General features: G+C 41.3%; 1 protein-coding gene across 1 annotated transcript; it reads right to left on the bottom strand.

Annotated features, from left to right (window-relative positions):
- Positions 1–4,066: 4,066 nt before the first annotated feature.
- On the bottom strand, positions 4,067–80,973 carry LOC144381744 (transmembrane protein 135-like). Its single transcript, XM_078071686.1, has 4 exons — positions 80,579–80,973; positions 18,971–19,012; positions 7,350–7,496; positions 4,067–4,209 (listed from the first exon to the last, which is right to left on the bottom strand). Exons 1-4 carry the CDS (start codon positions 80,596–80,598, stop codon positions 4,128–4,130), a joined length of 291 nt encoding a protein of 96 aa, XP_077927812.1. The 5' UTR covers positions 80,599–80,973; the 3' UTR covers positions 4,067–4,127.
- Between the last annotated feature and the right edge of the window lie 63,206 nt (positions 80,974–144,179).

Below are 144,179 nucleotides of genomic sequence, written 5' to 3' on the forward strand. Positions count from 1 at the left end.
CCTTTGAGTTAGGTGGTTGGCTTTAGGCCTGCAGGCACACCCGGGGCAAGGGTACCAGCCTCATAAACAAGAGGTGAGTTGAGAGCTGCCTTCCGCTCCGGCCTGTTTCTCACTCCATTTCACCTATGGGACCCTTTCCCCGGGCTCTCATACACGAGCACTGTCAAATTCCCCTGGCTTCAGGAACGGCAATGTTAACTCAAGCGCAGTAACTCTATAGCATTGATTCTTGGTGTTAGTAGCCTGGTAACTAGGCATCCAGGCACACAGGGTACAGCAGTGCTAATCTCCTCAAACAAGAGCTGAGTCCACAGTAGCCTTCCTGACAGGCCTGCTTCTCACTCCGAGTTACGTTTAGGTTCCATTTCTCATGCTTTCACAAAAACACACAATAGATGAAGTGCACGCTCAGGAAGGGCGATCTTTGCTGAGGCACGGGTCCTCTGCACTTTTGTTCCTTTGCGTTGGGTGGATGGCACTTAGGACTACACGCACACACGGGAGAGCCGATCTAGTTTCCCGAAACAAGAGTTGAGTCGATAGCTGCCTCCTGCCCATGCTTATTTCTCCCTCAGAATTCTCCTGGGACTCATTCCCGAGGTTTGCACTCAAGCAGAGTTGAAAATGCTGCCACCCTGTGGAGAGGTCCGTCAGATATAAATTTTACTGTCGCAGAATCAAAACATAATTTCAAATAAATAAATAACCCCAGTTTATATCAAAGTATTTTCAAAATTAAGCCTTGAAGACCTCAATTTTAAAACAATTACCTTAAAATAAGAGTAAAATTTTTCAGTGACTATACTTCATCTTTGATTTTCAAAAACTTGAAAGGCTCACAAGCACTGGCCAAGCTTGTCTATGCACCAAACTTCCATTTCTTGACATTTTGTTAACATTGTTAACATAGGATTTAAAATTCCTAAACCATAACTGAATTTTAGGAACAAAAGCACTGAAATTCCAAAAAAAAAAAAAATGCTTTTCAGAAATTTTAACAGAGAACTCTTCTTAATCATTACTATAAATAAGAATTCTTTTGACAGAAAAATAATTTTATTTTTAGACCTTTAATATCAATTTTTTAAATGATCAGTTTAAAAGAATTCTCCAGGAAAAAAATATAATTATACCTAGGTTTTTATTTCTATGCTCAACAGTGTCAGGCTAAAACATCTCTAAGAAATGGTAGCTTTAAAGTATACTAAACAAAACTCGAAAAAGCAAATCCACTACAAAGGCATACTTGCTGCCAACATTTTTCCATATTACCTGCAACTATCTATAGGGCAAAAGGGAACAGAGAGGATGACTACTGTTGGTCAATTTCATTTCAGTATTTAGGGTAATGAAGTTTAAATGTCACTTCATACTGAGAGGCTGAAAAATTCCAATTAGCACAAAAGCTAATGTTATATAAAAGAACAGTAGTTCACATGATTCAACCAATACATTGTAATACCAGTCTCCCATCCTCCTCCTCTCTCACCACCAGTGGGATGGAAAAATGTCTACATTCCTGCTAAGTTCCAAAGGTCAGGTTTGTATCTTCCAGAGAGCAACCTTCTTTTTTAGAAAAAAACTGAATTACTATGAAGAAACATTCATTAATTTACCTGAAACTATTTAACACCTGGTTAAAACATGAAAATTAAATTGTCTGACCAATCAGCATAAATTACCATGCATTTGCTTAACTGAAACTGCCCAGTATATGTTTAATGCATGAAGTGTTCACACTTTATCTTGCCATTAATAATCTTAACAATATTAATCTAAAGATTCAAGGATCACACTCCTGTTCAATCTTTCCATGCTATTTTCAAGAGATCCATTCATCCTTCCATCCATTCACCCTTTCACGTATTCAGAAAACATTCACTGAAGGCCTCTCATGTGCCAACCACTACACTAGATGCTGGGGACAGAGTGGTGAAGAGGACACAAAGTTTTTGCCTTCATGGAGCTTCACGCTCATTAGAGAAAGAGCAAATAAGTAAGTACATAAAATAATTACAGATTACAGTTAAGTGTTGTGCAGGAAATAAGACTCTAGGAGGCAAATAAGAGGCAGCCGATATTAAATTAGGTGGTAAGGGAAAGTGAAAGAGGATGTGACATTTAAACAGAAAAGAGAAGGAGCTAGCATGAGAAAAACATTTCAGATAGCTTGGGCAGAAAGCACAAAGACAAAACAGAGATTGGCACTTACGAGGAACCAACAAAAAGTATGAATGGAGCATAGTGAGCTGCAGGGAAGGCTAATTCATACGAATATTTACTCAGGGATGTGATTTAACATGTGGTATAACTGAGCTGTTAGGATAATGAGGTGCACTGTCAAAGTATTTTACTATATTTGTAGCGTAAATTCCTCACCTACAGGTCTCCAAATAATTTTACATTCATGGACAATATTCCAATTTATACATAAATTGCCAAGTTTATAGGACTGGTACACATTTTGATACAATGACTAGATGTTTTCCTTCCTCAGTAATTCTCCTTTTCTCATATAATTTTTTAAAAAATATCACTTGCCCTCTTTCCAAACTTTCTCAAATACCTCCGATTTAATCAGAATAGTTCTCTTAGTTCCCCTCCTGAAGTCTCCCCTTAAATCAGAATTACGTCCATTTGGAGGGTGTAACTCCTGCCTGGGAGCTGGCAGATCTTGAGGGCTGCCAGCAACATTGCTGCCCGCCCCCCCGCCATTGTACAAGTGGGGCAGGAAATCAGATTTGGAAGGAGTGTTTCAGAAACCACTGCACAAATGAAAAAATACTGCTTTAACCTCTGCTCATATCTTCAGGGACTCTAAGGTAAGTGTTAGCTTGGGTATATGCCACCATCAATATTAGACCACAGGCATTCACATTCAGAAGCAAAATGTGATACAGTCCCTCTTCCTCAGAGTGACTGCTGGGAGGCTGTCTTTTGGGGGGTGCTGTACAACTTCCCATCACCAACTGAGTGGGGATCAGATATTATAAAGGAAGAACATAAACTTTTTAAAGCATCAGGATTGTGAGAGACAAAACTAGAGAATTTGTGGCAGGTGGTGCCACCTGCACCAGACTAACTGCAATGAAAATGACTTCCTCCCCAGAGGTGGTGGTGATGGAGGATGGAAGGACGGCAGGCACAGAACGGGGGACGGGTGTGAGCAGAAACATTCTAGTACACAAATATACTAGGGAGGGAGGAATTTCTGCCAGTGGGCACAGCTAACTTCCTTCATGTAGAGTAACTGTTGAACATGCTCCAGTAACCTCCATGCCTTCAAAAATGTAACAGCTTTACAAGTCCAACACCAAATGCCACTGTATCAGATTGCGCACAGGGTATGTGTATGACTGCTGATCCACTAGTAGACAGCTTACCCCAGGGACCTTGTTCTAGCACGCATTCTAATGAGAACACATTACAACATATAAATTTTAATAACTTTATTTTTCTGTCTTTTTTGCTGTTGTTGCTTCACCTTCTCTTCTACTTTAAAAGTTTTACACTGATTTTTTTATACAATTTTATTTATTTGAGACAGAAAGAGAGAACATGAGCAGGGGAGGGGGCAGAGGGAGAGGAAGGGCAAGAAGCAGACTCCCCCTGAGCAGGGAGCCCGAAACGGGGCTTGATCCCAGGACCCTGGGATCATGACCTGAGCTGAAGGCAGACACTTAACCGACTGAGTCACACAGGCACCCCTTCACTAACTTTTAAATAAGCGAATTTTAAAATTAATTAACCAAGGATCTGGTAAATGAATACTAAAAGCTAAATTGTTATCTATTTTTCACAAATTTCTCATTCTTCAAGTCAAATGCAAAGAATGATAGCAATTACTGTCTATTTTTCCATTTACTTTGAAATCATGCTTTAATTCAAAAGTTATTTCTATATGGGGCACGCCTGGGTGGCTCAGCCAGTTGAGTGTCTGACTTTGGCTCAGATCATGATCTCAGGTCCTGGATTAAGCCCAGCATCTGGCTCTGTGCTCAGTGGGGAGTCTACTTGTCCCTCTCCCTCTGCCCCTCCCCCCACTCATGTTTTTTCTCTCTCTCAAATAAATACAATCTTTAAAAAGTTATTTCTATATATATTCCCCATGGCTAACAGTGATACTTTTATATACTTACTTTAATGCAATAAGAGATGCAATTATCTTCATAGTGTTTGCAACACCTATGCCTTGGTCCATGCTTACATCTGAAATAAGACAAAAATAATAAATGATGTGTATGTGTGTAGATGTGCTTAACACTCTCTAACCAAAAAAGCAGAAAACATTACCTACTTGTTTCTAAATGCATGCATCTTTTGGTTTCTTAGGACATAAAAAAGCAAAGATAACAGATTTTTTTTTCTTTTCAGTTCACCATTTGACACAGTGCATAAAATATGTGACTGCAGTCAAAATACTTAAATGCAGAACAGAAAAAACATTGGTAAATATTTGTGACTAAATATGAAAAATATGTAATATATTATCTCTATACTCTGCCAAATCTTTTGGAAGCTTTAAGTTGCTTACTGTAGAGTATAGCGGTCATAAGTCACCCATGAAGTCAGTACTTGAGCAACAATCATAATGAGAAAGTGCTCAGGTTACAGGAATTTATACTTAATTATATTTGAGAGAAAACATCTGGAAAAGAAACATGATACGGTATTAGAATTCAAAATTCAGTTTTTAAAATAAATAGAGTAATAGATCATGTGGGAATTCAAAAGTAGGTTATTTGTGATTTAAATGCAAACCACTTGGTCCTCTGGTGTTTAGTAAATGTTTCTGTTGGGGGGGGCTACTGTTCAAGACACATAGATTTTTAATTATTTGGTATGCTGACTCCAGGACTATATTGAGGCGTAAAAAAGTAAGTAAAATATCTAACAGGGGTCTGGCTCTCCCCCTTTCTCTATGAAGTGTTCATGTTCCAAAATGAGTAGTCTTTGTAATTCTTGAAGACTGCAGTTAATTAATTATCTCATGGTTGGAACACATTAAGTTTCTTGTTTGTAACAATAATGTGTAGAGTGATATTCTGGCTCCACACCTCTTTAATTCCATTTGCAAACTGATTAGCAAAACCCTTTCGGAAATCCAATTCTGCACCACAGCTGGCATATACGTGTAGCCCTTCACAGACAAGGGGGACGGCAGGGATTCCTGCTGCCCGTAGCCCTTATGTCATCAGGATGATGGGACATATCTGGCCATGTGAAGTTGAGGGATTAAAGCTGGGACCTAAAAGAGGTAAATCAGAGAGGGGTGGCCATGTGTAAACCATCACTCTTCATACTTCTAAGTGTCCTCTTCAAAGGCATTCCTCAGCCAGTGCTACTGGAACTACACAGAAATCGTTAAACTCTCTTTGCTAGTGAAGTTCAATTCTGGTATCAGCTATACTGTCATTTAATCTTCCCTCAGTCTGTTATTAAAACTTCTCAAAACCTGGACTCCCCATCTCCTGTCTTATCTGCTCTGCTTATGTATTACCCTGCATCTGCTTCCACAGCAGTGGACTCACGGAGGCAAGTCTGACAAGTTCTGCCATGACCTGATTAGTTCTGATACCCAAGGCATCATTCACCCACATAATACATTCTCTGCATTCCCATCTCCGCATTCCCCTCTGATTCATGGTGACATGATTTCCATGAATAGGGATTCCTTGTCTCTTTTCTTCACTCAGGTGATCAGTAACTATTTTGAACTTGCTTAAGAATTAAGAAGTTCATTACCAATCTCACTAGTGGCTATTTACCCAAAAATTACAAAACACTAATTCAAACGGACATATGCATCTCTATGATAAACATAGAGCAACATTATTTACAATAGCCAAATTATGGAAGCAGCCCATTTCAATGAATGAATGGATAAAGAAGAGGTGGTATACACACACACACACACACACACACACACACACACACACACAGTAATATTCAACCGTATTACTCATATGTGGAATTTAGGAAACAAATGAGCAAAGGGAAAAAAAAGAGAGAAACTAATCAAGAAACAGACTCTTAACTACAGAGAACAAACTGCTGATTATCAGAGGGGAGGTAGTTAGGGATATGGGTGAAACAGGTGATGGGGATTAAGGAGTGCACTTATCATGATAAAAAAAAGGATATACATAAATTTTTTAAAAAAGTTTACTACCACAATTATTCCTGCCATCTGTTATTCCTTCCCTCCCTCTTACCTTCTGTATGTGCTGTATACTAAAATGAAGACAAAGTCTTTAAATACAGTAAAAATTTTGAGCACCTACTCTGTGCTCATGTACGTGAGGCAACTCACATGTTATTTCATTTAATGGACACAACACTCCATAACAGAGATCATTAACCCAAGTTAACAGATGAGGACTTTAGGGTCCAGAGTGGTTAAATCACTTGCCCAAAGTCACAAAGCCAGCGGGGGGGGGGGGTGAAATGAGAGTCTAAGGTCTGATTTATTGGCTTCAGCTTCCCATAACTGATCCCTAACTTTCTATATTGGCTATTCATTCAACACTCTCTAAAATATCACTACAAAGATTATTTTTATTAACTGATGTTCTAATTTTAAATCACTAAATTTTCTATTAATCATAGATGTATTTTAATATTATATAGAAGTATAATTCCTATACTTGAAATAGCCCAGTGATGGGTATTAAGGAGGGCACATATTGCGTGGAGCTCTGGATGTTATACGAAAACAATGGATCGTGGATCACTACATCAAAAACTAATGATGTATTGTATGGTGACTAACATAACAACAACAAAAAAAGGACAAAGTTAAAAAAAAAACCAAAAAAACAAATACTATTTGTATGAAATTCAGACTTCTTTGTATAATATACAAATAAAGATGTTTTATTCCATTTCCAAAGCCCTGAAAATTTCTACTCTTACAAAAAACATTTATGTAAGGTTTGCTCCTTATTATTCCTCTATCTTCTTGAATGTGCCCCAGAACTTTTCTTTCTCCTTTCCACATTTGGAATATTTGATTAGCACATATTAACCTGTTTCCTAAAGTTCCCCATTCTAGCCTCCTACAACTGTGTCTAGTTTGACATAGAAAACTATTACAAGTTCATATAAATCTATTCTAAAGGCATATGTTGGTCTATAGTCCAGACAAAAATAATAAATAACACTGACTTGCCATTATGTGCCTTTTATAAAACTCTATGCACTGTTTCTGGTAAAAAAAAAAAAAAAAAAAAGATAGATATGATATATATGTATATCATTACTGAAAAGAAAATAAAACACCTTGGCAAAGTACAAATATCATATAAAACAGTAACACAGTGTGCTAAATATCAAGATAAAAAACTTACACTGAATCCACAAGTTTCCTGATTAGAGCAATTATATTCAATCTTCTTGGCTTTTCTTCATGTTTCTCTGTCTTTTGTTCCACTTTTGCATATGCTGCTTCTGGTGAATAAGAATGTGTGGGAATTTCTTCCTTCCCTACAATAAACCTAAAGAAAAGAGCACAATGTGAGGCATTTTCACCTTTAAAAAATAAAAGGAAAAAGACAATAAGGAAAAAAACCCAACCTGATTCTGTTAATATACAAATACATTTTGGAGAGTACCTTATCATTTGAAATAATGTTTTTCAAAATTTAAATAAAATCTTATCCTTTATAAGAAAATGCTGACAGCCATTTCTTTAATAATGCAATAAATTCTTCTATTAAGTTTTCTATTTTAGTTCCAGTATAGTTAACATACAGTGTTATATTAGTTTCAGGTGCATAATACACTGACTCAACATTATTCAGTGTTTATCAAGATAAGTGTACTATTAATCTCCTTCACCTATTTCACCCATCCCCCACCCACCTACCCTCTGGTAACCATCAGTGTGTTCTCTGTAGTTAAGAGTCTATTTCTTCGTTTGTCTCTCTCTCATTTTTTTTCCTTTGCTCATTTGTTTTGTTTCCTAAATTCCACATATGAGTAAAATAATACGGTATTTGTCCTTCTCTAACTGGCTTATTTTGCTTAGCATTATACTCTTTAGCTCATCCATGTTGTTGCAAATGGCAAGATTTTATTCTTTTTTGTGGCTCAATATTCCATTGTGTGTATATGTGTATGTGTGTGTGTGTATAAAACCTCTTCTTTATCCTATTGATGGACACTTGGGCTGCTTCCATAATTTAGCTATTGTAAATAATGCTGCAATAAACAGAGGGTACACGTAGTGTCTCTGTGAATAGTGTTTCTGTATTTTTTGGGTAAATACCCAGTACTGTGAGTACTAGGTTGTAGGGTAGTTCCATTTTCAACTTTCTGGGGAATCCCCATACTGTTTTCCAGCATGGCTGCATCAGTTTGCATTCCCACAAATAGTGCAAGAGGGTTCCTATTTCTCCACATCCTTGCCAACACCTGTTGTTTCCTGTGTTGTTGATTTTAGCCATTCTGCCAGGTGTGAGGTGATAGCTCATTGCAGTTTTGCTTTGCAGTTCCCTGATGATCACTGATGGTGAGTATCTTTTCATGTGTCCATTGGACATCTGGATGTCTTCTTTGGAGAAATGTTCGTTCATCTTGTCTGCTCATTTTTAAATTGAATTAGTTGTTTTTCAGGCATCGAGTTATAGAAGTTCTTTATAATTCTGGATACTAACCCTTTATCAGATATGTCATTTGCAAATATCTTTTCCCATCCCATAGGCCGTCTTTTAGTTTTGTTGATTATTACCTTTGCTGTGCAGAAGCTTTTTATTTGATGTAGTCCCAATAGTTTTATTTTTGCTTTTGCTTCCCTTGCCTCAGGAGACATATCTAGAAAAAAGTTGCTATGTCCGATATCAGAGAAGTTACTGCCTGTGCTCTCTTCTAGGATTTTTACGGTTTTATGTCTCACATTTAGGTCCTTAATCCATTTGGAATTTAGCTTTGTGTATGGTGTAAGCCAGTGGGCCAGTTTCATTCTTTTGCATGTTGCTGTCCACTTTTCTCAACACCATTTGTTGAAGAGGCTGTCTTTTTCCCACTGGATATTCTTTCCTGCTTTGTCGAAGATTAACTGACCATATAATTGTGAGTTTACCTCTGGTTTTCTATTCTGTTCCATTGATCTATGTGCCTATTTTTGTGCTAGTACCATGCTTGTTTTGATTACTAAAGCTTTGTAGTATAAGTTGAAGTCTGGAATTGTGACATCTCCAACTTTGCTTTTCTTTTTCAAAATTGCTCTGGCTATTTGGGGTCTTTGTGGTTCCATACAAATTTTAGGATTCTTTGTTCCAGTTCTGTGAAAAATGTTGTTGGTATTTTGATAGGGATAACATTAAATCTGTAGATTGTATACATTTGTGTAGTATGGACACTTTTACAATATTTGTTCTTCCAATCCATGAGCACAGATTATCTTTCCACTTGTTTGTGTAGAAACAGCAACATCTTTTATCAATGTTTATAAATATTGTTTATAAATATATAAACTATATATAATATATATATATAAAATATAAACTATAAAACATTGATAAAAGATAATTTATATATTTTTACACAAGTCTTTCACCTCCTTGGTTAAGTTTATTCCTAGATATTTTATTACCTTTGGTGCAATTGTAAATGGAATTGCTTTCTTAATTTCTCTTTCTGTTGCTTATTAGTATATAAAAATACCATGAATTTCTATATGTTGATTTGGTATCATGCAATCTTACTGAATTCATTTATCAGTTCTAATAGCTTTTTGGTGGAGTCTTTAAGGTTTTCCATATATAGTATCATGTCATCTGCACATAGAAAACGTTTTACTTCTTCCTTCCTCTTTTCTGATCACTGTGGCTAGGACTTCCAGTACTACGTTAAATATGAGTGGTGAGAGTGGACATCCTTGTCTTGTTCCTGACCTTAGGGGAAATGCTCTCGGTTTTTCACCATTGAATATTATGTTAGCTGTGGGTTTTTCATTTATCTAATCCCACTTTGCTGAGGGTTTTTATCACGAATGGATGTTTTATATTCTAAAATGCTTTTTCTGCATCCATTAAAATGATCATTTGGTTTTTATTCCTTCTTTTATTGATGTGATGAATCACATTGATTGACTTGTGAATACTGAACCACCCTTGCACCCCAGGAATAAATTCCACTTGATTCTGGTGAATGAATTTTTAATGTATTGTTGGGTTCAGTTTGCTAGTATTTTGTTGAAAATTTTTGCATCTATGTTCAGAAAGAGATATTGGCCTGTATTTCTCTTTTTTTGTAGTGTCTTTGTCTAGCTTTGGTATCAGGGTAATGTTGGCTTCATAGAATAAATTAAGAAGTTTTCCTTTTCTATTTTTTGGAATAGTTTGAGAACAGGTGTTAACTCTTCTTTAAATGTTTGGTAGAATCCCCTTGTGAAACCATCTGGTCCTGGACTTTTGTTTGCTGGGACATAGGTTAACATTCTCCTACAATCTTTTTGATCTCTGTGCTTCGGTTGTTACTTCTCCCCTTTCATTTCTAATTTTATTTACTTGAGTCCTCTCTCTCTTTTTATGAATCTGGCTAAAGGCTTATGATTTTGTTGATTTTTCAAAGAACTGGCTCCTGGTTTCACTGATTTGTTCTATTGTTTTTTTAGTTTCTACTTTATTTCTGCTCTAATCTTTATTATTTCCTACCTTCTACTGGCTTGTGGCTTTGTTTGTTGTTCTTTCTCTAGTTCCTTTAGATGTAAGGTTAGATTGGTTGTTTATTTAGGATTTTTCTTGCTTCTTGAGGTAGGCCTATATTGCTATAAACTTCCCTCTTAGAACAGCTTTTGCTATATCCCAGATTTTGGACTATTGTGTTTGCATTTTCATTTCTCTCCATGTATTTTTTATTTCCTCTTTGATTTCTTGATTTACTCATTCATTGTTTAGTAGTATGTTATTTAACCTCCATGTATTTATGTGCTTTTCATGTTTTTTCTTGTGCTTGATTTCTAGTTTCATACCATTGTGGTCAGAAAAGATGTATTTTTATAACTTCAATTTTTCTGAATTTGTTGAGACTTGTTTTGTGGCCTAATATGTGATCTATTCTGGAGAATGCTCCATGTACATTTGAAAAGAATGTGTATTCTGCTGTCTTAGGATGGAATGTTCTGACTATATCTGTTAGATCCATCTGGGCCAATATGTCATTCAAAACCACTGTTTCTTTGTTGATTTTGTTTGAATGATCTGTCTATTGATGTAAGTGAAGTGTTGAAGTACCCTACTATTATTGTATTACTATTGATCATTTTCTTTATGTTTGTTATTAACTGCTTTATGTATTTATTTGGGTGCTCCCAAGTTGGATTCATAAATATTTACAATTTTTATATCTTCTTGTTGGATTGTATTGTTTATGATCATACAGTGTCCTTTGTCCCTTTTTACAGTCCTTGTATGAAAGTCTATTTTGTCGATATAACTTGCTACTCAGGCTACCTTTTCACTTCCATTTGCATGATAGATGTTTCTCTATCCCTTCACTTTCAGTCTGCATATGTCCTTAGGTCTGAAATGAGTCTCTGGCAGGCAGCATGTAGATGGGTCTTGCTTTTTTATCCATTCTGTCATCATGTGCCATGATTGGAGCATTTAGTCCATGTACATTCAAAGTAATTATTGATATGTATGTATTTATTGCCATTTTGTTACTTGACTTATGGTTATTTTGATAGTTCCTCTCTGTTCCTTTCTTCTCTTGCTCTCTTCTTTCATGATTTGTTGGCTTTCTTTAGCAAAATATTTGGATTCCTTATTGTTTTTTTTAAATTTATTACTGTTTTTTTTTAATTTTTTTTATTCTTATGTTAATCCCCATACATTACATCATTAGTTTTAGATATAGTGTTCCATGATTCATTGTTTGTGCATAACACCCAGTGCTCCATGCAGAACGTGCCCTGCTCAATACCCATCACCAGGCTAAGCCATCCTCCCACCCCCCTCCCCTCTAGAACCCTCAGTTTGTTTTTCAGAGTCCATCGTCTCTCATGGTTCTTCTCCCCCTCCGATTTCTCCCCCTTCATTCCTCCCCTCCTGCTACATTTTTCTTCTTTTTTTCTTTCTTAACATATATTGCATTATTTGTTTCAGAGGTACAGATCTGAGATTCAACAGTCTTGCACAATTCACAGCGCTTACCAGAGCACATACCCTCCCCAGTGTCCATCACCCAGTCACCCCATCCCTCCCACCCCACCCCTCACTCCAGCAACCCTCAGTTTGTTTCCTGAGATTAAGAATTCCTCATATCAGTGAGGTCATATGATACATGTCTTTCTCTGTTTGACTTATTTTGCTCAGCATAATACCCTCCAGTTCCATCCACGTCGTTGCAAATGGCAAGATCTCATTCAATTTATTACTGTTTTTGACTTGTAGTTACCGTTAGGTTTATATATAACATCTTCTGCATATAGCAGTCTATGTTCAGCTAATGGTTGCTTAATTTTACTCCTCTCCTCTCCACATTTCAGATATTTGGTATCATATTTTACATCCTTTTATTTTGTGCTTCTCTTGACTGATTTTTATAGATATACTTATTTTTTTGTTGTTTTTGTACTTCCTGTTTTTTCTTACTCTTACTTATGATTTTTGTTTTCCTCTTACAAAGCCCCCCTTAGCATTTCTTGTAGGGCTGGTTTAGTGGTCATGAATTCTTTTAATTTTTGTTTGTCTGGGAAATTCCTTCTAATCTGAATGACAGCCTTGCTGGATAGAATATTCTTGGCTTCCAATTTTTCCCTTTGAGCACTTTCAATATAGCATACCAGTCCCTTCTGGTCTGCAACGTTTCTGCTGAAAAATCAGCTGATAGCCTTATGGGGTTTCCTGTATATGTAACCATCTTTTTTTTTTTTTACAATCTTTAAAATTCTTTCCTGGCGCACCTGGGTGGCTCGGTCGTTAAGTGTCAGCCTTTGGCTCAGGTCATGATCCCAGGATCCTGGGATTGAGCCCTGCATCGGGCTCCCTGCCTGGCGGGAAGCCTGCTTCTCCCTCTCCTACTCCCCCTGCTTGTGTTCCTGCTCTCGCTATCTCTCTCTCTGTGTCAAATAAATAAAATCTTTAAATAAAATAAAATAAAATTCTTCGTTTGTCACTATTTTTTACCATTTTAATTACTATGTGTCTTGGTGTGTACCTCCTTAGGTTGAATCCTAACGGGGATTTCTGTGCCCCTGAATCAGGATCTCTGTTTCCCTCCCATGATGTGGGAAGTTTTCAGCTATTACTTCTTCAAATACATTTTCTGTCCCCCTTTCTCTCTTATGCTTGATGGAGTCACTGAATTTTCTAAGTCTATTCTCATTATGTAGTATTTATTTGTCTCTCACCTGTTCAGCTTGATTGCTTTCCATTACTCTATCCTCCAGGTCACTTACAGGCTCCTCTGCTTCCTGTAGCCTACTGTTTATTTATTCCATCTATTGTATTTTTAATTTCATTTATCGAGTTCTTCACCTCTGATACGTTATTTTTTATCTCTCTCTTTTTTTTAAAGAGTTTATTTATTTATTTGTTTGACAGAGAGAGACACAGCAAGAGAGGGAACACAAGCAGGGGGAGTGGGAGAGGGAGAAGCAGGCTTCCTGCCAAGCAGGGAGCCCGATGCAGGGCTCGATCCCAGGACCCTGGGATCATGACCTGAGCTGAAGGCAGGCACTTAATGACTGAGCCATCCAGGCACCCATTTTTTATCTCTTTGTCAAGAGTTTCACTGATGTCCTCCACCCTTTTCTGAAGTCCACTATCTTTATGAGCATTATTTTAAATTCTTTATCAAACATCTTACTTTTTTTTGTTTCACTTAATCTCCTGCTGTGATTTTGTCCTGTTTTTTCATTTGGGACATATTCCTCTGTTTCCTCATTTTGTCTATCTGTGTCAGTTTCTCTTTGTTAGGAAAGTCAGCTACACCTTCTGCTCTTGAAAGTAATGGCTTCATGAAGAAGAGGTCCTGTACTGCTCTGCAGTATAGTGTCCCCTGTTCACCAGAACCTGGCACTTCAGGGGAATCTCCTGTTTGTGTTGCTTGTGTTGTGTCTGAGTCGCTTTTTCTTTCAGTCCAGACATCTTCATTGACTCTGTATCTGTTGTGGGCTTTGCTTGCTTTCTGTGGTGTTAGTGAGACACAGGCTGCGAGCTCTGAGAAGACATCAGGTGAGCTAAGGGCTGAGGTCAGCATGCTTGGAGTGTGCCAGTCCTCAGGAGAACACATGGGCAAGGCACACTGCTAGCAGGTTAGGTAGCAAGTGTCTGCGCAGTGCTGCCCACAGGTGGCCCTGTGTTTATGCTGGGCAGCAGGGGAGGAAAATGGTGCCTGCCACCTCCTTTGTTCCCAGAGAAGTCCCCTAACACACTCAAAATCAGTATAAACATATCTTCCTCTTGTTTGTCCCAGGCACTATGCAAACTGTCATTTCTATGTTGCCTCTCTATGGGCTGCTGTATCTTTAAAGGCAGGATCCAGCTATCACTCACTCTCCCATCTTGCCCGGTGCTGAGTCAGCTAACTTTTTAAGCTCCAGACTCCAAATCCTGTGATTTATACAAACTCATGGAATTCAGCCCCTCTGGTTTTCAAAGCCAGATGTTATGGTTTGGGATCCCTAGTGTGAGAGACTGTTTTCTTTCCCCTCTCTACACCCGTAGCTCCCTCCCTCCTGTGGGCAGCTCCCAACCACTGTTTCTACCCTTGGTAACCTCTCAGATGCAGCTTTTTTTTTCTTTAAAGAGTTCATTTATTTATTTGAGAGAGAAAAAGAGAGAGGGAAAGCACAGAGGGAGAATGAGAGGGAGAAGCAAACTCCCCACTGAGCAGAGAGCCCGACATGGCACTTGATCCCAGGAGCCTGAGATCATGACCTGAGCTGAAGGCAGACACTTAACTGACTGAGCCACCCAGGCACCCCCTCAGATGCAGCTTCTTTACATTTAGTTGTGGAGTTTGTTCTGCCCATCTTTGGATTGCCCTCTAGTGTATTTACATCGATGTGAGTGATATCTAGTTGTCAACATGGGATGGGGTGAACTTAGGGTTCTGCTACTACACCATCTTCCCAAGCTTCCCAACAATGCACGTATTTTAAAATCAAATTAACCAAGTAAAATACAGCATAACACTTTTATGATGCACCCTTTTAACTTAAGTTACCACTTTTTAAAGATATTACCCACCTTGAAGTTTTTTCAAACAAAAAAGCAGGTGAAATATTTACTTGGGTCTACTAGTTGATCAAAAAATTCTATTTTTTTGTCTAAATTCTACTAATAGTTACAATTGAATGAGGTTCTCATTTTTCAGTATAAAGTTATATCTCATGTCACTTTGAGTCATAAAATAGCTGCAATGCAATATTAGGTCATATAAAGATATTCAGGGAAATGGAGGAAACTAAAGACTGAGAATCATAAAATGGTCAAGATTCCATGCATTCTCACATAATTTCATTAGAAAACCTTAAACTCAATATTATTCTAATCTAGTTATTTCTCTTCTGAAAAACCTAATATCTGGGAGAAGACACTATTCTTATCTCATCAAAACTGGAGTATTTTTTTCCCAGACAATGCGAAAGAAAAGAAAGAAAAGAAAAGAAAAGAAAAGAAAAAAAGAGTTGCTACCATTAGATATCATTCAATCAGTATCCTTTACTAGTTTTCCATTTTTGCTGTTTGTACCTTCACTATGAGTCATTGCTCTTATAAAGAATAACTAAGCTTTCTTAAGAGAACTCTACCTGCTGAACTTTCAGAAAATACCATAAAATGCAGACAAAAACAAGGGATCAGTAATACTACACTAAGGTTCTGGAACATGGGACCTATGACAAATAGAATAAGAAAATGTAAACACTCAGAAAAGAGAGGTGAAACAAGCTATTACTATCAACAACTGTATCCCATCTCATTCGGACAAACTTGGTAAAATATCTAGCTTATTAAATCATAAAGGGCATGTAATGAGATCGTCACAAGGTGGCAGCTGTGCAGTCTCAGTAGCTGTTATTCCAAAAGAATTTGGTTCTTAATCATGGGTGTGCATGGAGAGTTCAAGGTCTGTACTACTGTTCTTTATAAACAAGACAAAAACTATGTTAGAACAGATAAAATCATCTCTCTCACACTGTTCATAACACTGTTTCTCTTTTGGCCAGGACTGACCATCTCAGATTAGAGGTCACTTCCTTGGAGAAACTGTCCCCGCCCAAGCTGCAGTGAGTTAGCAATCCTTCCCTTGTGCTATCAAAGCCCAATGAGTCCCCAATAGCAGAAGCACCTTATTAGTAGTTTGCATCCCCCATTAAACTGTGGGTCTGTGAGACTCTATACATCTTTTGCTATTACACCCCAGGGACTGGCACATAGTAAAAATTTAATTAATACATACTGAATGATCAAATATAGTAATAATGAGCATTTTCTGAACATTTACTATATGACAGGACAGTACAGAGGATTAAATCATTTAATCCTCATAGCAACACTACGAAGTAAGTAGGTGCCATCATTTCCGTGAGAGTTAGCATGAAAAAGCATTTGACCACATCCAAAAACAATTACTTGGACCCAAAAAACTGTCTGACTCTAAAGCCTGGGCTCTTAATCACTAAGCTGCCTATACACTTCTAAGTATTAAACTATGTTGATGCAGGTTTGGTATACCATAAGGCTCCTGAATTGGTTCCCAGCCTTTGACTCTATCCTTGACTCTATCTGTTCTCATAACTTCTACTAACTTAGCAAGAATTAATAACCATTTTTTTCCAGAATATTTTCCTATAATACAGAGTAAATTCTAAGTGCAAATAGTTATCCAGCCCCTTATTTTGAGTGGATTTGACGAAGAGACACAAAAATATCGGATACATTTTGAGTTTCTGTAAGGATTCCGGGAGCCTATGGAGAGACACGGGAAAAGGCAAAGTTTTCTCTTTAGGAAAACCAACTTTTGGTTTTGTTATAAACTTTTGACATAACATAGAATCTTCACATTCAATGCAACAACAACAAAAAGTTATTTTCTGAAATGTTTCATGATCTTTCAATGAAAAATATAATATGAAAAAATTACCGCTGTGTATTATGACTTAGTTACTGTTACCACAGAGTTTCCACAACCAAAGATACTCTTATTCACACAGGGGACTCAATTTGTCCCCTCCCAAACTAGCTTCCTTGCACACCATCTGATTTTCTGTTAATAGCACCTTTTTTCATGTACTTAGGTTTTCAAAACTTGGCTCGTAGCAAGGATTGGAGGGAAAGAGGAAGAAGGAAAATATCAATCAGTAGGTCTTCATTTCCTTCGACACCAGTCTCAACTTTGCCTCTTTCTCTTTAATCCTCCACTGTCGCCAAATCCCAGTCCTTATCACTTCATCTTTCTTCCTTCTGATTCTCTCTTTCACAATGTCTGTCCCAAATACTGTGGCCAGACTAATCTTTCTGAAACAATGTCAACTACCCTGCTCAAAACCCTTTAGTGGCTCTCTACTGCCCATCTTATCAAATTCAAATTTGTCTTCTTTTTTTTCTGTTTAGGTCTTCCAAAATCTGGCCCTGCTCTGACCATCATTTAAAAAATCAAAAAACCCCACAAAACCTTATGATCCCTAAAATAAGCTTTTCATACCAATTAAGTTGATTTTCCCACTCTTACCTCATATTTCATGTTTATAATTTTCATACTTTTGCTAACATTATTCACTTCTACCCAGAAGGTTCCTCCTCTTCCCTTCTAGTTCTCTAAAGCTATCCTTCAAGTGCAGTTTAAGGCTTATCCCCATAAGAATAATAATAACAGTAATAGCCAACATTTCTTGAGCACTATGTGCCATGCACAGTTCTAAACACTTTTCATGCATTAACTCATTTGATCCTCAAAATAACCTAAAAAAGACAGTCATATGAAATCTTCTAGCATACCGAAGGCTACCCTAATTTTTCCCTCCTATATTTATAATAAATACTCCACACCTAATCTTCACTAAGCATCTACTATATGTACTTAGGAGAATAAAAGAGGCAACATTTATAATACAAACTGGAAGAGCATTAGGTTTCAAGTAAGTATATGCAGTCACTGTGTGACATTAAATTAGTTAAGTATTCTAAGCCTCACGTCACATGGGCATAAAAATACCCATCTCACAGAACTGCTGTGAAAATTTTCTAATCTATGTGAAAATGCTTGGTGAACTGTAAAATACAATGGAAGTGCTGCCAACCAACTTTTCTACACTATCTACTACTATCGGCCAATAACTATGGCAAGAGATGGCATACAGGGTGAAAAGCAGATTCTAGTGACTCTAGTGAAGCTTATGATTCAAAATGTGTCTGACATGAGCCCTGTCCTAATGAAGCCCATAATGTGGTACCACACAATTCAGTATTTAATTTTGCAGTAATTATTCACATGTAGCTTTGTTTTTCCAATGCTCCTTGAAGAGAGAGTTCTTCTAATTCTTTCCTAACACCCAGTGATATGAGGCACACAATAGGTCCCAAAAGCAGTTGTTGATTTTTTTTTTTTCAAAGATTTCACTTATTCATTTGACAGAGAGAGACACAGTGAGAGAGGGAACACAAGCAGGGGGAGTGGGAGAGGGAGAAGCAGGCTTCCCGCTGAGCAGGGAGCCCGATGTGGGGCTTGATCCCAGAACCCTGGGATCACGACCTGAGCCGAAGGCAGACGCTTAACGACTGAGCCACCCAGGCACCTCCAAAAACAGTTGTTGATTGACTGATTTTTAGGGGGAAAGAAATCCAATAAATTAGACTCTTTTAATAAAATATCGTAAAAGTGACTGTGACTCCTGCAATTATTTTGGGCTAGAAAACTGAGTCGATAAACATCTATTGTAATTATGCGCAATAATATTACTTTTTGAAAAAGTTAACTTGCAAATTCTCTCTTAGCATAAGGTAAATAAACTACTTACCTAAGAGCAGAGAATGTAAATCCTTTCAAACCATCTTTGCACCTAAAACAATAAAAATTATGATAAAGTAACAATTTTTGAGATATAAAGTAGTATATTAAGTAGCTATTAAAATTTATTCTGAAACAGATGACTTTTATTTTTAAAATTTTTTTATTTTTTTAAAGATTTTATTTATTTATTTGACAGAGAGAGAGAGACAGCGAGAGAGGGAACACAAGCAGGGGGAGAGGGAGAGGGAGAAGCAGGCTTCCCGCCGAGCAGGGAGCCCGATGTGGGGCTCAATCCCAGGACCCTGGGATCGACCTGAGCCGAAGGCAGATGCTTAACGACTGAGCCACCCAGGCGCCCCTGAAACAGATTACTTTTAAAAGGTGAAACTTTTAGGACAGTGATCTGAGCAGTACAAATGCAACAAACAAGCAAGCCATCTTACACAGGATGATTAAAATTTCCTACGTCAAATTAACATAATTTAAGGCTCAACTCTCCTATTTGCAGGTGGAAGAGAGATTTAAGTATATCTTCTAAGGGCTCCATGTGGACTTAAAATGAAGGCTCAGAGTGGAATATTCATTTTACCCAATCCCTGGGGGAGCAAATTGTTGAGAAGAAAAGGCCACATACACCTGCTGGGTATTATGAATAGATCAATTCAAGGTCCTGACTTCTCCCTACTTATTAATTCAGTGAATGCAAGAGCAATGTAGAGCTGGCAGGCACAAAAAGGCTTCAAGTTTAGTTCAACAGTTTTAACTTTTGAGTAAGCCCAACCAGAATGGATAACATAGCAACGGGAACAGAGTGGGGGTAAGGGGAGGGCACAGAGGCAGGAGTTCGAATAATATTTATTGAGTATTTACTATTGCTGGGCATTGTTTTGGGCACTTTATATGTGTTGTCTCATTTAATTATATCACACCTCTATGAATAAGTATTTCTCTATTCTATAGCTGGGCAGAGGCCCCCTCCCCCAAAACGGGCAACTTCCAAGAGGTCACAAAATAAATAATAGTCGGAATTCAGGAAAAAAAAGTTCCTCTGACTTAAAAACTGTGGTTTTCTCTTATACCTCCTTCTGAAATAGTGTATTCCTTTTAACTGGGGGAAGGTTCAAACTGCATGACAATTAAAAAAAGATTCTCAGATCTGCAAAAAATATTTAAACAAGATTTTAAAATGGGGACATTACTATACTAGTCTTAATGGCCTGCTTTATAAGTATGATCAAGTTACTAAAGAATTGTTGTATATCTAGTATCAGAATACTTTGGAGAAACTATAGAGATTGGTGATACAATGATGCTCAAATGTATGTTAATTTTAGACACTGGATATTCTTGGATAAAAAGTACAGCCTCAAATCTAATTGGGCAACTCTCTCAGTATACCTTTTATATGAAAGGTCACAAAGGAAATGCATAAAAATATAAGAAGTCCTTCTGAACAAGTCTAAATGTAGATATTTTTACTGGGGGACACACAGAATCTCAGAAAAGAATTTAATTCGTGTGCATAGATCTTTTAAAACACTTAAGAATTCATTTTAATTAAGAAACATGATCTACTTTGAGATCATGTTAACAGTGAGAAATGTAATCACAGAATTTAGCTAACATACTACATAATTACTCACCCCACACAGAATGAGGGTAAAGGCAAAAGAATTCATATGTTAAGCTAAAAATATGCATGAGAAAATTATAGCATTAACATTCTTAAACTTATCTTTTTTCCATCTGAAGTGTTTCTCAGTAATTTAAAACCCATAATTGGGCAATTTCTAGATAGGTGGGGTGGTGAGCGGGTTAGGCTAGGCGTCTACTGACTGGAAAACAGAAAGCAGCAGATTGATTAAGATTATATACAAGCGGGAACAAATTTTGGCTTTGGTATGCTATTGTTAAGAGATAGCCATTTATCTTTGTGCAATGCTGAATAGATAAAGGATTCTGACAACTTGGTCTAGTCAGGATTGCATATTTGTGACCTTAAACAATAAATCTAATTGCAGACCAAACATCAAAAAGTAGCTTTCAAATAAAAAAGGGCATGTACAAATGAATTTGCAATTTCATTATGATGGAAGTTTGGTTCTTTCAGCAGAACCCTGTGGGAAGCACTTCATATTGATAAAGTCTTAGCCTGAATTCAAAAGGGGCTATTCTTCTTTCCATTCATGTGTATAAGGTCTGTTAATGTAATTGAGGGTCAGATGTCTATGTCAAAAGAACAAAAAAGTAATTATTCCCCTAAAAAGAATCTTTAAAATAATAATATCGCCCTGCATTTTGATACCAAGAGTATTGTCTGAGCCTTAGCCTAACTATGAAACACTATCGTAATCTGAGTTAAATGTAAAAAGTATGGTATGCACAGAAAGATTTATACAGAACAGACCCCATTAGAAGGGGCCTCACTATTTAACAGATCCAGTTATTATAATGCAAATCAAATTACTTTCTACATTCACGTCTTAAGGCTCACTGATTTCCTCAACAAATACTGACTGAATGCCTACTATGTGTAAGCACTAGTTTCAGATCTAAGGAGGTAACAGCGGACAATACAGAATCTCTGTTTCCATACAGGTGACATTCTGGGCCAGGGAAAGGTACGAGGAAAACAAGTAAATATATCTGGTGGTGATAAGTGCTATGGCAAAACACGACGCAGGGGAAGAGGAGAAACAGATGTGGTCGGGCCTTCTTATCTTAGGTAGTGTAATCCAGAAGGGCCTCTCCAAGAAGGTGAAATTTGATGATGTGATCAGAAGCCTTACAGGATGGAGGGAAGAGTATCTGATTGAAGGAAGAGCAAGCACAAAGCTCCTGACTAGGAGTTTTCGTGGCACTGAAGGAGAACAGCAAAGTAGATTACTGTAGCTGGAACAAAAGAGGGGAGGGAAGCCGTGGTAGGAAAGGAGGTCACAGTCACAGTGGAGGAGGGAAGGAGTGGTCCAAAGTTCTTGGTAGGGCCCTTTAGGCATGGTAAAAAAAAAACCAAAACAAAACCTCAGCAGAAGAGTGACAAAGACCTGTCTTAAATTTTAAGATAATCTTTGGTTGCTCATTGGAAAACAAACTACAGGAAGGCAAGGTTAACAGCAAAGAGGCGAGGGGTGCCTGGGTGGCTCAGGCGGTTAAGCGTCTGCCTTCAGCTCAGGTCATGATCTCAGGTCCTGGGATGGAGCCCCAGCTCCCAGCTCAGCGGGGAGTCTGCTTCTCCCTCTCCCTCTGCCTCTCCCTCTGTTTGTGCTCTGTCTCTCTCTGTCTCTCAAATGAATAAAATCTTTAAAAAAAAAAAAAACCAGCAAAGAGGTGAATTAGGAGGGGAAAGACGATTGTGGCTTGACTAGGTCATTAAGTGGTAGAGGTAGAGAAAAGTGGTAAGACTCCAAAGGTATTTCAAAAATAGAGTTGGTGGAATTCCTTGATGGTACAAGAGAAAGAGAAAATTTACAAATTATTAAAATATTTTTGATTTGAGCAAGCAAAAGGATAAAATGTCCGTTTACTGAAGTGAGGAAGACTACGGGAAGAACAGGTTTGAGGAGAAAATCAGTTTTATTTCGGACATGGTAAGTTTGAGATGACTGTTACCTACAAATGGAAATGTTAATGAAACAAGTGGCTGCTGTACAGGTTTGGGGGTCCAGGAAGAGGGGTGATTCATCTATAAGTAGAACTTAAATCCACAGTACAATCATCTAGGAAATAAGTGCCAATAGAGAAAATACCCAGGGACTGAGTGTATTTTATTTCTCTATTATTTTATAGTGCAGAAAATCTGTTCCATAGGAAAAAAACAAAAAACAAAGTCATTTCTCTTCCTAAAGAAATTGTTCTCTAATACAAAGTCTCATTTTTATTTTTGAGCGTGCATAAATATAATGCCTATAACTCATGTACACACAGACTTTTCTATTAGTTAGCCTATAAATGGCATAAATATCTAGTAAGAGTCAATCGTAGTTACTGAATCTCTACATTTGCAAGGTTATGTGCAAGGTTCAGGAAAGAGGAGGAGGAAAAAGTGCAGCACCATATCAAACAACTTAGGTGATACACAACTTATTAGAGAGGTTCAGGCTGGAATTATACACTGTGGAGAAGAAAGTATAAAGTTTAATACTGTTATTAGAATAATATACTTGGTCAAATGCCAATGAGAGGGGGAACCCACAAACACAATTTTTTTTTAAAATTGTAAGTGTAAATGATAGTTAAAAAAAAACAAAACAATTTGCCCACAAAGATTCTTTGTCTCACGCTTAATTTCCATGAAATTATTTCCAGGAGATACTTTTATTTTTATTACCAAATTACACCAGCAGATGTCACTAGTAAACCATTTTTTGAAGAGTTTGTAGCTCTGTGAGGTGATTTATCATTTTTTGCATGTTTTCCCTTAAAAACACATTTACTGACATTTGAAATGTTGTTAATCTTAGCTACATTGCATTAAATTCCCACAAGTAAATATCATCATATTAGACTTTTAATTACAGCTGATGTTCATTCCTATCATTCTATACAGTTATGAAATCTTTAAGAACACCCCACCATTTGACACCAACATAAAATCTGATATGTACATGTGCTATATCATTATGGTCTCTATTAAGCTGAAAACAATGAAAACTATTTTGTTTCCCACTTTTTTTATTTGGTAAACATAATGGAATATAAAAGATGTAGTACTCAATAAATCTTTAAAATATTTCTTGAAGGCAGTGCATGCTACAGTGGAAAAGACTCTTGATTTGAATGATTCACAGTCATAACTTCACTACCAACCTGGAGTAAATCATTTAACTTTAGGGTTCAATTTTGTTGTCTGTTAAACAAGAGCCTGGAAGTAAATTACCTTCATAATTGACTGACTGAATGTCTTCTAATTCTGAAATTCTACCAATTATTTTATCATTTTATTTACTGCTAGTGTTATTAGAAATCACAATAGAAAAATAGAATGAATTATTCTGTCACTAGTAACATAAACAAAAAATTGATCTCACCATCGAGAATAAAAAAATTTTTTAAAAACCATACAAAAAACCCCCCTGAATTTGCCTTGAGATTACTGGCCTGCTACTAATATTATTACATTTGCTTATTGTTTTGTAATACTTACTGATGTGGAACTTATTCCTGCAAAGGTTCAAAGGGAACCTTTTCTTTTTTAACTTTAAGATTACAAGACCAACTATTGGATTAGTCTGCTATAGAAAGACCTGATAAGAAACACCATCAAATAAAAGAAGGAATTCTATAGATATAATCTCAATAATGATTAAATGTTACATTATTATCTATATTAAATATCAATGCTGAAATATAATTAATGAGAAAACGTAAAAATGTTGTTTATATACATATGAAAAAGTGGTCAAAAAGAAATATCTGAAACCCTTGATAGTAGGCTACCTAATGAAGTCGAATGGGTTAAGATGCATGAAAAGAACATAACCTTTTACTCTCTATTTATATATTACTAAAAAAAATTTTTACAAGTATATATTTATATATTGTGTAGTTTCATTTAAAACATCAATACTTGAGTACTTAGGAACAGATTAAACAGTGCAAATTATTCATCTCTATTTCACCCCCACAATGGCAGAGAATGTAAACTCAAAGTAGTCAACTTCACTGTTGTAAAAGTTTTGTAAAATTACTAACTAAAGTAGATAGTTTAGATTAAAATTTTCAGAAACTATATCCCCAATCAACATGGATAATTAGGTGACTACAAGGATTAAAAAAAGAAAGAAAGAAAGAAACATGCATTAAGTATCAATTTCAGAGTTCTGTCCATTTTTAATCACTGAATTGATTAAAAGGAAACTCAAATATTGATTAAATATTACATCATCTATCTTTATTCGCTCAACAGTCATTTCTTTATTGGGCAGCTAATACACAGAAAACACTGTATTGCTTATTTCTTGAGGAAGGGAAAGATAAATTATATGCCATCTCTGACCATTAAAAAAAAGGTATATGCAAAGCTCTGTGTTTGTTTCTCATAAGAATAAAAATAACCTTGACTAAAAGTTATAACCTTGACTACAAGTTATGACACAAAATTTCTTGTATCAGTAGTGCTTCTCAAGAGTTTAATTACTCTACCGTGCTTTATATTTATAATTCAGCTTCAAATTTCTTTGTCCAGTCTTTTTCTTCATTTATCTTCTTAAATTATTTGATTTGAGAAAAGCAGTACATGCAAAACCATAATTAACGATGCTAAAAGACTGGCAATAAATAGAGATGAATTAGATTTAAAATAGTTGAGTACATTGATAAGCCTTAAAATATTCTATTCTGTTGATTATATTGTAATCACCTAAGTCACTCAGTATCAAAAACAAGTTACATTATTATATGTGAACAAAATTATTTAAAACAGAAAATGCTTAAAGTTCAGGCATATAGAAGGTATAAAAAGAATGACATATAAAGTTAATTATAAATAATAGTTACAGATAATAGCTGAATCAAAATCAAAGTTTTGATTTGTCTAATTATTACTGGTATTAAAAACATAAATATATTTGGAGTGAATATGACTGAAAAGTTTAATGTGAAAGTTAAAAAAGGAACCAGAATGCCTATTTAAATGCTTCAAATTTGTGACTCATTGTTGTATTTATTATAAAGAAAACTCATGCAATTTTATATAGTTTTTTTTTTTAAATGAAAGAAAAAGTCCATGATTTTACTGAAATGTTTTAATACACTTGGGCACCCTGGGTGGCTCAGTGGGTTAAGCATCCAACTCTTGATTTCAGCTTGGGTCATCAGGGTTGTGAGATCGAGGCCTGCGGGCAGGCTCCTCGCTGGGCATGGAGCCTGCTTAAAATTCTCTCTGGCCCTCTGCCCCTCCCAGCCACCCCACCCCCGCCCCCGCTCATGCACACTCGCATGCGTTCTCTCTCTCTCTCTCAAAAAAAAAAAAAAAAGTTTTAGTACAGCATTGGAAGATCTTAAAATCATATATCCTAAACCAATACAGCGTTGAAAATGACATATTCCTGAATCTAGTTGACTTCTAAAAAAGGAAGGTTATAGTATATCCATAAGTTGATTAATATATTTATGTTAGAGACTGAGCAGCCCTGGTATATTCTTATTTCTCTGGCTCCCTTTTCTGGCTAGATATATGCCAAGTCTAGCCCATTCAGCAGAGTTGGACAGGATTAATGTATTTGGTGGTTTCCTAATGTTAATGAAAATGTCAATGTTTCCACAAGGGATGTGCAAGTTCTGGGATTAGGCTGCTCTTGAGGCCATCTGCATCATCTTTGTTGAACTCAACTTAAAGTTAAATTTTTCTTATTTTGTTTTGAAAACTCACATAAAAGAATAAACCACTTTTTCTAATTAATTTTCCTAATCCATTTTCAAGTGTAGAAACTCATCTTAAGTACTCAGTTATAAATTAGTAACTGAAACTTGATCAACAACTATAGAATTTTGGTTGACACCTGTTTATCATAAGAATAACAAAAAAAGATTGACATGGAATTAATTCCAGCCTTTTGTTTTCATTTTGTTTAAAAAAACAAACAAACAAACAAACAAAAAACACTTCACTGTCTTAATCACATAGCATGCTCCAATAGCTTAAATCAACAATTTCAATTTACTACTCAGAACTTGGGGTGCTCAATTAAAATACATTCATTGCTTACATACACACAAGAGACTTTTTCTCTTAGATCTAATATTATTTGACTAATAGACTGAGAGAGCTCAGTTTCAGTCTGCATATGGCACTGTATATGAGAAAGCAAAATAACTAATGTTATGTTCCTATCTTAAGAACCTCATACAAAAATCTGAAGTCGGAATAGCAACAAATCAAGAAATTTGAGGACGATTATTGTCTTTGCTTCATGAACACATTATATATCTTCAAACTAATTTTCAATTGGATTTCTTTAAATATAAGTGAATTCTCCAAGAGCATCAAAAATGTTATTTTTGATTCTGGCAAATATTTTACAGTACTTTATTTCATATGGAATGGAACATTGGTGTTTAGCTTTGTTCTCAAGAACCTAAGGGACGTTACTGAAGCAGGCAGCAGTTACGGGTAATCAAGTGTGTTTGTAAGTCCCCAGATGATTATTGTGCACTTTTTCTGGTGTGTCCTAAATATGAACCAAGAATCACCTACAGAATGTTTCTAAAAGAAATGCTAATTAGGATGAATTTCCCTCCCAAAATGAAACAGTAATAGCAATACTAGTCAAGCTTTAAAATACTTGTAAAAGGAGTAGATTTGAGTTGTATTGGACCTAACATGAAAGGCCTGTTTGCAGTTGCTGAGGAAATGGCATGTGTTTAGACCTGACAAATTAACTAGAGGCAAAAGCCAAATTTAAGATCAAAATGGTGTTTTATGTAAATCCAAGGAAAAACTTTGCAAGTTCCTTAAGATCATGGCATTGCAATAGCCACAAATTATTTACATTAAACAGAATTATAACCACAATTCTGAACCAATCCATTTTTTAAAGACTTCAAGACTGGCAAGTATTTTCATTTTTTCTCCCTCCCATAATGGTTGTAAAAGATTAAAACAAATGTTTTCAATTATACAGAATCTTTGAATCAACATTAATTTGTTTTCAAATGCATGTTGGTATCTATGTCATTAAAATAATAATGGCAATTGGTTTTCATACTGAACAAAATAAGCAGCTATTTGAAACTATAACATTAGGCCATGCTTTTTCATAAGTTTATGCTTATTCAGTATCAAAGTTCAAATCTAAAAATAAAATACGCCATCTATAGGTAATGGAGTAAAAACAAAATTTTGGAAGCTTTTAGAAAACTATTTTCTGATTGAGCACTACAGAGTATCCTAACTCTAAAAGAAATACATTTATTTCAAATACTGCAGCGTACTTCATGCATCTCAAAGATTATGAACTTAATTTGTGGTATGTATAATAGAAATTGGGCAAGTTAACACATACCGGAATTTTGTTGGCCGAAAGTATTAGAAAAATGGAATACTGGAACCTGAGAGAATTATATTTTACAAATTAAGAAACCAAGGCCCAAAGAGGTTAAGTGATCTCCCTGAAAACAGTTTGTTCCTAGACACCCTCACACAACACTAAAATCATTCTACATCCCAGTCAACTCCCTTTCTGCCTGCTGAGGTCTCCCTGTGGAGGAGAAATACCACAGAGAAGCAGTGGGACCTTGGGCCATAGAAAAGAAACCACAAAACATGTGAACACAGAGAGCAATGCTCTTCTTCTATGCAAAGACTTTACACAGGACTGAAGCGCATGGAACCAATTTCCATTTCCTCACTTCCACATGTCTCCTAGCTAAACCTGACGTACTGGGGAGTGTCCTTTGGTCAAGACTCCATGCTGGCCTCTCTCACCCACTTCCTCTTCGACAATAGCTATTATTCACAGCAGTCTCTCCAGGACTTCCTGGACAATCATAAGGCCTACCCTTGGTATTAATTTGCCACCTTTAGCAACAAAAACTCCCAAAGCACCTCAATGTAAACATGAATACAAAAAACAGTACTGAACTGAAGCTTCACTGTGTTTCATTACAGACCAAGTTAGAAACTGGACTTCTGAAAGAGACTCTCCTTTATCTGTCTCTCAGTAGCGAACTCTATTAGTGTTACGTTCAGATGCATTTCACACTTTCTCACCTCTCTCATTTTGGTCATCCGTGGTCCTTCCATATGCAATGACCTCTTTAACTACCCTCCTTTTTTGAGAGAATTCCTACTAAGTCCATCAGGATGGCATTTTCTCCCACAATCAGATGTGACTGTTTCTTTCTCAAATTCCCTTTGCTCTTTGTATATTTTTAGCACCTTTTATTTGAATCTGACTAATATGATAGTAATTTCCATGGTTATCTAATCCACTCTACCAAATTTAGGGTTTCTTACGACATTTTGTGTGTCCATATTCCACAAATCAAAGGAGCATTTTACAGAGTTTACTTCTTTATTAATGAAGTTGGGAAATAGTCCGCATTTTGTTGCTGTAATATTTATTAAGTAATTAGAGTATCCAGGAATATGAATTCACGGGCTGTATCAGGAAAGGTGAGTTCTCAAAGTGCGGGCTCTGAAGCACCTCAGCATCTGATGGTAACTTGTGAGAAATGCAAATTCTTGGTCCCCACCCCAGACCTACTGAATTCAGAAACTCTAAGGGGCCCAACAGTGTAAAACCTGTACAATCGCCTTTTAACAGAATCTTCACGTGATTCTAATGAATGCTCAAGTTGGACAACCACTGGGTGAGGTTATGTTGCCGTAATAAAATTTCAATGGCTTTCAACATTTTTTTTTCTTGCTCATGTTACATGTCAAACAAGGGTTGGCAATGGCTCGTCTTATAGGTCATTTTTATTTCAGACGTTAGGGTGAGGAAGAAGCATCTATCACATCTGCTGGTTGTCAGAGCAGAGAAGAAAAGAGAATATAGGACACTATGTTCTGACTCAAAACTTCTGCTCATAAGTAAACATAAATCATTTCCACTCTTATTTTATTAGTCAAGGCAAAGCTAAGGCCTGGCATGAGGCCAATAGGATAGGGAGGAGCAGCAAAGGTTTCTGAACAATAACACAGTCTACCATACGGGCCAGGTATATTATTCTTGAAGATCAATTGTATTTGTTTATTACATTTAAGGAAATTCAAAGCACAATTCCCCCTTTCCTCCCAAATCCTACCATCATTTAGTTTTTTTCACAGTAACTTTAATATCTCACTTTAAATAATCCTAAAATCTTTTGGTATTGGTTTCAGAAATAGGCTTATCTAAAACATACTAATTAGTATTTTACATATATGCATAAACGTGTGTGTGTGTATGTGTTCTAGGCTCCATTTTTTCCTATTTATTAAAGCATTCAGGAAGTTAACATTGTTCAATTATGTATCCCAAGTGCCTACAGCAATGCATAACATATTAGTCACTCAAAAGATATATGTTGAAAGAGAGAAATTTTTATCTGTGTAGTAACTGATAACATCATACTTCATATATTTCTAATTGGGTACCAACTTTTTTGGATTCTTTTTTTTAACAGCAATTCTAGAGTTTGGGCGTTTTTCACATTCAGTTTCTAAAGAAATTTGTGTATATTTTTTGAGAAACTTTTTAAAAAAGATTTTATTTATTTTGAGAGAAAGAGAGAGAGAGAGCACGAGCAATGGAGAGGGGCAGAGGGAGAGGGAGAAGCAGACTCCCCGCTGAGGAGGGAGCCTGACCTGGGGCTCGATTCCATGACTCCGGGATCAACACCTGAGCCAAAGGCAGATGCATAGCTGACTGAGCCACCCAGGTGCCCAGAAATTTGTATATGTTTAAATTAGCTACCCTGACACTTATTAACAACTTCCAATGATTGTCCTTAATATCAATTTGTATTGATTTTTTATACTGATAATTTGGCATGAATTTATATAGACATAAATATGCATAAGTAAGTCTAAAATATGAGTCGCCCATCTTTTTTTAATTTTTTTTTTTTTTTTTTAAGTAGGCTCAATACCCAACATGGGGTTTGAAATCATGACCCTGAGATCAAGAGTTGCATGCTCTATAGATTGAACCAGCCAGGTGCCCCTAGAGCTATTTTAAATACCTCAAATGCAATGTAAGTGACTGTAATGTAAAACTATCAAGTCTAAAAGGCAGGACTGGGACGCTGATATAGTTAGCTTGTTAATTTACTAGGATCTGTACCTGAGTAAAAAAAGTAAGACCATAAAGTTTGTAGATTGGGGCATTATTCACACTCATTCATCATTCATTCACTTATTCACATATTCAATATTTCACAAATATTTACTCTGAGTTGACTCTATACCAGGCAGGTTGCCAAGTGCTGGGAATAGCTATTTTCCCTGTTTTCCAGAAGTTCACCATCCAGTGGGGTATACATATAAGTGAAAAGTGCTACAATATTACAGAAAGTGTATCAATATAAGGGACACAGTGTTTATAGGAGCACAAAGGAAGGGTGCCTAACCTTGGCTTTGTCATGGAAGGCTAGCCAGAAAAATGCCATATTTAAGGTGGTATGTAAAGGAAGAAGGGGAAGAAGAAAGCAGGGAGAGACAGTATCTATAAGATTTAGAGAAAAGAGAACATTGAGTATTTTGGGAACTGAGGAAGTTTAATGTAACTGGAGCCTGGAGACAAGGAAGCAGAGTGGAGGGAGACTGGCACAGGCCAGACCACCCCAAATTGAGTTTGAAATTTACCTATAAGGCAAAAGGCCCTATGCTCCACAAGAATGACATGACCAGATTTGTGTTTAACAATGATATTCCAAGTGGAGTTTTCAGGACCTACTACTGAATCTCATCTCATTATTTACTTCTAAATTAATCTAATTTAGTAATATTTGTTTAAACTTTGTAACATGTCAACTTACAAACTGAATTCTGTTGAAAGCAACAGATATTAAAGCCATCTAAAAACTTATATTGTTCTTTAAGATAATAGATTAAACCACACATCAACTTTAAGACAGATTTTTAATATCTTTTGATAGATTAACAAATTAGTTTAAAAATAATAACTCCTTTCAAAACCACAACTAAATACAGACATAAAGTATGAAACTTAATGACACTATAAAATCAAGGTCATGGGGCGCCTGGGTGGCTCAGTCAGTTGGGTGTCTGCCTTCGGCTCAGGTCATGATCCCAGAGTCCTGGGATCGAGCCTCGCATCGGGCTCTGTGCTCAGCAGGGAGCCTGCTTCTCCCTCTCCCTCTGCCTGCCTGTCTGCCTGCTTGTGATCTCTTTCTCTCTCTCTGTCAAATAAATAAATAAAATCTTTAAAAAAATAAATAAATAAAATCAAGGTCATTAACACTAGCTGTTGCAGTAAACAAGCCAAAAAATCTCAGTGCTTTAACATAATGAAGACCGATTACTTGCTTGTCACCATCCAAGTAGGAATTCATCTAGACTGTCTCTGCCTCAGAGAGTAACCTCATTTCTGGCAACCATAATGGAGTTCTAGATATTGCTCTGTGTGTATATGATTAATAAAGTCACATCATTTATTGTGGGAACAGGGAAGGATGATGAAAACTAAGACTACCAATGAGTCATTTCAGACGAAGTTATATACTTTTGTGTAACTAACACCATATCCAGAGAACTATGAAGCAATCCTTATTCTTCTACACGTTCATTTGTTTGTCCCACAATTATTAAGCACTGAGGCAGCAGAGTTAAAAGGGGAGGGCTACAGAATCAGACAAGCAAGTCGTATAAATCCTGTGTCTGTTTACAGGTAAAATGCAAAAAATAGCACCAACTTCATATAATTATTATACTAAGTGCTCAATATCACCTATTACTACTGCTTCTGTTATTACTGTGAAGTTACAAACTACAAAGGTGAGTGTATGGTAGTTCCTGTCCTCAGTAGTGGGAGGACTATAAAGAAAATGTAATAATCCCTACCCATGTCAAACTCATCAGCTTAAACCCTAAGTTGAAAGATCGAGCCACGAATAGCAAGAGGAAATTGGACAGCATCTGCCAGGACATTAACACCATTATCTAAAAGGTCCAACATTACAGCCCTCCCTCCAAAGATACAAAGATATAATCACGTTATAACCTAATTATTTACAAATCTGGGACAATACATATGACATAAACTGTCAAATGAAAAGTTGACTGGACCTGGAAAGGATTCCACAGACATATGAATGCGTAAACTGTGGCATATAAGGGAACATTACTCAGCAGTGAAAAAAAACGAACTGGTGATATACTCAACAGAACAGATGAATCTCAAAAAAATGTGGAGGAGAAGCCAGACCCAACACTGTATACTGTGTGATTCTACTTATATGAAATTCTAGGGAAAGAATCTCATTTATAGTGACAGGAAGCAGATCGGCATTTCCCTGGTACCAGGGATGGGGTAAGGGTAGGAAGTGACTGCAAAACTGAATGCACAAGAGAACTTGTAGAGACTAATGATTAAATCACTTGACCTCAGAGGGCTTCCGTTTCCTCAAATGTAAAATCACATAGTATGACTTCCCGTAAGAGCACTGCTGTAGGACATAGAGTTAGGTCTGAAACAGAGAAGGTGCTCAATACATTGTTACTGCCTGGGGTTTTGTTGGTGGTCTTTTGGGAGGAGACGGGGAAAGCGCCAGAGGGTTTGAGCATCGTAACACATAGCTTTCTAAACACAGGATTAAATGCCTGCAATTAAAGAGTTATAAAAATCTCAAAACTACTCACTGAACACAGAATTTATCATCCTTTAGGCATTATAATTTTAAGATGACAAAACCAGCAAATCAACCTCAGGGAGGGAAATGAGTGACAAAAGACAGAAAAGATGGAGCACTAGGGGAGGGTGTGGAGGAGAAGGGGCTCCTGAAGTCTTCTTAATCCCTTCTAAGAGGATCTCATGGGAAATCCTAAGTTTGATGGCTCTTACCAGCTTTAGAACTCCACTTCTGCAAATATTTTGGGGGGATTGGGTTGAGTAATGGAGGGAAGAAAAAGGGACTGTTTGCAGGGATACCCTGATATTTTTTGAGAAACTTTAGAAAGGGATGTTTTACTTTCCCCCAAGCTTTATTAAAAGTAAAATTCTACACAGATAAAAAACTAAAATAAAAAGGTTTTAATTCATCAAACTACTTGGAAAAATGAAGTTTTTTTTTTTTAACACACACACAAAACACAATGAATTTATATGCAAACAGTCTTCTTTACCTCAAAAACAAAAACCAACCCTATCTGACCAGCCTGAATGAGGAACAAGCAGTTTTGCAACACAGTTCAGTAAACAAACAGTAAAGCCATCTGGAAGGTATTTCTGAGATATCAATCATGTGGCATTGATAATTTAGAAATGCAAGAGAAAGGAAAGACAGCTATTCTTACTTGAGCAGTGTTTCACTTACTGGAGCCAACAACATTAATGACTTAGAATGGTCTTAAGGTTATCATGAATTTCGACAGAAATGACTGGTTCATCTACAAATAGGTCGAGAGATATATATGTTCTGCTATAGTGAGAGGTTAACTCTTTTCTTTCTAGTGAACATTCTTCTCCCAGTTTAGACTCCATAATTAATTTATGATAAGCCAGAGTCTGAGATTCTCATTTTTAGTTCTGGCTCTTTGACTAAACAGTTACAAAACCTTAAACAGAAACATACTGAGATTCTCAGCCTTAGTTTCTCCAAGTATAAAATGAAAGGACTGAATTGAACGGTCCTTCAGATTCTGCAAAACTTAAAAATTCTGATGCAAATTATCCACAAATTTTTATGATTTGCTCAAACCTGATACAGTCCCAGTTTGATTCTAGGTTTCGAAGTAAAACCAAAGTAAAAAACCAAATCAATACCAAATTTGTATGAGGTGCACTGGAACATATTCTAGAGACCACTGAAGATACCTTCTTTGTTCTAAGTAGAAAAAATATTGTATAATTAACACTCTACCCAAAGTAAAAAAACTTCTAATACCAACTAAATAGTCAAATGGTCAAAATCATATTTTACCTTCAAGGGCTTATCTATTTCTGTATTAGTCCATCATATTTCCATATGTGGAAATTATCTGAGCTCTGTTGAATTAAGTGCTATAGCAAATAACCAGGGTATACCGCTTACAGTACCATCTACATTTTTTATAAGCTGACTTTCTGCAACATACTCTTGCTTTTACCAGTTTTGAAAGGTGAAACATTCATGTGCAACATTTTACAGGAAAATATTGTAGAGTATTTAATGTGTATATAATCTAATATTTAGCAAGAAAATATCTCAGAACATTTAACAAACCTCCACTGGGAAATGTTTAAGAATATATTAAAAAGCTGACAAGATTTATATACACACACAGTTTTAGGATTACCTATGTTCTGCTTTAAAGATGGCAAAACTGATGTATGGGCACACCTAAGTAATTCTAATTACATCTTAATTCCCTCCTAAATACCATCCTAGCTAATGTCTGTTCCTTATAGTTTTTTTATTTTCCTTCGCATATGTAAACTGAGATGCTGGGGAGTCAAAAGCAGTAACAGTATTTAAAAATGCAGAAAGTACTTTCTTTTCAGTGCTACATGATTAGGGGGCCCTGTGGAGCTTGGTAGTAGGGGAAAATGGGAGGAAAACTTTAAAATCCAAACTAGCTTGGCTTTTCTCACTATGAGACTCTAACTTGGTGAAAAATGTATTTTGTCTTCCAACAAGTTTGTATGTGTGGGCTATATTTTAGGTTTTCAGTATCCTGCCAGACAAATACTTAATACACAGAGTGGTTTTTTTTTTTTTTAATTTTTGGTAACAGTATATCAACACTCCACATTCTTAGAGTTAGTCCAGTACCCTTTCCTAGAACATATAGTCACCCAACAGCCAAGTGGCTAATAGGCAGGCTTTGGCCTTAAGGAGCCTGTATCGGTTGCTAGAACTTAAAGATGGGAATTTACTTTGACTTCAAGCCATGCCTTGTTCTGCATCTCATTTTTGTAGAAGAAAGGGAAGGAAATTCAAGCTTCAGAGGCAAAATTCCAAGAGGCTAAAGAGGAGGGAGAATTAAGTGAAAGTACAAAAGACAATCACACAGTAGGATAAAAGAATTATAATATTCTGGTATTTAGTTTGAAATAAAATTACCCAATGTAATAATAACACTTCACATAACTTTCTTTTTTAAGTAGAAAAATTGTAGAGGTCTGAACGTGGAGATAAGAGCTTCTCAAATATTCATTCATGTAAATGAAAGAGAAAATGAAGAAGAAAGAGGTTAAGGGTTATTTGTTCTAGAAATACAACAGATGCCTCTTTTCTCCTTAAGGGAAAAAAGATTTCTTTAGAAACCTGTGCACTTAGAAATCATATTTTATAAATGTCTTGTCCGGCCTTCTTTAGTATGAGAACATGGACTTGAAAATACGGTATTTCTTTCTCAAGAGTCCATTCATTCCTGCCACAAATTCTACACTGGAGTCCATAGAGCACATTTGCCATAAGACTTCGAAAGCACAAAGTATCCGGCATCTTTTGGCCGTTCCAAAAACGAAGTCAGCAAGTCAGGAGGGAAGAATGGACTGGTGGAACCTAAGAGACATGTATGGGGTAGAACACGAGGGAGCTAATAAGCAGAAAAGCATGGACAGAGAGGAAAGCTTTGAGGGAAGCACGCAGATTGTTATAAGCCACATTTGTGAAGACATTTCAAGTGAGTCTGGAGTTAGCCCTGAAAGGCACAGCATAATTCACAAATTTACAATTACCATTTTAGCTTTGCCTACCCGTAACGGAAGTAGCTGGCTGAAGAGTGAGAGCCAGGTCCTAAGGGAATGTGGGAAAGAAAACCAGACACTGAGAGGGTTTCACTTTGAGTGTTGAGCAGCTTTCAGACCTGAAAGTTCTGTTGGCATTTTTAGCTCGGGAAAGGAAGGCCTTCTGAATTACCACCACCCTCCTTCCACCCACTCTAAAGACCGGTCTAGAGATCTATGTTTCCCAAAACAGTACAAAATTCATTTCATAAATATCGTATCTGGTATCCTTGTTTAAAAACACTCAAATTTCATTTAGTTTCACTAGTACACTGGAGACCAACTCTATCTACATGGTTAGCATAGAACTCAAGCAGCCAAAGTAAATAGTGCTTACCAAACAATGGTCTGGGGTGGGGGGGGAATGCAGATAAACAATAAAGAGAGACTTGAATTACTTGAAAGCAAGTTACTTAATGGCCTGGCCCGAAGTTCCTTTCTCTATAAGATAGGAGGAAAAAACAAAACTCCCTTAAAAAATTGTAGTGAACATGAAATAAAATGAGGTAACATAAAATCATCTATCAAGAGCAGTGCCTGGCACATGATAAGTATTCAGTATGTGTTGGGTTCTCCCTTCACCTAGGGTCTTGTATTCTTCAATATGTGGTGCTCTCCCTTCCCCCACTCTTGGTATTTGGAACTTTTCTCTCAATCTATGATCTCGGCTATTAAAAATCTACATGCAAATCCCAAGTGATGCTTTCATTTTGTGAGCAATAAGATATTTGCTCTATTTTTCCTTTATAACCATAGTTTCTTAGAAGGACTAAAGATCGTGGAAACACAAATATCAATGGATGAGAGAAAGAGAAGACCTAAAATAATAATAGGAGTAAATAGCAAGGAATAAAGGACACTAGGAAAGGACAGTACCCTTGAAGTCGAATGCTGTCAAGAAGGTTAAAAGGAAAATATTTCTGAATAAGAACATGGGTAAATGGTAACAATATTTACATAATGTTTTATTGGAGCCTCATAATATCCATTTTACAGATAAAAAGATTGAGGTTTAGGAAGACAATTGTCTTGTCTAGGATTGTTAAGTTAGTAAGTTATTAGATGAGGAACCAGAATTAGAATCTAAGACTTTTCACTCTAAATCCTATATTCATTCATTCTATTATCCATTCTAGACCTAATGAAGACAGAACTCAAACTCTGAGAAGTCAAAAGTTTTGGATGGAAAAATGCGATCACTAGATAAAATCAATAAATGTGAGGTTTTTAACAATAAAATGATGAAGAAAGGCATGATAACAGCTTACCAGGTAGAAAGATCCAACTTCAGAAATGAAAAAATTTAGGCATAATAAAAAGTTTAAAGGTGAAATTCTCCAAAGCGAAGAAGTTTGGTTTATGCCCTGAGAAACAGAAAGGATTTTCCAAGAGCTCTACATTCCAAAGTAACATACTGTAAAAGTCCTCAATAGAGACAGCAATATCATAACAATCAAAAATAAAATGACGGCTCCATAGTCAATCAGGACATCAATCAGAATCACCACAATGCTGGGAACAGAAGGATCCATAGAGATCATCTCTAGTCTTATATCTGCTAAAGTATCACTGTCCAACAGAAATATAATGCAAGCTATGTGTATATAATTTTAAATCTGCTAATGGCCATATATTAAAAAGAAAAGTGAAAGATGAGAAATTAATTTCAATAATATATTTTACATAACCCAATATATCTAAGATATATCATATCAACAAATAATCAACATAAAAGAATTATTAGTGAGATATTTACACCTTTTTCTGCACTAAGTCTTCAAAATCTAGTGTGTGCTTTATACTTATAGCACACTAAATTTGGACTAGCCCCATTTCAAGTGCTCGAGAGCTGTATGTGGCTGGTGGCTACCATACAGAACAATGAACTTCTACATAATCACAAAAGTAACGACAGCCTGCGTATGTTAAGTGACTTTCTAAAGATTAAAATTAATACTGTGATAATAGAATGTGAGATACAACTTTCTTCTCTTCATTGATATTAGAACCATGAAAACCTCATAGAAATCCATACTAAGTTAATGTGACCATACGGTAGTTCAGGGGGTGGTTATTGATCAATTGAACCCAGTAAGATTATGATTACAGACATATATTTTTAGTGCTGGTATATAATTTTCAAGGGGGGCTTTTCTTCTAAGGATTATAGTCAACAAGGAAACAATCACAAATGACCATTCTAAAAAGTAAGCTGATAAGTAACCTGATATAGTGTCATGAGAAGTATATTATAACTGGGACTTCACATAAAAACAGAATTGAGATTTTTACAGATGCTCTCTCAGGTATGTATGATCTGAATATGATAAAACTGAAAGCTTATCTAAAAAAAACCAACAACTTTTGAAAGTCAACAGAAATCTGTAGTCTTAAGAACAATGATGGCCAATACCTTTCCAGAAAATGTTATTGTGTAGAACTTTTAACATTTGTAGCATTATGAAGGAAGATATGCAACTCTGCTTTAATAATAAACAGAAGAGTCTGACAAGTCATGTAAGTCAAAACTATATGTTTGAAACTGCTTACATTTTGGTGAAAAAACTAAGAAGGCAAGAATTCATGCAAAAAATTCGGGTATGATAAATCATATGGTAAATATGAATAGAAGTTTGTCTCTTCACATTATTAGAGGTTATAATTTCTGAATCAGAAGCACTAAGGAAATGTTCTTTTGATATATACTGTGGCACTTTTCTTGGAGTGAATTCTGATTTGATTAATTGAAATTAGAAAAGCACAAGTAATTAAAAAAAACCCTTCCTTCCTTAAAACTAGCCATTTTTTGGCTGGGTGATAGACATTGGGGAGGGTATGTACTATGGTGAGTGCTGTGAATTGTGTAAGACTGTTGAATCACAGACCTGTACCTCTGAAACAAATAATACATTACATGTTAAAAAAAAGAAGAAGATAGTAGGAAGGGAAAAATGAAGGGGGGAAAATCAGAGGGGGAGACGAACCATGAGAGACTATGGACTCTGAGAAACAAACTGAGGGTTCAAGAGGGGAGGGGGGTGGAGGGATGGGTTAGCCTGGTGATGGGTATTAAAGAGGGCACGTACTGAATGGAGCACTGGGTGTTATATGCAAACAACGAATCATGGAACACTACATCAAAAACTAATGACATAATGGTGATTAACATAACATAACAAAATAAAAAACTAGCCATTTTTACAAGCAAATTTTGGAATCTATAATTCTATCAGTGTAACAAATTGAAGCTTAAATACCGATTTTTAACATGAAAATCTAAGTAAAATTCTTCGAAACTTAGAAAAACAAAGAATTTAAACTGCTTAAGAAAGACTAGGAAAGGGGGGCCTGGGTGGCTCTGTTGTTAAGCATCTGCCTTTGGCTCAGGTCATGGTCCCAGGGTCCTGGGATCGAGCCCCACATCGGGCTCCCTGCTCGGCGGGAAGCCTGTTTCTCCCTCTCCCACTCCCCTTCCTTGTGTTCCCTCTCTCACTGTGTCTCTCTCTCTGTCAAATAAATAAAATCTTAAAAAAAAAAAAAGAAAGACTAGGAGAGGCATCTAACCAGAACTGCCTTTTCAATCTAGATGCTCTATGAAACCTAGACTTCTAAGAGAAAAACCTCAAACAGCTGGAATCCAGCTTAGATACACAAAATAAATCATTTCTGACTGAAAATTCACTCTCAAAAGCTCTAATCAGGTTTCCACAAGCAACAAAACAAAACAAAGAACATCAATAACACTAGTAAACTGGGTTTACTAATTGTGCAGCAACAAAAAAAACACAATAGAAAAGAGGAGACAGAAAAGAATTCCTTGTTAAATCCATGATCATCCATCCAGTACCTTTGACCCTTAAGGTCAGAATTTGTTCCTAATACACTCTTGAAATAAAGATGTAGAAGGTTTTCTCATTCTAATTCAAATCCTCAGGTCACTTATTGAAAACTTAAGTCATCTAAAATGTGATAGTTGATAGAGTGTGTATAAATGACAAAGTCATATAAATATTCATACTTAGGCCATCTTTAGAAAAAAGTAGGTGTACTTAATCTCCCCTGAAAATAAATAAGACTTTACTATAGCTACCCTGTATTCCAAAGCACACCATCTTACAGGGAAATAAGAATATGGATCATGACATTTAGTTTCATATATTGTTTTTTTAAATGTATATCATGCAAAATATTCTCTACTTTCATGAAAACTTTTTATGTATTACCAAAAGCAATAAAGAGATCCAAGCTGTAAATAAAACAAGAAATAAACTTAAGTAACGATCAGAAGCTTACTACTACCTTCAGTTGGTGGGGGGAAAAAACAAAACTTTTCCAATGAAATGTTTTTCCTCCAAAATACTTTGTTTTTCTTTTTCTGTATAATAAAACTCCCATAACTCCATGTGAAATCAGACATAGCATGTCTTCCACTCTTTAAAGGGGGATGGACAAGAGAGAGGGAGAATTAGAAAGGAACTTCCCTCTGATCATTTAGAACTCTCTCAGTTCAATAATCAATCTTCTCTTACATACCTAAATAAATGACACAAAGTGATAATTTTTTCACCCACTCCCTTCCCATGTAGGGACAAGAAGCCCAATTAAAAAACACTGCTTAGCAATGTCCACAATAGCCAAACTATGGAAAGAGCCAAGATGTCCATCAACAGATGAATGGATAAAGAAGATGTGGTATATATATATATATATATATATATATATATATATATATATATACACAATGGAATATTATGCAGCCATCAAAAGGAATGAAATCTTGCCATTTGCAACAACGTGGATGGAACTGGAAGGTATTATGCTGAGTGAAACAAGTCAATCAGAGAAAGACATGTATCGTATGACCTCACTGATATGAGGAATTCTTAATCTCAGGAAACAAACTGAGGGTTGCTGGAGTGGTGGGGGCTGGGAGGGCTGGGGTGGCTGGGTGATAGACATTGGGGAGGGTATGTGCTATGGTGAGTGCTGTGAAGTGTGTAAGACTGTTGAATCACAGACCTGTACCTCCGAAACAAATAACACAATATATGTTAAAAAAAAAAAGAAGAAGATAGGAGGAAGGGAAAAATGAAGAGGGGGAAATCGGAGGGCGGACGAACCATGAGAGACAATGGACTCTGAGAAACAAACTGAGGGTTCTAGAGGGGAGGGGGGTAGGAGGATGGGTTAGCCTGGTGATGGGTATTAAAGAGGGCATGTGTTGAATGGAGCACTGGGTATTAACCACACACAATGAATCATGGAACACTACATCAAAAACTAATGATGTAATGTATGGTGATTAACATAACAGTACAAAAAAAAAGTACTGCTTTTTATTAACCTGTTAATAACGTATTTTATGTGAATATATAATCAGACTTCACTAGTCACTTTATGGAAGAGTTTTACTCTAAAGGAACACTACTGCAATTATGACTTGTGCCCGCCACAATTTGCTTTTTGTGTTACTCTCACCATATGCTATGAGTGCCCCCAAAATCCCCATTCTACTCCTTTTCAATCCTTCTCCTCACCTGTGTCTGTTATTTAAATTTTCAGTCCAGGGCACCTGGGTGGCTCAGTCAGTTAAGCATCTGCCTTCGGCTCAGGTCATGATCCCAGGGTCCTGGGATGGAGCTCCAGCATTGGGTTCCCAGCTCAGTGGAGAGTCCGCTTCTCCCTTTCCCTCCGCCCCTCCCCCACTCATGTTCCCACTCTCTCCCTTTCCCTCCATCTCTGGCCCTCCCAAATAGATAAATATTTTTAAAAAAATGAATTTTCAGTCCAAAATGTTCTGATAAAATCAGTGTAAAAGACCAGTAGGAAAGGATGTGGATACCAAGGATGGTGTCTCGCAGGCTGCTGGATACTTACCCAAGATCCATTCTCCCTTTCTAAGTAACAGAAATCATTGTCTAGTTATGCTGTTATCCAGAACAAAAGACCACAATTCCCAGCCTGTATGGCCATATGACTGAATTCTAAATAATGAAATGAGAGCAAAAGTATTAGTGGGGCTTTGTTTAAAGAAAGCTGAATCTGATAGAAGTGGTCCATTTTTTTCTTTTTTCACTATTCATCTCCCTTCTGGCCTGTAAGACAGACACAGTGGCTGGAGTTCCAGCTGCCATCCTAGTATAGGAAGTGATCTCAGGAATGAAATACACTCACAAGGCTGATGAAACAGATAGTGGGTCCAGACACAATGACTATGGCGTTGCCATATCAGCCCTGCACTGCCCACCTCGTGTCCTCTTTTATGTAAGAAATAAATTTCTCTCACAAAGTTTAAGCCACTGCATTTTGGGTTCTTCAGTCTTAAACACTGAATCCTAAGTAATCCACAGGGACTAAAAAATAAGAAAGAAAATGTAAAAGTTTTATTTTTTCATGGGCCATATTCTTCCCGATATCACATAAAGTGATTTAGCATAATGGTTAATATCACAGACTGGATTCAAACAGCTGGGTCCAGGTCCTGGCTCTGCCACTTACCAACAGGTTAGTTTATCCTCTCTGTACCTCAGTTTACCCATCTGTAAAAGTGGGATGATGATAATAATGGGACTACCCCCATAGGATTGTTTTGAGTATCAATTAATACATGTAAAGTACTTTAACAACACTTGGCACAATATAAGTGTTATATCTATGTTAGCTACATGATTACCTCTGTAGATACTTTTAATAACAACAAATAGCCTTGATTATAAATTTATATTTCAATACTAAATGGATTTGAGGAAATTGCTCAACACAAGGAGATTTTCTCAAACATATACCAAGTCCAACACTGGAAGATGGGTGCAGCCAAATATATCTGCTTAGTAAGAGAAGATTTATTTCACTGGGAAATTTTTAAAAAGTATTTCCAAGAAAGGATAATGACATCATTCAATGAGAAAACAATTTTTTAATTTTACCACTTAGTAGGTTAAATGAATCATTAAAGAAAAAGCAATTTTTATTGTATCTTGGTAATTTATAAGCATGATCATATGATCATTAACTCAAAGAATATTAAACCTAGAAGCATTTTCTTTAAACAGCATGAGACACTGAGGAAAATTTAATTCCAACAGGTGCATAATCAGTTTACCACATTTACAAATAGAATACTACAGTCCTTAAACAGTAGATGTTTCATTTGATTTATACATTTTGCACTGACATCACCCATCGTTCTGATAATTTCTCTTACCCATCCTAGTACTCTTGACCTCATCTCTTTAATGGTGAGATTATTAAAGTCCATCTGTATAGGCATACTCCATTCCAAACACCAATACACATGAAAACCAAAAGGAGTAAGCACGTAATATTGGTGTTTCAATCAACTTTATTACTAAATCACCTTTCACTGAGTACCGACTACCTGTGTTTTGTCCTATAATATTAACTCCATCTTGAAAAGGTTCGGTGTGTATGTGTATTTTTGTTTTTTTGCCTTCTCCAGTGAAAAGTAGCTGTTCCTTAGAGACATATATGCCCTGTAGCCATCTCAGATGAAGGCTATTTGTTTACTAATCACATTCTTCCTTGTTCCCTATTTCTAGCTTTACACCATTTATCTCTGATTCTTTAGTAAAGACCCTGATCACTTGAGGCTCATGCCATTCAGTCATACCACCCCCTCTGCCTCTGCATCACTGTTGTATCTACTAATCTCTTGTCATTCTTCCATATTCATCAAAGGCTTTGGAACTTAACTCAGTCTTCTCTGCATTCCAAATCTTTCCATTATTCTGAGTGACTTCCGTATCCACATGTGTGATCCATGTAGTCCTCTGGCCTTCTCGATTCCATTAAGTAACTCCACGTCAGCTCAGCCATTTACTTCCACAATTATCATAATCTTGCCATCCTAACTGTTCTTGAATCGTTTATTCAAGCAGTCCATCTTATTACTTCCAATTGTCTTGATGAACTACTCTCACCATGAAGATCCGTCTCTTAAGAGACTTCCAATTCATTAGCTGCGTAGTGCTTCCCACCTATCAATGCTTTCTTCTTCACTATCCTCCTAATCTAGTTTAAATTCCATGATCCTAGGAAACATTCTATTACTCTAAACTCCTTTCCCATTCAGTCTTTGCATCGCCTCCATTGGCAAAACTGCAACCATCGTGAAAGTAACTACTTTCTCCGTAAATATAATGAAGCTGGTATGTGCTGCTAGGGAAAACCACAAAGCAAAATATAATCACCATGCTCAACGGATCCTGAATATGGCCCAGCAATCCTATCATTTTTTCTCTGATCTATACAAAACAAGTATTTCAAATCCTCCAAATTCTGACCCTACCTTCTACTTTACTGAGAAACACAGAGGTTCACAGACATGACTTTTCAATGAAAAGTGGAAGACATTCATGCCTGACAGTTTCTGCTTTGCACCATTTTCTTTTCCTTCCCTCCTACCATTAGACAGCAGTTAAAGCTATGAACATGAGATAGCTATTTATAGTGAGAATTCAGAGAGAGATAAGAAGAGAGTTTAGAACCAGTCTTTGAAGAATTCTAAGATTTGATGGCTGAGTAGAGGAGAATGAAGCTTCAAATCAAGGTATAAATTTTGCACTAAAAACAAGTCAGCTACATTTTGTGTCTTTGTTTATGCAGTCATACATACATACACACACTCACACTTATACAAGAAACTGGTTTTGAAGGCAAATATAACTCTAGTGTTTTCCAACAATATTAAACATTAGCCCTTTGGCAGATGAAATTTGGAAATGTTATCATTGCTGAGGTCCAAAAAAATCTTTTCCCCTGTGGAAATGAAATAATCTCCTTGACAGAATTTTACTAGCCAAGGGTGGTGGGGAGAAACATGAAATTATTACCCTTTGTAGACATAAAACTTTCTAGCTGGAATAAAGATAGCTCTTGCTCATCAAGAGCATATGTAGATTTAAGATCCTTAACTATAAACAGTAGGCTTCAGGCCTGGGTGGTCTGTGTTATTTCCAATAATATATAAATTGGCTTATCCTCAAAATAAATATTTCCTTTTTCATTACTGAGTCATGGAAGAGATTCAATCTTTGTTTAAAAAATAAAGGTTTTCAATAAAGTCTTTTAGATATAAGTCCATATATTCAATAGATAGTTCAGGATACTATTCTTCATTAAATGCATATGAAAAGATCTTAACTGATTTTCTCAGTACCTCAAGAACACTCAGTAAACTGGGAAGATGCTTAATGAGAAATGAATCCTCCCCATGCATTTAATGATCACTGATATTTTTTGCATAGTGTTTAATAATAAGCTATGATTCAGGGGATGAAATGAACATCAAAATACCCTGTATTCCTGTTTTTATCTCAGAGATAACTTATTACTATATTATTTGGTATAACATACAAGCCCCCTAAAGACTATTTTTAAACGAACATGTCTTTCATTTTCTTTAAATTTTATATCAAAATGACAGCTGATTAGGTTAAATGTGTCTTTAAGAGAATATTTAAATATTTTATAAATGATGCATATGAATTATTTTAAAGCCTTCAGATCCTTATCAAACTTTGGTCTAAAAATAAGGAAAAGTAGCATATAAATGAAAGGAAGTACATTTCCTGTTTCTTTTTTTTTTGAAAAAGAGTAGAAGAGGGGAAAACACTGAGGAGTAACATACTCCATTTATGTACAATATGGCAAAATGGCTCCATGAAACCATCCACAGAATTGTTTTTCTCTTTCACAATGAAAAGAGTCCAGTATTCTTCATGCATGATAGGAACTCGGTCTGACTCATTCAGGATTTGTTTCCATACCTGCCTAATGAGTTGGCCAGAATATATTCTAAAGTCATAACAAAGACATATCATCAGTGTGTAAAGATTCCAAAATCATCATGACCAGATGTGTAGGACTGAAAATCTTGGCTTCTGGCTGGGTTTCTCACAGTTGGTCTATAAAATGAGAATTAAATACTATTTGTTCTAGCTCTAAATTTCCTCCTTCTAAAAGAGCTGATCTAAGTGTGAAACACTTTCTCTATGAAAAGTTAATGAACATTATGAGGAAATGTGTGAGCTGCAACTGGCTGTTTTCCAGACAGGTACACATATACTCAGATGTTCACTCAGCTCTTATATAACCCAATACTCAGACCTGCAGCTGTGGAATACTAACACTACTTTATAACAGTAATTATATAGTACCCTATATAATTAATATGATACTTTTTATTTTATTATCTAAATGATAAAAAATTTCACCTTCGATTCTCTTAGTTTTTCTAATAACTGAAAATTTGTGACAAACACCATAGCCATCTTTTAATTATAAAAATCTTTATTGTATTGGGATAACATAGGCAGAAAAAAGCTACACATTTTTAATAATGAGGAAGCTAAGATTCATCTTGAGTTTGAATCCAAACATTCATTATGCTAGTATTACTGGATGCATTAAACTAAGTCTAAATAAATAGAAATCTTAATATGTTGGGGGAGGAAGGCACATTTTAAATAAAAACGATACTATTTTGTAAAAAGAATAATGGGAGGGACACCTGGGTGGCTCAGATGGTTAAGCGTCTGCCTTCGGCTCAGGTCACGATCCCGGAGTCCTGGGATCGAGTCCCGCATCGGGCTCCCTGTTAGGCAGGGAGCCTGCTTCTCCCTCTGCTGCTGCCTCTCTCTATCTCTCTCTCTGACTCTCATGAATAAATAAATAAAACAAACAAACAAAAATTAAAGAATTAAAAAAAAGAATAATGGGAAATAAAGAATACATGCCATCTTTAAATTATTCTAGTTAAAATATGAAAACAGGATTTTCTTTTCTTCCCTGTTGTAAGACAGTACTAGCCAGGAGCCATGAGCGTGCAATACAGGAAACCTTTCATGTACTTGTGGAAAACTTCACTTCAGAGTTGTAATTTAAACATTAGTAATTGTGCTTTATAAAACAAATATTTTATCAACCCAGGGACGTGTCCACTCAGGAAGAGTGTGTGATTTCTATCATAAACTTCATAAAGGATGGTCCTTTTTCATACTTGTGTCACTCCTTATTCTGCTTATCATTGAACAAAATTCTGGGGTGTAACATACCTTTAAAACAATGAATTGAGGAGGAGGAGCAAGATGGCGGAGGAGTAGGAGACCTAAATTTCGTCTGGACCCAGGAATTCAGCTAGATAGGGATCAAACCATTCTGAACACCTAGAACTCAACAGGAGACCGAAGAAAAGAATAGCAGCAACTCTCTGAACAGAAAAGCAGCCACTTTCTGGAAGGTAGGACATGCGGAGAAGTGAATCCGAGGCGATATTGGGGAAGATAGATGGCGGGGAGGGGGCCTCTGTTGGCCGCTACTGGCAAATGATAGAGCAGCAGAGCACAAAATCGGAACTTCTAGAAGTCGGCTCCGCTGACAGATGTCGCTCCAGTGGCTAAGCGGGGGGTGGAACCCTCGCTGGGACAGTGTGGTCTCAGGACCTTTGGGGTCACAGAAAGACCGGGGGTGCCTGAGTGTGGCAGAGCTCCCAGGTGTCAGAGCAGGGAAGCTGGCTGCAGAGACAGAGCCGAGGAGCGGGCTCTCAGCTCGGGGTTGCCATAAACGGTGATCCGCAGCACAGTCGGGCCACTGCTCCTCTAGCACGGACCCAACAAGCAGCAGATCTGGGGAGACTCCCTAGCGTGCTGCAGGGATCTGCTGGGTTTGGAGACTCCAGATGGGGTCATGTGCCAGCAGAGATAGAAACACTCGGTCACAGGCCGGGTGAGCATGGAGTGCGGCGGGAGACCGGGGAGACGGGAGTGATTGACTGCTTTTCTCTGGGGGCTCACTGAGGAGTGGGCCCTGCGTTCTCAGCTCCTCCGGGGCAGAGATTGGGAGGCCGCCATTTTCACTCTCGTCCTCCAAAGCTGTACAGAAAGCTTGCAGGGAATAAAAGCTCCCGAGAGTAAACCCAAGCAGATTACTTAGCCCAGACCCGGCAAGGGCGGGGCAATTCTGCCTCAGGCAAAGACATTTGGGAACCACAGCAACAGGCCCCTCCCCCAGAAGATTAGCAAGAACAGCCAGCCAAGACCAAGTTTACCATCAATGAAAACGGCAGAACTCCAGGGCTAGGGGAATACTGCACATAGAATGCATGGCTTTTTTCCCATGATTCTTCAGTCTGAATTTCAAAGTTAAATTTTTTCTTAACTTTTTCTTTTTTTTTTTTTGAATTTTTCTTCTTCCCTTTTTCAACCAACATCTTATCAATGCCTTTTTAAAAAATCTTTTTTATTTTTCATTTTTAAGTCATATTCTATCCCTTCATAGTAGTTAACCTTATTTTTGGTGTATATATATATATATATATATATATATATATAAGTTGTTCTCTTTTTAAAATTTTGGGATACAGTCTCTTCTAACAGACCAAAATATACCCTAAATCTCTAGTGTATGGCTTTGTGCTAGTCTCCTGCCTGATGACATTCTCTCCTTTTTTTTTTTTTTTAAAAGATCCTCTTCTTTCTTTTCTCAACCAACTTCTTATCTTATCAATTCCTTTTATAAAATTTTTGATAATTTTCATCTTTACAGTCATATTCCATCCCTTCACTGTATTTACCCTTATTTTTGTACATATATAAGGTTTTCTTTCGTTAAAATTTTGGGACGCACTTTCTTCTAACAGACCAAAATACGCCCAAAATCTAGTGTGTGGCACTGATCTATGCACCAGCCTGATCATATTTGATCATATTCTGTTTTTTTTTTGTTTCTTTGTTGGTTGGTTGGTTTATATCTTTTTCTTTTTTCTTTCTTTCCCTTTTTTCCCCCCGGTTTCAGGTCCCTTCCGATTTGTTTAGCGTGTATTTTTCTGGGGTTGTTGTTACCCTGTTAGCATAGTGTTCTCTCATTCATCTATTCTCCTCTGGACAAAATGACAAGACAGAAAAAAATCACCTCAAAAAAAAAAAAAGCAAGAGGCAGTACTGACTGCCAGGGACCTAATCAATATGGACATTAGTAAGATGTCAGAACTAGAGTTCAGAATGACGATTTTAAAGATACTAGCTGGGCTTGAAAAAAGCATGGAAGATATTAGAGAAAACCCTTTCTGGAGAAATAAAAGAACTAAAATCTAACCAAGTCGAAATCAAAAAGGCTATTAATGAGGTGCAATAAAAAATGGAGGCTCTAACTGCTAGGATAAAGGAGGCAGAAGAGAAAAGTAGTGATATAGAAGACCAAATGATGGAAAATAAAGAAGCTGAGAAAAAGATAAACAACTACTGGATCACAAGGGCAGAATTCGAGAGGTAAGTGATACCATAAGACAAAACAATATTAGAATAATTGGGATGCCAGAAGAAGAAGAAAGAGACAGAGGGGCAGAAGGTATATTGGAGCAAATTATAGCAGAGAACTTCCCTAATTTGGGGAAGGAAACAGGCATCAAAATCCAGGAGGCTCAGAGAACTCCCCTCAAAATCAATAAAAATAGGTCAACACCCTGACATCTAATAGTAAAACTTATGAGTCTCAGAGACAAAGAGAAAATCCTGAAAGCAGCTCAAGAGAAGAGATCTGTAACCTATAATGGTAGAAACATTAGATTGGCAACAGACCTATCCACAGAGACCTGGCAGGCCACAAAGGACTGGCATGATATATTCAGAGCACTAAATGAGAAAAATATGCAGCCAAGAATACTATATCCAGCTAGGCTGTCATTGAAAATAGAAGGAGAGATAAAAAGCTTCCAGGACAAACAAAAACTAAAGGAATTTGCAAACACGAAACCAACCCTACAAGAAATATTGAAAGGGGTCCCCTAAGCAAAGAGAGAGCCTAAAAGTAACATAGACCAGAAAGGAACACAAACAATATACAGTAACAGTCACCTTAGAGGCAATACAATGGCACTAAATTCATATCTTTCAATACTTACCCTGAATGTATATGGGCTAAATGACCCAATCAAAACACACACGGTATGAGACTGGATAAAAAAACAAGACCCATCGATATGCTGTCTGCAAGAGACTCATTTTAGACCCAAAGACACCCCCAGATTGAAAGTGAGGGGGTGGAAAACCATTTACCATGCTAATGGACACCAAAAGAAAGCTGGGGTGGCAATCCTTATAGCAGACAAATTAGATTTTAAACCAAAGCCTGTAATAAGAGATGAGGAAGGACACTATATCCTACTTAAAGGGTCTATCCAACAAGAAGATCTAACAATTGTAAATATCTATGCCCCTAACATGGGAGCAGCCAATTATATAAGCCAATTAATAACAAAAGCAAAGAAACACATCGACAACAATACAATAATAGTGGGGGACTTTAACAGCCCCCTCACTGAAATGGACAGATCATCTAAGCAAAAGATCAACAAGGAAATAAAGACTTTAAATGACACACTGGACCAAATGGACTTCACAGACATATTCAGAACATTCCATCCCAAAGCAACGGAATACACATTCTTCTCTAGTGCCCATGGAACATTCTCCAGAACAGATCACATCCTAGGTCACAAATCAGGTCTCAACCGGTACCAAAAGATTGGGATCATTCCCTGCCTATTTTCAGACCACAATGCTTTGAAACTAGAACTCAATCACAAGAGGAAAGTCAGAAAGAACTCAAATACATGGAGGCTAAAGAGCATCCTACTAAAGAATGAATGGGTCAACCAGGAAATTAAAGAAGAATTAAAAAAATTCATGGAAACCAATGAAAATGAAAACACAACTGTTCAAAATCTTTGGGATGCAGCAAAGGCAGTCCTAAGAGGAAAGTATATAGCAATACGAGCCTTTCTCAAGAAACAAGGTCTCAAATATACAACCTAACCCTACAGCTAAAGGAGCTGGAGAAAGAACAGCAAATAAAGCTTAAAATCAGCAGAAGAAGAGAAATAATAAAGATCAGAGCAGAAATCAATGAAATAGAAACCAAAAGAACAGGAGAACAGATCAACGAAACTAGGAGCTGGTTCTTTGAAAGAATTAACAAGATTGATAAACCCCTGGCCAGACTTTCAAAAAGAAAAGAGAAATGACCCAAATCAACAAAATCATGAATGAAAGCAGAGAGATTATTATAAGAACATATTATGAGAACATATTATAAGAACATATTATTATAAGAACATATTATGAGCAACTATATGCCAGCAAATAGATAATCTAGAAGAAATGAATGCATTCCTAGAGATGTATCAACTACCCAAACTGAAGCAGTAAGAAATAGAAAACCTGAACAGACCTATAACCACTAAGGAAATTGAAGCAGTCATCAAAAATCTCCCAACAAACAAAGCCCAGAGCCAGATGGCTTCCCAGGGAAATTCTACCAAACATTTAAAGAAGAATTAATACCTATTCTTCTGAAACTGTTCCAAAAAATAGAAATGGAAGGAAAACTTCCAAACTCGTTTTATGAGGCCACTGTTACCTTGATCCCAAAACCAGACAACGACCCCATCAAAAAAGAGAATTACAGACCAATATCCTTGATGAATATGGATGCAAAAATTCTCACCAAAATACTAACCAATAGGATCCAACAGTACATTAAAAGGATTATTCACCACAACCAAGTGGGATTTATCCCTGGGCTGCAAGGTTGGTTCAACATCTGCAAATCAATCAGTGTGATACCATGCATTAATAAAAGAAAGAACAAGAACCACATGATCCTCTCAGTAGATGCAGAAAAAGCATTTGACAAAGTACAACATCCTTTCTTGATCAAAACTCTTCAGAGTATAGGGATAGAAGGTACATAACTCAAAATCATAAAATCCATCTATGAAAAACCCACAGCCAATATCATTCTAAATGGGGAAAAACTGAGAGCTTTCCCCCTAAGGTCAGGAACACAGCAGGATGTCCACTATCACCACTGCTATTCAACATAGTATTAGAAGTCCTAGCCACAGCAATCACACAACAAGAAGAAATCAAAGGCATCCGAATCGGCAAAGAAGAAGTCAAACTCTCACTCTTTGCAGATGATATGATACTTTATGTGGAAAACCCAAAAGACTCCACCCCAAAACTGCTAGAATTCATACAGGAATTCAGTCAAGTGGCAGGATATAAAATCAATGCACAGAAATCAGTGGCATTCCTATACACCATCAACAAGAAAGAAAGAGAAATTAAGGAGTCGATCCCATTTACAATTGCACCCAAAACCATAAGATACCTAGGAATAAATCTAACCAAAGAGGCAAAGGATCTGTACTCAGAAAACTGTAAAATACTCATGAAAGAAATTGGGGAAGACATAAAGTAATGGAAAAACGTTCCATGCTCATGGATTGGAAGAACAAATATTGTGAAGATGTCAATGCTACCTAGAGCAATCTACACATTCAATGCAATCCCTATCAAAATACCATCCACTTTTTTCAAAGAAATGGAACAAATAATCCTAAAATTTGTATGGAACCAGAAAAGACCCCGAATGTTGAAAAGCAAAGCAAAGCTGGTGGCATCACAATTCCGGACTTCAAGCTCTATTACAAAGCTGTCATCATCAAGACAGTATGGTACTGGCACAAAAACAGACACATAGATCAATGGAACAGAATAGAGAGCCAAGAAATGGACCCTCAACTCTATGGTCAACTAATCTTTGACAAAGCAGGGAAGAATGTCCAATGGCAAAAAGACAGTCTCTTCAACAAATGGTGTTGGGAAAATTGGATAGCCACATGCAGAAGAATGAAACTGGACCATTTCCTTACACCACACACAAAAATAGACTCCAAATGGTTGAAAGACCTCAATGTGAGACAGGAGCCCATCAGAATGCTAATGGAGAACACAGGCAGCAACCTCTTCGACCTCAGCCGCAGCAACTTCTTCCTAGAAACATCGCCAAAGGCAAGGGAAGCAAGGGCAAAAATGAGCTTTGGGACTTCATCAAGATGAAAACCTTTTGCACAGCAAAAGAAACAGTCAACAAAACCAAAAGACAACCGACAGAATGGGAGAAGATATTTGCAAATGACATATCAGATCAAGGGCTAGTATCCAAAATCTATAAAGAACTTATCAAACTCAACACCCAAAGAACAAAGAATCCAATCAAGAAATGGGCAGAAGACATGAACAAACATTTTTCCAAAGAAGACATCCAAATGGCCAACAGACACATGAAAAAGTGCTCAACATCGCTTGGCATCAGGGAAATCCAAATCAAAACTTCAATGAGATACCACCTCACACCAGTCAGAATGGCTAAAATTAACAAGTCAGGAAACGACAGATGCTGGCGTGGATGCGGAGAAAGCGGAACCCTCCTACATTGTTGGTGGGAATGCAAGCTGGTGCAGCCACTCTGGAAAACCGTATGGAGGTTCCTCAAAAAGTTGAAAATAGAGCTACCATACGATCCAGCAATTGCACTACTGGGTATTTACCCCAAAGATACAAATGTAGGGATGCGAAGGGGTACGTGCACCCGATGTTTATAGGAGCAATGTCCACAATAGCCAAACTATGGAAAGAGCCAAGATGTCCATCAACAGATGAATGGATAAAGAAGATATGGTGTATGTGTGTGTATATATATATATATATATATATATATACACAATGGAATATTATGCAGCCATCAAAAGGAATGAAATCTTGCCATTTGGAACAACGTGGATGGAAGTGAGGGTATTATGCTGAGCATTTCAAAATAAGTCAATCAGGGAAAGACATGTATCATATGACCTCACTGATATGAGGAATTCTTAATCTCAGGAAATAAACTGAGGGTTGCTGGAGTGGTTGGGGGTGGGAGGGCTGGGGTGGCTGGGTGATAGACACTGGGGAGGGTATGTGTTATGGTGAGTGCTGTGAATTGTGTAAGACTGTTGAATCACAGACCTGTACCTCTGAAACAAATAATACATTATATGTTAAAAAAAAAAGAAGATAGCAGGAGGGGAAGAATGAAGGGGGGGAAATCGGATGGGGAGATGAACCATGAGAGACAATGGACTCTGAAAAACAAACTGAGGGTTTTAGAGGGGAGGGGGGTGGGAGGATGGGTTAGCCTGGTGATGGGTATTAAGGAGGGCACGTTCTGCATGGAGCACTGGGTGTTATACACAAACAATGAATCATGGAACACTATATCAAAAATTAATGATGCAATGTACGGTGATTAACATAACATAATAAAGAAAAACAGAAAAAAAAAAGAAGATAGCAGGAAGGGAAAATTGAAGAGGGGGAAATCGGAGGGGGAGACAAACCATGAGAGACTATGGACTCTGAGAAACAAACTGAGGGTTCTAGAGGGGAGGGGGTGGGGGGATGGATTAGCCTGGTGATTGGTATTAAAGAGGGCACATACTGAATGGAGCACTGGGTGTTATACACAAACAATGAATCATGGAACACTACATCAGAAACTAATGATGCAATGTATGGTGATTAACATAATAAAAAACACAATGAATTGATAATTAGCATTTTTTTATAGTATTTCAAATGAATGAAAATTCTGGATACTACACTGTCATATAGTATACTAATCAAAAGTAGCGTTAGTTACGAACTACACATTCTGAAGGAAATTCAATTCTTAGGTGGTATGAAATGATAATGAAGAATATAATAAGACTACTCAAACATAAAGCAAGACTATTCCTAAAACTAAACTAGAATTTTTTTTTTTTAAAGATTTTATTTATTTATTTGAGAGAAAGAGAGAGTGAGAGAGAGCACAAGCAGGGGGAGCGGCAGGCAGCGGGAGAAGCAGGCTCCCTGCCGAGCACAGAGCCCGATGCAGGACTCCATCCCAGGACTCTGGGATCATGACCTGAGCTGAAGGCAGACGCTTAACTGACTGAGCACCCAAGCATCCCTAGAATTTGTTTCTAAACTGTTTCTAACATTGGCATTAGCCACCGAAGATGTTTCAATTATGTATCACTAAATCTACAAATTTTGTCAGTTCTACAGAATCAATAATGTATACAGTCTCCTGACATAGATTACGATAAATCTGCAATTTGCAATTGCAACCTCTGCTGCAGTTTCAGATGTATATTGCCTCTCTTCTCACGTGGCAACAATATTCAGAAAGCCCTAAACAGGGAATCAAGATTTTTTTCAAAATGTAAGACAATGGACAAAACAGGGTATGATATGGGAAATTTGTTTCATCAACAACTTTTTTTTTTTTAAGATTTTATTTATTTATTTGACAGAGAGTGAGAGAGCACAAGCAGGAGAAGCAGCAGGCAGAGGGAGAGGGAGAAGCAGGCTCCCTGCTGAACTTCAGAGAGCCCGATGCGGGGCTCGATCCCAGGACCCTGGGATCATGACCTGAGCTGAAGGCAGCTGCTCAACCGACTGAGCCATCCAGGCGCCCCTCATCAACAACCTTTTATTATCAGACGGGCACAAAGCAAACAGCGTTCTGACGATTTAATTTAATAGAAAGTTTCTAGACTAACACCTGTTCATATAGGCAAGTCAAGAAATAATATTTCTATATTCAATATGCAGTCTATATGTATAAGTATGAGCATGATAAATACGCTGCTGGATAATTAAAGAATAAATTGAATCTAACCTACCATTTACTGAGGGCCTATACTATACACAGAAATGAAGACCTATTTTAACAGGTATTTGGTAGTCCTCTAGAATTAAAAAAAGAGTTCATGCCCCTCAAGAAACTCATAGTCTAGTGAGTTTTATGTGATATTACAGAAAATAAAAGGATTTTATAAACGCTACTACTCACAAGAAAAGGAATAGTATCACTCCTTTCTAAAAACATGTAGAAAAAGGAAGGTCTTAATAATGCATCAGCACCACCTTTCACAACAAATGCAGTTAACAGGAGAGCATAGGAACTCCCATATTTTTAGCACCTTCTAAATTACAGTCACAGAGCTAAATATTGAATATGCTATTCCATAATACATTAGCTCATATCTTTACATCATCAGGCGGCATTACCCTGCCCATTTCATGGGTAAGAAAACAAAACCAAAAGAATTATAGAACTTGCTCGAGATGAAGCAGCCAGAACAAGTGGTGCACATTCTCACTCAACCCCCAAAGCATGTAAAGCAGATGCTTAAATAGGCAATCATGCTAGCAATGCAAGTGGCAGCAACTATTATGAAATACCATTAATCTGAATCTACAGTTCCTAACCTTTTATCTTTCGCTCAGGACCTGTGGTGTTCAGTGGTGTTAAACAGCTACTCTTGCTGCTATCAGGCATGGGGTCCTCCACACTAAATGAAACCCAGAGGCTTTCTACTGCCTAACAATGTACCCCACCCCCATGTTATACTTATTAAGAATGTAACTTCTAGATTCCAAAGTGCCTTTTAAGCACTACATTCTTATAAAATATAGTCTGTGTTTTCAAAGGCCACGATGTTCAAGATCAATTTTACATTAATGAACAATCATAAACAATTTGTGTTTTCTAAAGGTCAAATCTTCATTTACAACAAGTAAAGATTTTGCTTCATTCACATAAAAACTACACACGATTTCTGAGTAGTTCTGTATCATTCGGGACATGGTTTGACAGCAGTAAGGAACTATGCCCCAATCTCAGTGGCGTAATACAGTAAGTTTATTTCTAGCTCATGCTGCAAACTCAGCAGGAGGAGCTCTGTTCAATGTAGTCAGGAACCCAGGCTGATGGGTCCTCTCTATCTTGACATGTATTTCTTCTATCAGAAAGATAGGAATAGGGGCGCCTGGGTGGCTCAGCCAGTTGAGCAGCTGCCTTCGGCTTGGGTCATGGTCCTGGGGTCCTGGGATCGAGCCCCCGTCTGGCTCTCTGCTCGGCGGAGAGCCTGCTTCTCCCTCTCCCTCTGCCTGCCACTCTGCCTACTTGTGCTCTCTCTCTGTCGAATAAATAAATAAAATCTTAAAAAAAAAAAGGAAAGACAGGAATGGGGATATGGCAACTGATACATGAATTCTTAAAGCTTCTGCCTGGAAGTGACATACATAAATCACATTCATTCACATCCATTTGGCCCAATCTAGTCACATTTAGCTTCAAGGGTCAGTAAAGTACATGCCTACCATGTAACCCAAGGTCGGGGGAGAAATTTGGAAATATTTAGTGATTAGCACTAACAACTATTACAAAATTTAACAGATATTTTCTCAAACTAAAATATCTTTTTCCTTCACAGAAGTGGCACAATCCCCACAAATTTACTGAGTATTTACTATGTGTCAGGCACTGAACGAGGCCTTATCAGAACTGTCTCTAATCTTCAGTACAATCAGCAAAGAAGAAATTATTGGTATTTCATGAATAAATAAATAGGCTCCAGGAGATTAAGTAAATTATTCAAGGTTGCACACAACCAGTGAATGGTAAAAGTGGAATCTGAATCCAGAGTAGTCTAATTCTAAAGCCTGCTCATTCCACTACGAAATTGCCAACTGTATGTTCAAAAGGCAGTCAAAAAGAGAGAGAGAGGGAGAAAGAGAGTTTAAGGTTACATTTTCCCCCATCCTAACTCAAACTAAAACATCAGGATGGATGATCTAAAATCACTGATAGAAATATAAACAGTGGAAAAGAGAAGCCAATTGCCAAGACTTCATTTCCAAGATGTTTTCTTTAAAGGGGGAAAAAATCAGAAGTCACTTGGCATACAAATGCACTAATACAAATAAATATGTCTGTGAGAAATTTCAAAGAAAAAAACCTTCTTTCATCTGGTATTAGTGAAAAGCAGTAAGTCATATTCTTTTCATAAAGAGCTCAATTAACTTGTGAATTGTTGTCTACATCCCTACATCCTGACAGTTGAAAAAAGAGTTGATAATCTCTTTATCAAAGAAACAGAAAGAACAAAAGACTAAATAACATTCTGAAAATTGAAAAATGTTCATAGTTTTGGCCTGCTAGGGCAAGCTATCAAAAAAAAAAATCAAAATTAACTTTTAGATATTTTAAAAGAAAGAACAAAAAGCAAACCATGCAATAGGTATGCATAATACCAAATTAAATCTGGGATGAACGACAATAATTGTTGGATAATCTTTTCCAATGAAATGAAAGAAAAAGGTATTACCACATAGGTGGCAACCAAAGCCAATCTATCCTCACAAGAGAATCTAATGTGTTTGGTGTTCGAAAATATAGTACTTGTTGTAACACCATTTAAAGTCTATTGCAAATAAAATAAAAACCCAATATAAACATCCCAAATCTTCAGACAAAAGCTCTGTAACAAATGCTCTCCTTTCATGAAATGTACTAAGCCTACAGAGTCAGATTAAATCAAGCCTGAACAGAACTTCTCTACTGTCAATAGGATATTAGTTCTTTTTTAACATTTGCAAAAGTACAAAAGGCTAAAGCGACAGACATATTTAACATAAGCTCCTCTAAACTTAACTCGGAATGTTTCACTTAAAAGCCTGAGGTAGGGCGCCTGGGTGGCTCGGTCGTTGGGCGTCTGCCTTCGGCTCAGGTCATGATCCCGGGGTCCTGGGATCGAGCCCCGCGTCGGGCTCCCTGCTCCGCGGGAAGCCTGCTTCTCCCTCCCACTCCCCCTGCTTGTGTTCCCTCTCGCACTGTGTCTCTCTCTGTCAAATAAATAAAATCTTTAAAAAAAAAAAAAAAAGCCTGAGGTAACACAACATGTCAAATATTTATTTATTTGTTTTGTGCATTTGAACACTGACTCCCGAAACCTTTCATGTTACAAGGCTGATGTTTGGAATTTTTTTTCTTTCTACATGCTGAGACTATAATTTACTTGAGGAATGTATTTTATGCATGAAGAGTTTGGATAAATATGCCATATTTTATATACATTTAAAATAATGTCAGGATGAAGAAACTAAATTGTTTTTCAACACCACTAGAGAGACAAAGAGATTGTGTGTGTGCATGCATTGCCTCAAAAGACTTGTGACAGATAAGGAAAAACATTTGAAAACATGAATAATTGGAAGACTTCTTGGTCATCTCTCTGGATTTGAATTCCAGCTCTACATTTGATAGGACTGCCTCATTTTTGTTGATTCAGTTTCCTCATCTGTAAAACAGGGCTACAAATAACATTTCTGAAAGCTCTTTTGAGGAAAATAATGTACATAAAATGTTTAACATAGTCCCTGGCACATAGCAGGGGCTCAGTAAATGTTAGCTACTGCAGCTACCACTGTACTGATTATCTTTTTAAAGGACAGATCAAATTTTCACAAAACATCTTCTTCCTCTTTTGAAATCTGATGGTGTTCAAATGTCTATTCTCTCATTTGGCACCTAACATATAAACCATTTACTTCCTGCTAGTACATATCTGCAACAATCACCAATTACCTCATGCTCCCCACGTATGCTGAAATCACAGAAATCCTTGTGCTCTAACCAGTGAATGACCATATTAAGTGATGCCCTAAGATTGGATTTAATAATGGATTTGGGTAAGGTAACAATTGCAATAATAAGAGTTAACATTTACTGACTAATTACTACATACAAGGTATTGTTCTAACAACTCATTCAATCCTAGCAATAATCCTAATCCCATTTTAACAAAGCAAAGAAATGAGGCAAAAGAAAGATAATCGGTCCAACATCACACAAAGTGGTATCCAAATCCAAGCAACAGACTCCAATTCCTGAGCAGGATCCTAGTCTCTCAGGTGAGACCAGACCATTATAAAAAGACTTATAAATACCTGAGTTTAGACTTTACTCTGAGGGCAAAAAATTCACTGAATGGCTTTAAACTGGAAGCACAGGATCAGAATACTCTCTGGTTATAGTTCGGAAATGAACTGGACAGGTGAGACAAGAGACGCGTGGAAACCTATAAGAAGGCAGTTGTGGTACCAAGGCAAAGGAAGCCTTGATCAAGGAGGAGAGCAGCAACAGTGGGCATGGAGAGAGTCTCAGGGATTCGACATTTATTAAAGAGGCAAAATAGATAATTCTTGGTGACTGACGATATCGTAGTAATTGAAAAGGAGAAGTTTGGGATGGTGGCCAAATTTCCAACTGGGGCCAACGGGGTAGGTGGCATTTCCGTTTATTGCAATCAACACTTGATGAAAAACAGAGTTTAGGGTAGAAGAGGTTAGGGGAGGGGTTGAGACAGTGACAATATGTTCAATTTGGGAAAAATTTATTTTGAGGGGCAGTGAGATAACTAAGCAAGCAGTTCAGGAGAGATCTGAGACACAGATATAGATTAGGGGGTCGTCAGTATATACATGTGTAAGAGTACCCACAGAGAGTATGAAGAGTAAGAAAAGGTGAGGTCCTAGAAAAGAATATTGAATACAAGAACACTTAAGGATGGTAGAAGTAAGAGAGGGACAAAAAGAGGATGGAGGAGTGACTAGACAGAGAGGAAAAACATGATTTCAGGGAAACTAAGGAGAATGTTTTAAGGGATGACACATGGACAACAATGTTGTAACCAGTTGAGAGACCTGATAAGAACATAAACGTGCCTGGGAGATTTAGTTACAGGGTGTCTTTGATGATCTCAGCGAAATGAATCTCAGAAGCATAGTATGTGGAAATCAGATTACAGCGGCACAGAAGAAGGCCAAACAGCAAGTATGGGCAAATGATTTGAGAAATTTGGCTATACAAAGGAAGAAAGAAATAAGGTACTAACTGGAAGAAACAAGGGGCAAGAAAGGGTTCTTTTCCTCTCCTTGTCCCTCCCTTTCTTTTTAACAGGTAAACACTGTTCTAAGCATTCCAACTTTAGTCTAAGTCTTTCCTAATACTATCAACTCTATCTGCATTACTGTCCTCATCACCAACCTCTTAACCTCCTGTGTTTAAATTCCACTAATCTTTCAAGGCCTGGATAAGATGCTACCTGTTAGTGAAACATTCACTACACTTACTAACTGAAACTAATCACAGTACCCTTCCTGTTTGTTGCACTTTGTTTATGACACGGGTAGGATACTGTACACGCTATAGTAAAGTAATTGATGTACAAATGTCTTTGTCCATTTGAGCTGCTTCAACAAAATGCCATAGTCTTAGTAGCTTATAAACAATAGAAACTTACTGCTCATAGTTCTAGAGGCTAAGAAGTCCAAGATCAAGGCACCAGTGTCTGGTAAGATTCAGTGTGTGGTGAGAACCAGTTTCCTGGTGTGTGGGATGGCACTTTCTTGCAGTGTCTTCACATGGCAAAAGGACCAAAGTATCTCTCTTGGGCCTGTTTTATAAGGACACTGATCCCATTCATGAGGGTTCCACCTGCATAGCCTAATCACCACCAAAAGGCCCCTCCTTCTATACCATCACCTGGAAGGTTAGAATTTTAATATATGAATCTGAAGGGGGACACAAACATCCAGACCATGGCAACAAGTATCATCTCTGCTGGCAAACCGTGAATCTTTTTTAACTACCAAAGTGCTGCACATAGAAATATTCAATAAATATTTCTTGAATGAACAAAACTCAACCATCAATAATATATGTTGTTATTACTTCAGCAGATGATGGGGGCGAGGGAGGAAGAGAGGAATATAACAGATCTGAGAACACATCACCAATCCAAACTCCCACCACCTGGTCTGTGATGATAAGGGGAGCCGGAGGCATTGTGAACTTAGGAAAAAAAAACCTCTCACGTCCTATTTTCTACAGGGACACTGTAGTGTAGCGCAGAGCTTCCCAATGGGTGGGCCTGCCACAAATAACTGACCAGTATCACTAGGTACTAAATCCTTCTTTACTCTGACTTGACTCAGTGGGATCCAGGGAGAGACCTCTAGGTTATCCATCATCTCCAGGTCAGTTGCCTCCAGTTGTAAGCAGCCTAGCCGTTTCCCCCACCATGCTGTAAACACACGCACATTTTCTAGGTATGACATGATGTGGAAAAGACTGGAAGTACTGGTGTGGTCAGATAGGTAAGAAAATGAGAACAGGCTCTGAGATTAAAGAGACCTTAAAGCAAACCTCATCTCTGTTTATTTCTAGTTCTATAATCCTTGGCAAGTTACTTGGCCTCTCAAAGCCTCACTTCCCTCACGTGGAATATGGAGAAGATAATAGTACCTACCCTAGTGTATAGTGGGTACTAGGAAGGATTAACCCAATACTGTTTAAACACAATGCCTGACACATAATAAGCATTCAGTAAATACTAGCTAGCTATAATTATTTCATCTTTCATCAGAGTGTCACCATCCACAGCCCTCTCCAACTGCCAAAGAGGGACAAAATGGCTCAGATGCTCTGGCGGACACGGACTAGTAGGGTGGATTTTTTAAGTCACGGGAACTTTGTATACTATTTACATGTAAAGTTCCTATTAATATATGACTCCTTCAAAGCTGATAAAACTTAAATATCTGTTCCTCAGATTCACAATATTTGTCTCTTTCACTAGTGTGTTGATAGCCCTTGCCATAAACATTTAAAATTTCTTCCACTCATGTTGCAGGCCAAGAAATCAGACTTTCTGCACTATTTCCTATATGAGAATATAGAAGGTTCTACTTAGGGTACATTAGTCACACGCCACAAAACTGGGCACTGAAATAAGGCATGCTGTGCCCAAAGTGTGACCTGTATAATGACTCCCACCTTGTAGATGACCACTCACAGGGTAGACTTCACTGACAGGCGGAAAAAAAAAAAAAAGAAAAAGAAGGGAAATTATGCTGAAAAGAAGAGATAGGCTGAATTTAAACAAAAAGTTCACAGCCAAAAAAAAGAGGGGGAGGGCCCCTGGGTGGTTCAGTTGGTTAAGTGTCTACCTTGGGCTCACTCAGGTCATGATCCCAGGGTGCTGGGATCCCTGCTCAGCAGGGGAAGGGGTCTTCTTCTCCCTCTACCCCTCCCTCTGCTCATGTTCTCTCTCTCGCACTCTCTCTCAAATAAATAAATAAAATCTTAAAAAAAAAGTTCAACAGCCAAGAGAGGGAATCTAGTCAGATTTGCAGGATTAGAAATGGGGCAGGAGGTCAAGATCTAAATATTATTAACCCATAAAAACAGTTAAACCCAAAGGAATTATGATTTGGAAAGAATAGTTTTAGACAAGACAGAACATTTTACAAGGTGGGTGTGATCAGTTTTAGACATGACAGAACGTTTTACAAGGTGGGTGTGATCAGCCTAATATCCATTTAATTCATTTCTGGAGAGGAAACATTTGGTTCTTGAAGAGAAATGAAGCAGAGCAGAATTAGAACTAAATTCAGTAAGCTAAAAGATGAGACTTGTGAGATGTTCTATACACACAATAAAATTCTAGCCACTCTCTTTTATGACAACAGCTGTTAGTAACATTCCAATTTCTGCTTTACGTCAAAGTTTCATATTTCAATTGTAGCTTATTATTACTGTAGCCAATTTGATCTGAAAACCAAGAATGTAAAACCTGTCTTCTACAACCTAGTTTCAGACTTATGAAATTTCAAGTAGTTCAGAGCTTTAAAAAATAACAATCTCTTTTTATAAATCTCTTTGGAAATCTAGTCAGTCATTTTTCAACAAAATAAACTTTAATGCTACAAGTAAAATAATGTTCTCAAAGGTAATAAATACAGAATAAAGTTTAATATGTTTCTGAGTTCCTACATGAAATTAATATAACTTACCTTTAGAAGATTAAATGTAAGTGACAACTGACTATATGCACTGGCCTTAAGGCTGCAACTATATTGCAGAAATTAAAACTGAAGTCCTTAAAATGTACCAACTGCTGTTTAATACATATCTCTTTACATTTCATAAAAACATATTCATGATAAAATTTCAGAGATGATTATAAATATATACTAATGTATAGTTTCTTCGTTTTAAGAAATTAGTAATAAGGCATAAGGAGGAGTAACATAAATTTAATTCCATTCTAAAATGCCATTCACAGACACATTTGTCACACTTAAAATGACATGATGGATATTTAATGGTAAGTGCCATAAAGCAATTCTAGTTATTTCCTTGACAATATATAATAAAGCAAAAAACAAAAAGATTGAAAGAGAAACGGTGGAGATGGGGAGGGTCAGAGGCAGGGAGGAAGATAGGGAAAGGGAGAGAGGCTGAAACACAAAGACAGAAAGCATAGCCATCTGACTACAAAGGAGCTTTTCTCCTTTCTGGTTTAAAATCTAGTCACAAGAAAGGAGTTCCAAGGATTTCTAATGGCAATTATCAGAAATATTATTTCAAACAGAAAGATTAATAATCCCATGAGATGGTATTTCTGTTATAGTTAAAACTATTTCATACACAAACCCAAAATATGCATTAAGAAAATTGTGACCAAACTTTTACCTTCCTTAATTTCTAGGTCTTTCCGTTTAATTTCAGCTTTCCTCTCAAAAAGTGCTTTCCATTACATTGTACATTTAAGAGTACAAAAACAGCTGAATCTTTTGCCATGTTTCTCACATAAATTTCTAAATATTCAACTGTTTTGAAATGATTTATGGTATTTAAAGCAAATTTTTCAAAATTCTACTTCTACCTCTGCCCTAATTGCTGACTGAGCTAAGACAAGTCACAAAAATCCTCAGAGATTCTGTTTCCTCAACAGAGAAGGGACAATGCTATATTACATAATCTCTAATTTGCTCCCTACTCTAAAAATCTATGATCCTCTGAAACATTAAGTATTGGTATTATTCACTTTAAAGGAAAATACTTTTGTTTATGGAATTTTGCAACATATCAAATGAATTTAAAATAACACTGAATCAGCATATAATCCATGAATTCTTAAATTCAGTTATTTTTAGGCTAAATAAGCATCAAGATCTATGTCAAATATATAAATTGATTCCTACAGTGAAAGTATGACTGAAGTTTGGCTCTACTAGGATAAATAACAAGCCCCCCGCCCCCACCACCACCAACAAAAAAAAAAAGGGTAACGGCCAAATTTTGAGGGCTTTAAAGCATAGAAAAAAATCCTGAAAGAATGGAAAAGAAGCCAGGATGATGATATTGCAGAGGTAAAAGGTGTAGGATCAGAAGTTAGTATGTTTTAAATGTGCTCTTTACTGTAAAAAATTATCTAACCTCCATTTAGGAGACTACATTAAATAAGACAAATTTATCTTGGCGTCTCTATTTTCTCTCTGTAAAACATTCTAATATTCACATTGATTGCTCAGAAATAAAAACACCACTCTCAAATATGACTGCATACACATCTGTTCACACTAGCTGAGTTATATGCCTGTCAAAAATCGGTTGTGTTTGTCCCCAGATGTGTTGATGTCATTTATATTTATTAATGTAATTATGTAACTGACCTACACATTACATAAACCAAAAAGGATTAAATTTTTTTTTCCATGGAAACTGAGTTGAATGCTTTGGAAAGACAACACCTTATAAGTATGGTTTATACAACAAAAACAACTCAGGACCCCAGCTAGGGAACTCATACTCGAAGAAAATGCCTTGGTAAATGAGCGAATATAGATGTGTGCTAATAAAGCACTTAAGATATACACGTACAAACATTTTGGAGAATGCGTTAGTGAAAACAAACCTCATTCCACTGCCCTGAGGACGGCTTTCCTTGCATAGCTTTTGTCTCTTCAGCGTGGGCATCAGAATGAACACATGAGGAGAAGAACTGCCCTAACTGACCCACAGACCTGCAGCATGACACAGAGCTGGCCCAGTCAACTTGCTTGTTACATGCTATGCTCTGTAGATGCCAGCTAAAACTGGGATAACAAATTAAAGTAAAATACACGATGAATGCTAAAAGAAGTTGATATTGAGAAAAATGTAAGAGAGAGAAGGAGAAACTTAATAATCACTAAGCATCCAAAGTGAGTATATGAATACCTGTTTTCTATTTCATCTAAGAAAAGGACTTGGATAAGCCCATTTCCCCTTGTTAGAGACATTTAGGATATTTGGGGAAAATGTCCTGACTCTATATATTGTCAACTACTAGAATGGGTTGCCAAGAGAGGCAGTGAGATTATAAAGTCTTGGATTTTTTTTTTTTTCATTTTAATTTTATAATTTGTTTCTTGAGGTGACTTACAGATGTGCCGCTCAAGATGTGATCCCAGGGCCAGCAGCACTAGCATCACCTGGGAACTTCCTGGAAATGCAGAAGCTAAGATCCCACCCCAGACCAACTGAATCATCATCTGCATTTCAATAAAATCTCCCAGTGATCTGTATGCACATACAAGTTTGAGAATTTCCTTATAGCTTTTACATCAGACATCTGAATTTGTAATAATTCATTTTATACCTCTTGAGCATTAGTAAGTGTGTACTTCGGAATCAATAAAAAGGAATACCTCATTTAACAACAAAACCTTTCTTTTTCATCCTTATTGGAACTATTTTATTTCTGCTCTTCTAAAGAATAATTTAAAAGAACACTATTTCACCAGGTCAATATTCTTTTAAGGTGAAAGCCATATCAGTCCAACTCATATCCATTCACACAGTTGTTCCTATCATTAGAATGTAAAAGAAAATTATAAGGGATATAAGCTAAAATCCAAAAGAAAGAGTCAATAACTTTAGTTAAGCGATCAAAAACTTTAATGACTGTAAGTCTTAGGACTCAAGTAATTTCAACAAGGTTGGCTTGCTATAACAAATTTCCCTACATGTTTCATACCAGAAGTTGCTAGTGATTTTAAAAGGTGAGGGGAGTCTCCTCTTCTATAAGAATCCCTGAAAATATCTTAAAATGACACCCTGCAAGAAGGGTTTGTACAAAATATTACAATTGGTACAATTACAATTGGTACAATTGAGAATTATCCAATTCCAAAAGCATCTTTTTAACACTCAAGCAAGAAACATAAGATAAAATAGCAATTGTGCTCCTATTACTAGAGCTTGATGTTTCTGTGATAGAAGACATTAACTCTGATAAGCTCAACTGCTTTCCATTATCAGATTCTGAATATTATTCTTGTTCTGAATGTGCTTTAAGGAGCTTAAAACTGTAAGAATTACATACTCCATTTTAGTGAACAAACAAATCACCTCAGAAAGCATTCCAAGGTAGCTTGGATTCAGAGGACCTGGGCTGCCACAAGCAACTTAATTCTCTAAGGCCTGGGAACCCAAAGTTATGTTTTCCTCCTCCTTTTATTTTGCGTTTTAGGATGACGGGAACAGGATAAACAGCCAGCCCTCAGTCACCATCCAGGCCCCCCCAGTACAAAGAGGCTTTGTGATTGACAAGAGCATATAAAAAAGGGAGGAGGAGACCCACTTTTTTCTTCCTCTAGGGAAGACTATGGCTGAAATTTTAGAACTTAAAAGCTTCTCCCGTTTCGACCAGCTCACCTTGCAGGTAAACACCTTCCTGGTTCAGTGACTCAATCACAAATTAGAGACAGAATCTGTGCTGAAAACTGATAATGGTGGAAAAATATTCTTTTACTGTAACTTTCAGCTCAGTGCAGCTGTAACGTACTTCCTCCCCCAGGAAGCCCTGTCACTAAACCTGTGCAGCACGAAAAATAAGCCTTCATGAGTGGAGATTTTATTTGACATTTTAAGGATACAGATTGGAATAAATCCAAATATTTCCAATTTTTGCTGTGACTTTTTAAAAAATGTCTAGAATAGATCATGAAAGAAAAAGAATTGATGATACATGACATAAATACTAATATAATTTCCTTCTATGCCCTTCCATTCAATTCAATAATTTTCTACGGCAAGGACAGCGATTTAAAACATCTCCCTCAAAATAAAAGGACACTACAGCAAAATTCTTCTTCAATATATAATCAAATATAATCTATGAAATACATATTCAAAATATAATCAAGTCATGAACTAATAATTTCTTTTGCCAAAGACTATAATTTAATTTTCATTCAAACTAAATTGGGATGTATTAGCAATGCACTTTCTAGGTATTTAAAGAACATCCTCGTGATCAGCCTTTAAATGGCAATCCATGACTTTTCACTTTGATAAGCAAGACTTATATATAGAGTCAGGACATTTTCCCCAAATATCCTAAATGTCTCTAACAAGGGGAAATGGGCTTACCCAAGTCCTTTTCTTAGATGAAATAGAAAACAGGTATTCATATACTCACTTTGGATGCTTAGCGATTATTAAGTTTCTTTTTCTCTCTCTTACATTTTTCTCAATATCAACTTCTTTTAGCATTCATTGTGTATTTTACTTTAATTTATTATCCCAGTTTTAGCTGTCATCTACGGAGCATAGCATGTAATAAGCAAGTTGACTGGGCCAGCTCTGTGTCATGCTGCAGGTCTGCGGGTCAGTTAGGGCAGTTCTTCTCCTCATGTGTTCATTCTGATGCCTATAAGTCATCAGACTTATATTTAAGAATATTTTCACTAAACGCCTGTTTCATATAAATAACTTTATCTCATCCTTCATCTTGTTTTCCTCCAATTAATAAGTACTTTTGATATTGTACCATATCTGCATGTATTTCTGAAATTAGTCTTTGTTGGCAAGCCTATAAACCTTTTTTTAAACTGCACTTTTCAAACGCTACTACCAAGTAAAAAATTTAACATCCTAACTCAGAAATATCAAAAAACGAATTTCAGCACAATGTTGTATTAACAATCTTATATACACTTGAGACTTCTATGGCAGCTTCCTCTTTTGTTTTCCTTCTAATTCCAAAGTGTAGTGTCTCATAACCAAGAGCATACATATCCTAAACTGCAGTTCTGACAATTCTGGAAAGAGAGCTGATAAGCCCTACAGGGCACGTGCATGTTCTTCATTCTGTCATTCTCCAAGGGAACACTCCTTCAAATACACCTGAGAAAAAGAGAAGTCTCCTGATGTTCTGTTTCAGTGTACGCCTATGTGCCCACAAAAACGAGTAGCATCCCTGAGAGGCAGCAACCAGTGGGATATCTGATGGTGGTAACACAAGAAACACCATGCCTCTGTGCAACAAAGGTTTGTTTCCAGTTCAGATTTTTTAATAACATGCTAATTGATATAATTTACATAATATACAAATCACTATTTAAAATGCAACATTCAGTGATTTTTATAGTCCCAGCCTTGTGTACCCATCATCACAATTACTTTAAGAACATTTTCATCACCATTAAAAAAATACTCATTTGTAGTCATTCCCCATTCCCTGCAAGTCCCCTAGTCATAGGCAATGCAAATCTACTTTCTATCTCTATGGATTTGCCTATTCTGGACATATCATATAAATGGAATCATAGACTACATGAATGATCTTTACAGCTCAGACTTAAATAATAAAAATAGCTAACATTTATTGAGTGTGTAAAATATGACAGTCATTTAATTCTTTTATTTGACAGAGAGACAGAGACAGTGAGAGAGGTAACACAAGCAGGGGGAGAGAGAGAGGGAGAAGCAGGCTTCCTGCAGAGCAGGGAGCCCGATGCGGGGCTTGATCCCTGAGCTGAAGGCAGACGCTTAAGGACTGAACCACCCAGGCGCCTCAACAGTCATTTAATTCTTATAATAATCCCATGAGGTAAGTACTATTACTATTCCCACTTTAAGATGAGAAAGCTGATGCACAGAGAGGCTAAGTAGCTTAGCCAAGATCACAAAACAAGTTAGATGAAGTGAAGATTTGAACGTAACGCAGCCTGGCTCCACAGTTCACGCTCTTAACCAACTCTGCTACACTACAGTGCCCCTTACTTACCTCTAAGCAAACTCACACGGTTGAAAACAACAGAAACAAAGTCAGGCTTGAAAAAAACATAGTGAGTTACAGCATTCCTCATAACCAATAAAATAAGCAATTAACTGCTTCAAATTTGTACATCTGTATCAGCAAAGTCTAAGAACTTTCTGTGATTAGTAGTAATTCTCCTTAAACAAGAAGAAGATAGCACACAGAAGAGGATTCCCCGGACTTGAAAGAATAGATGCTTGGAATCATTATTTTAGTCATGTTCAGATTATTAAGAGTTATCACCAGTTTCTTTTAGTGAAGAACTGAAGACTGGTGTCAGAATCTTTTCTACCGCTTCTAATAATTTGTTGTGTGCACCTGGGCAAGTGGATGTGAGTATAAGTGTGTGTAATTCAAGAGAAGGCTTGCTGCTTAGACTAATCACAGAAAGTTCCTAGTCTTTTCTAATGCAGATATGCCAACAAAAGGCATTTCAGCATCCAGCAACATGATATGATCTCATTTGAGAAGTATATCTATGTAGAAGATGTGGAAGGAGAGAGGAAATGAGGAGGGGGGAAGAAAAGGAATAAGGAAGGAAGGGAAAGCGGAAGGCAGAGGGAGAGAAGGCAGGCAGGTGGAGAGGAAAGACAGACAAAGACATAGCAAATGGCCAATAAGGATATACACAAAGCAGGATATACACAAAGGATATACACAAAGGATATACACAAAATAGCAGTTATTCTCTGAAAGATTTTGTTTGGTATTTTTCTACAATGAACAAAATATATACATATATGTATTTTACAAAAAAATCAATATAATCTTAATTTGAGGCTATTTGTCCTCTAATGTGTTTTACAAAATTCTGGCTATTTTTCTAATTCACAAGGCATCAGTTCTCATTATAGAGTTAGTTTTATCATTCTTCTTTACTCATCATAATTCCCAAATTTAAAAATCTCTCTAGGCATTATATCATAACTCAACCAAATAAAGCCAAAAGGTAATTCTTAAAAGTATCTGCAATTACTTCTGTATCGTCTCTTCACAGCTAAATCGCTTCAAGCTTCTATATTTATCATTTATAAATTATATTCAATTCCAAATAATTTTAATCTCATATTTTCAAAACCATTATATTTATATCTCAAGCCCAAATGAAATGGAGTAAGTTATAATTACGACTATGGTGTATAGGTGTGTAAGTTTGCATAGCTGGAATCCCTGGTTTTGGCTAATACTATAGATCTTCTATTGTATACAGTAGAGTGGTGTTTGGGTTAAGAATGAAAAATAAATTTAATTCAAAGGAGTTTATAATTTCAGACTTCATTTAAAAGACTCCTATTAAAAGACTTTCCTTTTTTTTTTTTTTTTTAAGATTTTATTTATTTGACAGAGAGAGACACAGCGAGAGAGGGAACACAAGCAGGGGGAGTGGGAGAGAGAGAAGCAGGCTTCCCGCGGAGCAGGGAGCCCGATGTGGGACTCGATCCCAGGACCCCGGGATCATGACCTGAGCCGAAGGCAGACGCTTAACGACTGAGCCACCCAGGTGCCCCTAAAAGACTTTCCTTTAAGGGAAAGGAAGCTTACATGGAGACAGTAGTTGGCCTACACCTCAGGGTAGCAAGCAGGTCTGCAAGCCAATTTTTGTAATGGACACCTGAAATATTAACGCATTACATTAGAAAGTGGAAAAGCCCTTCCCAGTTGTCTTAGTTCAAGCTAGTATAACAAAATACTAGACACTGGATGGCTTACAAACAACGGAAATCTGTTTCTCACGGCTCTTGGGGCTGGGAAGTCCAAGGCCATGGGTGCCAGCCTACTCAGTGCCTGGTGCAGCCCACCTCCTCATGGACAGAGGCTTCTCCCTGTAACCTCCTATGGCAGAGGAGAGCACGGGCGCTCTCCTCAGCCCCTTTTATACAAGAAGATGATATACCAGCAAATTCTGGGAAAATATTGGCTTTTAACTACACGGAAGATACACAAAAATGAATGTAGATTCTTCCAATACAAATGGCCACTCTAGCAACATAACTTAGGCCTCCTCTTAACCTACTGCTTCTAGCAATTGTTTCCTCTTCCTTATTCCTCCCCTTCTCAATCATTCCCACCTCTACAGGCAAGAGATGAAATAGTCAACTGTGTGAAAACAGGGTCAAGTGCACGGTAGCTGTTTGAAAAATGACAAAAAAAGTGCTGCAGACACTTTCAGGAATCACCTATGGCTTTATTCTGTTGAGTTATGATAGAATATGATGCAATATGATGCCCAGAGAGATTTGGAACGTGGAGTGAAAAGGATACCCTATTTGGCTCCATTCTTTTTTTTTAAGTTTTTATTTTAATTCCAGTTAGTTAACATACAGTGTTGCATTACTTTTAGGTGTATGTGTAGTGATTCAACAATTCCATACATCACCGGGTGCTCATCACAACAAGTTGCACTCCTTAATCCCCATAACCTTGGTTGGTTCCATTCTTTAGATTTTTTTTAAACCAATTTCCAATGGATGGACTAGCAACTAGTTAAGAGTAAGGCTGGCAACAGAAAGACACAGCCAAATCTTGCTGCTCTGGGAATCTGGGGCCAATACACTTCCTTCCTCCTCACTCTCCTCCCTACCCACCTACCCCAACCCCCACAGCGCCCATCTACCCTATACTTCCAAGACCCCTTCTTCTCTAGCCCCACTTACTGTGCTGCCCCAACACCCCTCCAGTCAGATGGCATCAGAGTAGGGAATAGGGAGGAGAAGAAAGAAAAAGGAAGACAAGTAAAAGGAAAGCCCCAGGTTAAACCATAATCCCACTCTTTTGGCTCTTAAATTTGCGGTATTAGCCTGTTTTTGTTTGTTTGTTTGTTTTAAGATTATTTATTTCGGGGTGGGAGGGAGAGAATCTTTAGCAGACTCCTCACAGAGCACGAGCCCAATGCGGGGCTCTATCTCACGACCCTGAAATCATGACCTGAGCCAAAACCAAGAGTCGGATGCTTAACCACCTGAGCCACCCAGGCGCCACTGTTTCATTTTGCTTTTAACCACTCTCTTCCTGAGAGGTCTAATTCTGTTCTTCTATCCCCTCATTTCCCGTCTCCTATGCTCTGAGCTCTTGCTCTGACAGGGGACGCTGTGGAATAGCTCAAGAACTGGGTAATTTCCAATCCTTTTGCTTTAGCTCTAACATATTGGAAATAAATATATTTTCCCAAAAATATATTATCATAAATATTATTTGTTTCTATAGTACTACTGGCACTATACTCCAAGTACATTTTATGGATTCATTTATAGGTTAATTTTAAAGGATTAGCTTGGAAACTTAAATATCATTTAAAAAATATTTTCTTGGGGATATCTGTTCTAAATTCTCATAACTATAGGGATACTTTTATGGATGAAAAATTTAAAAAGAAACCAAAGAAATAATTTACCAAAGCCACAGAATTAGTAAGTGGTAAGAGCCAAAACCTAAAGAGAGGTCTGTTCGAACGTGAGGCACTGAAGACTATACAATTTCCATTATACCATGGAACCTCCAAAAACACATCTATGTTTTTCATTAAGTAAATGAAAATTCTGAAAAGCTAAAAATTTTACTCGATCATTAGATATTTTAAACTCAGTATCATTTATTCAAACATTTACCAGGTACTCTTTTACTCAAACCATCTCCAGCAATAATCACCAATGCTAATAAACTATGACTGACATCATCAGGGAAAAAAAAAATGTATCTACATTATTTCAAGAATTCACCACTAATGTTAGAACTTTATCATATTATTTCTCTTACTTATGAATATTTGATTTGCTGAGACTTCTGTTAAGGTAACAGATTCTTACACCCAAGAGTGATTTTTTGTTGCTCAAAACAGAAATGCTTTATTAAAATCTTCTGTGAATTGTCATTTCCAAAACAAAAACATTTTCATTTCTCCTAAATACTTAAGAAGAATTATTTATAAGAATTATTCTTCTGTTAATAAAATAAATACAAGTGTAGAACTTGGAACAAATGACTTCTTATGCATGACATAGCTATTAACTACTATTAAATTCTAGCTACATTGTATCTTACAGATTCAATAAAAAATAAATACAACTATATAGTGCCAACTTGATTTAGGTGAAAAGTGCTAACATAAGTTAAAATTGTTTTAGTAAAAAAAAAAAGATAAGCATAATTATGGTTTATCCTTTATTGTAACTGCAAACTGCCATCTTGATTCACAGAGGCTCCAACATCCAGTGGAACCTGAGAACTACTAGAACAAGCCTACTGGCATGTTAACAGTGTAAACTCTTCACTGACTTAGTAACATGTCATCACTTCTTGAACTTCGACATCAATAAAAATAAATAAAATATTTACATTTAGAAAACCACCCAAAAATGCATTTTTATTCTTGAAAATAAAACTGCAAAGACAACTGACCACTTCTAATGTGATTGTGTGCCACGAAGTCTGTAAGAAGTTGCATTTTAAGTTGATAGTATTTCTCCAAACAATATTTCTCTTTGCTTTCTACTAAAAAACAACAAACATTTATATTAGATATAAAATGTTTGAGCAATTTCTTTATTGAGGCACAGTATTTCAAAGGCTGATAGGCAAAAAGTGAAAACAGATTTGCCACAACTTCCATCCATAGATGGAGGATATTCACCACATGGGCAGACTAATTCTCTACCTCCCCCCAAAAGAAAGTCAGATTACAGTCATTTGACTTGATAATAAGCTCTGCATTGTCAGACACAGTGATTTACAAAATTTTGAACCTATGTTTTCTCACCTTTTCAACTTGCTTTGAGGAAAGCAACAGTCCTGAGGATCTCTACCTTTATCTTTGCATAGGACAGATTTTGCATTCTTGGTAAGCTCCCTAGTTAGTTGCCATTTATGAAAGTACCTCAGTTCACCTGCATATATCTTCTGAGGAATGTTGGTTTCCCAAGCCCATGTCAATTTTTATCAACAAGTTAATTAACTTGTAATTAATACCTTTTAAGAATGACAATGAATTTAGGAAGCCAAAGACCTAAGATTTTTCTATTTACTACCTCTTCTATATTTATCAATCCTCTTCCACTTAAACAGTATGTTCAAGGCTTTTAAAAGGAACTTCAATTTCCTCATAATTATCTAACATGATCTCTATCAGACAAATAGGTTTAACAATCTAGCTATCTCTGTTGACATTCTGGACTGCATTTTAGACCATTTCTCTTCTCTTTCCTATTTCCCCAACTTGTTAATCTCTCCTGCTTGTGCAACCTTCTTTTACTCACTTAAACTTTCCCATAGTCTAGTCTCTCTTGCCTAAAAAAAAATAAACTAAGAAGGAATCCAAAAGAAAACCTTACTCCTATAACAACTTGCCCTTTCTCCGCTCAAACTTTGAGTTTATTATACTCATTCCGCTTCCTCAGCTCACACCTTTTTTGCATTTATTAAAAAAAATTTTCCTAACTTTCCTCAAAAAATAATTGACAAAATTAATTGTATATATTTAAAGTGAACATCATGTCACATTTCTCAATCTACTATCCCAATTCAGCAACAAAAATTTCTCTAGCTGGTTACCACTGACAACCAGGTTGCTAGAGCAAATGAACATTTTTAGCCCTTACCTTAATGAATATATTTACAGCATTAACACTAAAGATAATGCCCTCATTCTTGAAATCCTCCATTTTAATTAACTTTCTTTCCTAGTTTACAGACAATAATCACTACTCATAACTCTACTTCTGCTAAAGTAATAATCACTGAGCAAGGTGCTCACCTGTATTAGCTCAGTGTTTTTTCACACTGCTGGTAGTTCAAAGCAGCTTTTTAAATAAAACAAATTAGAATAAAAAATATCCAAGTGTATTCCATGTAGTAAGGTTAAGTATTATTCTGGAAAATTTATGTGTGTGTGTGTGTAGTTCTTATTTTGGGTCATATTCAAAAAAGTTTGAAAGACACTGTGCTAATTTAATCACCAGAAGCCAACCTATGAGGTCCATATAATAATTTATACTTTTTAATAAAGAAAAAACTAAGCGTACAGAAGTTGTATAATTTGTCTGTACTCAACCAATTGGTGTGACAATCAAGCATAGCCTCTATTTATGTCCTAATCTCCAAATACCCAAGTGATATACATTTATATCTCTTAATGTGAGTGTCTTAAATGCACTTCAATCTCAGTAATTGCAAAACCTGTACTCAATTTCCATACATTTTCTAATTTGCTAATTTGCTAATTTCCAGTGTTTTTCTCTTCTTCATCCAAGCATCAATACTCATATCTCATATAGATCCACTCTTTACTATGTTTATTATTTATTATTACCATAATAACCTTCAGTCACGCCCCCACCATTTTCTTCCAGGATAACTGCAACAGTATCCTCCCATTAACTGCCATTATGCCCCCTACAAGCCCCCAATTCACTCTCTGCTTTGCTGGAAGAAATCTCTTCAAAATACAAACCTCATTAGGGCAAACTCTCCTAATCCTGAAGTAAAACTTTTAAAGTTCAAATGCTATATATAATTTTCTAGACTGGATTTCTGTGTAGTTTTAGGCAGTACTTTAAAAAATAGAACCTAATTGATATTTAAAGGGCTTTTGTTAAAATCAATAATTGTCGAAAGACCCAGATCAAAAGTTCTTTACTTGCTGTTAAAGTCACTTCAAAGATACTAGGTTCCGTTTACATTAGGAGATTCAAGGACAATCACAAATGTCTTTCACTCAAAAATGCAGCCAGCCAATGAATAGTGTCATTTCATTTTCTTAAAAACAAAATACATCCATTATCTTGAGACTAATGAAACAGTTTATTATTTGTACCTTCACAGAGACTTGACCAGAATTCATCCATGGCAGGCATCAATACTATTTCTAAATAATGTTTTAAACACAACAACAATCAACTTTAATTTGCACTAGATTCTAAATAAAAATACGTTTTTCAATGTTTATAGCAGATTAAGTTATGTCTCCTGTGAATCAGTCATACACAGTCCATAGATTATCTGCTATGACAACAAGTCTGAGCCTTTCAATCTACATGTTTAAACAAACTGTTGGATTTGTTGCTGCCTTTGCAAAGGCAGGTGGAAAGAATTTCTAGCTAGGTACTCACCAGGATGGGATCAAAGCTGTCATGATATGCTTTATGATACTATTTTAAATTAAATTATTAAAGAAAAGTGAAACTGAATTATTTCACTTTTCTAAACTATGTGTTCTCCATACACAGATACCTAATGTTGAAATAAAACCAATAAATAAATTGTTTAAAAGTATAGCATGTTTCATTGTTTTTTGTTAGCAGGATTATGTGTATTAGTTTTGGCATGCTGTTTGTGTTGTTGTTGATTCTCTCCTTTGCTTTTCAGTTAAAAAAATGAAAGAGCTAATGGTTCAAAAGAGACTCATTTCTTCTCTCCACATGACTGTTGGAAAGATCCTAATAAAGCCTGAATCAACAACTATAATAAATCCTTGACTTAAAAAAAAAAAAAAAAAGTTGCTTTACCCATAAGTATACATTTAGAAGTTAAAAAAAAAATGTGCTTTAAAGGTATGCATGAGAAGAAATATTCTACCAAATTTTCAACTATGATTTCTGCTTCATAGTGACAGACATGCTCTAAGACGAAGTTATGACAACAACATACAAAATAATAACATGATTGAACAATGGAAGCAGAATCATTATGAAGAATGCCCACTGGGGGGTTGTACAGAAAAACTTCTTTCAAAATATCTTCAAAATATTGTACCCCAGTTCTTAACAGAATCCACAGCATATGTTGGTATCAACAGACACCTGGATGGATGGATGGCCAGCTGGCTAAGAACTAGAACTCTCTTCACGTTCCTCAACCCAAGCCTCTGAAGTTTTCTTAGAATTCTATCTGAATGTAAGCCTTATTTCTGATGTATAGATTGAAAATCAAGATCACTGTGTATGAGAAAATGCATGTGAAAAGAAAACTGTACCTATTAAAAAATAACAAAAGAACTACTCAAAAGTAAGATGTTTTCATTACACATTTTAATAGCCATGATTTTAATACTAAGAACACTGCATTACTTTTTAAGTAAATTCATACTATAACCATCACATCCTATATGTCACTTTTAGAAAATACTTATAGAACTACTTCCTCAAGTTCCTACTCTAAATAAATAAAATTGGCACATTTCCTCTCTATTGAAAGGGGGTCTCATTTCCCTTTTTCCCACTTATAGGTTAGGATAAAAACACAAGCTTATTAATTTCTAACATAAAATGATTCCCTTATCCTCTCTTCTCAAAGGAAATTAGTATAAATGGAAACCTAGGGACAATATCATTTGATATTTACCTATTTTAAGCAATTAGAATTAAAATTGTTAATAAATGGAAAAAATATGACCTCAAATATCTGTATATTAAACTGAGTTTTAAGAATAAAATATTTTAATGCAATTAGACTCGCTAACTGCTATGTACAATGTTGTTTGTTCATTCCAAACACAGGCCAGAGTTCAGACAAACATGTAACATTGTTTTGTTTGATTGTAGTACTTTATAAATGGTTTTATTTTACCATTTGCCAAACCTCTTTTGTTGAGTTATTCAAACTAACTTCTGCCAAGAACACTAGGAATTTGGTGATAGTGCTTCTTTTAGGAGAAAACAAGCCCTTTCCTCAGAAAACTGAAAATGTTTATCTTGGCACTAAAACCTTGTATTGAGCCTTCTGGAAAGTATTTTAAAATGTTGTTTTTAAACTAGACTTTGTGACTGAAACAGGAAAAGGCTTCATAGCTCTACACCAAAATACATATTTATAGGGCTGATTTTCTTTCTACACCAAAAATACTACGTTGATGGCAGCAGTTTTCAAAGTATGATTTCTGAGGACCAAGCTAAAACTTGGGCATTATCACGATATTCAACATACAATTTGTTTTTTAAACCTCAAAAACTGACGACTAAGAAATGCTAACTCTTGATCAAATACACTGTCTTTAAGTGTCAGACTGGAAGGACTGTTGCATTTAACTATCTGCTTTTGGGAATTTTCACAAAAAGAAAATTTACTTGGTATTGTATTTTCCTCTTGTACATGTCAACAGAAGATAGGTTTCTAAGTTTTTCTCTTTTTTATATTTTCCCCACTAGGTAAGCTTTACCTTCAGACTAGATAGACATAAAGATCAACCATGTGAACTTTTTACATATTGTCCTAATAATGTATCTGAATACAATATACAATTTTTGGAAATTGATGAAATGATATAGTCATTGTCCCTAACTCCTATACCTGACCCATAAATTGTTAAAATATAAGAAAGAGACCATACGGTAGACACCCCTAAATTGTTAAAATATAAGAAAGAGACCATATGGTAGCTCAAACAATTTCACAAAGACCCCCAGAGAGCTGCAATGATTTTTCAGTCATTAATAACTGACAAAAAATATTATGCACCCATTACCAATCCTTTACAAATCAAGTTCTCCCTACCTTGAAATCTGATCCATTTTTCCCTTCTAATGGCCTGGCTGTCCCTTTACAAGAATAACAGCAGCAGCATCACTTTAAATGTGCATGTAAAATTTTGGATAAAGTCATAGTAAGTTAAAATCCTATCATTGTGCTTATCAAATATTTATTAGGATGTTCTGGCAGGAAATTGTTTTAAAATTCTGGTATGGTTGAATTGTCTGATTTAGGTAAAAAGAAAAAAATTAAGATATCTATCAAATATATCTTATTAAAATCTGTAACTGCTTTGGTCAATCAAGTACAAATTTTAATTTTAAAAGGTTGGTCCTTCCTATTGTGATTGAATTCTGCCTATATCCAGAAAAATCAAGAAAAGTCTATTCAAATTAGCGTAATAAGACTGAAATAAATGGGAATTACTGGTATCACTGACAATAAAGGTTAGGAAAGAATGGACTCTTCCCAATCCAAAATCCTCTTCCTGTACTGCTATGGCTATAGAACGATGGTATCCTTTTCATTGGCCTTGAAATCTTGAGCCATCCTAACACTGCTCCACAGGCCCCACAGTTTCAATGTCAATGAGAAATACAACTCTGACATTATGGACTAATTTAATATTTTAAAGACAATTATTAATGTGCTAGGTTACCTTGGCAGAAGATTTAGATTAAGCCCTACCATCACTTTCTTCTTATTTAAATTTATTTAAATTTCTTATTTAAATTTAAAATGTTGACTTAAATTGATTTAAAATGTTGGAGAGTGGAGAATATCTAAAATCAGGTCCACAAAAAACAAAAACTCACTTATCAGTATTTAAGATTATTAATTTATATATTCAGCTTTCCAAGATGAACCTGTAAGGAGAATATGAAAAACAAACAAACAAACAAAACAAATCTTTTTTCCCTCTCTTCTATCCACTAAGAAGCAGTGATTTATCTCTAACAATCCTAGAGGAAGGAAACAAAAACAAAACAAAACCTCGTGCTACTTGTGAGAAATAATTATTTAGGGAACAACATTAGTTACATGGCTGATTTAAAAAACACAAAGGAACCCTATTTTTTCTATTAAAATAAATAGGTATAACAGGACATACCTGAAAAAGAACATGTACATGGCAGCTGTGATGCAGAACAAAAGGACCTACAACAAGGAGAAAATATATTACTTGCAAAAGAACACTGACATCATTTGTGTATCTTTCTTTTTCTAAATTTTAATTCCAGTATAGTTACCATACAGTGTTATATTAGTTTCAAGAGTACAAGATAATGATTCACCAATTCCATACATCGTGGGGTACTTATCAGGACAAGTGTACTCTTTAATCCACATCCCCCCACGCACCTCCCCTCTGGTAACCATCAGTTTGTTTTCTATAGTTAAGAGTCTGTTTCTTGGTTTGTCTCTCCTCTCTTTTTTTTTCCCTTTACTTGTTTTGTTTCTTAAATCCCACATGTGAGTGAAATCATATGGTATTTGTCTTTCTCTGACTTATTTCACTTAGCATTATACTCTCTAGCTCCACCCATGTTGTTGCATCATTGTGTCTTATAAAAGCAAAATACCCACTATTAAATCTTGTGCCTGATTTAAAGATGTGAAAACTAGTCATACACGTGTCATATTCTCTACCTTTCATATAAACCATATTAAGGCAATAATGAGTCTGTACACACACATATAAATAAAATTACATACATTTTACATTACGTAGTATAAAATATGTATATATATTACTATATGTATATATGTATACAGATTAGGTAGAAGGGTAACATGGTTCAAAAAGGATCAATTTTTTAAATAATCTAAAAATGCCTGAAAAAGCAAGTAACTTAAGAACAAAGACAATGGCTCTTATATAATGAAGTCAGCAAAAAAATCATAAGCATATTAACTGTTATACCAAGATGACCAGATTTTTTTCAAACCTAAAATACAGTTCAGTTGTCAACCAATTCTAATCAATAAGAAAAACTCCTAAAAATATAATCATCCTTTGTGGGATATGGACTAGCTATAAAAAAATCCTCTAAAAACAGGAACAGGCATCCGAATATAGTAAACCTAACTTTAAAAGCTCCCCTCAAACATATCACACTAAATACAACAAAATAAAATGTATATGGAGGGGTGCCTAGGTGGCTCAGTCAGTTAAGCATCTGACTTGATTTTGGCTCAGGTCATGATCTCAGTGTTGCGAGATCAAGCCCCACGTCCAGCTCCACACTGGGTATGGAGCCCACCTAACATTCTCCCTCTCCCTCTGCCCCTTCCCCGCTACTCTCCTAAAAAAAAAAAAAAAAAAAAAAAAGGTATATATGGAAAGAATCCAGAATCCAAGTCCTGACCAAAAGCTTAGTTGTGCCAACAAAGTGGATCTCCATAAGTTGTTTTAAATCACTGAAAAACAAGTTGTAAAATGTGTTCTTATGTTAACAACAGTGTAAACTAAACATGACTGTCAATGGCCTCACATCATAGACAAATGACAAATGGACAATCTTTAACTGTAAATGGCTGACCACAAAGTGCACCAAAAATGAATATTGTGCAAAACAGTGTTTTGTTACTTCCAACACAAATAATTTCTAGTCAACTTAAGGGAAGTCTAATAGTTTTGCTATTACAAATTAAGTTTGACAAGTTTGCCACCTTGGCTTAAGATAAGCACTATAAACATAACCTGAATGGCTTAGAAATCTATAAACCTACAAACCAAAAGAAAGTATCAATTACTACAAAACAAATATTTTTATTACTTATTATACAGAAAAATATAAAATCTTTTTCTATATGTAAAGTATATAAAATTTTTTCTAATAAGCACACACACACAATCTTCTGTCCTCCTCGCTCCTTCCTTTCCTCTCTCCTTTCCATTACCTTTAAAAATACCCTATCAATGATGTGTAAGGTTCATATCACTGCTTTTGACAACATAACTTAAAGCATATGGAATAATTTTCAATTATTGATTAACCAATTAAAAATTAGAGTCCAATTGAGTTTATTTACTGGTTATAATTTGCCAGCCAATGACCCAGATCACGAACCTCAATTTGTATTTCCCTATCATTTTATCCCTTTGGGCAAAGCCATCCTTCCTAGATGTTCAATGTTTCATTCCTTCCCTGACCTAGTCATTTTCCCCTTTGCAGACCTATTCACAAACCTCTCTAGAAGTGTCCCACAAATCTTTCCCACACCCTCTAACTTCTCTAAGGAAAATTTCCTTAGTCTCTTTCCCTCAAAATGTTGCTATGCTCTAACCTAATATGCTAAACCTATCGATACTCATGTTAAACTAACATTTATCTCTGCAAATAATACATCTGAAACTGGGAAAAAGTACAATGTTTAAGATCTCAATCTTTAGAGTATGGCAGATCTGGGTTTGAATCTAGTTGTATGTGACTTTCAAAGCCTTACTTAATTTCCTAAGCCTTAGATCCCTTGTCTGTAAAGTGAGAATTTCATCTCACTTTGAACTGCTGGGAAGATTCAATGAGACGATAATTGTTAGAGGTGTTCAGCAAACTGTTTTAACTTTGTTTTGTTACTTATAGAAGTGATCTAGATACGAAAAACGTCACCTAGACACCTAAGTCTGGAAAGTTTCTATTAAACAGACAGACCTTTCAAAATCTCTCAAATTCAAGAGATGAAAATCTGTACAAATGGGGTGGGGGGGAGGAGAATCTAAAGGATATTAATGTATAACTGATCATTTCATTTAACAGGTATTTACTGAATGCCTATTATGTGCTGGGCACTGTTCGAGAACTTACAACAGTACACAAAATGCACAAACTCCTTGCCCTAAAGAAAGCTATCTTTTAGTTAGGTAAAAGAAGATATTAAAGGAAAAGATAGTGGTTGCAGTTTTGGAGAAAAACAAAGCAGGATAAGGAAATAAATGCAGGAGAATAGGGGTTGTTGTTTTATACAAAGTAGTCAAGGATGCAGAGACTTGGTACAGACATTGAGGAAATGAGAGATAAGTGAGGGGACTATATCAACAGAACCATGGGAAGGTTCTGATTCTTATTATGAAAGGTATTCAGTATTGTGTTAAAGATGGTAAAGAAAGGATTGAAATTTGAGTGACTTAGTGTTTCAAATTTTTTTTAATTGTGCTAATTTACTATACATCTTGACTTTCAAAAAAATGTTTTTTCAAATAAATGTAAATCTGTAGGTAAATAAAGAAGAGTATTTTCTCTGTGTTTCAAATTACAAAATTTTAAAGCTAAAAAGAATTTAGGTCCACCTAAGTTTCACTTTTGGTTTCATTAATGTTCTCTATCGTTTTTCTGTTTTCTATTTCATTGATTTCAACTTGATCTTTATTAGTTCCTTTTTCTGTTTGCTTTGGATTTCATTTGCTTTTGTTTTCCTATTTTTTTAAAGACAAAAATTTAGGCCATTGATCTAGATTTTTTTTTTAAATATAGGTATATAATGCTATTAATATCTTCCTAAGATCTGCTGTACCTGTATCCTGATAATTTTGATAAGTTCGTTATTCATTTTTATTCATTCAAAATACTTTCAAATTTTGCTTTTGCTTACCTCTGTGATACATGACTTACTTAGAAGTATGTTTAGTTTCCAAATATTTGGGGATTTTAAGTGACCTTTCTGTTGTTACTGACTTCTTATTTGATTCCATTATGGTCAGAAAATACTTTATATGAGTTGATTATTTCTAAATTTATCAGGACTTATTTTGTGTCCCAAAACATATCAGAATATGTTCCATATATTTGGTAAATATCCATGTGTATTTTTTTTTTTTTTTTATGTAACCTCTACACTCAACATGGGGCTCAAACTCACAATGCTAAGATCAAGAGTTGCATGCTCCTCAGACTGAGCCAGCCAGGCAACCCCCCACCCCAATGTGCATTTTATTTTTTTAAGATTTTATTTATTTATTTGAGAGAGCACAAAAGTGAGAGAGATTACAGAGGAAGAGGGAGAAGCAGACTCCCTGCCGAGCAGAGCCAGATGTGGGATCATGACCTGAGCCGAAGGCAGACACTTAACCGACTGAGCCACACAAGCGCCCCCCAATGCGCATTTTAAAAGAATGTGCCTTCTACTGTTGCTGAGAGAGATATCTATCGATTAGGTTGTTCAAATCTTCTGTATCCCTAATTGTCTACTTGTTCAATCAATTATTGAGAAAAGTTATCAAAATGTCCTGCTATAATTGTGGAGTTGTCTCCACAATCTCTCCTTGCAGTTCTATCAGTTTTTCCTTGGTGTATTCTGAAGCTCTGTTTTTAGGAACATAAATATTTAGAATTATGTCCACTTTATCATGATGAAATTACCTTATCTCTGATAATATCCCTTGTTCTGAAATCTATTTTGTCTGTAACTCCAGATTTCTTTTGATACTATTAGTTGTCCATTCTTTTACTTTTAACTGATTGGGTCTTTATATTAGAAGTTCATGTGTGTAGGCATTCTTGTTGTTTCTTGTTTTACATGCTATCTGAAAACCTCCATCTCTTCATTGGCATTGAGTGTTCATATTTAACATGACTACTGGTAAGTTCAAAATTAAATCTATCATCTTGGTATTTATTTTTCTATTGTTTCTCATTTGTGTTCTTTTTCTGCCTTTTCTGGATTAACTATTTTTTATGATTCCATTTTCTCTCCTTTGTTGGCTTATTTTAGTGTTTGCTTTAGGGTTTATAGTATAGATTTTTAAATTGATAGTCTCCATTCAAGGGATATTATACTACTTAATATATAATATGGAACTTTACAATAGGATACTTTCATTCCTCCTCTTCTGCCCTTTGTGCTATTATTGTCATCTATCATACTTTAACCTATATTACAAAATGACTACATTTTAATATTTTTTCTTTAAAAACATAGATCTAAAATAATTTCCTTTATTTTTAAAGACTTTTGCAGGGTGTAGATTTCTAGGTTGATGGATTTTATTTCAGTAGTTAGCTCAACAAATGTCACTCCAATATCTTCGTACAATTTGATTATGATGTGCCTTGGAGTAGTCTTCTTCTTGTTTCTTCTACTATGGTTTCATTAAATTTCTTGGACCTGTGGGTTTACAATTTTCACCAAATTTGAAAAATTTTTCAGTCATAATTACATTAATTTTTTTCTTTCCCCCTTTTCTTCTTTAGGAACTCAAATTAATATACAGTAGGTCCCCTGAAGTTGTCCCACAACTAATGTTCTGTTTACTTTGTAAAAAAAAAAAAATCTCTTTACTCTCTCTGTTTTATTTTGGGTTGCTTCTATTATTATGTCTTCAAGTTCACCAATATTTTCTTCTGCAATGTGTGTCATTAATGCCATTCAGTAGATTTTCCATCTTACACTGTGTAATTATCATCTCTAGAAGTTTGATTTAGATTTTTTCCCTATTTTCCATATCTCTAACTTTTTGAAACTATGGAATTCAGTTATAATAACTCTTTTTAATGTCCTTGCCTACTAACTCTAACAGCTTTGTCAGTTTGGGTTTGGTATTGACATATTTATTGTCTCATTATGGGTCAAATTTTCTTGTTTCTTGCTGCATGCCTGGTAATTTTGATTGGCTATCAGACATTCTGAATTTTACCTTGGTGAGTGCTCAATATTTCTGTATTCTCATAGATCTTGAGCTTTGTTCAGGGACACAGTTATTTGGAAACAGTTTGATCACTTAAGGACTTGCTCTTAAGATATTTTAGGAGGGAGCAGAGTAGTGCTCAATTTAGAGCCAATTACTCCCCATTAACTGAGATAAGACCCTTATGTGTACTTTACCCAAAGCCACATGAATCTTGAGATTTTTCCAGTCTGGCTAGTAGAAACAAGACACTATTCCTGCTGCTATCTGAAAGGCAAGCACTCAAGTAAGGACCTCAAATCCTTTCAGGTTGTTCTTTCCTTGATCTGGGGCATTTCCCGCAGGTACTTGTCCTAATCATTAGGCAAGCAGCTAAGCACTTTTCTCTCTAGTCTTCTGTTCTATGAACTCTATCCAGCATTGTCTTCTCTCACTCTCCACTCTGTTTCTTCAACTCAGAAAGTCCTTGACCTTGTCTGAATGCCTCCTCTTTGATCCAAGCCTTGAAACTCCCGCAAGCGGGAAGCTAGCATACTCTACTCGTAGGGTTCATTTCATTTGTTTCCCTGCTCTCAGGGACCTCTCTGCCCTTTGGTGTCTTATAACCAAGACCTTGAAACCACTGTTTCATCTGTTGCACAGGGTTTGACTGTTACAGCTGTAGGAGTAAGGATTACTGTGATCAACCGGTAACTGTTACTACATCAAGGACAGAAGCAGAGTGTAGTTAAATTTAAATTATTTACAATTATATAACATTAAAATTTAGTTCCTCACTCACACTAGTCCTATTTCACGTAACCAACAGCCACATGTAGTTGTGGATACTATAACAGAAGAGATACAGAAAAGATCTATAATTGCAAAAAATTCTATTAGCACTATCTGGCTAATGAGTGGTATTTCCACTGTGCATTGTGGTGTTATGTAGCACGTAAAATATTCTAACTTTGGCTGTAGATATCTGCATACATCTATTTTTATACTTTATGCTTTTATGTGTAAATTGACACAAAACTTATAATCATACCACTTAATTTACTCATTTGTAGAAACAATACAATACCATCTATTACATATATTGTAAGGATTAAATAAGATAACATACATAAAGCCTAAAAGAATTACTAGTACATCAAAGATGCTCAATAAATAGTAACTCTGACAACAAATACTTTCTCTGTAATTCTCTTCCATTTCACAACCATTACACAACATACTTAAAAAGGATAATTTTCCAATTGCTTTTTTTACTTTAATTTTAACATTTTTTATTTTATTTTATTTATTTTATTTTTTTAAAGATTTTATTTAATTATTTGACAGAGAGAGACACAGCGAGAGAGGGAATACAAGCAGGGGGAATGGGAGAGGGAGAAGCAGGCTTCCCGCGGAGCAGGGAGCCCGATGCGGGGCTCGATCCCAGGACCCTGGGATCATGACCTGAGCCGAAGGCAGACGCTTAACGACTGAGCCACCCAGGCGCCCTAATTTTAACATTTTTTAACTCAAAAAGTAATATAGGGCATGCTACAACATGGATGAACCTCAAAAATATTATTTAACTGAAAGAAGCTAGTTATAAATGACCACATGTTGTATGATACCATTTATATGAATTCCAGAAGAGACAAATCTATTTACAGAAAGTAGAGTAATGGATGTCTAGAGCTAGGGAAGTGAGGTGTGATAGCAACTGTTTGCTAATGGTACAAAGTTTCTTCTGAGGATGATGAAAAGTTTCTAAAATTAGATTGTATGGATAGATGCAGAACTCTATAAATACACTAAAACTCACATAATTAACTTTCAACTGGCAAATTTTACAGCATGTAAATTACATGTCAAAAACTATTCAAGCTGATTTTTACAAAGTAATGCATATACACAATAAAAACAAAACTGCAAACTGAATAACAAAAATACAGTGAAAAGAAAGTCCCCTCCTATTCCAGGTCTCTGATATCCTGTCTGTGCACACATTTGTATATATATACCTAATAAAGGCATTGTTTTATACTTTCCTTTCTAATTTTACACACACACACACACACACACACACCCCATATGGAAATGCTGACATTTTTAAAAACAGTATATGAATAGATATTTAGAGTGGGTGGAGCCAGAAAATACTGAATACCAAAGTATATTTTGCAAACATGTGCACTTATATCTCTTGAGATAAATTCTTAGACCTGAATTCACTGCATTTAGGGCTAGGTGCATTTTTAATTTTGATTTATTCCCATCATCCACATATGAAAGCACTTATTTCCTTACACTACCTATTTTCCCATACCCAGTTTGTGTTGTATCAAACTATTTATTCTTGCCAATCTGGATGCATGAAAGAAGCGATAGCTCATATTATAGTTGCATTTTTCTTGTAAGTGAAACTGAGCCTCCCAGATTTATAAACATTTTTGTTTGTTTTTAGGTCATTTGGTTTAACTCTTTTTCATATCCTTTGCTTATTTTTGGATTGTTGATCTGTTAGAAACCATTTATATTTTTTGAAACTGCATATACTTACATGAAAACATAGAATTTATTTCATTATTATCGATTTGCACCAAGAATATGAATAACCGGTTAAATAAAAGTAATCATGGAAAGGAAATCTCATAATGTCCAATGCCAAAAGAACATTTTAAGCCAAGACTATACACAAAGTATAACAAATAATGTAAAAGTAAAGTTCATTCAGCTGAAAAGTAGTTTCTTCCAGAATGCCTTTTTAGGAAGTGATAGATTCACAATACACCATTTCCTGCTATCGAGCTTTACAAAACTTGCAGAAAAAAAAATTGTACTATTACTCTTTTCACTATGTCATGTGGAATTATATGAAAACTATCCCTCTCAAGGCTCTAACAAAGAAAAAACAGTACCACAATATATGAATACTTTAAAATCCTAAAAATAACCAGGAATATTAAAAATGTGAATATAGCCCAATGTGAACATGTCCTGGAAAAGAAACCTCAAAATGGTTAAAACACATATCCTGAAGTCATTTTAGAGCCTACTAGAGACCTAAACAGATGGCACATTTAACTACTTCCTACCACAGAGCTCTCCTGCTTTTCTTTAACATACTCGATTAAATGTTCTTTGTCCCTGATCACTCCTTCTTGAGTGTGTCCAAAGACAATGACGCCCTTTGCTGCCTGGCCTTCATTACTCATCAAGCCCATTTCCCCCATATTCATTGAGCCCTCTTCTTCCATGACACAAATAAATACTGAAATCTCACTTCTGTTTCTGTAAAAGAAGCAACAAACTCCCCTTGCCCATGTGTGCTTTAGTCATACTTCAGCCAAGCAGCCCATTCACAAAAGTTGATCTGGTGTGTCTATGTGTTTCTGAACACTTTGTGACTTAGCAAGTCTGTAAGAGAGAGCTATACAGAGGTAAGCTCCAGACGATCAGGAGCCCACATGATCTTTGGTTGAAAAAGAACAGATAAAGAAGCACACAGGTTCTCACCTTTATTTATATATTTATTCAGTACTTGCTATATTGCCAGCATATTATGGAAACAAAACTACATAATTATGGATACCTGTTGCCCTTATGAGGCCAGTCTAGTGGAAATGCAGGCACATTAACAAATCATTCCAATATGATACGTGAGGACAGAATATTTACACTTCACCCTTCAAGAGGTACTCACCAAAACATCTGATTATGTTATTATTGTAATTATTCGACATATTTAGGTAATGCTTTTTGGCCATCTATATACCTTTTTTTATGTCTCCACCAGAACTTACTTAGAACACAAAGTCCCAAAGGACAGTCTCTATTTCACCTAATTCCATACATGGATAGATTTTTGATATATAAGGCTTTTGATAATGATATTAGTTTCTATTTATAGAATCCATCTTTCAAAAAACTAAATAGTACTTCTATTCATACACTTTTTAAAAGGCTGAACTTTAGACTCTAAGCATTTTTTCACTTTTCTGCAAACACAGATCACTGCATGGCCTCTTGGGAGAAACCACTCTTACTGGATGAATGAGTGTTATCATAACTTGCAGTGTATACATTTTGACTTTGAACACACAACTTATCATTATCACAATATTGATTGGCTTTAGACAATGCATAGTTTTAAACAGTGCTATTCTCAAGTTAAATAGCTATGTATTGCTTCATAATTTTTAAAAATCCTTATGTAATTAAAATCTCCCTTAACACACAGTCCACCTTTTTAATCTGTCCCTTTGTTTTAGATTGGCAGTTTTACTTAATGATTTTTTTAAAATTTCCCTTCCTTGATAAAACAAATACAGGAACAGTATAAAACACCCTATGGGGAGTTTTAGAGTCACAAATGCCAGAGTAGAGGTAAGAAAAAAGTCTTGGTTCTCCAGATTAAGACTAAAAACTTGATCAAATCACTTCAATTTTTTAAACCTTAACTTTTGCATCTTTAAAAGAAGTTAATCTCTAGGATTCTTCAGAACTCCAAAATTCCATGACTCCCTACGTCAATTTTTTTTACCGTACAAGAAATTATTTCAAAGCAAACCATCACTAATATACTAGGAGACAAATCCCAGAATATTTATATATATTGGGCAATTTAAAGTATTTGCACTGAGTATAAGAAATTACACTAAATATGACCAAAATTTGGGCCTAGTCTCTTCCTTGCATTGCTGACTATTCTTGATTTATACCTTCAAGGTCAGCAAACAAAGTCTGTCAACACATTAACCTTGAAATTTTTCAGTTGTGAACGAATTATGTTAGATAGTGGCTGGGAAGTATAGCCTATATGATATCCTCCTGTCCTTTTATGGCTAAGTGAGTAAACTGTACTTTGTTTTCCATAAAAATGAAACAATGTAAAGTATACAACTATGAAAAATTTCAGTACACGGTAATTACACAACTTGCAAGTTAATTCCTTATAACAACAAAATGTTAATTCTCCTAAAGTAAATAGCTTTAAACAACTATTTAAAAGACCAAAGATAAGATTTATACATAGAAACATTCAGTGCTTATTTAAAAAATTTTTTTAATGTAATGGTCAGGTAAAAGCCAAGATGTGAATTCATTCACTGAACAAAATATTCGTTGAAAGCATACTCTCTGGTCTATAAATACCAATTAGACATTATCGTTCATACACCCACAACACTTTATTCGCATCTCAATTATGATCAGGTAAAGGAAATGCAGTTTATTGGAAGTAAAGTTTGGCCACTGACTTACATTTAAAAGTTATCAAGATACTCAGCTGCTTCTTTTTTTCCCCATACCCATTTCTCTATTGTATGGTCATTTCACTAGTCACTAACATTCATTAAAAATGCAATTCAAAACAAACAGGAAAAGAACTCAGTGTGAAAAGGAAGCCAAAAGAAATCATGGATGAGCTTAAAGATGCAAAGTTAGTAAAGGTAACTCAAGACAATCAAAAGGACCAGAAAACAAGGAGAAAGAAGAAAGGAGAGGAATAAAACAGATAATAAACTGCTATTGATTAACAGTGCTAGGTACTATAAAAGGTATTTTTAAAATATTATCTTTAATCTTAACAACAGCTCTTCAAGGTAGGTTTTTATTACTCCCCTTTTAAGTGGGCTCAGAAGATAAATTACTCACCTAAAATCACAGAATATTTAGTGGCTGAACTAAGACTCAAAGCCAAGACTATTCCGATTTCAAAGTCAAGGCTTTCAATTACACTCCTCTGCCTCTAGAAAATACTTTATTCTTATTAATGTTGATTGAGTGGTTACAGTGCTTCCATGGGAGGAATAACCCCCATAATGCTTCCAATGTATTATTTTTTTTAACCAGTGTCTGTCATTTTTTTTTACAAAGGGAGGGGAATTTTTTCATAGTTCCATATATTAATAATTACAATAACAATGCACCAACAACATCAATTGCTGATGTTACTGAGCTTGCTGCATGTCACAGGCAGTATTAGGTGCTTGACATATATTACCTTATGTAATCCTCAAAATAGCCCTGCAATGTAGGGATTATTATCCTTACTTCAGGGAAGATGTTTAGAGAGACATGGATAGTTATGAAATTGAGGCAGGTTTAGAAACCAAGTGTGATTCTAAAACCCCTGAGCTGTCATGGATTTCTCTCAAAGATTCCTTTAAAAAACCACCATTAAAGTATTACAGTTTATAAATTTCATTCAACTTAATTATGAAACATCTCTTCTTTTCATGCACAGCAAATAAAATAGAAAGTTAAGGTATAGGCTCTGTGTGAAAGAACTCACTATTTACATAATGAACCAGATTTAAGAAAAGCAAAGATGACAAGAATATTCCATAAGCCTCAAAATTTCTATGAAATATTTATTCTAGTAAAGAAAAACACACCTAAAAAATATATTTCCAATTTCTAAAATAACTAATTTAAATATTATAATTAAAAAAAGAAAAAAAACCTAAAACCTTCCTTGTTTATATATTAAGTGAGATGAGAAAAAAGTGACATGAGCCAGTTTTCCAGTATGTTTACATAGCTATGTAAGGAACCATTCTTTATCCTAATGCTGCCAAACATGTTACTTTTACAATTCAGAAAAAAACAACACAGAAAAGCTCACATGTCATTCAGCACATGGAGGAGAAAGATTTTATATGGACTCAGAGCAAAGTTAAAGCTGAAAAAATATTGTGTTTTCAGCATGGCAAAGTAGACAAGTCACCTAAGTGAAACCTCATTATTATAAGTAGACAATTTATAGTACGTTAGTTATTTTCAACCAAATGGTGGTATTCCCATTAACCCCAAATAAGAAACAGGCTTGGGGTGATAAGGTGTTTTTCCCTCAGAGACATTACAAAAATAAGAGCTCCCAGATTAGAGAGGTCATAGCAAGGCCACATACAAATAGCACATGGCAATATGGCAATTCAGATTTTTATTATTTGATAAAGGTAGGAAAGACCATTAGAGTGAGGGTTATTATAATACTAAGGCAGCCAGTAAGACAGCACTCACTACTTCACCAAAAAACACTGTGCTGTGGACCAAAAGCCAACAGCTGCCCTCCAGCTGGGTTCCAAATATTTTAGGTGTCCACTGGGAACCAACTCAATCCCAAAGCATAATCCCCCCCAAAACAGCCATCAACAATAAGTAAAAGGATATGTAATCTCTTTACTGTTGTTTTAAACACAGCAGATGGGTAATTTTACTCATGCATTGGTATAATAAAATATCATTTACTTCTCCCAAATAGTATACCCCGTACCCATTCTTTGGGTATATGCTCATTCCAGAATTCATTTGAGAAAAACCTTCCTTGATTAGGCATGGCATTGCTCGTATCTGTCTTCGTTCTCACTATTTCTATCCAGCTGCTGATTCCTCTCTGCATACTACCATTTCTTCAGCAAGAAAGGTTCAGAACTAATGGGCTGTTTTGTTTTTTGTTTCCTAATGAACATTTAAAAAATCTTAAAGCACAATGTAGTGAGCATTACCTCTACAAAAAAAAAAAAAAAAAAAGGCGAGGGTGGGGTGGGGTATAGAATGTGCTTGAAATCTGAATCAGATGAACTGTAGAAGACTTTTCAATCATCTCCTCCAAACTGAATCTACACACAAGATTTTTCCTTTTGAGCTTCCTATGCTTATTTCATCATGGAAACACAACAGATCAAGGCCTCTCAGTTATGTTGGGTTAACTAACTTTAAGAAAACTTCATTTTCTGTGTTGTTTTTTTCCTCCCCAGTCAGCAAGACAGATTCAGTACCTAGTTTATCACTAAGAGACACAATAATATGGGAATGTATGCTTTAAAAATACCTACAAAAGCATCTTAACAGTTTGAACAGAAAAGAGAATGATAAATGAATTAAAAAAAAATCACTACCAATATCTTCTGAAATCCAAAGTCAACTTTGTTTAGTATTTATGGGTCTAGGGCAATGAGAAGAAACTTAAATGCTTATCTGCTCTTGTTCCAACAGTAAAAATGGATTAAGAATAAAGAGATAAAAATCTAGTACAAAATGAAGTTTACATCCAGTATTAGCTATTAGTTATGGATAGCAAAATGATTTTAAAAACAGAGATTTAAGAGAGAGAGGGGCAGAAGGTATACTGGAGCAAATTATAGCAGAGAACTTCCCTAATTTGGGGAAGGAAACAGGCATCAAAATCCAGGAGGCACAGAGAACCCCTCTCAAAATCAGTAAAAATAGGTCAACACCCCAACATCGAATAGTAAAACTTACGAGTCTCAGAGACCAAGGAAAAGTCCTGAAAGCAGCTCGGGAGAAGAGATCTGTAACCTACAATGCTAGAAACATTAGATTGGCAACAGACCTATCCACAGAGACCTGGCAGGCCACAAAGGACTGGCATGATATATTCAGAGCACTAAACGAGAAAAATATGCAGCCAAGAATACTATATCCAGCTAGGCTGTCATTGAAAATTGAAGGAGAGATAAAAAGCTTCCAGGACAAACAAAAACTAAAGAAATTTGCAAACACGAAACCAGCCCTACAAGAAATCTTGAAAGGGGTCCTCTAAGCAAAGAGAGAGCCTAAAAACAACATAGACCAGAAAGGAACACAGACAATATACAGTAACAGTCACCTTACAGCCAATACAATGGCACTAAATTCATATCTTTCAATAGTTACCCTGAATGTAAATGGGCTAAATGCCCCAATCAAAAGACACAGGCTATCAGATTGGATTAAAAAACAAGACCCATGGATATGCTGTCTGCAAGAGACTCATTTTAGACCCAAAGACACCCCCAGATTGAAAGTGAGGGGGTGGAAAACCATTTACCATGCTAATGGACACCAAAAGAAAGCTGGGGTATTAGAAGTCCTAGCCACAGCAATCAGACAACAAAAAGAAATCAAAGGCATCTGAATCGGCAAAGAAGTCAAACTCTCACTCTTTGCAGATGATATGATACTTTATGTGGGAAACCCAAAAGACTCCACCCAAAAACTGCTAGAACTCATACAGGAATTCAGTCAAGTGGCAGGATATAAAATCAATGCACAGAAATCAGTGGCATTCCTATACACCATCAACAAGAAGGAAGGAGAAATTAAGGAGTCGATCCCATTTACAATTGCACCCAAAACCATAAGATACCTAGGAATAAATCTAACCAAAGAGGCAAAGGATCTATACTCAGAAAACTATAAAATACTCATGAAAGAAACTGAGGAAGACACAAAGAAATGGAAAAATGTTCCATGCTCATGGATTGGAAGAACAAATATTGTGAAGATGTCAATGCTACCTAGAGCAATCTACACATTCAATGCAATCCCCATCAAAATACCATCCACTTTTTTCAAAGAAATGGAACAAATAATCCTAAAATTTGTATGGAACGAGAAAAGACCCCGAATAGCCAGAGGAATGTTGAAAAAGAAAAGCAAAGCTGGCGCATCACAATTCCGGACTTCTAGCTCTATTACAAAGCTGTCATCATCAAGACAGTACGGTACTGGCACAAAAACAGACACATAGATCAATGGAACAGAATAGAGAGTCCAGAAATGGACCTTCAACTCTATGGTCAACTCATCTTTGACAAAGCAGGAAAGAATGTCCAATGGAAAAAAGACAGTCTCTTCAACAAATGGTGTTGGGAAAATTGGACAGCCACATGCAGAAGAATGAAACTGGACCATTTCCTTACACCACACACAAAAATAGACTCCAAATGGTTGAAAGACCTCAATGTGAGACAGAAGTCCATCAAAGTGCTAAAGGAGAATACAGGCAGCAACCTCTTCGACCTCAGCTGCCACAACTTCTTCCTAGAAACACTGCCAAAGACAAGGGAAGCAAGGGCAAAAATGAACTATTGGGACTTCATCATGAAACTGGACCACTTCCTTACACCACACACAAAAATAGACTCCAAATGGTTGAAAGACCTCAATGTGAGACAGGAGCCCATCAGAATGCTAATGGAGAACACAGGCAGCAACCTCTTCGACCTCAGCCGCAGCAACTTCTTCCTAGAAACATCGCCAAAGGCAAGGGAAGCAAGGGCAAAAATGAGCTTTGGGACTTCATCAAGATGAAAACCTTTTGCACAGCAAAAGAAACAGTCAACAAAACCAAAAGACAACCGACAGAATGGGAGAAGATATTTGCAAATGACATATCAGATCAAGGGCTAGTATCCAAAATCTATAAAGAACTTATCAAACTCAACACCCAAAGAACAAAGAATCCAATCAAGAAATGGGCAGAAGACATGAACAGACATTTTTCCAAAGAAGACATCCAAATGGCCAACAGACATGAAAAAGTGCTCAACATCGCTTGGCATCAGGGAAATCCAAATCAAAACCTCAATGAGATACCACCTCACACCAGTCAGAATGGCTAAAATTAACAAGTCAGGAAACGACAGATGTTGGCGGGGATGAGGAGAAAGCGGAACCCTCCTACATTGTTGGTGGGAATGCAAGCTGGTGCAACCACTCTGGAAAACAGTATGGAGGTTCCTCAGAAAGTTGAAAATAGAGCTACCATACGATCCAGCAATTGCAATACTGGGTATTTACCCCAAAGATACAAATGTAGGGATCCGAAGGGGTACGTGCACTCTGATGTTTATAGCAGCAATGTCCACAATAGCCAAACTGTGGAAAGAGCCAAGATGTCCATCGACAGATGAATGGATAAAGAAGATGTGGTATAATATACAATGGAATATTATGCAGCCATCAAAAGGAATGAGATCTTGCCATTTGCAACGACGTGGATAGAACTGGAGGGTGTTATGCTGAGCGAAATAAGTCAATCAGAGAAACACATGTATCATATGACCTCACTGATATGAGGAATTCTTAATCTCAGGAAACAAACTGAGGGTTGCTGGAGTGGGGGGTGGGGTGGGAGGGATGGGGTGACTGGGTGATGGACACTGGGGAGGGTATGTGTTCTGGTAAGCGCTGTGAATTGTGCAAGACTGTTGAATCTCAGATCTGTACCTCTGAAACAAATAATGCAATATATGTTAAGAAAGAAAAAAAGAAGAAGAAGAATGTAGCAGGAGGGGAAGAATGAAGGGGGAGAAATCGGAGGGGGAGAAGAACCATGAGAGACGATGGACTCTGAAAAACAAACTGAGGGTTCTAGAGGGGAGGGGGGTGGGAGGATGGGTTAGCCTGGTGATGGGTATTGAGGAGGGCACGTTCTGCATGGAGCACTGGGTGTTATGCACAAACAATGAATCATGGAACACTATATCTAAAACTACTGATGTAATGTATGGGGATTAACATAAAAATAAAAAAATTTAATAAAAAAAAAGAACGCTTGCTATTAGACTTCCATGCAAAAGTGGGGCCGCAGTGCTAGCCTCAGGAAACAAGTGGGGAGTCGTGTTCTGCCTTCTGCCGGGGCCTGAGTCCCACACGGAAAATGGTTCTGGACTCACTTGCAGTGCGCTCACGCATGCACACAGCAAAATGCGTCCACCCTCCGACATGGCTACTTTAGCCGAAGCAGGAATTCTCTACACAGTTGTTCCTTGGAGTTAGGTGGTTGGCATTAGGCCTGCAGGCACACCCGGGGCAAGGGTACCAGCCTCATAAACAAGAGGTGAGTTGAGAGCTGCCTTCCGCTCCGGCCTGTTTCTCACTCCATTTCACCTATGGGACCCTTTCCCCGGGCTCTCATACACGAGCACTGTCAAATTCCCCTGGCTTCAGGAACGGCAATGTTAACTAAAGCGCAGTAACTCTATAGCATTGATTCTTGGTGTTAGTAACCTGGTAACTAGGCATCCAGGCACACAGGGTACAGCAGTGCTAATCTCCTCAAACAAGAGGTGTGTCCACAGCAGCCTTCCTTACAGGCCTGCTTCTCACTCTGAGTTACGTTTAGGTTCCATTTCTCAGGCTTTCACAAAAACACACAATAGATGAAGTGCACTGTCAGGAAGGGCGATATTTGCTGAGGCACGGGTTCTCTGCACTTTTGTTCCTTTGCGTTGGGTGGATGACACTTAGGACTACACGCACACACGGGAGAGCCGATCTAGTTACCCGAAACAAGAGTTGAGTCGATAGCTGCCTCTTGCCCATGCTTATTTCTCCCTCGGAATTCTGCTGGGACTCATTCCCCAGGTTTGCACTCAAGCAGAGTTGAAAATGCTGCCACCCTGTGGAGAGGCGAATGAGCTGAAGCTGGGGTTCTTGACTGGATTCTTTCTGCCAAATCAGTGTGGAGCCCTTAGCATTCCTATGCACACATGGAGCCAAAGTGTTAGCTTCAGGTAACAAGAGCTGAGTCGAGAGGAGCCTTCTGGGCCGGACTCCTTCTCCCTCGGTTTCACGTAAGGAACCCGTTCCTCAGGCTCTCACCCACGGTAGCCTGAAAGGGCTTCCTCCCTCAGAGAGGTGGATGGTAGCTAAAGCACGGTTTCTCTACCGTATTGTTTCTGCCAGGGAGAACGCAAGCGATACGACTTCCATGCAAATGTGGGGCTGCCGTGCTAGCTTGGTCAAACACATGGGGAGTCGTGTTCTGCCTTTCGCTGGGGCCTGAGTCTCACTCGCAAAAAGCTTTGGACTCCCTTGCAGTGCTCTCACGCATGCACACAGCAAACTGCTGCCACCCCCAGGAGCAGCTGTTTTACCTGCAGCACAGGCTCTCAACCGAGTTTTACCTTCGAGTTAAGTGGCTGTGATTAAGCCTGCACACACACCCTGGTCAACGGACTAGCCCCATAACCATGATGTGAGTTGAGAGCTGCCTTCTGTACTGGCCTGTCTCTCGCCCGATATTACGATATTGAAACCGTCCCCAGGCTCTGAGCCACAGTACACCCTAAACTGCTGCCCCCACATAGAGGTCGACGGCAGCTAAAGCACGGTTTCTCTACTGTGTAGTTTCTTCGACTTAGAACGCTAGCTATTAGACTTCCATGCAAATGTGGGGCTGCCGTGCTAGCTTGATGAAACACATGGGCAGTCGTGTTCTGCATTTCGCTGGTGCCTGAGTCTCACTCAAAAAAGCTTTGGATTCCCTTGCAGTGCTCTCACGCACGCACACAACAAAATGCTGCCATCCTCAGGAGCAACTCTTTTACCTGAAGCACAGGCTCTCAACCGAGCTTTTCCTTCAAGTTAGGTGGCTGTGTTTAAGTCTGTACACACACCCTGGGCTCACTTGCTCTGCACTCACGCATGTACACCACACAATGCGTCCACCCTGAGGCATGGCTATTTTAGCCGAAGCAGGAATTCCCTACAGAGTTGTTCCTTTGAGTTAGGTGGTTGGCTTATGGCCTGCAGGCACACCCGGGGCAACAGTACTGGCCTCATAAACAAGAGGTGAGTTGAGAGCTGCCTTCCGCACCGACCAGTTTCTCACTCCATTTCACGTATGGGACCCTTTCCCCGGTCTCTCATACACGAGCACTATGCAACTCCTGCGGCTTCAGGAACGGCAATATTAGCTAAAGCGCAGTAACGCTACAGCATTGATGCTTGGTGATAGTAGCCTGGTAGGCGAATGAGCTGCAGCTGGGATTCTTTACAGGCTTGTTTCTTCCCAGTCAGTGTCGAGCACATAGCATTCCAAGCACACATGGAACAGTAGTGTTAGCTTCAGGTAGCAAGAGCTGAGTCCAGAGGTGCCTTCTGCCCGGACCTATTTCTCCCTTGGTTTCACGTACGGAACCCGTTCCCCAGGCTCTCAGCCACGGTACTCCATGTAATGCTTCCTCCATCTAGAGGTCGACGGTAGCTAAAGCACGGTTTCTCTACAGTGTTGTTTCTTCGAGTTAGAATACTGTGTTAGACTTCCATGCAAAAGTGTGGCTGCCATGCTAGCGTGAGGAAACACATAGGGAGTCGTGTTCTGCCTCTCTCTGGGGCCTGAGTCTCACTCGCAAAAAGCTTTGGACTCCTTTGCAGTGCTCTCACGCACACACACAACAAAATGCTGCCACCGTCAGGAACAGTTGTTTTATCTGCAGCACAGGCTCTCAACCGAGTTTTGCCTTCGATTTAGGTGGCTTCATTTAAGCCTGCACACACACCCTGGGCAACGGTACTAGCCCCATAACCACGATGTGAGTTGAGAGCTGCCTTCTGTACCGGCCTGTCTCTCCCCCGATATTACGATATTGAAACCGTCCCCAGGCTCTCAGCCACAGTACACCCTAAACTGCTTCGCCCACAGAGAGGTCGACTGTAGCTAAAGCACGGTTTCTCTACTGTGTAGTTTCTTCGTGTTAGAACGGTAGCTATTAGACTTCCATGCAAATATGGAACTGCCGTGCTGGCTTGGTCAAACACATGCGGAGTCGTGTTCTGCCTTTCGCTGGGGCCTGAGTCTCACTCGCAAAAGGCTTTGGACTCCCTTGCAGTGCTCTCACGCACGCACACTACAAAATGCTGCCACCCTCAGGAGCAGCTGCTTTACCTGAGCACAGGCTCTCAACCGAATTTTTCCTTCGAGTTAGGTGGCTTCATTTAAGCCTACCCACACCCTGGGCAACGGTCCTAGCCCCATAACCATGATGTGGGTTGAGAGCTGCCCTCTGTACCGGCCTGTCTCTCCCCCGATATTACGATATTGAAACTGTAGCCAGGCTCTCAGCCACAGTACACCCTAAACTGCTTCGCCCACAGAGAGGTCCACAGTAGCTAAAGAACGGTTTCTATACAGTGTTGTTTCTTCCAGTTAGAAAGCTAGCTATTAGACTTCCATTCAAAAGTGTGGCCGTAGTACTAGTTTCATGGAGCAAGTGGGGAGTCGTGTTCTGGCTTCTTTCAGGGCCTGGGTCTCACAAGGAAAATGGTTTTGGACTCACTTGCTGTGCACTCACGCATGCACACCACACAATGCGTCCACCCTGAGGCATGGCTATTTTAGGCGAAGCAGGAATTCCCTACAGAGTTGTTCCTTTGACTTAGGTGGTTGGCTTATGGCCTGCAGGCACATCCGGGGCAGCGGTACTAGCCTCATAAACAAGAGGTGAGTTGAGAGCTGCCTTCCGCACCGGCCTGTTTCTCACTCCATTTCACGTATGGGACCCTTTCCCCGGTCTCTCGTACACGAGCACTATACAACTCCTGCGGCTTCAGGAACGGCAATGCTGGCTAAAGCGTAGTAACACTACAGCATTGATTCTTGGTGTTAGTAGCCTGGTAGGCGAATGAGCTGCAGCTGGGATTCTTTACAGGCTTGTTTCTTCCCAGTCAGTGTCGAGCACATAGCATTCCAAGCACAGATGGAGCAGTAGTGTTAGCTTCAGGTAGCAAGAGCTGAGTCCAGAGGTGCCTTGTGCCCGGACCTATTTCTCCCTTGGTTTCACGTATGGAACCCGTTCCCCAGGCTCTCAGCCATGGTACTCCGTGTAATGCTTCCTCCGTCTAGAGGTCGACGGTAGCTAAAGCACGGTTTCTCTACAGTGTTGTTTCTTCGAGTTAGAACACTAGCTGTTAGACTTCTATGCAAAAGTGGGGCTGCCGTGCTAGCCTGATGAAACACATGGGGAGTCGTGTTCTGCCTTTCGCTGGGGCCTGAGTCTCACTCGCAAAAAGCTTTGGACTCCCTTGCAGTGCTCTCACGCAGGCACACAACAAAATGCTTCCACCGTCAGGAGCAGCTATTTTACCTGCAGCACAGGCTTTCTACCGAGTTTTTCGTTCGAATTAGGTGGCTGTGTTTAAGCCTGAACACACACCATGGTCAACGGACCTAGCCCCATAACCATGTAGTGAGTTGAGAGCTGCCCTGTGTAGCGGCCTATCTCTCCCCCGATATTACAAAATGGAAACCGTCCCCAGGCTCTCAGCCACAGTACACCCTAAACTGCTTCGCCCACAGAGAGGTCGACGGTAGCTAAAGCACGGTTTCTCGACAGTGTTGTTTCTTCGAGTTAGAACGCTAGCTATTAGACTTCCATGCAAAAGTGGGGCTGCCGTGCTAGCCTGATGAAACACATGGGGAGTCGTGTTCTGCCTTTCGCTGGGGCCTGAGTCTCACTCGCAAATAGCTTTGGACTCCCTTGCAGTGCTCTCACGCACGCACACAACAAAATGCTGCCACCCTCAGGAGCAGCTGTTTTACCTGCAGCACAGGCTCTCAACCGAGTTTCTCCTTCGAGGTAGGTGGCTGTGTTTAAGCTGCCACACACACCCTGGGCAACGGTCCTAGCCCCATAACCATGATGTGAGTTGAGAGCTGCCTTCTGTACCGGCCTGTCTCTCCCCCGATATTACGATATTGAAACCGTCCCCAGGCTCTCAGCCACAGTACACCCTAAACTGCTTCGCCCACAGAGAGGTCGACGGTAGCTAAAGCACGGTTTCTCTACTGTGTAGTTTCTTCGTGTTAGAACGCTAGCTATTAGACTTCCATGCAAAAACGGGGCTGCTCTGCTAGCTTGGTCAAACACATGGGGAGTCGTGTTCTGCCTCTCGCTGGGGCCTGAGTCTCACTCGCAAATGCTTTGGACTCCCTTGCAGTGCCCTCACGCACGCACATAACAAAATGCTGCCACCCTCAGGAGCAGCTGTTTTACCTGCAGCACAGGCTCTCAACCGAGTTTCTCCTTCGAGGTAGGTGGCTGTGTTTAAGCTGCCACACACACCCTGGGCAACGGTCCTAGCCCCATAACCATGATGTGAGTTGAGAGCTGCCTTCTGTACCGGCCTGTCTCTCCCCCGATATTACGATATTGAAACCGTCCCCAGGCTCTCAGCCACAGTACACCCTAAACTGCTTCGCCCACAGAGAAGTCGACGGTAGCTAAAGCACGGTTTCTCTACTGTGTAGTTTCTTCGCGTTAGAACGCTAGCTATTAGACTTCCATGCAAATGTGGGGCTGCCGAGCTAGCTTGGTCAAACACATGGAGAGTCGTGTTATGCCTTTCGCTGGGGCCTGAGTCTCACTCGCAAAAAGCTTTGGACTCCCTTGCAGTGCTCTCACGCACGCACACAACAAAATGCTGCCACCCTCAGGAGCAGCTGCTTTACCTGAAGCACAGTTTCTCAACCGAGTGATTCCTTCGAGTTAGGTGGCTTCATTTAAGCCTGCACACACACCCTGGGCAACGGTCCTAGCCCCATAACCATGATGTGGGTTGAGAGCTGCCCTCTGTACCGGCCTGTCTCTCCCCCGATATTACGATATTGAAACCGTCCCCAGGCTCTCAGCCACAGTACACCCTAAACTGCTTTGCCCACAGAGAGGTCGACAGTAGCTAAAGCACGGTTTCTCTACAGTGTTGTTTCTTCCAGTTAGAAAGCTAGCTATTAGACTTCCTTTCAAAAGTGTGGCCATAGTAATTGCACTACTGGGTATTTACCCCAAAGATACAAAAGTAGGGACCCGAAAGGCTACGTGCACCCCAATGTTTATAGCAGCAATGTCCACAATAGCCAAACTGTGGAAATAGCCAAGATGTCCATCAACAGATGAATGGATAAAGAAGATGTGGTATATATATACAATGGAATATTATGCAGCCATCAAAAGGAATAAGATCTTGCCATTTGCAACGACGTGGTTGGAACTGGAGGGTATTATGCTGAGCGAAATAAGTCAAACAGAGAAAGACATGTATCATATGACCTCACTGATATGAGGAATTCTTAATCTCAGGAAACAAACAGAGGGTTGCTGGAGTGGGGGGTGGGGTGGGAGGGATGGGGTGACTGGGTATGGACACTGGGGAGGGTATGTGTTCTGGTAAGCGCTGTGAACTGTGCAAGACTGTTGAATCTCAGATCTGTACCTCTGAAACAAATAATGCAATATATGTTAAGAAAGAAAAAAAGAAGAAGAAGAATGTAGCAGGAGGGGAAGAATGAAGGGGTGGATATCGGAGGGGGAGAAGAACCATGAGAGACGATGGACTCTGAAAAACAAACTGAGGGTTCTAGAGGGGAGGGGGTTGGGAGGATGGGTTAGCCTGGTGATGGGTATTGAGGAGGGCACGTTCTGCATGGAGCACTGGGTGTTATGCACAAACAATGAATCATGGAACACTATATCTAAAACTAATGATGTAATGTAAGGGGATTAACATAACAATAAAAAAATTAAAAAAAAAAAAATGTGTGGCCGTAGTACTAGTTTCATGGAGCAAGTGGGGAGTCGTGTTCTGGCTTCTTTCAGGGCCTGGGTCTCACAAGGAAAATGGTTTTGGACTCAATTGCTGTGCACTCACGCATGCACACCACACAATGCGTCCACCCTCAGGATCAGCTATTTTACCTGCAGCACAGGCTATCTACCGAGTTTTTCCTTCGGGTTAGGTGGCTGTGTTTAAGCCTGCACACACACCATGGTCAACGGAACTAGCCCCATAACCATGTAGTGAGTTGAGAGCTGCCCTCTGTACCGGCCTGTCTCTCCCCCGATATTACAAAATGGATACCGTCCCCAGGCTCTAAGCCACAGTACACCCTAAACTGCTTCGCCCACAGAGAGGTCGACGGTAGCTAAAGCACGGTTTCTCTACACTGTTGTTTCTTCGAGTTAGAACACTAGCTGTTAGACTTCCATGCAAAAGTGGGGCTGCCGTGCTAGCCTGATGAAACACATGGGGAGTCGTGTTCTGCCTTTTGCTGGGGCCTGAGTCTCACTCGCAAAAAGCTTTGGACTCCCTTGCAGTGCTCTCACGCACGCACACAACAAAATGCTGCCACCCTCAGGAGCAGCTATTTTATCTGCAGCACAGGCTCTCAACCGAGTTTCTCCTTCGAGGTAGGTGGCTGTGTTTAAGCTGCCACACACACCCTGGGTAACGGTCCTAGCCCCATAACCATGATGTGAGTTGAGAGCTGTCTTCTGTACCGGCCTGTCTCTCCCCCGATATTACGATATTGAAACCGTCCCCAGGCTCTCAGCCACAGTACACCCTAAACTGCTTCGCCCACAGAGAGGTCGACGGTAGCTAAAGCACGGTTTCTCTACTGTGTAGTTTCTTCGTGTTAGAACGCTAGCTATTAGACTTCCATGCAAATGTGGGTGTACCGTGCTAGCTTGGTCAAACACATGGGGAGTCGTGTTCTGCCTTTCGCTGGGGCCTGAGTCTCGCTCGCAAAAAGCTTTGGACTCCCTTGCAGTGCTCTCACGCACGCACACAACAAAATGCTGCCACCCTCAGTAGCAGCTGCTTTTCCTGAAGCACAGGCTCTCAACCGAGTTTTTCCTTCGAGTTAGGTGGCTTCTTTTAAGCCTGCACACACACCCTGGGCAACGGTCCTAGCCCCATAACCATGATGTGGGTTGAGAGCTGCCCTCTGTACCGGCCTGTCTCTCCCCCGATATTACGATATTGAAACCGTCCCCAGGCTTTCAGCCACAGTACACCCTAAACTGCCTCGCCCACAGAGAGGTCGACAGTAGCTAAAGCACGGTTTCTCTACAGTGTTGTTTCTTCCAGTTAGAAAGCTAGCTATTAGACTTCCATTCAAAAGTGTGGCCGTAGTACTAGTTTCATGGAGCAAATGGGGAGTCGTGTTCTGGCTTCTTTCAGGGCCTGGGTCTCACAAGGAAAATGGTTTTGGACTCACTTGCTGTGCACTCACGCATGCACACCACACAATGCGTCCACCCTGAGGCATGGCTCTTTTAGGCGAAGCAGGAATTCCCTACAGAGTTGTTCCTTTGACTTAGGTGGTTGGCTTATGGCCTGCAGGCACACCCGGGGCAGCGGTACTAGCCTCATAAACAAGAGGTGAGTTGAGAGCTGCCTTCCGCACCGGCCTGTTTCTCACTCCATTTCACGTATGGGACCCTATCCCCGGTCTCTCCTACACGAGCACTATACAACTCCTGCGGCTTCAGGAACGGCAATGCTGGCTAAAGCGCAGTAACACTACAGCATGGATTCTTGGTGTTAGTAGCCTGGTAGGCGAATGAGCTGCAGCTGGGATTCTTTACAGGCTTGTTTCTTCCCAGTCAGTGTCGAGCACATAGCATTCCAAGCACACATGGAGCAGTAGTGTTAGCTTCCGGTAGCAAGAGCTGAGTCCAGAGGTGCCTTCTGCCCGGGCCTATTTCTCCCTTGGTTTCACTTATGGAACCCGTTCCCCAGGCTCTCAGCCACGGTACTCCGTGTAATGCTTCCTCCGTCTAGAGGTCGACGGTAGCTAAAGCACGGTTTCTCTACAGTGTTGTTTCTTCGAGTTAGAACACTAGCTGTTAGACTTCTATGCAAAAGTGGGGCTGCCGTGCTAGCGTGATGAAACACACGGGGAGTCGTGTTCTGCCTTTCGCTGGGGCCTGAGTCTCACTCGCAAAAAGCTTTGGACTCCCTTGCAGTGCTCTCACGCAGGCACACAACAAAATGCTTCCACCCTCAGGAGCAGCTCTTTTACCTGCAGCACAGGTGTTCTACCGAGTTTTTGCTTCGAGTTAGGTGGCTGTGTTTAAGCCTGCACACACACCATGGTCAACGGAACTACCCCCATAACCATGTAGTGAGTTGAGAGCTGCCCTCTGTACCGGCCTGTCTCTCCCCCGATATTACAAAATGGAAACCGTCCCCAGGCTCTCAGCCACAGTACACCCTAAACTGCTTCGCCCACAGAGAGGTCGACGGTAGCTAAAGCACGGTTTCTCGACAGTGTTGTTTCTTCGAGTTAGAACGCTAGCTATTAGACTTCCATGCAAAAGTCGGGTGCCGTGCTAGCCTGATGAAACACATGGGGTGTCGTGTTCTGCCTTTCGCTGGGGCCTGAGTCTCACTTGCAAAGGCTTTGGACTCCCTTGCAGTGCCCTCACGCAGGCACACAACAAAATGCTTCCACACTCAGGAGCAGCTCTTTTACCTGTAGCACAGGCTTTCTACCGTGTTTTTCCTTCGAGTTAGGTGGCTGTGTTTAAGCCTACACACACCATGGTCAACGGAACTAGCCCCATAACCATGTAGTGAGTTGAGAGCTGCCCTCTGTACCGGCCTGTCTCTCCCCCGATATTAAAAAATGGAAACCGTCCCCAGGCTCTCAGCCACAGTACACCCTAAACTGCTTCGCCCACAGAGAGGTCGACGGTAGCTAAAGCACGGTATCTCGACAGTGTTGTTTCTTCGAGTTAGAACGCTAGCTATTAGACGTCCATGCAAAAGTGGGGCTGCCGTGCTAGCCTGATGAAACACATGGGGAGTCGTGTTCTGCCTTTCGCTGGGGCCTGAGTCTCACCGCAAAAAGCTTTGGACTCCCTTGCAGTGTTCTCACGCACGCACACAACAAAATGCTGCCACCCTCAGGAGCAGGTGCTTTACCTGAAGCACAGGCTCTCAACCGAGTTTTTCCTTCGAGTTAGGTGGCTTCATTTAAGCATACACACACCCTGGGCAACGGTCCTAGCCCCATAAACATGATGTGGGTTGAGAGCTGCCCTCTGTACCGGCCTGTCTCTCCCCCGATATTACGATATTGAAACCGTCCCCAGGCTCTCAGCCACAGTACACCCTAAACTGCTTCGCCCACAGAGAGGTCGACAGTAGCTAAAGCACGGTTTCTCTACAGTGTTGTTTCTTCCAGTTAGAAAGCTAGCTATTAGACTTCCATTCAAAAGTGTGGCTGTAGTAATACTTTCATGGAACATGTGGGGAGTGATGTTCTGGCTTCTTTCAGGGCCTGGGTCTCACAAGGAAAATGGTTTTGGACTCACTTGCTGTGCACTCACGCATGCACACCACACAATGCGTCCACCCTGAGGCCTGGCTATTTTAGCCTAACCAGGAATTCCCTACAGAGTTGTTCCTTTGACTTAGGTGGTTGGCTTATGGCCTGCAGGCACACCCGGGGCAGCGGTACTAGCCTCATAAACAGGAGGTGAGTTGAGAGCTGCCTTCCGCACCGGCCTGTTTCTCACTCCATTTCACGTATGGGACCCTTTCCCCGGTCTCTCCTACACGAGCACTATACAACTCCTGCGGCTTCAGGAACGGCAATGCTGGCTAAAGCGCAGTAACACTACAGCATGGATTCTTGGTGTTAGTAGCCTGGTAGGCGAATGAGCTGCAGCTGGGATTCTTTACAGGCTTGTTTCTTCCCAGTCAGTGTCGAGCACATAGCATTCCAAGCACACATGGAGCAGTAGTGTTAGCTTCAGGTAGCAAGAGCTGAGTCCAGAGGTGCCTTGTGCCCGGACCTATTTCTCCCTTGGTTTCACGTATGGAACCCGTTCCCCAGGCTCTCAGCCACGGTACTCCGTGTAATGCTTCCTCCGTCTAGAGGTCGACGGTAGCTAAAGCACGGTTTCTCTACAGTGTTGTTTCTTCGAGTTAGAACACTAGCTGTTAGACTTCTATGCAAAAGGGGGCTGCCGTGCTAGCGTGATGAAACACATGGGGAGTCATGTTCTGCCTTTCGCTGGGGCCTGAGTCTCACTTGCAAAGGCTTTGGACTCCCTTGCAGTGCCCTCACGCAGGCACACAACAAAATGCTTCCACACTCAGGAGCAGCTCTTTTACCTGTAGCACAGGCTTTCTACCGAGTTTTTCCTTCGAGTTAGGTGGCTGTGTTTAAGCCTACACACACCATGGTCAACGGAACTAGCCCCATAACCATGTAGTGAGTTGAGAGCTGCCCTCTGTACCGGCCTGTCTCTCCCCCGATATTAAAAAATGGAAACCGTCCCCAGGCTCTCAGCCACAGTACACCCTAAACTGCTTCGCCCACAGAGAGGTCGACGGTAGCTAAAGCACGGTATCTCGACAGTGTTGTTTCTTCGAGTTAGAACGCTAGCTATTAGACGTCCATGCAAAAGTGGGGCTGCCGTGCTAGCCTGATGAAACACATGGGGAGTCGGGTTCTGCCTTTCGCTGGGGCCTGAGTCTCACCGCAAAAAGCTTTGGACTCCCTTGCAGTGTTCTCACGCACGCACACAACAAAATGCTGCCACCCTCAGGAGCAGGTGCTCTACCTGAAGCACAGGCTCTCAACCGAGTTTTTCCTTCGAGTTAGGTGGCTTCATTTAAGCATACACACACCCTGGGCAACGGTCCTAGCCCCATAAACATGATGTGGGTTGAGAGCTGCCCTCTGTACCGGCCTGTCTCTCCCCCGATATTACGATATTGAAACCGTCCCCAGGCTCTCAGCCACAGTACACCCTAAACTGCTTCGCCCACAGAGAGGTCGACAGTAGCTAAAGCACGGTTTCTCTACAGTGTTGTTTCTTCCAGTTAGAAAGGTAGCTATTAGACTTCCATTCAAAAGTGTGGCCGTAGTTCTAGTTTCATGGAGCAAGTGGGGAGTCGTGTTCTGGCTTCTTTCAGGGCCTGGGTCTCACAAGGAAAATGGTTTTGGACTCACTTGCTGTGCACTCACGCATGCACACCACACAATGCGTCCACCCTGAGGCATGGCTATTTTAGGCGAAGCAGGAATTCCCTACAGAGTTGTTCCTTTGACTTCGGAGGTTGGCTTATGGCCTGCAGGCACACCCGGGGCAGCGGTACTAGCCTCATAAACAAGAGGTGAGTTGAGAGCTGCCTTCCGCACCGGCCTGATTCTCACTCCATTTCACGTATGGGACCCTTTCCCCGGTCTCTCCTACACGAGCACTATACAACTCCTGCGGCTTCAGGAACGGCAATGCTGGCTAAAGCGCAGTAACACTACAGCATTGATTCTTGGTGTTAGTAGCCTGGTAGGCGAATGAGCTGCAGCTGGGATTCTTTACAGGCTTGTTTCTTCCCAGTCAGTGTCGAGCACATAGCATTCCAAGCACACATGGAGCAGTAGTGTTAGCTTCAGGTAGCAAGAGCTGAGTCCAGAGGTGCCTTGTGCCCGGACCTATTTCTCCCTTGGTTTCACGTATGGAACTCGTTCCCCAGGCTCTCAGCCACGGTACTCCGTGTAATGCTTCCTCCGTCTAGAGGTCGACGGTAGCTAAAGCACGGTTTCTCTACAGTGTTGTTTCTTCGAGTTAGAACACTAGGAGTTAGACTTCCATGCAAAAGTCGGGTGCCGTGCTAGCCTGATGAAACACATGGGGAGTCGTGTTCTGCCTTTCGCTGGGGCCTGAGTCTCACTCGCAAAAAGCTTTGGACTCCCTTGCAGTGCTCTCACGCACGCACACAACAAAATGCTTCCACCCTCAGGAGCAGCTGTTTTACCTGCAGCACATGCTCTCAACCGAGTTTCTCCTTCGAGGTAGGTGGCTGTGTTTAAGCTGCCACACACACCCTGGGCAACGGTCCTAGCCCCATAACCATGATGTGAGTTGAGAGCTGCCCTGTGTACCGGCCTATCTCTCCCCCGATATTACAAAATGGAAACCGTCCCCAGGCTCTCAGCCACAGTACACCCTAAACTGCTTCGCCCACAGAGAGGTCGACGGTAGCTAAAGCACGGTTTCTCGACAGTGTTGTTTCTTCGAGTTAGAATGCTAGCTATTAGACCTCCATGCAAAAGTGGGGCTGCCGTGCTAGCCTGATGAAACACATGGGGAGTCGTGTTCTGCCTTTCGTTGGGCCCTGAGTCTCACTCGCAAATAGCTTTGGACTCCCTTGCAGTGCTCTCACGCACGCACACAACAAAATGCTGCCACCCTCAGGAGCAGCTGTTTTACCTGCAGTACAGGCTCTCAACCGAGTTTCTCCTTCGAGGTAGGTGGCTGTGTTTAAGCTGCCACACACACCCTGGGTAACGGTACTATCCCCATAACCATGATGTGAGTTGAGAGCTGCCTTCTGTACCGGCCTGTCTCTCCCCCGATATTACGATATTGAAACTGTCCCCAGGCTCTCAGCCACAGTACACCCTAAACTGCTTCGCCCACAGAGAGGTCGACGGTAGCTAAAGCACGGTTTCTCTACTGTGTAGTTTCTTCGTGTAAGAACGTTAGCTATTAGACTTCCATGCAAATGTGGGGCTGCCGTGCTAGCTTGGTCAAACACATGGGGAGTCGTATTCTGCCTTTCGCTGGGGCCTGAGTCTCACTCGCAAAAAGCTTTGGACTCCCTTGCAATGCTCTCACGCACGCACACAACAAAATGCTGACACCCTCAGGAGCAGCTGCTTTACCTGAAGCACAGGCTCTCAACCGAGTTTCCCCTTCGAGGTAGGTGGCTGTGTTTAAGCTGCCACACACACCCTGGTAACGGTACTAGCCCCATAACCATGATGTGAGTTGAGAGCTGTCTTCTGTACCGGCCTGTCTCTCCCTCAATATTACGATATTGAAACCGTCCCCAGGCTCTCAGCCACAGTACACCCTAAACTGCTTCGCCCACAGAGAGGTTGACGGTAGCTAAAGCACGGTTTCTCTACTGTGTAGTTTCTTCATGTTAGAACGCTAGCTATTAGACTTCCATGCAAATGTGGGGCTGCCGTGCTAGCTTGATCAAACACATGGGGAGTCGTGTTCTGCCTTTCGCTGGGGCCTGAGTCTCACTCGCAAAAAGCTTTGGACTCCCTTGCAGTGCTCTCACGCACGCACACAACAAAATGCTGCCACCCTCAGGAGCAGCTGCTTTACCTGAAGCACAGGCTCTCAACTGAGTTTTTCCTTCGAGTTAGGTGGCTTCATTTAAGCCTGCACACACATCGTGGGCAACGGTCCTAGCCCCATAACCATGATGTGGGTTGAGAGCTGCCCTCTGTACCGGCCTGTCTCTCCCCCGATATTACGATATTGAAACCGTCCCCAGGCTCTCAGCCACAGTACACCCTAAACTGCTTCGCCCACAGAGAGGTCGACAGTAGCTAAAGCACGGTTTCTCTACAGTGTTGTTTCTTCCAGTTAGAAAGCTAGCTATGAGACTTCCATTCAAAAGTATGGCTGTAGTAATACTTTCATGGAACATGTGGGGAGTGATGTTCTGGCTTCTTTCAGGGCCTGGGTCTCACAAGGAAAATGGTTTTGGACTCACTTGCTGTGCACTCACGCATGCACACCACACAATGCGTCCACCCTGAGGCCTGGCTATTTTAGCCTAACCAGGAATTCCCTACAGAGTTGTTCCTTTGACTTAGGTGGTTGTCTTATGGCCTGCAGGCACACCCGGGGCAGCGGTACTAGCCTCATAAACAGGAGGTGAGTTGAGAGCTGCCTTCCGCACCGGCCTGTTTCTCACTCCATTTCACGTATGGGACCCTTTCCCCGGTCTCTCCTACACGAGCACTATACAACTCCTGCGGCTTCAGGAACGGCAATGCTGGCTAAAGCGCAGTAACACTACAGCATTGATTCTTGGTGTTAGTAGCCTGGTAGGCGAATGAGCTGCAGCTGGGATTCTTTACAGGCTTGTTTCTTCCCAGTCAGTGTCGAGCACATAGCATTCCAAGCACGCATGGAGCAGTAGTGTTACCTTCAGGTAGCAAGAGCTGAGTCCAGAGGTGCCTTGTGCCCGGACCTATTTCTCCCTTGGTTTCACGTATGGAACCCGTTCCCCAGGCTCTCAGCCACGGTACTCCGTGTAATGCTTCCTCCGTCTAGAGGTCGACGGTAGCTAAAGCACGGTTTCTCTACAGTGTTGTTTCTTCGAGTTAGAACACTAGGTGTTAGACTTCTATGCAAAAGTGGGGCTGCCGAGCTAGCGTGATGAAACACATGGGGAGTCGTGTTCTGCCTTTCGCTGGGGCCTGAGTCTCACTCGCAAAAAGCTTTGGACTCCCTTGCAGTGCTCTCACGCAGGCACACAACAAAATGCTGCCACCCTCAGGAGCAGCTCTTTTACCTGCAGCACAGGCTTTCTACCGAGTTTTTGCTTCGAGTTAGGTGGCTGTGTTTAAGCCTGCACACACACCATGGTCAACGGAACTAGCCCCATAACCATGTAGTGAGTTGAGAGCTGCCCTCTGTACCGGCCTGTCTCTCCCCAGATATTACAAAATGGAAACCGCCCCCAGGCGCTCAGCCACAGTACACCCTAAACTGCTTCGCCCACAGAGAGGTCGACAGTAGATAAAGCACGGTTTCTCTACAGTGTTGTTTCTTCGAGTTAGAACGCTAGCTATGAGACTTCCATGCAAAAGTGGGGCTGCCGTGCTAGCTTGATGAAACACATGGGGAGTCATGTTCTGCCTTTCACTGGGGCCTGAGTCTCACTCGCAAAAAGCTTTGGACTCGCTTGCAGTGCTCTCACGCACGCACACAACAAAATGCTGCCACCCTCAGGAGCAGCTGTTTTACCTGCAGCACAGGCTCTCAACCGAGTTTCTCCTTCGAGGTAGGTGGTTGTGTTTAAGCTGCCACACACACCCTGGGTATCGGTCCTAGCCCCGTAACCATGATGTGAGTTGAGAGTTGTCTTCTGTACCGGCCTGTCTCTCCCCTGAAATTACGATATTGAAACCGCCCCAGGCTCTCAGCCACAGTACACCCTAAACTGCTTCGCCCACAGAGAGGTCGACGGTAGCTAAAGCACGGTTTCTCTACAGTGTTGTTTCTTCGAGTTAGAACGCTAGCTATTAGACTTCCATGCAAATGTGGGGCTGCCGTGCTAGCTTGGTCAAACACATGGGGAGTCGTGTTCTGCCTTTCGCTGGGGCCTGAGGCTCACCGCAAAAAGCTTTGGACTCCCTTGCAGTGTTCTCACGCACGCACACAACAAAATGCTGCCACCCTCAGGAGCAGGTGCTTTACCTGAAGCACAGGCTCTCAACCGAGTTTTTCCTTCGAGTTAGGTGGCTTCATTTAAGCCTGCACACACACCCTGGGCAACGGTCCTAGCCCCATAACCATGATGTGGGTTGAGAGCTGCCCTCTGTACCGGCCTGTCTCTCCCCCGATATTACGATATTGAAACCGTCCCCAGGCTCTCAGCCACAGTACACCCTAAACTGCTTCTCCCACAGAGAGGTCGACAGTATCTAAAGCACGGTTTCTCTACAGTGTTGTTTCTTCCAGTTAGAAAGCTAGCTATTAGACTTCCATTCAAAAGTGTGGCCGTAGTTCTAGTTTCATGGAGCAAGTGGGGAGTCGTGTTCTGGCTTCTTTCAGGGCCTGGGTCTCACAAGGAAAATGGTTTTGGACTCACTTGCTGTGCACTCACGCATGCACACCACACAATGCGTCCACCCTGAGGCATGGCTATTTTAGGCGAAGCAGGAATTCCCTACAGAGTTGTTCCTTTGACTTAGGTGGTTGGCTTATGGCCTGCAGGCACACCCGGGGCCCCGGTACTAGCCTCATAAACCAGAGGTGAGTTGAGAGCTGCCTTCCGCACCGGCCTGTTTCTCACTCCATTTCACGTATGGGACCCTTTCCCCGGTCTCTCCTACAAGAGCACTATACAACTCCTGCGGCTTCAGGAACGGCAATACTGGCTAAAGCGCAGTAACACTACAGCATTGATTCTTGGTGTTAGTAGCCTGGTAGGCGAATAAGCTGCAGCTGGGATTCTTTACAGGCTTGTTTCTTCCCAGTGTCGAGCACATAGCATTCCAAGCACACATGGAGCAGTAGTGTTAGCTTCAGGTAGCAAGAGCTGAGTCCAGAGGTGCCTTCTGCCCGGACCTATTTCTCCCTTGGTTTCACGTATGGAACCCGTTCCCCAGGCTCTCAGCCACGGTTCTCCGTGTAATGCTTCCTCCATCTAGAGGTCGACGGTAGCTAAAGCACGGTATCTCTAGAGTGTTGTTTCTTCGAGTTAGAACACTAGCTGTTAGACTTCTATGCAAAAGTGGGGCTGCCGTGCTAGCGTGATGAAACACATGGGGAGTCGTGTTCTGCCTTTCGCTGGGGCCTGAGTCTCACTCGCAAAAAGCTTTGGACTCCCTTGCAGTGCTCTCACGCAGGCACACAACAAAATGCTTCCACCCTCAGGAGCAGCTCTTTTACCTGCAGCACAGGCTTTCTACCGAGTTTTTCCTTCGAGTTAGGTGGCTGTGTTTAAGCCTGCACACACAGCATGGTCAACGGAACTAGCCCCATAACCATGTAGTGAGTTGAGAGCTGCCCTCTGTACCTGCCTGTCTCTCCCCAGATATTACAAAATGGAAACCGCCCCCAGGCGCTCAGCCACAGTACACCCTAAACTGCTTCGCCCACAGAGAGGTCGACGGGAGCTAAAGAACGGTTTCTCTACTGTGTAGTTTCTTCGTGTTAGAACGCTAGCTCTTAGACTTCCATGCAAAAGTGGGGCTGCCGTGATAGCTTGGTCAAACACCTGGGGAGTCGTGTTCTGCCATTCGCAGGGGCCTGAGTCTCACTCGCAAAAAGCTTTGGACTCCCTTGCAGTGCTCTCACGCACGCACACAACAAAATGCTGCCACCCTCAGGAGCAGCTATTTTACCTGCAGCACAGGCTCTCAACCGAGTTTCTCCTTCGAGGTAGGTGGCTGTGTTTAAGCTGCCACACACACCCTAGGTATCGGTCCTAGCCCCATAACCATGATGTGAGTTGAGAGTTGTCTTCTGTACCGGCCTGTCTCTCCCCCGATATTACGATATTGAACCCGTCCCCAGGCTCTCAGCCACAGTACACCCTAAACTGCTTCGCCCACAGAGAGGTCGACGGTAGCTAAAGCACCGTTTCTCTACTGTGTAGTTTCTTCGTGTTAGAACGCTAGCTATTAGACTTCCATGCAAATGTGGGGCTGCCGTGCTAGCTTGGTCAAACACATGGGGAGTCGTGTTCTGCCTTTCGCTGGGGCCTGAGTCTCACTCGCAAAAAGCTTTGGACTCCCTTGCAGTGCTCTCACGCAGGCACACAACAAAATGCTGCCACCCTCAGGAGCAGCTGCTTTTCCTGAAGCACAGGCTCTCAACCGAGTTTTTCTTTCGAGTTAGGTGGCTTCATTTAAGCCTGCACACACAGCCTGGGCAACGGTCCTAGCCCCATAACCATGATGTGGGTTGAGAGCTGCCCTCTGTACCGGCCCGTCTCTCCCCCGATATTACGATATTGAAACCGTCCCCAGGCTCTCAGCCACAGTACACCCTAAACTGCTTCACCCACAGAGAGGTCGACAGTAGCTAAAGCACGTTTTCTCTACAGTGTTGTTTCTTCCAGTTAGAAAGCTAGCTATTAGACTTCCATTCAAAAGTGTGGCTGTAGTAATACTTTCATGGAACATGTGGGGAGTGATGTTCTGGCTTCTTTCAGGGCCTGGGTCTCACAAGGAAAATGGTTTTGGACTCACTTGCTGTGCACTCACGCATGCACACCACACAATGCGTCCACCCTGAGGCCTGGATATTTTAGCCTAACCAGGAATTCCCTACAGAGTTGTTCCTTTGACTTAGGTGGTTGTCTTATGGCCTGCAGGCACACCCGGGGCAGCGGTACTAGCCTCATAAACAGGAGGTGAGTTGAGAGCTGCCTTCCGCACCGGCCTGTTTCTCACTCCATTTCACCTATGGGACCCTTTCCCCGGTCTCTCCTACTCGAGCACTATACAACTCCTGCGGCTTCAGGAACGGCAATGCTGGCTAAAGCGCAGTAACACTACAGCATTGATTCTTGGTGTTAGTAGCCTGGTAGGCGAATGAGCTGCAGCTGGGATTCTTTACAGGCTTGTTTCTTCCCAGTCAGTGTCGAGCACATAGCATTCCAAGCACACATGGAGCAGTAGTGTTAGCTTCAGGTAGCAAGAGCTGAGTCCAGAGGTGCCTTGTGCCCGGAACTATTTCTCCCTTGGTTTCACGTTTGGAACCCGTTCCCCAGGCTCTCAGCCACGGTACTCCGTGTAAGGCTTCCTCCGTCTAGAGGTCAACAGTAGCTAAAGCACGGTTTCTCTACAGTGTTGTTTCTTCGAGTTAGAACACTAGGTGTTAGACTTCTATGCAAAAGTGGGGTGCCGTGCTAGCGTGATGAAACACATGGGGAGTCGTGTTCTGCCTTTCGCTGGGGCCTGAGTCTCACTCGCAAAAAGCTTTGGACTCCCTTGCAGTGCTCTCACGCAGGCACACAACAAAATGCTTCCACCCTCAGGAGCAGCTCTTTTACCTGCAGCACAGGCTTTCTACCGAGTTTTTCCTTCGAGTTAGGTGGCTGTGTTTAAGCCTGCACACACACCATGGTCAACGGAACTAGCCCCATAACCATGTAGTGAGTTGAGAGCTGCCCTCTGTACCGGCCTGTCTCTCCCCAGATATTACAAAATGGAAACCGCCCCCAGGCGCTCAGCCACAGTACACCCTAAACTGCTTCGCCCACAGAGAGGTCGACAGTAGCTAAAGCACGGTTTCTCTACAGTGTTGTTTCTTCGAGTTAGAACGCTAGCTATGAGACTTCCATGCAAAAGTGGGGCTGCCGTGCTAGCTTGATGAAACACATGGGGAGTAATGTTCTGCCTTTCACTGGGGCCTGAGTCTCACTCGCAAAAAGCTTTGGACTCGCTTGCAGTGCTCTCACGCACGCACACAACAAAATGCTGCCACCCTCAGGAGCAGCTGTTTTACCTGCAGCACAGGCTCTCAACCGAGTTTCTCCTTCGAGGTAGGTGGTTGTGTTTAAGCTGCCACACACACCCTGGGTATCGGTCCTAGCCCCGTAACCATGATGTGAGTTGAGAGTTGTCTTCTGTACCGGCCTGTCTCTCCCCTGAAATTACGATATTGAAACCGCCCCAGGCTCTCAGCCACAGTACACCCTAAACTGCTTCGCCCACAGAGAGGTCGACGGTAGCTAAAGCACGGTTTCTCTACAGTGTTGTTTCTTCGAGTTAGAACGCTAGCTATTAGACTTCCATGCAAATGTGGGGCTGCCGTGCTAGCTTGGTCAAACACATGGGGAGTCGTGTTCTGCCTTTCGCTGGGGCCTGAGGCTCACCGCAAAAAGCTTTGGACTCCCTTGCAGTGTTCTCACGCACGCACACAACAAAATGCTGCCACCCTCAGGAGCAGGTGCTTTACCTGAAGCAAAGGCTCTCAACCGAGTTTTTCCTTCGAGTTAGGTGGCTTCATTTAAGCCTGCACACACACCCTGGGCAACGGTCCTAGCCCCATAACCATGATGTGGGTTGAGAGCTGCCCTCTGTACCGGCCTGTCTCTCCCCCGATATTACGATATTGAAACCGTCCCCAGGCTCTCAGCCACAGTACACCCTAAACTGCTTCTCCCACAGAGAGGTCGACAGTATCTAAAGCACGGTTTCTCTACAGTGTTGTTTCTTCCAGTTAGAAAGCTAGCTATTAGACTTCCATTCAAAAGTGTGGCCGTAGTTCTAGTTTCATGGAGCAAGTGGGGAGTCGTGTTCTGGCTTCTTTCAGGGCCTGGGTCTCACAAGGAAAATGGTTTTGGACTCACTTGCTGTGCACTCACGCATGCACACCACACAATGCGTCCACCCTGAGGCATGGCTATTTTAGGCGAAGCAGGAATTCCCTACAGAGTTGTTCCTTTGACTTCGGAGGTTGGCTTATGGCCTGCAGGCACACCCGGGGCAGCGGTACTAGCCTCATAAACAAGAGGTGAGTTGAGAGCTGCCTTCCGCACCGGCCTGATTCTCACTCCATTTCACGTATGGGACCCTTTCCCCGGTCTCTCCTACACGAGCACTATACAACTCCTGCGGCTTCAGGAACGGCAATGCTGGCTAAAGCGCAGTAACACTACAGCATTGATTCTTGGTGTTAGTAGCCTGGTAGGCGAATGAGCTGCAGCTGGGATTCTTTACAGGCTTGTTTCTTCCCAGTCAGTGTCGAGCACATAGCATTCCAAGCACACATGGAGCAGTAGTGTTAGCTTCAGGTAGCAAGAGCTGAGTCCAGAGGTGCCTTGTGCCCGGACCTATTTCTCCCTTGGTTTCACGTATGGAACTCGTTCCCCAGGCTCTCAGCCACGGTACTCCGTGTAATGCTTCCTCCGTCTAGAGGTCGACGGTAGCTAAAGCACGGTTTCTCTACAGTGTTGTTTCTTCGAGTTAGAACACTAGGAGTTAGACTTCCATGCAAAAGTCGGGTGCCGTGCTAGCCTGATGAAACACATGGGGAGTCGTGTTCTGCCTTTCGCTGGGGCCTGAGTCTCACTCGCAAAAAGCTTTGGACTCCCTTGCAGTGCTCTCACGCACGCACACAACAAAATGCTTCCACCCTCAGGAGCAGCTGTTTTACCTGCAGCACATGCTCTCAACCGAGTTTCTCCTTCGAGGTAGGTGGCTGTGTTTAAGCTGCCACACACACCCTGGGCAACGGTCCTAGCCCCATAACCATGATGTGAGTTGAGAGCTGCCCTGTGTACCGGCCTATCTCTCCCCCGATATTACAAAATGGAAACCGTCCCCAGGCTCTCAGCCACAGTACACCCTAAACTGCTTCGCCCACAGAGAGGTCGACGGTAGCTAAAGCACGGTTTCTCGACAGTGTTGTTTCTTCGAGTTAGAATGCTAGCTATTAGACCTCCATGCAAAAGTGGGGCTGCCGTGCTAGCCTGATGAAACACATGGGGAGTCGTGTTCTGCCTTTCGTTGGGCCCTGAGTCTCACTCGCAAATAGCTTTGGACTCCCTTGCAGTGCTCTCACGCACGCACACAACAAAATGCTGCCACCCTCAGGAGCAGCTGTTTTACCTGCAGTACAGGCTCTCAACCGAGTTTCTCCTTCGAGGTAGGTGGCTGTGTTTAAGCTGCCACACACACCCTGGGTAACGGTACTATCCCCATAACCATGATGTGAGTTGAGAGCTGCCTTCTGTACCGGCCTGTCTCTCCCCCGATATTACGATATTGAAACTGTCCCCAGGCTCTCAGCCACAGTACACCCTAAACTGCTTCGCCCACAGAGAGGTCGACGGTAGCTAAAGCACGGTTTCTCTACTGTGTAGTTTCTTCGTGTAAGAACGTTAGCTATTAGACTTCCATGCAAATGTGGGGCTGCCGTGCTAGCTTGGTCAAACACATGGGGAGTCGTATTCTGCCTTTCGCTGGGGCCTGAGTCTCACTCGCAAAAAGCTTTGGACTCCCTTGCAATGCTCTCACGCACGCACACAACAAAATGCTGACACCCTCAGGAGCAGCTGCTTTACCTGAAGCACAGGCTCTCAACCGAGTTTCCCCTTCGAGGTAGGTGGCTGTGTTTAAGCTGCCACACACACCCTGGTAACGGTACTAGCCCCATAACCATGATGTGAGTTGAGAGCTGTCTTCTGTACCGGCCTGTCTCTCCCTCAATATTACGATATTGAAACCGTCCCCAGGCTCTCAGCCACAGTACACCCTAAACTGCTTCGCCCACAGAGAGGTTGACGGTAGCTAAAGCACGGTTTCTCTACTGTGTAGTTTCTTCATGTTAGAACGCTAGCTATTAGACTTCCATGCAAATGTGGGGCTGCCGTGCTAGCTTGATCAAACACATGGGGAGTCGTGTTCTGCCTTTCGCTGGGGCCTGAGTCTCACTCGCAAAAAGCTTTGGACTCCCTTGCAGTGCTCTCACGCACGCACACAACAAAATGCTGCCACCCTCAGGAGCAGCTGCTTTACCTGAAGCACAGGCTCTCAACTGAGTTTTTCCTTCGAGTTAGGTGGCTTCATTTAAGCCTGCACACACATCGTGGGCAACGGTCCTAGCCCCATAACCATGATGTGGGTTGAGAGCTGCCCTCTGTACCGGCCTGTCTCTCCCCCGATATTACGATATTGAAACCGTCCCCAGGCTCTCAGCCACAGTACACCCTAAACTGCTTCGCCCACAGAGAGGTCGACAGTAGCTAAAGCACGGTTTCTCTACAGTGTTGTTTCTTCCAGTTAGAAAGCTAGCTATGAGACTTCCATTCAAAAGTATGGCTGTAGTAATACTTTCATGGAACATGTGGGGAGTGATGTTCTGGCTTCTTTCAGGGCCTGGGTCTCACAAGGAAAATGGTTTTGGACTCACTTGCTGTGCACTCACGCATGCACACCACACAATGCGTCCACCCTGAGGCCTGGCTATTTTAGCCTAACCAGGAATTCCCTACAGAGTTGTTCCTTTGACTTAGGTGGTTGTCTTATGGCCTGCAGGCACACCCGGGGCAGCGGTACTAGCCTCATAAACAGGAGGTGAGTTGAGAGCTGCCTTCCGCACCGGCCTGTTTCTCACTCCATTTCACGTATGGGACCCTTTCCCCGGTCTCTCCTACACGAGCACTATACAACTCCTGCGGCTTCAGGAACGGCAATGCTGGCTAAAGCGCAGTAACACTACAGCATTGATTCTTGGTGTTAGTAGCCTGGTAGGCGAATGAGCTGCAGCTGGGATTCTTTACAGGCTTGTTTCTTCCCAGTCAGTGTCGAGCACATAGCATTCCAAGCACGCATGGAGCAGTAGTGTTACCTTCAGGTAGCAAGAGCTGAGTCCAGAGGTGCCTTGTGCCCGGACCTATTTCTCCCTTGGTTTCACGTATGGAACCCGTTCCCCAGGCTCTCAGCCACGGTACTCCGTGTAATGCTTCCTCCGTCTAGAGGTCGACGGTAGCTAAAGCACGGTTTCTCTACAGTGTTGTTTCTTCGAGTTAGAACACTAGGTGTTAGACTTCTATGCAAAAGTGGGGCTGCCGAGCTAGCGTGATGAAACACATGGGGAGTCGTGTTCTGCCTTTCGCTGGGGCCTGAGTCTCACTCGCAAAAAGCTTTGGACTCCCTTGCAGTGCTCTCACGCAGGCACACAACAAAATGCTGCCACCCTCAGGAGCAGCTCTTTTACCTGCAGCACAGGCTTTCTACCGAGTTTTTGCTTCGAGTTAGGTGGCTGTGTTTAAGCCTGCACACACACCATGGTCAACGGAACTAGCCCCATAACCATGTAGTGAGTTGAGAGCTGCCCTCTGTACCGGCCTGTCTCTCCCCAGATATTACAAAATGGAAACCGCCCCCAGGCGCTCAGCCACAGTACACCCTAAACTGCTTCGCCCACAGAGAGGTCGACAGTAGATAAAGCACGGTTTCTCTACAGTGTTGTTTCTTCGAGTTAGAACGCTAGCTATGAGACTTCCATGCAAAAGTGGGGCTGCCGTGCTAGCTTGATGAAACACATGGGGAGTCATGTTCTGCCTTTCACTGGGGCCTGAGTCTCACTCGCAAAAAGCTTTGGACTCGCTTGCAGTGCTCTCACGCACGCACACAACAAAATGCTGCCACCCTCAGGAGCAGCTGTTTTACCTGCAGCACAGGCTCTCAACCGAGTTTCTCCTTCGAGGTAGGTGGTTGTGTTTAAGCTGCCACACACACCCTGGGTATCGGTCCTAGCCCCGTAACCATGATGTGAGTTGAGAGTTGTCTTCTGTACCGGCCTGTCTCTCCCCTGAAATTACGATATTGAAACCGCCCCAGGCTCTCAGCCACAGTACACCCTAAACTGCTTCGCCCACAGAGAGGTCGACGGTAGCTAAAGCACGGTTTCTCTACAGTGTTGTTTCTTCGAGTTAGAACGCTAGCTATTAGACTTCCATGCAAATGTGGGGCTGCCGTGCTAGCTTGGTCAAACACATGGGGAGTCGTGTTCTGCCTTTCGCTGGGGCCTGAGGCTCACCGCAAAAAGCTTTGGACTCCCTTGCAGTGTTCTCACGCACGCACACAACAAAATGCTGCCACCCTCAGGAGCAGGTGCTTTACCTGAAGCACAGGCTCTCAACCGAGTTTTTCCTTCGAGTTAGGTGGCTTCATTTAAGCCTGCACACACACCCTGGGCAACGGTCCTAGCCCCATAACCATGATGTGGGTTGAGAGCTGCCCTCTGTACCGGCCTGTCTCTCCCCCGATATTACGATATTGAAACCGTCCCCAGGCTCTCAGCCACAGTACACCCTAAACTGCTTCTCCCACAGAGAGGTCGACAGTATCTAAAGCACGGTTTCTCTACAGTGTTGTTTCTTCCAGTTAGAAAGCTAGCTATTAGACTTCCATTCAAAAGTGTGGCCGTAGTTCTAGTTTCATGGAGCAAGTGGGGAGTCGTGTTCTGGCTTCTTTCAGGGCCTGGGTCTCACAAGGAAAATGGTTTTGGACTCACTTGCTGTGCACTCACGCATGCACACCACACAATGCGTCCACCCTGAGGCATGGCTATTTTAGGCGAAGCAGGAATTCCCTACAGAGTTGTTCCTTTGACTTAGGTGGTTGGCTTATGGCCTGCAGGCACACCCGGGGCCCCGGTACTAGCCTCATAAACCAGAGGTGAGTTGAGAGCTGCCTTCCGCACCGGCCTGTTTCTCACTCCATTTCACGTATGGGACCCTTTCCCCGGTCTCTCCTACAAGAGCACTATACAACTCCTGCGGCTTCAGGAACGGCAATACTGGCTAAAGCGCAGTAACACTACAGCATTGATTCTTGGTGTTAGTAGCCTGGTAGGCGAATAAGCTGCAGCTGGGATTCTTTACAGGCTTGTTTCTTCCCAGTGTCGAGCACATAGCATTCCAAGCACACATGGAGCAGTAGTGTTAGCTTCAGGTAGCAAGAGCTGAGTCCAGAGGTGCCTTCTGCCCGGACCTATTTCTCCCTTGGTTTCACGTATGGAACCCGTTCCCCAGGCTCTCAGCCACGGTTCTCCGTGTAATGCTTCCTCCATCTAGAGGTCGACGGTAGCTAAAGCACGGTATCTCTAGAGTGTTGTTTCTTCGAGTTAGAACACTAGCTGTTAGACTTCTATGCAAAAGTGGGGCTGCCGTGCTAGCGTGATGAAACACATGGGGAGTCGTGTTCTGCCTTTCGCTGGGGCCTGAGTCTCACTCGCAAAAAGCTTTGGACTCCCTTGCAGTGCTCTCACGCAGGCACACAACAAAATGCTTCCACCCTCAGGAGCAGCTCTTTTACCTGCAGCACAGGCTTTCTACCGAGTTTTTCCTTCGAGTTAGGTGGCTGTGTTTAAGCCTGCACACACAGCATGGTCAACGGAACTAGCCCCATAACCATGTAGTGAGTTGAGAGCTGCCCTCTGTACCTGCCTGTCTCTCCCCAGATATTACAAAATGGAAACCGCCCCCAGGCGCTCAGCCACAGTACACCCTAAACTGCTTCGCCCACAGAGAGGTCGACGGGAGCTAAAGAACGGTTTCTCTACTGTGTAGTTTCTTCGTGTTAGAACGCTAGCTCTTAGACTTCCATGCAAAAGTGGGGCTGCCGTGATAGCTTGGTCAAACACCTGGGGAGTCGTGTTCTGCCATTCGCAGGGGCCTGAGTCTCACTCGCAAAAAGCTTTGGACTCCCTTGCAGTGCTCTCACGCACGCACACAACAAAATGCTGCCACCCTCAGGAGCAGCTATTTTACCTGCAGCACAGGCTCTCAACCGAGTTTCTCCTTCGAGGTAGGTGGCTGTGTTTAAGCTGCCACACACACCCTAGGTATCGGTCCTAGCCCCATAACCATGATGTGAGTTGAGAGTTGTCTTCTGTACCGGCCTGTCTCTCCCCCGATATTACGATATTGAACCCGTCCCCAGGCTCTCAGCCACAGTACACCCTAAACTGCTTCGCCCACAGAGAGGTCGACGGTAGCTAAAGCACCGTTTCTCTACTGTGTAGTTTCTTCGTGTTAGAACGCTAGCTATTAGACTTCCATGCAAATGTGGGGCTGCCGTGCTAGCTTGGTCAAACACATGGGGAGTCGTGTTCTGCCTTTCGCTGGGGCCTGAGTCTCACTCGCAAAAAGCTTTGGACTCCCTTGCAGTGCTCTCACGCAGGCACACAACAAAATGCTGCCACCCTCAGGAGCAGCTGCTTTTCCTGAAGCACAGGCTCTCAACCGAGTTTTTCTTTCGAGTTAGGTGGCTTCATTTAAGCCTGCACACACAGCCTGGGCAACGGTCCTAGCCCCATAACCATGATGTGGGTTGAGAGCTGCCCTCTGTACCGGCCCGTCTCTCCCCCGATATTACGATATTGAAACCGTCCCCAGGCTCTCAGCCACAGTACACCCTAAACTGCTTCACCCACAGAGAGGTCGACAGTAGCTAAAGCACGTTTTCTCTACAGTGTTGTTTCTTCCAGTTAGAAAGCTAGCTATTAGACTTCCATTCAAAAGTGTGGCTGTAGTAATACTTTCATGGAACATGTGGGGAGTGATGTTCTGGCTTCTTTCAGGGCCTGGGTCTCACAAGGAAAATGGTTTTGGACTCACTTGCTGTGCACTCACGCATGCACACCACACAATGCGTCCACCCTGAGGCCTGGATATTTTAGCCTAACCAGGAATTCCCTACAGAGTTGTTCCTTTGACTTAGGTGGTTGTCTTATGGCCTGCAGGCACACCCGGGGCAGCGGTACTAGCCTCATAAACAGGAGGTGAGTTGAGAGCTGCCTTCCGCACCGGCCTGTTTCTCACTCCATTTCACCTATGGGACCCTTTCCCCGGTCTCTCCTACTCGAGCACTATACAACTCCTGCGGCTTCAGGAACGGCAATGCTGGCTAAAGCGCAGTAACACTACAGCATTGATTCTTGGTGTTAGTAGCCTGGTAGGCGAATGAGCTGCAGCTGGGATTCTTTACAGGCTTGTTTCTTCCCAGTCAGTGTCGAGCACATAGCATTCCAAGCACACATGGAGCAGTAGTGTTAGCTTCAGGTAGCAAGAGCTGAGTCCAGAGGTGCCTTGTGCCCGGAACTATTTCTCCCTTGGTTTCACGTTTGGAACCCGTTCCCCAGGCTCTCAGCCACGGTACTCCGTGTAAGGCTTCCTCCGTCTAGAGGTCAACAGTAGCTAAAGCACGGTTTCTCTACAGTGTTGTTTCTTCGAGTTAGAACACTAGGTGTTAGACTTCTATGCAAAAGTGGGGTGCCGTGCTAGCGTGATGAAACACATGGGGAGTCGTGTTCTGCCTTTCGCTGGGGCCTGAGTCTCACTCGCAAAAAGCTTTGGACTCCCTTGCAGTGCTCTCACGCAGGCACACAACAAAATGCTTCCACCCTCAGGAGCAGCTCTTTTACCTGCAGCACAGGCTTTCTACCGAGTTTTTCCTTCGAGTTAGGTGGCTGTGTTTAAGCCTGCACACACACCATGGTCAACGGAACTAGCCCCATAACCATGTAGTGAGTTGAGAGCTGCCCTCTGTACCGGCCTGTCTCTCCCCAGATATTACAAAATGGAAACCGCCCCCAGGCGCTCAGCCACAGTACACCCTAAACTGCTTCGCCCACAGAGAGGTCGACAGTAGCTAAAGCACGGTTTCTCTACAGTGTTGTTTCTTCGAGTTAGAACGCTAGCTATGAGACTTCCATGCAAAAGTGGGGCTGCCGTGCTAGCTTGATGAAACACATGGGGAGTAATGTTCTGCCTTTCACTGGGGCCTGAGTCTCACTCGCAAAAAGCTTTGGACTCGCTTGCAGTGCTCTCACGCACGCACACAACAAAATGCTGCCACCCTCAGGAGCAGCTGTTTTACCTGCAGCACAGGCTCTCAACCGAGTTTCTCCTTCGAGGTAGGTGGTTGTGTTTAAGCTGCCACACACACCCTGGGTATCGGTCCTAGCCCCGTAACCATGATGTGAGTTGAGAGTTGTCTTCTGTACCGGCCTGTCTCTCCCCTGAAATTACGATATTGAAACCGCCCCAGGCTCTCAGCCACAGTACACCCTAAACTGCTTCGCCCACAGAGAGGTCGACGGTAGCTAAAGCACGGTTTCTCTACAGTGTTGTTTCTTCGAGTTAGAACGCTAGCTATTAGACTTCCATGCAAATGTGGGGCTGCCGTGCTAGCTTGGTCAAACACATGGGGAGTCGTGTTCTGCCTTTCGCTGGGGCCTGAGGCTCACCGCAAAAAGCTTTGGACTCCCTTGCAGTGTTCTCACGCACGCACACAACAAAATGCTGCCACCCTCAGGAGCAGGTGCTTTACCTGAAGCAAAGGCTCTCAACCGAGTTTTTCCTTCGAGTTAGGTGGCTTCATTTAAGCCTGCACACACACCCTGGGCAACGGTCCTAGCCCCATAACCATGATGTGGGTTGAGAGCTGCCCTCTGTACCGGCCTGTCTCTCCCCCGATATTACGATATTGAAACCGTCCCCAGGCTCTCAGCCACAGTACACCCTAAACTGCTTCTCCCACAGAGAGGTCGACAGTATCTAAAGCACGGTTTCTCTACAGTGTTGTTTCTTCCAGTTAGAAAGCTAGCTATTAGACTTCCATTCAAAAGTGTGGCCGTAGTTCTAGTTTCATGGAGCAAGTGGGGAGTCGTGTTCTGGCTTCTTTCAGGGCCTGGGTCTCACAAGGAAAATGGTTTTGGACTCACTTGCTGTGCACTCACGCATGCACACCACACAATGCGTCCACCCTGAGGCATGGCTATTTTAGGCGAAGCAGGAATTCCCTACAGAGTTGTTCCTTTGACTTAGGTGGTTGGCTTATGGCCTGCAGGCACACCCGGGGCCCCGGTACTAGCCTCATAAACAAGAGGTGAGTTGAGAGCTGCCTTCCGCACCGGCCTGTTTCTCACTCCATTTCACGTATGGGACCCTTTCCCCGGTCTCTCCTACAAGAGCACTATACAACTCCTGCGGCTTCAGGAACGGCAATACTGGCTAAAGCGCATTAACACTACAGCATTGATTCTTGGTGTTAGTAGCCTGGTAGGCGAATAAGCTGCAGCTGGGATTATTTACAGGCTTGTTTCTTCCCAGTGTCGAGCACATAGCATTCCAAGCACACATGGAGCAGTAGTGTTAGCTTCAGGTAGCAAGAGCTGAGTCCAGAGGTGCCTTGTGCCCGGAACTATTTCTCCCTTGGTTTCACGTTTGGAACCCGTTCCCCAGGCTCTCAGCCACGGTACTCCGTGTAAGGCTTCCTCCGTCTAGAGGTCAACAGTAGCTAAAGCACGGTTTCTCTACAGTGTTGTTTCTTCGAGTTAGAACACTAGGTGTTAGACTTCTATGCAAAAGTGGGGTGCCGTGCTAGCGTGATGAAACACATGGGGAGTCGTGTTCTGCCTTTCGCTGGGGCCTGAGTCTCACTCGCAAAAAGCTTTGGACTCCCTTGCAGTGCTCTCACGCAGGCACACAACACAATGCTTCCACCCTCAGCAGCAGGTCTTTTACCTGCAGCACAGGCTTTCTACCGAGTTTTTCCTTTGAGTTAGGTGGCTGTGTTTAAGCCTGCACACACACCATGGTCAACGGAACTAGCCCCATAACCATATAGTGAGTTGAGAGCTGCCCTCTGAACCGGCCTGTCTCTCCCCGGATATTACAAAATGGAAACCGTCCCCAGGCGCTCAGCCAGAGTACACCCTAAACTGCTTCGCCCACAGAGAGGTCGACGGTAGCTAAAGCACGGTTTCTCTACACTGTTGTTTCTTCGAGTTAGAACGCTAGCTATGAGACTTCCATGCAAAAGCGGGGCTGCCGTGCTAGCTTGATGAAACACATGGGGAGTCATGTTCTGCCTTTCAATGGGGCCTGAGTCTCACTCGCAAAAATCTTTGGACTCGCTTGCAGTGCTCTCACGCACGCAACACAACAAAATGCTTCCACCCTCAGGAGCAGCTATTTTACCTGCAGCACAGGCTCTCAACCGCGTTTATCCTTCGAGTTAGGTGGCTGTGTTTAAGCCTGCACACACACCACAGTCAACGGAACTAGCCCCATAACCATGTAGTGCGTTGAGAGCTGCCCTCTGTACCGGCCTGTGTCTCTCCCGATATTACGATATTGAAACCGTCCCCAGGCTCTCAGCCACAGTACACCCTAAACTGCTTCGCCCACAGAGAGGTCGACGGTAGCTAAAGCACGGTTTCTCTACTGTGTAGTTTCTTCGTGTTAGAACGCTAGCTATTAGACTTCCATGCAAATGTGGGGCTGCCGTGCTAGCTTGGTCAAACACATGGGGAGTCGTGTTCTGCCTTTCGCTGGGGCCTGAGTCTCACTCGCAAAAAGCTTTGGACTCCCTTGCAGTGCTCTCACGCACGCACAGAACAAAATGCTGCCACCCTCAGGAGCAGCTGCTTTACCTGAAGCACAGGCTCTCAACCGAGTTTTTCCTTCGAGTTAGGTGGCTTCATTTAAGCCTGCACACACACCCTGGGCAACGGTCCTAGCCCCATAACCATGATGTGGGTTGAGAGCTGCCCTCTGTACCGGCCTGTCTCTCCCCCGATATTACGATATTGAAACCGTCCCCAGGCTCTCAGCCACAGTACACCCTAAACTGCTTCGCCCACAGAGAGGTCGACAGTAGCTAAAGCACGGTTTCTCTACAGTGTTGTTTCTTCCAGTTAGAACGCTAGCTATTAGACTTCCATTCAAAATGTGGCTGTGGTAATACTTTCATGGAACATGTGGGGGGTGATGTTCTGGCTTCTTTCAGGGCCTGGGTCTCACAAGGAAAATGGTTTTGGACTCACTTGCTGTGCACTCACGCATGCACACCACACAATGCGTCCACCCTGAGGCCTGGCTATATTAGCCTAACCAGGAATTCCCTACAGAGTTGTTCCTTTGACTTCGGTGGTTGGCTTATGGCCTGCAGGGACACCCGGGGCAGCGGTACTAGCCTCATAAACAAGAGGTGAGTTGAGAGCTGCCTTCCGCACCGGCCTGTTTCTCACTCCATTTCACGTATGGGACCCTTTCCCCGGTCTCTCCTACACGAGCACTATACAACTCCTGCGGCTTCAGGAACGGCAATGCTGGCTAAAGCGCAGTAACACTACAGCATTGATTCTTGGTGTTAGTAGCCTGGTAGGCGAATGAGCTGCAGCTGGGATTCTTTATAGGCTTGTTTCTTCCCAGTCAGTGTCGAGCACATAGCATTCCAAGCACACATGGAGCAGTAGTGTTAGCTTCAGGTAGCAAGAGCTGAGTCCAGAGGTGCCTTGTGCCCGGACCTATTTCTCCCTTGGTTTCACGTATGGAACCCGTTCCCCAGGCTCTCAGCCACGGTACTCCGTGTAATGCTTCCTCCGTCTAGAGGTCGACGGTAGCTAAAGCACGGTTTCTCTACAGTGTTGTTTCTTCGAGTTAGAACATTAGGTGTTAGACTTCTATGCAAAAGTGGGGCTGCCGTGCTAGCTTGGTCAAACACCTGGGGAGTCGTGTTCTGCCATTCGCTGGGGCCTGAGTCTCACTCGCAAAAGCTTTGGACTCCCTTGCAGTGCTCTCACGCAGGCACACAACAAAATGCTTCCACCCTCAGGAGCAGCTCTTTTACCTGAAGCACAGGCTTTCTACCGAGTTTTTCCTTCGAGTTAGGTGGCTGTGTTTAAGCCTGAACACACACCATGGTCAACGGAACTAGCCCCATAACCATGTAGTGAGTTGAGAGCTGCCCTGTGTACCGGCCTATCCCTCCCCCGATATTACAAAATGGAAACCGTCCCCAGGCTCTCAGCCACAGTACACCCTAAACTTCTTCGCCCACAGAGAGGTCGACAGTAGCTAAAGCACCGTTTCTCTACTGTGTAGTTTCTTCGTGTTAGAACGCTAGCTATTAGATTTCCATGCAAAAGTGGGGCTGCCGTGCTATCTTGTTCAAACACCTGGGGAGTCGTGTTCTGCCATTCGCAGGGGCCTGAGTCTCACTCGCAAAAGCTTTGGACTCCATTGCAGTGCTCTCACGCACGCACACAACAAAATGCTGCCACCCTCAGGAGCATCTGTTTTACCTGCAGCACAGGCTCTCAACCGAGTTTCTCCTTCGAGGTAGGTGGCTGTGTTTAAGCTGCCACACACACCCTGGGTATCGGTCCTAGCCCCATAACCATGATGTGAGTTGAGAGTTGTCTTCTGTACCGGCCTGTCTCTCCCCCGATATTACGATATTGAAACCGTCCCCAGGCTCTCAGCCACAGTACACCCTAAACTGCTTCGCCCACAGAGAGGTTGACGGTAGCTAAAGCACGGTTTCTCTACTGTGTAGTTTCTTCGTGTTAGAACGCTAGCTATTAGACTTCCATGCAAATGTGGGGCTGCCGTGCTAGCTTGGTCAAACACATGGGGAGTCGTGTTCTGCCTTTCGCTGGGGCCTGAGTCTCACTCGCAAAAAGCTGTGGACTCCCTTGCAGTGCTCTCACGCCCGCACACAACAAAATGCTGCCACCCTCAGGAGCAGCTGTTTTACCTGCAGCACAGGCTCTCAACCGAGTTTCTCCTTCGAGGTAGGTGGCTCTGTTTAAGCTGCCACACACACCCTGGGCAACGGTCCTAGCCCCATAACCTAGATGTGAGTTGAGAGCTGTCTTCAGTACCGGCCTGTCTCTCCCCCGATATTACGATATTGAAACCGTCCCCAGGCTCTCAGCCACAGTACACCCTAAACTGCTTCGCCCACAGAGAGGTCGACGGTAGCTAAAGCACGGTTTCTCTACTGTGTAGTTTCTTCGTGTTAGAACGCTAGCTATTAGACTTCCATGCAAATGTGGGGCTGCCGTGCTAGCTTGGTCAAACACCTGGGGAGTCGTGTTCTGCCATTCGCAGGGGCCTGAGTCTCACTCGCAAAAGCTTTGGACTCCCTTGCAGTGCTCTCACGCACGCACACAACAAAATGCTGCCACCCTCAGGAGCAGCTGTTTTACCTGCAGCACAGGCTCTCAACCGAGTTTCTCCTTCGAGGTAGGTGGCTGTGTTTAAACTGCCACACACACCCTGGGCAACGGTCCTAGCCCCTTAACCATGATGTGAGTTGAGAGCTGTCTTCTGTACCGGCCTGTCTCTCCCCCGATATTACGATATTGAAACCGTCCCCAGGGTCTCAGCCACAGTACACCCTAAACTGCTTCGCCCACAGAGAGGTCGACGGTAGCTAAAGCACGGTTTCTCTACTGTGTAGTTTCTTCGTGTTAGAACGCTAGCTATTAGACTTCCATGCAAATGTGGGGCTGCAGTGCTAGCTTGGTCAAACACATGGGGACTCGTGTTCTGCCTTTCGCTGGGGCCTGAGTCTCACTCGCAAAAAGCTTTGGACTCCCTTGCAGTGCTCTCACGCACGCACACAACAAAATGCTGCCACCCTCAGGAGCAGCTGCTTTACCTGAAGCACAGGCTCTCAACCGTGTTTTTCCTTCGAGTTAGGTGGCTTCATTTAAGCCTACCCACACCCTGGGCAACGGTCCTAGCCCCATAACCATGATGTGGGTTGAGAGCTGCCCTCTGTACCGGCCTGTCTCTCCCCCGATATTACGATATTGAAACCGTCCCCAGGCTCTCAGCCACAGTACACCCTAAACTGCCTCGTCCACAGAGAGGTCGACAGTAGCTAAAGCACGGTTTCTCTACAGTGTTGTTTCTTTCAGTTAGAAAGCTAGCTATTAGAGTTCCATTCAAAAGTGTGGCTGTAGTAATACTTTCATGGAGCATGTGGGGAGTCGTGTTCTGGCTTCTTTCAGGGCCTGGGTCTCACAAGGAAAATGGTTTTGGACTCACTTGCTGTGCACTCACGCATGCACACCACACAATGCGTCCACCCTGAGGCCTGGCTATTTTAGCCTAACCAGGAATTCCCTACAGAGTTGTTCCTTTGACTTCGGTGGTTGGCTTATGGCCTGCAGGGACACCCGGGGCAGCGGTACTAGCCTCATAAACAAGAGGTGAGTTGAGAGCTGCCTTCCGCACCGGCCTGTTTCTCACTCCATTTCACGTATGGGACCCTTTCCCCGGTCTCTCCTACACGAGCACTATACAACTCCTGCGGCTTCAGGAACGGCAATGCTGGCTAAAGCGCAGTAACACTACAGCATTGATTCTTGGTGTTAGTAGCCTGGTAGGCGAATGAGCTGCAGCTGGGATTCTTTATAGGCTTGTTTCTTCCCAGTCAGTGTCGAGCACATAGCATTCCAAGCACACATGGAGCAGTAGTGTTAGCTTCAGGTAGCAAGAGCTGAGTCCAGAGGTGCCTTGTGCCCGGACCTATTTCTCCCTTGGTTTCACGTATGGAACCCGTTCCCCAGGCTCTCAGCCACGGTACTCCGTGTAATGCTTCCTCCGTCTAGAGGTCGACGGTAGCTAAAGCACGGTTTCTCTACAGTGTTGTTTCTTCGAGTTAGAACATTAGGTGTTAGACTTCTATGCAAAAGTGGGGCTGCCGTGCTAGCTTGGTCAAACACCTGGGGAGTCGTGTTCTGCCATTCGCTGGGGCCTGAGTCTCACTCGCAAAAGCTTTGGACTCCCTTGCAGTGCTCTCACGCAGGCACACAACAAAATGCTTCCACCCTCAGGAGCAGCTCTTTTACCTGAAGCACAGGCTTTCTACCGAGTTTTTCCTTCGAGTTAGGTGGCTGTGTTTAAGCCTGAACACACACCATGGTCAACGGAACTAGCCCCATAACCATGTAGTGAGTTGAGAGCTGCCCTGTGTACCGGCCTATCCCTCCCCCGATATTACAAAATGGAAACCGTCCCCAGGCTCTCAGCCACAGTACACCCTAAACTTCTTCGCCCACAGAGAGGTCGACAGTAGCTAAAGCACCGTTTCTCTACTGTGTAGTTTCTTCGTGTTAGAACGCTAGCTATTAGATTTCCATGCAAAAGTGGGGCTGCCGTGCTATCTTGTTCAAACACCTGGGGAGTCGTGTTCTGCCATTCGCAGGGGCCTGAGTCTCACTCGCAAAAGCTTTGGACTCCATTGCAGTGCTCTCACGCACGCACACAACAAAATGCTGCCACCCTCAGGAGCATCTGTTTTACCTGCAGCACAGGCTCTCAACCGAGTTTCTCCTTCGAGGTAGGTGGCTGTGTTTAAGCTGCCACACACACCCTGGGTATCGGTCCTAGCCCCATAACCATGATGTGAGTTGAGAGTTGTCTTCTGTACCGGCCTGTCTCTCCCCCGATATTACGATATTGAAACCGTCCCCAGGCTCTCAGCCACAGTACACCCTAAACTGCTTCGCCCACAGAGAGGTCGACGGTAGCTAAAGCACGGTTTCTCTACTGTGTAGTTTCTTCGTGTTAGAACGCTAGCTATTAGACTTCCATGCAAATGTGGGGCTGCCGTGCTAGCTTGGTCAAACACATGGGGAGTCGTGTTCTGCCTTTCGCTGGGGCCTGAGTCTCACTCGCAAAAAGCTGTGGACTCCCTTGCAGTGCTCTCACGCCCGCACACAACAAAATGCTGCCACCCTCAGGAGCAGCTGTTTTACCTGCAGCACAGGCTCTCGACCGAGTTTCTCCTTCGAGGTAGGTGGCTCTGTTTAAGCTGCCACACACACCCTGGGCAACGGTCCTAGCCCCATAACCATGATGTGAGTTGAGAGCTGTCTTCTGTACCGGCCTGTCTCTCCCCCGATATTACGATATTGAAACCGTCCCCAGGCTCTCAGCCACAGTACACCCTAAACTGCTTCGCCCACAGAGAGGTCGACGGTAGCTAAAGCACGGTTTCTCTACTGTGTAGTTTCTTCGTGTTAGAACGCTAGCTATTAGACTTCCATGCAAATGTGGGGCTGCCGTGCTAGCTTGGTCAAACTCCTGGGGAGTCGTGTTCTGCCATTCGCAGGGGCCTGAGTCTCACTCGCAAAAGCTTTGGACTCCCTTGCAGTGCTCTCACGCACGCACACAACAAAATGCTGCCACCCTCAGGAGCAGCTGTTTTACCTGCAGCACAGGCTCTCAACCGAGTTTCTCCTTCGAGGTAGGTGGCTGTGTTTAAACTGCCACACACACCCTGGGCAACGGTCCTAGCCCCTTAACCATGATGTGAGTTGAGAGCTGTCTTCTGTACCGGCCTGTCTCTCCCCCGATATTACGATATTGAAACCGTCCCCAGGGTCTCAGCCACAGTACACCCTAAACTGCTTCGCCCACAGAGAGGTCGACGGTAGCTAAAGCACGGTTTCTCTACTGTGTAGTTTCTTCGTGTTAGAACGCTAGCTATTAGACTTCCATGCAAATGTGGGGCTGCAGTGCTAGCTTGGTCAAACACATGGGGACTCGTGTTCTGCCTTTCGCTGGGGCCTGAGTCTCACTCGCAAAAAGCTTTGGACTCCCTTGCAGTGCTCTCACGCACGCACACAACAAAATGCTGCCACCCTCAGGAGCAGCTGCTTTACCTGAAGCACAGGCTCTCAACCGTGTTTTTCCTTCGAGTTAGGTGGCTTCATTTAAGCCTACCCACACCCTGGGCAACGGTCCTAGCCCCATAACCATGATGTGGGTTGAGAGCTGCCCTCTGTACCGGCCCGTCTCTCCCCCGATATTACGATATTGAAACCGTCCCCAGGCTCTCAGCCACAGTACACCCTAAACTGCCTCGTCCACAGAGAGGTCGACAGTAGCTAAAGCACGGTTTCTCTACAGTGTTGTTTCTTTCAGTTAGAAAGCTAGCTATTAGAGTTCCATTCAAAAGTGTGGCTGTAGTAATACTTTCATGGAGCATGTGGGGAGTCGTGTTCTGGCTTCTTTCAGGGCCTGGGTCTCACAAGGAAAATGGTTTTGGACTCACTTGCTGTGCACTCACGCATGCACACCACACAATGCGTCCACCCTGAGGCCTGGCTATTTTAGCCTAACCAGGAATTCCCTACAGAGTTGTTCCTTTGACTTCGGTGGTTGGCTTATGGCCTGCAGGGACACCCGGGGCAGCGGTACTAGCCTCATAAACAAGAGGTGAGTTGAGAGCTGCCTTCCGCACCGGCCTGTTTCTCACTCCATTTCACGTATGGGACCCTTTCCCCGGTCTCTCCTACACGAGCACTATACAACTCCTGCGGCTTCAGGAACGGCAATGCTGGCTAAAGCGCAGTAACACTACAGCATTGATTCTTGGTGTTAGTAGCCTGGTAGGCGAATGAGCTGCAGCTGGGATTCTTTATAGGCTTGTTTCTTCCCAGTCAGTGTCGAGCACATAGCATTCCAAGCACACATGGAGCAGTAGTGTTAGCTTCAGGTAGCAAGAGCTGAGTCCAGAGGTGCCTTGTGCCCGGACCTATTTCTCCCTTGGTTTCACGTATGGAACCCGTTCCCCAGGCTCTCAGCCACGGTACTCCGTGTAATGCTTCCTCCGTCTAGAGGTCGACGGTAGCTAAAGCACGGTTTCTCTACAGTGTTGTTTCTTCGAGTTAGAACATTAGGTGTTAGACTTCTATGCAAAAGTGGGGCTGCCGTGCTAGCTTGGTCAAACACCTGGGGAGTCGTGTTCTGCCATTCGCTGGGGCCTGAGTCTCACTCGCAAAAGCTTTGGACTCCCTTGCAGTGCTCTCACGCAGGCACACAACAAAATGCTTCCACCCTCAGGAGCAGCTCTTTTACCTGAAGCACAGGCTTTCTACCGAGTTTTTCCTTCGAGTTAGGTGGCTGTGTTTAAGCCTGAACACACACCATGGTCAACGGAACTAGCCCCATAACCATGTAGTGAGTTGAGAGCTGCCCTGTGTACCGGCCTATCCCTCCCCCGATATTACAAAATGGAAACCGTCCCCAGGCTCTCAGCCACAGTACACCCTAAACTTCTTCGCCCACAGAGAGGTCGACAGTAGCTAAAGCACCGTTTCTCTACTGTGTAGTTTCTTCGTGTTAGAACGCTAGCTATTAGATTTCCATGCAAAAGTGGGGCTGCCGTGCTATCTTGTTCAAACACCTGGGGAGTCGTGTTCTGCCATTCGCAGGGGCCTGAGTCTCACTCGCAAAAGCTTTGGACTCCATTGCAGTGCTCTCACGCACGCACACAACAAAATGCTGCCACCCTCAGGAGCATCTGTTTTACCTGCAGCACAGGCTCTCAACCGAGTTTCTCCTTCGAGGTAGGTGGCTGTGTTTAAGCTGCCACACACACCCTGGGTATCGGTCCTAGCCCCATAACCATGATGTGAGTTGAGAGTTGTCTTCTGTACCGGCCTGTCTCTCCCCCGATATTACGATATTGAAACCGTCCCCAGGCTCTCAGCCACAGTACACCCTAAACTGCTTCGCCCACAGAGAGGTCGACGGTAGCTAAAGCACGGTTTCTCTACTGTGTAGTTTCTTCGTGTTAGAACGCTAGCTATTAGACTTCCATGCAAATGTGGGGCTGCCGTGCTAGCTTGGTCAAACACATGGGGAGTCGTGTTCTGCCTTTCGCTGGGGCCTGAGTCTCACTCGCAAAAAGCTGTGGACTCCCTTGCAGTGCTCTCACGCCCGCACACAACAAAATGCTGCCACCCTCAGGAGCAGCTGTTTTACCTGCAGCACAGGCTCTCGACCGAGTTTCTCCTTCGAGGTAGGTGGCTCTGTTTAAGCTGCCACACACACCCTGGGCAACGGTCCTAGCCCCATAACCATGATGTGAGTTGAGAGCTGCCTTCTGTACCGGCCTGTCTCTCCCCCGATATTACGATATTGAAACCGTCCCCAGGCTCTCAGCCACAGTACACCCTAAACTGCTTCGCCCACAGAGAGGTCGACGGTAGCTAAAGCACGGTTTCTCTACTGTGTAGTTTCTTCATGTTAGAACGCTAGCTATTAGACTTCCATGCAAATGTGGGGCTGCCGTGCTAGCTTGGTCAAACACATGGGGAGTCGTGTTCTGCCTTTCGCTGGGGCCTGAGTCTCACTCGCAAAAAGCTTTGGACTCCCTTGCAGTGCTCTCACGCACGCACACAACAAAATGCTGCCACCCTCAGGAGCAGCTGCTTTACCTGAAGCACAGGCTCTCAACCGAGTTTTTCCTTCGAGTTAGGTGGCTTCATTTAAGCCTGCACACACACCCTGGGTAACGGTCCTAGCCCCATAACCATGATGTGGGTTGAGAGCTGCCCTCTGTACCGGCCTGTCTGTCCCCCGATATTACGATATTGAAACCGTCCCCAGGCTCTCAGCCACAGTACACCCTAAACTGCTTCGCCCACAGAGAGGTCGACAGTAGCTAAAGCACGGTTTCTCTGCAGTGTTGTTTCTTCCAGTTAGAAAGCTAGCTATTAGACTTCCATTCAAAAGTGTGGCCGTAGTTCTAGTTTCATGGAGCAAGTGGGGAGTCGTGTTCTGGCTTCTTTCAGGGCCTGGGTCTCACAAGGAAAATGGTTTTGGACTCACTTGCTGTGCACTCACGCATGCACACCACACAATGCGTCCACCTTGAGGCATGGCTATTTTAGGCGAAGCAGGAATTCCCTACAGAGTTGTTCCTTTGACTTAGGTGGTTGGCTTATGGCCTGCAGGCACACCCGGGGCAGCGGTACTAGCCTCATAAACCAGAGGTGAGTTGAGAGCTGCCTTCCGCACCGGCCTGTTTCTCACTCCATTTCACGTATGGGACCCTTTCCCCGGTCTCTCCTACAAGAGCACTATACAACTCCTGCGGCTTCAGGAACGGCAATGCTGGCTAAAGCGCAGTAACACTACAGCATGGATTCTTGGTGTTAGTAGCCTGGTAGGCGAATGAGCTGCAGCTGGGATTCTTTACAGGCTTGTTTCTTCCCAGTGTCGAGCACATAGCATTCCAAGCACACATGGAGCAGTAGTGTTAGCTTCAGGTAGCAAGAGCTGAGTCCAGAGGTGCCTTCTGCCCGGACCTATTTCTCCCTTGGTTTCACGTATGGAACCCGTTCCCCAGGCTCTCAGCCACGATTCTCCGTGTAATGCTTCCTCCATCTAGAGGTCGACGGTAGCTAAAGCACGGTTTCTCTACAGTGTTGTTTCTTCGAGTTAGAACACTAGGTGTTAGACTTCTATGCAAAAGTGGGGCTGCCGTGCTAGCGTGATGAAACACATGGGGAGTCGTGTTCTGCCTTTCGCTGGGGCCTGAGTCTCACTCGCAAAAAGCTTTGGACTCCCTTGCAGTGCTCTCACGCATGCACACAACAAAATGCTGCCACCCTCAGGAGCAGGTGCTTTTCCTGAAGCACAGGCTCTCAACCGAGTTTTTCTTTCGAGTTAGGTGGCTTCATTTAAGCCTGCACACACACCCTGGGCAACGGTCCTAGCCCCATAACCATGATGTGGGTTGAGAGCTGCCCTCTGTACCGGCCTGTCTCTCCCCTGATATTACGATATTGAAACCGTCCCCAGGCTCTCAGCCACAGTACACCCTAAACTGCCTCGCCCACAGAGAGGTCGACAGTAGCTAAAGCACGGTTTCTCTACAGTGTTGTTTCTTTCAGTTAGAAAGCTAGCTATTAGACTTCCATTCAAAAGTGTGGCCGTAGTACTAGTTTCATGGAGCAAATTGGGAGTCGTGTTCTTGCTTCTTTCAAGGCCTGGGTCTCACAAGGAAAATGGTTTTGGACTCAAATGCTGTGCACTCACGCATGCACACCACACAATGCGTCCACCCTGAGGCATGGCTATTTTAGGCGAAGCAGGAATTCCCTACAGAGTTGTTCCTTTGACTTAGGTGGTTGGCTTATGGCCTGCAGGCACACCCGGGGCAACGGTACTAGCCTCATAAACAAGAGGTGAGTTGAGAGCTGCCTTCCGCACCGGCCTGTTTCTCACTCCATTTCACGTATGGGACCCTTTCCCCGGTCTCTCCTACACGAGCACTATACAACTCCTGCGGCTTCAGGAACGGCAATGCTGGCTAAAGCGCAGTAACACTACAGCATGGATTCTTGGTGTTCGTAGCCTGGTAGGCGAATGAGCTGCAGCTGGGATTCTTTACAGGCTTGTTTCTTCCCAGTCAGTGTCGAGCACATAGCATTCCAAGCACACATGGAGCAGTAGTGTTAGCTTCAGGTAGCAAGAGCTGAGTCCAGAGGTGCCTTCTGCCCGGACCTATTTCTCCCTTGGTTTCACGTATGGAACCCGTTCCACAGACTCTCAGCCACGGTACTCCGTGTAAGGCTTCCTCCGTCTAGAAGTCGACGGTAGCTAAAGCACGGTTTCTCTACAGTGTTGTTTCTTCGAGTTAGAACACTACGTGTTAGACTTCTATGCAAAAGTGGGGCTGCCGTGCTAGCGTGATGAAACACATGGGGAGTCGTGTTCTGCCTTTCGCTGGGGCCTGAGTCTCACTCGCAAAAAGCTTTGGACTCCCTTGCAGTGCTCTCACGCAGGCACACAACAAAATGCTTCCACCCTCAGGAGCAGCTCTTTTACCTGCAGCACAGGCTTTCTACCGAGTTTTTCCTTCGAGTTAGGTGGCTGTGTTTAAGCCTGCACACACACCAGGGGCAACGGAACTAGCCCCATAACCATGTAGTGAGTTGAGAGCTGCCCTCTGTACCGGCCTGTCTCTCCCCAGATATTACAAAATGGAAACCACACCCAGGCGCTCAGCCACAGTACAACCTTAACTGCTTCGCCCACAGAGAGGTCGACGGTAGCTAAAGCACGGTTTCTCTACAGTGTTGTTTCTTCGAGTTAGAACGCTAGCTATGAGACTTCCATGCAAAAGTGGGGCTGCTGTGCTAGCTTGATGAAACACATGGGGAGTCATGTTCTGCCTTTCACTGGGGCCTGAGTCTCACTCGCAAAAAGCTTTGGACTCGCTTGCAGTGCTCTCACGCACGCACACAACAAAATGCTGCCACCCTCAGGAGCAGCTGTTTTACCTGCAGCACAGGCTCTCAACCGAGTTTCTCCTTCGAGGTAGGTGGCTGTGTTTAAGCTGCCACACACACCCTGGGCAACGGTCCTAGCCCCATAACCATGATGTGAGTTGAGAGCTGCCTTCTGTACCGGCCTGTCTCTCCCCGATATTACGATATTGAAACCGCCCCAGGCTCTCAGCCACAGTACACCCTAAACTGCTTCGCCCACAGAGAGGTCGACGGTAGCTAAAGCACGGTTTCTCTACAGTGTTGTTTCTTCGAGTTAGAACGCTAGCTATTAGACTTCCATGCAAATGTGGGGCTGCCGTGCTAGCTTGGTCAAACACATGGGGAGTCGTGTTCTGCCTTTCGCTGGGGCCTGAGTCTCACCGCAAAAAGCTTTGGACTCCCTTGCAGTGTTCTCCCGCACGCACACAACAAAATGCTGCCACCCTCAGGAGCAGGTGCTTTACCTGAAGCACAGGCTCTCAACCGAGTTTTTCCTTCGAGTTAGGTGGCTTCATTTAAGCATACACACACCCTGGGCAACGGTCCTAGCCCCATAAACATGATGTGGGTTGAGAGCTGCCCTCTGTACCGGCCTGTCTCTCCCCCGATATTACGATATTGAAACCGTCCCCAGGCTCTCAGCCACAGTACACCCTAAACTGCTTCGCCCACAGAGAGGTCGACAGTAGCTAAAGCACGGTTTCTCTACAGTGTTGTTTCTTCCAGTTAGAAAGCTAGCTATTAGACTTCCATTCAAAAGTGTGGCTGTAGTAATACTTTCATGGAGCATGTGGGGAGTCGTGTTCTGGCTTCTTTCAGGGCCTGGGTCTCACAAGGAAAATGGTTTTGGACTCACTTGCTGTGCACTCACGCATGCACACCACACAATGCGTCCACCCTGAGGCCTGGCTATTTTAGCCTAACCAGGAATTCCCTACAGAGTTGTTCCTTTGACTTAGGTGGTTGGCTTATGGCCTGCAGGCACACCCGGGGCAGCGGTACTAGCCTCATAAACAAGAGGTGAGTTGAGAGCTGCCTTCCGCACCGGCCTGTTTCTCACTCCATTTCACGTATGGGACCCTTTCCCCGGTCTCTCCTACACGAGCACTATACAACTCCTGCGGCTTCAGGAACGGCAATGCTGGCTAAAGCGCAGTAACACTACAGCATGGATTCTTGGTGTTAGTAGCCTGGTAGGCGAATGAGCTGCAGCTGGGATTCTTTATAGGCTTGTTTCTTCCCAGTCAGTGTCGAGCACATAGCATTCCAAGCACACATGGAGCAGTAGTGTTAGCTTCAGGTAGCAAGAGCTGAGTCCAGAGGTGCCTTGTGCCCGGACCTATTTCTCCCTTGGTTTCACGTATGGAACCCGTTCCCCAGGCTCTCAGCCACGGTACTCCGTGTAATGCTTCCTCCGTCTAGAGGTCGACGGTAGCTAAAGCACGGTTTCTCTACAGTGTTGTTTCTTCGAGTTAGAACACTAGGTGTTAGACTTCTATGCAAAAGTGGGGCTGCCGTGCTAGCGTGATGAATCTTATGGGGAGTCGTGTTCTGCCTTTCGATGGGGCCTGAGTCTCACTCGCAAAAAGCTTTGGACTCCCTTGCAGTGCTCTCACGCAGGCACACAACAAAATGCTTCCACCCTCAGGAGCAGCTCTTTTACCTGCAGCACAGGCTTTCTACCGAGTTTTTCCTTCGAGTTAGGTGGCTGTGTTTAAGCCTGCACACACACCATGGTCAACGGAACTAGCCCCATAACCATGTTGTGAGTTGAGAGCTGCCCTCTGTACCGGCCTGTCTCTCCCCAGATATTACAAAATGGAAACCGCACCCAGGCGCTCAGCCACAGTACACCCTAAACTGCTTCGCCCACAGAGAGGTCGACGGTAGCTAAAGCACGGTTTCTCTACACTGTTGTTTCTTCGAGTTAGAACGCTAGCTATGAGACTTCCATGCAAAAGCGGGGCTGCCGTGCTAGTTTGATGAAACACATGGGGAGTCATGTTCTGCCTTTCAATGGGGCCTGAGTCTCACTCGCAAAAAGCTTTGGACTCGCTTGCAGTGCTCTCACGCACGCAACACAACAAAATGCTGCCACCCTCAGGAGCAGCTGTTTTACCTGCAGCACAGGCTCTCAACCGAGTTTCTCCTTCGAGGAAGGTGGCTGTGTTTAAGCTGCCGCACACACCCTGGGTATCGGTCCTAGCCCCGTAACCATGATGTGAGTTGAGAGTTGTCTTCTGTACCGGCCTGTCTCTCCCCCGAAATTACGATATTGAAACCGCCCCAGGCTCTCAGCCACAGTACACCCTAAACTGCTTCGCCCACAGAGAGGTCGACGGTAGCTAAAGCACGGTTTCTCTACAGTGTTGTTTCTTCGAGTTAGAACGCTAGCTATTAGACTTCCATGCAAATGTGGGGCTGCCGTGCTAGCTTGGTCAAACACATGGGGAGTCGTGTACTGCCTTTCGCTGGGGCCTGAGTCTCACCGCAAAAAGCTTTGGACTCCCTTGCAGTGTTCTCACGCACGCACACAACAAAATGCTGCCACCCTCAGGAGCAGGTGCTTTACCTGAAGCACAGGCTCTCAACCGAGTTTTTCCTTCGAGTTAGGTGGCTTCATTTAAGCATACACACACCCTGGGCAACGGTCCTAGCCCCATAAACATGATGTGGGTTGAGAGCTGCCCTTTGTACCGGCCTGTCTCTCCCCCGATATTACGATATTGAAACCGTCCCCAGGCTCTCAGCCACAGTACACCCTAAACTGCTTCGCCCACAGAGAGGTCGACAGTAGCTAAAGCACGGTTTCTCTACAGTGTTGTTTCTTCCAGTTAGAAAGGTAGCTATTAGACTTCCATTCAAAAGTGTGGCCGTAGTTCTAGTTTCATGGAGCAAGTGGGGAGTCGTGTTCTGGCTTCTTTCAGGGCCTGGGTCTCACAAGGAAAATGGTTTTGGACTCACTTGCTGTGCGCTCACGCATGCACACCACACAATGCGTCCACCCTGAGGCATGGCTATTTTAGGCGAAGCAGGAATTCCCTACAGAGTTGTTCCTTTGACTTCGGTGGTTGGCTTATGGCCTGCAGGGACACCCGGGGCAGCGGTACTAGCCTCATAAACAAGAGGTGAGTTGAGAGCTGCCTTCCGCACCGGCCTGTTTCTCACTCCATTTCACGTATGGGACCCTTTCCCCGGTCTCTCCTACACGAGCACTATACAACTCCTGCGGCTTCAGGAACGGCAATGCTGGCTAAAGCGCAGTAACACTACAGCATTGATTCTTGGTGTTAGTAGCCTGGTAGGCGAATGAGCTGCAGCTGGGATTCTTTATAGGCTTGTTTCTTCCCAGTCAGTGTCGAGCACATAGCATTCCAAGCACACATGGAGCAGTAGTGTTAGCTTCAGGTAGCAAGAGCTGAGTCCAGAGGTGCCTTGTGCCCAGACCTATTTCTCCCTTGGTTTCACGTATGGAACCCGTTCCCCAGGCTCTCAGCCACGGTACTCCGTGTAATGCTTCCTCCGTCTAGAGGTCGACGGTAGCTAAAGCACGGTTTCTCTACAGTGTTGTTTCTTCGAGTTAGAACACTAGGTGTTAGACTTCTATGCAAAAGTGGGGCTGCCGTGCTAGCGTGATGAAACACATGGGGAGTCGTGTTCTGCCTTTCGATGGGGCCTGTGTCTCACTCGCAAAAAGCTTTGGACTCCCTTGCAGTGCTCTCACGCAGGCACACAACAAAATGCTTGCACCCTCAGGAGCAGCTCTTTTACCTGCAGCACAGGCTTTCTACCGAGTTTTTCCTTCGAGTTAGGTGGCTGTGTTTAAGCCTGCACACACACCATGGTCAACGGAACTAGCC

This window comes from Halichoerus grypus, chromosome 5 (assembly GCF_964656455.1).
Source record: "Halichoerus grypus chromosome 5, mHalGry1.hap1.1, whole genome shotgun sequence".
NCBI lineage: Eukaryota > Metazoa > Chordata > Mammalia > Carnivora > Phocidae > Halichoerus > Halichoerus grypus.

Bases quoted from the DNA above. Each gene is read 5' to 3' on its own strand.
- LOC144381744 (XM_078071686.1), bottom strand. From the start codon at position 80,598: ATGTACATGTTCTTTTTCAG. The intron at 7,497-18,970 runs GTAAGTAGTTTA...TCTTTTCTTTAG, and splicing joins TTTACATTCTCTGCTCTTAG to GTTTATTGTAGGGAAGGAAG. The intron at 4,210-7,349 runs GTAAGTTTTTTA...GTCTTATTTCAG, and splicing joins AGGAAACTTGTGGATTCAGT to ATGTAAGCATGGACCAAGGC.